The 142,272-nt window shown below is 45.9% G+C and overlaps 7 protein-coding genes across 10 annotated transcripts; 5 read left to right on the top strand and 2 right to left on the bottom strand.

Moving 5' to 3' along the window:
• Window positions 1–22,418: 22,418 nt before the first annotated feature.
• Window positions 22,419–46,897, bottom strand: lima1a (LIM domain and actin binding 1a). Its single transcript, XM_018760506.2, has 12 exons — window positions 46,668–46,897; window positions 38,323–38,508; window positions 36,659–36,810; window positions 35,275–35,320; window positions 32,032–32,388; window positions 27,168–27,240; window positions 26,818–26,936; window positions 25,607–25,684; window positions 25,141–25,192; window positions 24,557–24,633; window positions 24,115–24,248; window positions 22,419–24,012 (listed from the first exon to the last, which is right to left on the bottom strand). The coding sequence occupies exons 3-12, from the start codon at window positions 36,778–36,780 to the stop codon at window positions 23,025–23,027; spliced, it is 2,046 nt and encodes a 681-aa protein (XP_018616022.2). The 5' UTR covers window positions 36,781–36,810; window positions 38,323–38,508; window positions 46,668–46,897; the 3' UTR covers window positions 22,419–23,024.
• Window positions 46,898–49,679: 2,782 nt separating this feature from the next.
• Window positions 49,680–57,922, top strand: LOC108939400 (uncharacterized). The gene is made up of 4 exons (XM_018760713.2): window positions 49,680–49,739; window positions 55,765–56,114; window positions 56,256–56,330; window positions 56,492–57,922. Exons 2-4 carry the CDS (start codon window positions 55,790–55,792, stop codon window positions 56,800–56,802), a joined length of 711 nt encoding a protein of 236 aa, XP_018616229.1. The 5' UTR covers window positions 49,680–49,739; window positions 55,765–55,789; the 3' UTR covers window positions 56,803–57,922.
• A 4,022-nt stretch (window positions 57,923–61,944) lies between these two features.
• On the top strand, window positions 61,945–69,356 carry LOC108939399 (cysteine sulfinic acid decarboxylase-like). Its single transcript, XM_018760712.2, has 14 exons — window positions 61,945–62,024; window positions 63,417–63,556; window positions 63,693–63,819; window positions 63,944–64,034; window positions 64,454–64,676; window positions 64,957–65,036; window positions 65,191–65,245; window positions 65,772–65,888; window positions 66,040–66,104; window positions 66,261–66,342; window positions 67,411–67,610; window positions 67,922–67,973; window positions 68,168–68,257; window positions 68,365–69,356. Exons 1-14 carry the CDS (start codon window positions 61,958–61,960, stop codon window positions 68,548–68,550), a joined length of 1,575 nt encoding a protein of 524 aa, XP_018616228.2. The 5' UTR covers window positions 61,945–61,957; the 3' UTR covers window positions 68,551–69,356.
• A 2,091-nt stretch (window positions 69,357–71,447) lies between these two features.
• On the top strand, window positions 71,448–81,520 carry LOC108939056 (zinc finger protein 740-like). 4 transcript variants are annotated; one of them, XM_029246506.1, is made up of 8 exons: window positions 71,448–71,533; window positions 73,525–73,650; window positions 75,964–76,107; window positions 76,527–76,700; window positions 77,207–77,338; window positions 77,878–78,001; window positions 79,959–80,077; window positions 80,512–81,520. In XM_029246506.1, the coding sequence occupies exons 3-8, from the start codon at window positions 76,063–76,065 to the stop codon at window positions 80,653–80,655; spliced, it is 738 nt and encodes a 245-aa protein (XP_029102339.1). In that variant the 5' UTR covers window positions 71,448–71,533; window positions 73,525–73,650; window positions 75,964–76,062; the 3' UTR covers window positions 80,656–81,520. The 4 variants fall into 4 exon arrangements, with proteins under 4 accessions (XP_029102339.1, XP_029102337.1, XP_029102338.1 ...); XM_029246504.1 differs by lacking the exon at window positions 73,525–73,650; XM_029246505.1 differs by lacking the exon at window positions 73,525–73,650 and having other exon boundaries at window positions 71,448–71,570.
• Window positions 81,521–111,877: 30,357 nt separating this feature from the next.
• nfe2 (nuclear factor, erythroid 2) lies at window positions 111,878–117,446 on the top strand. Its single transcript, XM_029246417.1, has 4 exons — window positions 111,878–112,022; window positions 114,883–114,948; window positions 115,131–115,262; window positions 115,968–117,446. The coding sequence occupies exons 2-4, from the start codon at window positions 114,901–114,903 to the stop codon at window positions 117,273–117,275; spliced, it is 1,488 nt and encodes a 495-aa protein (XP_029102250.1). The 5' UTR covers window positions 111,878–112,022; window positions 114,883–114,900; the 3' UTR covers window positions 117,276–117,446.
• Window positions 117,447–119,502: 2,056 nt separating this feature from the next.
• On the bottom strand, window positions 119,503–123,256 carry LOC108939332 (heterogeneous nuclear ribonucleoprotein A1-like). Its single transcript, XM_018760583.2, has 11 exons — window positions 123,150–123,256; window positions 122,458–122,574; window positions 121,622–121,768; window positions 121,289–121,499; window positions 121,105–121,197; window positions 120,938–121,024; window positions 120,804–120,854; window positions 120,568–120,702; window positions 120,344–120,481; window positions 120,135–120,204; window positions 119,503–119,822 (listed from the first exon to the last, which is right to left on the bottom strand). Exons 1-10 carry the CDS (start codon window positions 123,159–123,161, stop codon window positions 120,143–120,145), a joined length of 1,053 nt encoding a protein of 350 aa, XP_018616099.2. The 5' UTR covers window positions 123,162–123,256; the 3' UTR covers window positions 119,503–119,822; window positions 120,135–120,142.
• A 924-nt stretch (window positions 123,257–124,180) lies between these two features.
• On the top strand, window positions 124,181–129,551 carry cbx5 (chromobox homolog 5 (HP1 alpha homolog, Drosophila)). Its single transcript, XM_018760584.1, has 6 exons — window positions 124,181–124,327; window positions 125,520–125,614; window positions 127,494–127,690; window positions 128,032–128,260; window positions 128,348–128,448; window positions 128,989–129,551. Exons 3-6 carry the CDS (start codon window positions 127,554–127,556, stop codon window positions 129,128–129,130), a joined length of 609 nt encoding a protein of 202 aa, XP_018616100.1. The 5' UTR covers window positions 124,181–124,327; window positions 125,520–125,614; window positions 127,494–127,553; the 3' UTR covers window positions 129,131–129,551.
• The last annotated feature ends 12,721 nt before the right edge of the window (window positions 129,552–142,272 follow it).

The following is a 142,272-nucleotide window of genomic DNA, read 5'->3' as shown; positions in this document are numbered from 1 at the left end:
GAAGAAGCACCTTTGCCAAAGTAGAGAAGAGAAGAGGACCCGATCTTGCAGGAGGGGGATGCTCAGACATGTGGTAGCGGGAATGTGAGGAGAGGAAGAGCTGCCAGGTGGTCCTCTCCCCTCCCTGCCATTCCTTGGTTGCTCCATACTCAGGCAAAAGGCACAAGAGCTGACAGTGAGGTTCAACACACCTGCCCCGCATATTTTTTATACAGCCCCTCCAAAACAGCCTACCTGTAATTCCAATTTTTCAAGCAGCGATGGCTCACAGCACAATATTCTAAGCCCCCCTGCCAAAGAGCCTGTAATGTTGACTGTACACTTCCTCATGTTGATTGTCCCCTGTAGGGGAAACAGTGCAAGAAGTTCTTCCGTATTTACATTTAGCTCCAGCTTTTCTCCAAAGTGACTTACAGTGTTAAGCTACTTGCAGTTATTCACCCCTGCAAGTCATTCAATCCCCCCCATTTATACAAGTGGAAAGTTTTACTGGCACTAAGGTGCTGTACTCAGGGGTGCTATTACTGGTATTGGGATTTGAACTTGCAACCTTTGGGTCTAAAAGCAGCAGCTCTAATCACTACACTACCAGCTTCACTAACATGTAGAGGGTAACTTTCCTATAACCACACAGCAAATTATTTCAACAAATGAGGCCATTGTCATGCGCAGACATTGCTTTGCATGATGACAAGAGCACTACTGGACTACTAGCATTGCGAAGAAAAACAATTACCTGCTTCTTTTCTTAGTCTGCTGCAGTCCCAGGAATCCATGATTCTGCGTTCCAGACAGACACGCTGTTTAGTTCGAGAGTCACTAGCATTAACAGGAGTGTGTGAGGCTTGCACAGACTTTGCTTATACTGGTATCACAGGTGGGACATCTGGGGAATTTAAAGCCAACATTTGTCCAACACTTGCGGCATCAAAAACAAGCGAAACATTTGCCCCGTATTCCAGATGATTGACCCCTCGGTTTTACTGATTACACTGGTATTTGTCCCACCAGCAAGAGGAAAAAATCTGCTTTTACTTGAGCTGTCTCCGTATCATCACGCACCCACACGGACAAGTGCACTTGTGCCGCGTCGGCCGAGCTCCAGAAGCAGATGCCGTGTTTCGCGTGAAAACCCTTGTTTACGTGGTCACATCTGTGCAGTCAGCATGGTGTTGACAGGAGCGTGTGGAGCCTTGGCCCACCTCTGGCTTCCCCACAAGCCACGGCGTCTGACCTGCAGCCACACCGAAAAGTGATAAACAAGAGCGGCGAATGCTGTAAACTGCGTCTTCGCAATGTTTCCACTGCTGCAGCAGCTGGCTTTGCGTTTCACGACACGGAAATCTCAGCGTAATTAAAACAGCGTGTAAGAGATTAGAAGCAGTTGGACTGAAGACGGTGGGAGAGCTTGGGGCGCAGGGGTTGGGGGTGGGATTGGACAAGGCTGGCTGTGCCCCTACTGCCTAAGAGGTCTCAGGCTATGTGTGGCTCAATATTAATCAAAACAAGAGGGTTTCCATCCAGCCTGGCCAACTAACCAGCCATTTTATTTCTCGTGCCGGGTCCACTGGCACACTGAAAGTTGGAGAACTTACACGATGATGAGATTTCAGTCTAGCAAATGCGGCGAGACCCACAGCCGTACCATGCCAAGCAGTCGTACTGAGCTGAAGGGTGATCGAACTGTTCCTCCAAGATCACTGGTGGCTCACAAACAAGACCCGCTGTTCTACCTTGGTAGCCAAGTTGACAGTCAAATGTGGGTATTGTTGAGAGCACTTTGCAATACCAGTCCTTGGTACTATAATGCACCTCGGCATGGTACATAAATCTGTTTTCCTCTCTGCCTGAATGTGTGCGTGTAGTTGCAAAGGGACAGGTGTGTTTGCCCAAACACATGCTCTCATCGGTCCTGTTGCTAGGCTGAAGTCACCTGGCCCTCGGAAACAAATTCTTGCATGCGTCTCACCTGTTTTTTCAGAACATATTTATGAGAAGGCATTTTTATGACCAGAAATAAACAATGCTGCCTAGATATGCAGTAGATGTGAATTCTGGCCAGATAGGTTGTTTGGAGGGGTTAAGAGATGTTACGTTCAATGATTTTTATGAGTTATGAACTATTTGGTTATCTCCTGAATGTCTAGATGTATGTTCATCTGGAGATGTGCAGGTCTAGAATCTTGTGCCTCTGGAGACCTTATGTTGGCGGACATAATTGTCAAAAATGCTGCACTCTGTACTCAGTATCAGAGGCAAGTAAAGACATAGGGTAACAAATATCTAGTCCTGTTTGCAGCCTTGTTATTAATGGCAGAAAGTAGTAGAATGACTTCATGTTTGGCAGAATGATTTGGGTTTGGTTTAATTTTGATCCCTATTTGTTTTTGCTACTCTGCACCAGTAGGGCTGACTTGACTCAGCAAGTCTTTAGGTGCTCAAATGCATAAATGATCAGTGTCTTTGGCTCTGAGAATATGCTTTAAAAATGTCTTTCTCACAATAAATTTTACATGACAATTGCAGTTGAGGCATTGAAGGTAAGTCCATTTTACATCTAAACCAACTTCCCCCAAGACATACTTTCCACGGGAAGCTCTTTGAATACGAAATACCTGTGATTTAATCCACATTCAGTAGACCGTGGGCAGACACTAATGATAACCGAAACTAACTGGTGTGCGGTTTGATTTTTTTCTTTTGTTTTGCTAATCCACTGGACACAGTCCAGTTTGTCAAGATTCTGGCGTGGGCTCGGTTGTGCTGTGGAAGGGCATGTCCATGCTAACTAGGGCAAACATGTGTCTGCTTGCTACAAACCGCCCAGCGGACTACGGTGCGCATAGTCATGGGGAAAAGCATCGTGGACATCAATCTGGCCCAGACTCATCACTCACAAAACACACATGTCTGCTGCATTGTGGTACAGTTGGGAATGCAGGAGAGAAGTGCTTCAATGTACTGGGGTGTGTTGTGTGGGGTGTGTCCATAATCATCAACAACGTGCTGATCTTGAACATCATCCAGGGACAGCTGGTAGTGTAGTGGTTAGAGCTTCTGCCTTCAGATCCCAAGGTTGTGGATTTACTCCCCAACTGTAGCACCCTTGAGGAAGGTACTTACCCTAAATTGCCCTGGTAAAATTACCAAGCTATATAAATGGGTAAATAACTGTAAGTAGATTAACATTGTAAGTTGCTTTGGAGAAAGGCATCAGTAAAATGAATAAATGTACTGTTGTCTCTTTGCTGCTTCAAGATATACATCACCACTATAGTTCTTATTTTACAGCATTTTTTATTTTGCAGGTGCTTAGCTTATGCCTTTATCCATCATAAAGAGCTCACAAAATCACTTCAGCATATTGTGCAAATTTAGAAGCTTGCAGGTTATAATTTTTTTTCCCTTTCCTCTCTCCTCTTCCTCTGTTTGGCTGCGAATAAACTTGGAAGGGACCATAATCACGACTTCTTCATTATGACAATCGCTGTTAACGCAATAGCTGTAAAAAAACAAGAGGTAAGGATTTTAGTAGTTAATCACAGAGATAACATCTGTCCGTTTCAGTGAGAAAGACAAACTGGAAGGAAAATGATCGTTGCATGAAAAGCAGGTCTGAAGAGGTTGCAGACGGGCAATGCTGTACATCTAGGTGGTTTACCCTGCTTTGATGGTGCACATCACAGCACTGTGTCCCTGTCAAACAGCAGTTGCTGTGCTGGTTTCTCTTCACTTTCAAACATCCTAGTCCTGTTTGGAGAGGATGAACAAACAAGTCCAACTATATATGCAGGTCTAATTTGTACCCCTCATTTATTTTTCCAAAGAATGTGCATGCGGTTTCCATTGAATGTCAACACACCATCTCATGTGCCTTTCACAACAGGCTACAGTAGGGAGGGGGTTCGTCGAGGCAGATCTCTGCTCCAGCTGAATCGGAGCATCTCGTACGATGTACTCAGGACAAGAAGGTGCAAAGGTGTAGGAAGAGCATGAGGGAGTCAGGTACATTATGGAGGCTAATGCTACATAGGGCAATGTGGCTCCGTTTGAGAAACACATCAAGATTGGACTTAGATTCATTTAGAAGTCTTTCCTCCAAAGCCACTTACAATGAACATTAGCCAGTATTTACATCTATTGGCTGCTTTTCTCCAAAAAAACTTACAATTATTTACCCATGTATACACCTGAGCAATTTGATCGGCACAATTTTGGACGAGCATCTTGATCAAGGGTCCTAGAGATGGGCTTTGAACGTGCAATCCTTGGGTCCAAAGACAGGAGTGCTAACTGCTGTACTATCAGCTGCCCTATAGTTGATACCAAGATTTGTCAAATGTAACCCTACAATGGTGGCACAACGAGTAGCGCTGCTGTCTTACAGTGCTCTGGGTGGTGTGCGAGGCTATGGGTTTGATCCCTGCTCAGTCTGTGGGGAGTTTACATGTTCTCCCTGTGTCTGTGTGGGTTTCTGCTTGGTGCTCTGGTTTCCTCCCACAGTCCAAAGATATGCTGTTCAGGTTCCCCCATAGTGTGTGAGTGACAGAGAGAGTGTGTTCCATTGATGAATGGATGAGTAACCCAGTGTAAGTAATATATCTAGCAGTGTAAGTCACCTTGGTGAATTCAGGTGTGTGGGCTGATAACACTACATACAGTTCATTGGAAGTTGCTTTAGAGAAAAGTGATAAATATATATGCTAGATTTTCTGCAGTGTGTGCCTTGGACTGTGGGAGGAAGCCAGGGCACCTCAAGAAGAACCATGCAAGTGAATTGCCAACTCAAAGCCCAGATGCTGTGAGGCACCAGAACTATGTGCAGGGATTACCTCTACTGTAGGCTTTTAATTAGCATGTTTTCATTTACATTAAATCACTCAGACAGCAGTCCTTCATTCTGAGGACCTTTTCCTTTAGTCTGAGGGGGGTTGAACAGAGGACACTCATGTATCATCTTCAATGCATTACCAGGGACAGACCCAAATCCCTGATGGGTTTCCCCATCTACTTGCAATAGTGTTACATTTAACTGACACTTTTCTCCAAAGCAACTTACAACATTAAAGCACCTACAATTATTAACTCATTATTACAGCTAGGTAATTTTACTGGAGCAACTCAGAATAAGTACCTTGCTCAAGGGTACTACAGCCAGAGGGGGGATTTGAACCCACAAACTTTGGAGTGAAAGTCAAGAACTCAAACCACTCCACTGCCAAGTGTCTGTAAAAGTAAGTATAACCCGTTGCTGAAACTGAAGTTAAAACTGTCAGCTGTCAGAGCATCACTGACATAGTCCACATAGTGTGTGTTTGCCCCCAGTGTTTTCTCATTCCTTTTCCACTGAGTAAAGCAGCTGAAAAGGTGAAGCACGTGCTCTCTGGGCTCTGAGTCCATTTGCATGACCGCATGTTTATTCCTTGGCCTCGGTACACCCTGGATCAGGGGTACAGTGAGTTACAGTGGATTCCGCAGGGGAAGAATTGTCTTTCTCTGTTTCACATCACAGTGTGGTCCAGGTGAAAAGAAGGACTCACCAATGTCAGGGGTCTGAACAGCAGACAAAGCAAAAGCTGTTTGTTTACCGTAACGACATTAGGGTAAATTCTAAATCACAGAGCAAATAATTGATTCTCTTAAACACTGTTTATAAGCGCTGCAAACCTTGTTCCTTGTTCCAGTGAGAGAAAGCACCCGGGATACATGCAGGAACGAGGCTATTAGTAACAGAAGTGGAATGGAAGGAATTTGTTTCATCCAGGCTGAATATTAGCACAAGCAGCAGTGTGTTCAGCCCATCAGGCTCGATGTGTCCTAAGGTGCTGGCCAGCAGAAACTGCGGGACCTTTGACTGTGTTCTAAATATGTACAGCGTCCCTTTCACTGAAATCAATGCTCAGTCACTTCTCGTTATTAAAACCAAGTAGGCAAGTGTCTGTGGTCTGTGTGTGTGCAATCCAGAGGTCAGGGCAAAAGATTTAAGCAGCTTTGAAAGTGGCATGGTAGCTGGTTCCAGAGCTGTATTAAGAAAGTTCCAGAAACATTAAAACATCCAGCCATCTGTGGTCAGATGCAGTGATCAAACAGGTCGAAGCAGGGTGATGTGACTTAACATACTGACATTCCAGCTGCAGTCAGCGGTACATGTATGGTGCTAAAATACACATAATAGGGTGTACAACTGGCTGTACCTTGTTACATATGGGAGTGGGGGAGGTGGTAGTGTAGTGGTTAGAGTTCCTAACTTTGAACCCCTATGTTGCAGGTTCAAATCTTGTCTCCTGCTATAGTATCCTTGAGCAACATCCTTACCCTCAATTACTCCACTAAAATTACCCAGCTGTAAAAGGGTGGCACAGCAAGTAGTGCTGCTTTCTCACAGCACCTGGGTGGTGTGAAAGGATGTGGGTTTAATCGCTGCTTAGTCTGTGTGGAGTTTGCATGTTCTCCTTGCATAGGCTTCCTCCCACAGTCCAAGAATATGGTGTTCAAGTTCACCTCTAGTGTGTGAGTGACAGAGAGAGTGTGTTCCACTGATGGATTGTCATGCTGGAGACAGATAAGTAGTGGACCCAATTGCAGGCTGGTCTTATTCTTTTCACTCAGTCTGAAGGGCAGGACACGATCCAGGTCAGGGACAGGCAAAGGTCTTTCAGGCACAGACGTTACAAACACAGGCAAGCCAAACTCAGTAGTCGGGGAAAACAGGCGAGAGTCGAGAACCAAACAGGACATGAAGGACACGATGAAGATGCTGAGACTGCAAGACCACAAGGGCGATTGCAAGAATCCGCAACATAACTCGTTCCGGAGCTCCTTTTATCCTAGGTGTCAATTAGCCGCAGGTATTGCTGCTCCGCTTGTTCCCGGGGGCATGACAGTACCCCCCCACGAGCGGCTCCTGCACCCCCCTGAGGCCGAGGCACCAGGTGATCCAGGCTGTCCCTGCGAAAGGAGGCAATAAGGTTCGGATCCAGGATATTGTGTGCTGGCACCCAGCTATGCTCCTCCGCACCCTATCCCTCCCAGTCGACCAAATACTGCAGGCGACTGCGACGTCGTCCAGAGTCGAGGAGTTCTTTGACCAGGTATGCCAAGGCCCCATCCATCTGTACTGGTGGGGGCGGCTCTGCAGCCCGCGGGACCTGGAAGTGTGATACTTGATACGGTTTCAGGAGGGAAACATGGAAGGAGGGATTGACCCGGAGGGACTGGGGTAGATGCAGGCGGTAAGTGACTGGATTTACCTGGCAGACGATCTGGTATGGGCCTATAAAGCGGGGGCTGAGTTTTCGGGATGGGAGTCACATTTTTAGGTCCTTGGTGGACAACCATACCCACTGGCCGGGACAGAAGGTGACGGGCCTCCGGTGGTGGTCTGCTTGGCATTTATACTGTTGAATGCTGCGGTGTAGCCAGGCTGTGACCGTTCTCCAGGTCTCCTTGCTAGTCCGATACCAGGCGTCGACGGCGGGAATCTTGGTGCGCTCCAGGTGCCAGGAGAAGAGATGAGGTTGATAACCTAGAACACTCTGGAACGTGGTGATCCCAGTAGAGGAATGAGGTAGGGAGTTGTAGGCATATTCAGCCCAGGGCAGATAGCGGACCCATTGCTGCTGCTTCTGGCTGCAATAAGACCTCAGGAACCGTCCCAGGTCCTGGTGGAGTCTCTCGACCTGCCCATTAGCCTGCGGATTATACTCTGATGTTAGGCTTATCGCAAGCCCTAGCTTTCGCCAGAAGGCCCTCCAGAGCCAAGAGGTGAACTGTGGGCCTCAGTAGGAGACTATGTCCTCTGGCAGGCCGTACAGGCAGAAGACCTGATGAAACAGGACCTCAGCAGTCTCCAAGGGAGCTGCAGCAAGGGTATCAAACGACAGGACTTTGAGAAAAGGTTGAGGACAGTGAGAATGACGGTGTTACCTTGGGATGGTGGGACATCAACCAGGAAATCTATGGACACGTGCGACCAGGGCCGCTTTGGGACCAGGAGAGGCTCCAGCAGATCTGAGGGCTTCTGGGTAGGGGTCCGGGCTTGGGCACATGTCGCACAGGCCTCTATGTATTCCTGCAAGCCCTCTCTCGTGGACGGCCACCAGTACCAGCCTTGAAGGAGGAACAGGGTCTCCTGGTGGCTCGGGTGTCCTGCCACTGGGGAGTCATGGGCCCACTGCAAGAGGGAAGGTCGGAGTCAGACTGCTATGTATTCCTTTCCTTCTGGTTTTTCCGCAGGGCCGGGGTCCTGTTCTTGGGCCGTCTGCAGCTCTTTCTGGAACTGCCACCTCACCGGAGCCACCACACATTGTTCCAGCAGGATGGGCAAGGGCCACGCGCTTCTTGGATCTCGGTCATGCATGCAGGAGAGGGTGTCTGCCTTGACTTCTTGGACCCCGGCCTGTAAGTTAGTGTAAATCGAAAGCGAGTGAAAAACAAGGCCCAGTGCACTTTCCAGGGGTTCAAGCGCCATGCCTTTTGCAGTTATTTAAGGTTCCTGTGATCTGTCAGTACCAGGAACAGATGAGTAGCGTCCTCTAACCAATGTCGCCATTCTTCTAAGGCCAGTTTAATGGCTAACAGTTCTCGGTCCCCGGTATAATAGTTGTGTTCAGCTGGGGTCAACTTTTTTGAATAAAACGCACAGGGGTGAAGTTTTAGAGGATTACCTTGTCTCTGGGAGAGTACCACACCGACCCCTACCTCTGAGGTGTCCACCTCTACCACAAACAGGAGTGAGGGATCTGGGTACCGCAGGATCGGTGCCATCGTGAACCGCTCTTTGAGAGTCTGATAGGCAGACTGGGCCTCCTTGGTCCATTCCGGCTTCGTCCTCCCTCCTCACAGCAGCGACGTCAGTGGGGCCGCCCCTGAGCTGAACCCTCAAATGAACCTGCGATAGAAATTGGCAAAACCCAAAAAACACTGCAAGGCCTTGGACTTGAGAAAACACACTTCTCCCCTTTGACATACAGCTGATTTTCCAGCAACTTCCTCAGCACCTGTCTCATCAGGTGGACATGCTGGTCCATTGTCTGGGAGTAGATGAGGATGTCATCTAGGTAGACGAGCACTCCCTGGTTTACCAGGTCCCCCAAGACATGGTTGACAAAAGCCTGGAATACAGATGGTGCATTAGCTAGGCCGAACGGCATGACCAGGTACTCACAGTGGCCCAAGGAGGTGCTGAACGCGGTCTTCCACTCATCCCCCTCCCGGATCTGGATGAGATTATACGCACCGTGCAGGTCTAGTTTTGAAAAGACTCAAGCCCAGTGGACCTGCTCCAATACCGCTGTGATAAGCGGCAAGGGGTGTAGGTACTTGACTGTGACTGCATTCAGCCCTCGATAGTCAATGCAAGGACGCAGGCCTCCGTCCTTTTATGAAATAAAAAAGAATCTAGCGGCTGCTGGGGAGGTGGACGGTCTAATGATGCCTGAGGCCTGGGCATCACTCATGTACTCCTGTAGTGCCTTTTGCTCAGGCAGGGACAAGGGGTATATCCTACTCCTAGGGGGAATCGCCCCAGCAACAGATCAATAGCACAGTCCCATGGTCTGTGCGGGGGTAAGGTAGCTGCCTTACTTCTACTGAACACCTCCGCTAGGTCTCAGTGCTCACTGGGCATGACAAACACCTCTGGACTCTCCACTCTGGTGGCTCGGCAGGGTAGGATTAGGCAGGAGGTTGCTCACCGTGGTCCCCACGCCACCAACTTCCCCTGGATCCAGGAGAAGACCAGGTCATGCTTCTACAATCATGTGAATCCTAGAATCACAGGGGTCTCTGGGGACCAGATAAAACTCGAGGTCCTCCGTGTGACATGTCCCTACCCGTACTCGTAACGGCTCGGTCTGTTTTTATACTACTCCTACACCCAGTGGCTGGCTGTCCAGAGCCATGATCCGGCGTGTGGTGGCACAAAATGGACATGTCCATAAAACAGCTGGCAGCTCCTGAATCCACCAACACGCGGATCTGTATCTGAAAGGCCCCCCAGGATACCTCAAGAGGGACCTTAAACTCTATCGCAGTGCAGAAGGCAGAACTCACCATTGCTCTTAGCTGCCACAGTTCTGGAGCCTCAGGGGGTGTTGGCACTTCCTATGTGGGTCGCCAGGGGTGAGACAGCTACTCCCGTGCTAGCGTATCCATCATGACAGTGTTCTCTATAAACTGCTCCAGGGTCCAGTCCTTCCCTTGGGTCGCCAATTTAGCCTGTATCCGAGGGTGCAGCCCGCGGCGGAAGGAGGTCAGGAGAGCAGCTTGGTTCCAGCCGCTTTTCTTTACCAGGATCCGGAATTCCAGGGCATAGGCAGCTACAGTCCGGTTTTCCTGCTGGATCTCCATCAGGCTTTCGCTGGCAGCGGGTGGTTGAACACTGCCTGAAACCGCTCAAGAAAACATTCATAGGTGGTGGGCTTGCACTTGTGCCAGACCACCGTAGCCCGGTCCAGTGCAGGTCCGGTTAGCAGAGCAATCACGTAGGTTATCTTACTGGTGTCTGAGCTATACACGTGTAGCTGGCTAGCAAACACCAGCTCACACTGCAAAAGAAATCCCTGGCATTTGTCAGGCGAGCCGTCGTACCTTTCCGGTGTAGTGAGCCAGGGGTCCGTCGCAGGCAGGAGAGGGATGACTGTTGATGAGTCCGGTGGTGTGGTGGAAATGACTGCAGGCCTTTTCCTGGCGGTCAGTACCAGAGTCATGGCGGATCCAGAGATCGGTGGTCTCCACACCACTTTTCAGAGCTCCTCTAGAATCTGCTGCAGGAACAGCTCGTGTGCATTCGGCAGGACTTCTTGTGCGGACACCGAATCCTGTAGACTCTTCAGCTCTTCTGGATCCAGGGTGAAGGTGGATTCTTCTGTCATGCTGCAGACTGGCAGGCTGGAGACAGATAAGTGGTGGACGCAATTGCGGGCTGGTTTTATTCTTATCACCCAGTCCAAACGGCAGGACACGATCCAGGTCAGAGACAAGCGAACGTCTTTCAGGCACAGACGTTACAAACACAGGCAAGCCAAACTCAGTAGTCAGGGAAAACAGGCGAGAGTCGAGAACCAGAAACGGGAGAACCAAACAGGACACGAAGGACACGAAGGACATGATGGACATGATGGACATGATGGACACGCTGAGACTGCAAGACCACAAGGGCGATTGCAGGAATCTGCAACGTAACTTGTTCCCGGAGCTCCTTTTATCCCGGGTGTCAATTAGCCGCAGGTGTTGCTGCTCTGCTTGTTCCCGGGGGTGTGACATGGATGGATGAGTGACCCATTGTAAGTAGTGTATCTAGCAGTGTAAGTCACCTTAGTGAATAAGGTGTGTGGGCTCATAACACTACATAGACTTCATTGGAAGTTGCTTTGGAGAAAAGTGCCTGCTAAATAAATAAATGTGAGTAAATAACTAGAACTTTCTTTTCAGAAAAGCATCAACTAAATGAATGAATGAAATGTAAGCGAGTTCTGCTCAAGTCAGCAGAAAACAAGAAAGTGCATTTATAGTGAGCCACTGAACCCAGTCATTGGACTGGAGGAAAATCACTAGGTCTCGTCAATTCTAGCTCCAGCTCGCTCATACCGACAGAACTGAATTCGCCAGGAAATCTCATACACCCATCTTGAACTTGACAATACCAATGGACGAATGGCCAGCACAGTCAACAGATCTCAATCCAGTCTAGCATGAGGTCAAACTTATTTGGAGTAGGGATGCACCACCAGCCAGTCTGCAGCCTTCCCAGTTGGTGGGGATCAGTGGAGCCACCAGCACGTTAATATCATTTCATTGTGTTTTCAAACCCACGTTGACTTCAGCTCTCCATGAATTCAGGCTGGTTCAAAGGCAAAGTGGCTGCAGTTAAATGTAGGAAGATGTATATAATGAAGTTATTACCCTGTGTACAACCACATGGTATAGGTAATAATAGAATGCACATTTCACACAAAGTAGGCTTTCTTCTACGTTTTAGAAAACAGACATTTTAGACAACAGAAATTTGGTTCTCCGTCTACTCGGACTGAATTAATTATGACAGCCTTCCCTCTGTCTTACTGGTACTGTGGTAAACCGCCACACCTCAGTTGCTACAGATAGGCGGTTCACTGTGCTACTGGGGGGTTGTGGCCAAAGTGGAACTCGTGGTTCACAGAGCAAGAGGACACCGTGTGAACCAGCGGTTGCAATGGGTGTTTGCTTTCCCTCTGGACCTCTCCCTTTCCTCGATTCATTTCCATCACAGTAGACTCAGTTTCACCACCTCCGAACATGACATTTCCAATGGTTCCATTTCGGTTAGCGAATAATGGAACTGTAACCAAAAAACTGCCAGTTCAAATTCCAGAAGTGGAACAACTGTTGTTTTCCAAAGTCAGAGTGTCAACCCTGAATGACTGCATGTCCGGGGTAAAAATAAAAAAAATAAAATACAGTAAAATTTACATTTTGATAGAATTGTCTGCTGTTCAACAAATAATTCTACCAAAAATACAAATTTTTCCTTTTTTTTTTACTGCTCAGTTAGATGTATTGAAAGTCATGAAAATATAGTTATACTGTCTACTGCCTTTGAGGAAAATCACCCTTTGCCAAGGTTCGACCACGGTATCAGCTGAAACAGGCCTCTCCTTGTAGAGGGCGTATCTGTTCCGCATTAACGGGCTGTCGTTCCCATGGACCAATTCATCATGTATCATTGTTATACATGTGTTACTGTGCTGTTGTGAAACTTTAACGGGGCCTCAACCCGCCTGTTTCACAGGTGAGGGCGAAGGTGCACTTACCTGCGGTAATTCATCGTAGTATTTTTAGCCAGGGAGATGCATATCTACCCCTATGGGCTGGCCGCGTGCCTCTGCAACTTGTTGACTCTGCCGCACAGTGGAAATGCGGGCTACTCCGGGAGCTCAGATAAGAGGCTGTAGGAACGTGATAACAATCCACCACGGACAGGAAAGTCGCTGTTTGTGTGAGGTTTCTTGGAAGCGTTTTTTTATTCGCACCGTTCATAATAATCGCTATTGCAGGCTGTGCTTTATCAGAAATGAACACTTCACGCATTGAAGAGGACTTGAGCTTATATTGCGCTTTCTAATTTGAATTGAGGGGAGATGGCTTCTCTATCATACCAGTGTCTTGTAGTTTAACATTTTATGGGAATCTAAAAAAATTCCATTTGTAAATTAAACACAGTAAAAAATGCCATTTCTGCAATATTATACTGAATAATGCACAGCAGAACACTGTAGATATGGTTTACAGTATAACACAGACTGACAAAGGTCGCTAAAGTTGCCAAGCAAACAAGTGCTAATTTACCATGTATTGTAAAAAAAATAAAAGAACATCAACAGTGTAAATTTTGACATTGATACTTTTTTGCTTTTAACTTGAGTACATTATAAAGAAAAAAATGCACTGTACTTTTATTTAGATACGTTTCTATAGCCCTCTTGTTGTTACTTTAGAATTTTTCAAGTTTAATGTTTGAAGTTTTTCTCCTTGAAAATAATTGTCAGTATATCAAAAACTGTATAATGTAGTTTTTAACACTGCTAGTGGTTCATAACATTGCAAAGCTTTATTTCACTCAATGTTAGGTTTAGTACTTGGGATTTTTCTCCCGGTACAAATTTACCTTTATAAAAGTACATTTTTGGATGAGTACTTTTATTTATATTTGAGTTTATTTAAGTAGCATTACTTATGAGTAGTAAAAAATATTAAATACTTCTCAAAAAAGTGTGCATTGGCGAAAAGTTTGTAAAGTTCATAAGTTGCTGACCAGCTGCAGTGATGTAACCTTTTTAACATGAAAGAACTGCTTTACATTGCAGCACTACAAAAAAAAGCACCAGTTTTAACAGTAAAGTTTATACTGTGAATTATTACACTACTGGTATAGTAAAAGGACTAATTGATGTTAAGTTACTGTAACTATCCAGTAAAATTTACTGTACAGTTTTTATCTATACCCATTGTATCTTTTAAGGGCGATGTAGGACTTAAGAAGTTGGTTTCTAAACTATTAAGAATCCATCAAATGAAAAATAAATCAAATACTGGTCTGTGGTATTTTTTCTAACTGTAAATCCTTCACTCCTAATTCCATAGCTTCCACAACTCTTGCTCTCTAATTAGTCAGACAGATGAGAAGGGTTTTCAACAAGGTGCGGTATTAATGTGAGATGCATTGCTCTTAAAGGGGGGAGGTCTAAACAAGAACGGTGTTATTTCTAGCACAGTGTAAGAAGCAGTTGAGCATGTGGTTCAAACAGGAAGTACAGGCTTGGCTCAACTGGTGGGAGCGATACTTTATCCGCTCCTTCCCTGGTGACCTTGCCCCACTCACCCCGGTCTACCCCTGCACTTGCCAGCGGAACAATGGCTGCCTTTTCCATCTGTGGTGCTTTGCACATCACAACCATCAGCTGGGCCTTTTGTTCCCCTCTGAGCACCGGTGTGTCAGCCAGTGGTCTCGTCCTGGAGTAGTCATTGAACTGGAAAGTTTATTACCATAATGGTTGCTCTGCCACGCCGGTACCCAGGAACAAAGACGTGCATCATCAAAGGACTGCTTGTGATGGCAGTTATTTACCATACTGACCATTCATAGTTACCTCCTTTTGATATCGTATGACTTCTTTTAATAAGCGGTCTCGCTGTCCAGGTTCACAGTGCAGCTCAGCATGTGACGTTACAGGGAGTGTAACTTGAAATGCAATGTGGTAAAATCACAGGCTTGACCTGACTGCTCTGGCTTCTCGCTGGGTGTGTGGGGAATGCAAAGGTCTGGAAGTTGGGCAGAAAGTGGACCGAAGCCTTGTATGGGGGGTAAATGGAGAGGGGAGGCCCTGGTGCTCTTCCTGTGCAAAGGCTGTGGGTTTCTCCACTGATGGACATCGAGCGGTGCCACTGCGGGGATTGTAAAAACACTGCCCTGGTAATTAACTCTGAGTCATCGCCGATCTTATCAGAGTGTTGGCCCCATTGGCTGTTTGTGTTGGCTGTGTTCACCTGTGTCCTCAGCCCAAGTGAAAGCACAAAGAAAAGACACATCCTGAAGAGCCGTGTGGCAACAGCCCCTGCATTCTCCTGCTGAAGCAAAGAGAGAATTAAAAAGCGGAGGAAAAGCTGCCGAGAGTGACATGCGATGGTGGTGCGGCGACACTCTGGGTCAAATGCCATTTGTGGTGCAAATCTAGCGTTCTGTTGAGCAAAGTGCCAACGGGACAAACGTTAGTTGCTTCAGCAAATATTTACGAGTGCAAATGCACAAAAACTTAGCACCACTTAGATTTCCATTTCTACTTTACACGAAATGTGTAACCATTAATGCGAAAAATACGCTTCTCCTAAGTTCAGACGAGTCCTCATTGTGAGTCACAAACACACGCCAAATGTCTGGATATACAATCACACGATCTGCGCCCAAGTTTGAAGTGGTTAGCATTACTGACACAATAATGATGTTATTTAATGCAGGTGTTGGTTATTTTATTGGCTGAAGGACAGCCCATAGAGGGAAGCCTTTGGTGTGGGACAGCAAAGCTTTCGCTGAGATAGCGAAGCATGGTAAATGTGAAAATCGAGGCACGTGATGGCGCCTGCGTGCACTGGCCTACCTAATCCAGGAACCCCACACACAGCAGCGGTTCCTGCATGCAATTTGCAGCATGTACCCGTTGTTCTGGTTGCGCCGGACGTGTATTTGACAGTGCTGCTGTGTGTCAGGGATCCCCTTTGAAATACCTCGGAGGGATTTCCCTTGAGAAGCGCAGCACTGCATTCCATTCCATTGCGGGAGAAGCCGCATTCGAAAGACCTGAGAGCAGCGAATCGGGGTCTTGCTTGACTAACATTTCGTGAAGCCGGTTGTACATAAATCTATTAAAACGCCTCTTACAGGGCACTTTGATTCTAAGTATCCTGCCCCGTTTACTGTGGTAAATATCAGGACAAATCATTGTTCGGAATGGAAGCGTTGGGTTGAGCCGTACGGCAGCAAGGCGCCGCCCGACTGGAGAATTAGCTCAGAGTGCTAGCGTGCAGTCTTGATAAACTCAGCAGAGATTGGAAGTCGATTGGGAGTGGGACCCTGAGGAAGAGACGTGGAAAGGTGTTGTTTCCCATTTAGCAAGTGACTTATCTGACTTAACAAGAACGGAGAACAAAGAACAGAACGGAGCTGGTTTTATCTAGCTACGTTTTCTGTCACGGAGTGGTGTGAACCTGGATAAAAAGATGAATCCGGCTGTTATCGTGTCGTGAATCTGCCATACGTTCTTGGCCGATGCTCCGTTCCACCCACAGCACTTGTCGACACAACTGCGAGCCCAGTGTTTGTGTGTCTCCAAAATCTCTGCGTGAAATGGTGGTAGAGGTTTTATCGGAGCTTGCGATGAACTCATATGTAATTGTTTTGATTATCGTTAGAGGCTGAAACACGCTATGTTGTGTCATGGTCAGAACAAGCGCGCACCTTCTCGGCACTTTTTCGGGAGGAGACTCTGAGAGCTATCATTGCTTGGTTGTGCGGAACATGACCGCTGCATAGCCTGTTGTGGGTGCTGCCAGCCCTAGCGGAGTGTCTCGGTGCTCAGATTTGGCCACCGCTTGCGAAGCACCGCTGAAGTGTAAAACTCATTCAACCAGAAGAATGACTTGTCTGAGGTTATTAATACTGCGTGTGACCGAAAGCCATGAGCTGAAATGTAAACCCACCTTTAGAAAGATACACCGGTCATGCAGAACCGCACGAAGCATGCGCTTGTAAGCAAAACGCTAACCCATGGGGGCTCGTTGGTCTGCGCTGGCGTTCACCTGCTGCCGCTCAGGGTGAAACTGGCCCAGTTGCCACTTGCACGCCGTTATTATTTGTGCATCACTGCCAGGCCTGTGCTATGTGCATGTTTATTTTTTCAGTGACTCTCTTGGGACCATCATCCCTTCGCTGGCTGCGTAACCTCTCGGCGGCATGCTTATCGGCCGTAGAGCCTTGGGAGCGAACGGGCGCTGACAGTGGGGCAGGGCTCATCAACCTGCACCTTTTCTGCACACAACGCGCTATCGCTGCCCCGCATCTATGATTCACTTGGGCGCTGGAATCCTGCACCCCAACCTGGAGCCCAACCAGGAATGACCCAGCCTGCGAGACGCTCTCGCCAATAATTTAGATCGCATATTTAGCTTACTATTCCCAGAATCATGGCAACGAGAAATTATGCTAAATCACCAAAAATTTTGCAAAGCTGGCCAGTGCTTAGAGACTAAATGATGAATGTGGTAAATCTCTCAATTGACATACAACTGGGGGTGCGGTGGCGCAGTGGGTTGGACCACAGTCCTGCTCTCCGGTGGGTCTGGGGTTCGAGTCCCGCTTGGGGTGCCTTGCGACGGACTGGCGTCCCGTCCTGGGTGTGTCCCCTCCCCCTCCAGCCTTACGCCCTGAGTTGCCGGGTTAGGCTCCGGTTCCCCGTGACCCCGTATGGGACAAGCGGTTCTGAAAATGTGTGTGTGTGTGACATACAACTCTAGTTCTCAGTTAAAGTGCCCAAACATTACAGATGTAAAAAGTCTCAGCTGGCAGAGCAGGAAACTAAACGATGACACAGTCAGTGCCGATGCCCAGAGCTCAGTAATCACTGGGTATTCGGAGCCCTTAAGGGGATCTGGAAAAGCTGCAAAAATCTTCATTACAAAACTACATGACTGCAGCATGCGCCTGATTTGCCATCAAGTCAGATCAAGTTTACTGTTGTATGCACGTAGCACAGGTACATATACATGGCGTACACTGCACCATGAAATTCTTGCTCCCGCAGACTGTAAATTTAAAGACAAACCAGTCAATAAATACACAGACAATAACAGATGACTGATATAACACTACAGCATTATATCCAACATCAAGACAATAAATACAGAACAGACATCAGAAAAAAGCTTTTTTGTGCAGCTGCAAGTGTGGGTTGGTGTTAAGTATCATGACCGCTTGGTTAAGTAGCCTTATAGGAACTTGGAAAAAGCCATTTTAGCCCAGAATGTTTATTTGTACTATTCATGTATATGTTAACACAGCTGTTTTTGCGATGGTAATGTCAGTAATATTGGATTATGGAACGCAGTTACCAAACCTGCGAACGGTGGACGATAACCATGGAGAAAGGTGAAAAAGTGGCTCTGATTAAATAGGTTTTTCACGTTAGGTTTCACAGAGAGACAAATAGTGATGGCTCTCCATGAATGGCCAGGAATACCAGTGAGCTCTCTGAAATGGAGCAAATGGCACCGAGTCCAGGCTCTGCGGTGCTCTTTTAGAGAATGATTAATGTTTCATTTGGTTAACTTGGACCTGCACGTAGCCAACCGTGTCCCTGCTTTTTCAGCGGCCTTGGAAATGTGGCTTCGTGCCCCTCGGTGTTGGGGTTTGCAGTTTTCTCATGGACTTTTGATGACGGCAGTAGGTCTTCCCTCCAACATCAGCATCCCCGAGCTCCTCACTGTGGGTGATCTTCCATTCAAAAAGCTCCAGTCGAATGGAAGCTCTCAGAGATGGACTGCTGCCTCCTCCCAATCAGGTGATCGGGGTCACTTTCCGCGCTGCTCCAAGTTGGGTGTCCACGAAGCGGGGGCTTGCTGCCAGAGACCCGCTCCGGAAGGTGGCTGCTGAACCCCTTGGCGGAAGGGGGGCAGGGGGGCTATTTTTATCTACCCTGCTCCCCATGCTGCCCGTGTTGTTTGCAGATCTGCTGGTGTTGTGACAGCGGCCCACATGGGAGCAGTAATGATACAGTGTCTCTGTGCCCCTCCACCCCCCCACCTTGCTGAGATACAGATTGTTTAAACAGTATCCTCAGCCCAGGACGGGTCCCATGACAACTCCACAAATATTTACCAGGCGCACAGGGCTGGGATCTTGTCTGCAAGCTACCTTTTCCACATGCTTTTCTTTTTGTGTTGTTTTCCCCTTTGGCATTTGCGTTTCTTTCTTTTCTCGTACCAGAAATCCCAACTATGTACCGTAGGCCAGATCAGTTGGAAAACAGCACAGGAGCAGCATGGACTCGGGGATGCGTGAGGACGCGCTTCAACACCCTGCCATGTGCAGCTGCGTGACGGCGTCTGTCGCGTGGAAACTCTGAGGGATTGCAAAAGGAACTTGGCATCATAAGAACCGTGGTTTACTCGCGAAAGCACGAATGACCACATTTCGTCTGGGTCAAGGAGGAAGGCCTCGAGAGGTTCTGAGCAGAAACATGCGCAAGGGCCATGAGTCGGCACGTGAAATTCAGTTCCCTTCGCAAATAACTTACTCGGGGTCTGTTTCCAGCATTCTGCTGACTCAGGGTGCCGTAGCCGTCTCATTCATCCATGGGGGGAGGTCGCTGTCCAGGTGCCGGGGCCCCGTACAAGCTCTGCGCCACACCTCGGGAGCGGTCAGCCTCCAGTCATCGGGAGCGGAAGCGCCGGCGCCTTCAATCGTCATCTTTCCCTACTGATGGCTTCTTGCAGTTTTTCATCACACACGGTGCTTAGAGACACCTTGAAGTCCAGTTTACAAAAACTCGTCTGTTGAATTATTGACTAGTGAAAAACAAGCTGAACGCAGACATGTTCGAAGAATGTCGCAGCCTTCATCTGCTTTTCTAAGCCCTTCCTCTCTAAGCCTATCAGTTGCAGCTGTCAGATGGTTTCATCGAATGTGAACCTCATTCTCTAATCTGACACTTTTCTCTAATGTGACTTACAATGTTAATCTACCCACAATTATTTACCCCTTTATACAGCTGGGTAACTTTACTACAACAAATTGGGTTAATACCTTGCTCAAATGTACTATAACAGGAAAGATTTGAACCTATAGCCTTGGGATCCAAAGGCAGTACATCTAACCACTATACTACCAGCTACCCATACCTGGACACACAGATGACAGGGAGATGTTCTGTACTGAATGGGTAGGGAGTCCTTCAGCCTTTGGTGTGTCTAAGGGGTGTCACTTGACTGTGGGGTCTGAACAGTGAAGGTCAGCGATCAAATGATCGGACCACGTTAGTATATACAGTATGTGTGTGTCAGCTCCTCGCTCAGCACCCATCACACTTATTGCTATCCTCATGCAGCGGCAAAGACCGCTGCAGCTCCTGAGAGGAGCGTGCCCAACATGCTCCGCATTCACAGTAAGGACAAGGCGAAGGACGAGGAGCAGGAAGACGGGAAGGTGATGGTGAGCAGCAGCTCCCGACACATTCTGGACATACACTGTTTCGAACTCCCTTTGTGAACAAGAGGTCATTTGCTCATGCGCAACACAAATCTGGAATAAAGATCTAGGCACAAAAGGTGTTTGCGGGTTGTGTGCAAAGGAGCCCCTGCAGAGTCGTTACCATCGTCGTCATCCTCATCCCGGCCTTGTCAATGACAGTAATTCAATATGCCTGTTCTAAAGATGTTACATTGCATGTATTTGTACCAGCGCTGCTTACCGGGAGTCTTTGGAAAGATCCTCAAGCAGGCGGCTGTGCTGAATCTTAACTCGCCGTCGCCCCCCTGTGTCCACAGCTGGACTTCGCTCGCAGCGGGAAGGCGATGGGGGCTGGTGGGCCCAGGCGAGATGCTGAGCACGGGGGGTGGGGTTCAGGCAGACCACACCCACCGAATCCCCACCCCAAGCTGGGCTTCGAGCGCAAAGACCACCACTAAAACATCATGTCTCAGAACAGCTCAAGAAAAGATTCAAGTCTCATTTACTCTCTTATATTTTATGTAAAGCAGTTTCACGTGTGGACGTCTCAGACTCCTGTTCCATCTTGCGTCACTTAATTTCTTCCATGCGATTTTGTAATAATGTCAAGGACAGGACACCCTGCCGACACTTGACTCTGCAGCCACCGAGGGGCGCTCTCTCCCCTTTTGACAATCATATACTGTTTCTGTGAAAAATTTCGTATCATGGGCAAAGGCTTGGTACCATCTTATGCCTATGAAGTAAAAATGCAAAATAACAATTATGCAAACAAACCTAAAGTTACTTAACATGTTAGGAAAATTAAAATACAAAGTAAACTTTTTACAAGAATGAAACACAGGTTTAAACTGAATTTTTGCATCTGTTCACGAGAGCTATTAATATGACACCACCTTCTGGTTGAGCTCCAGTTTACTTTTTTCACAGATCAGGAAATTGTGTTTGAAAACACTTCCAATGGAAAAGACGCGCAGTACAACCTCCTTTTCACTCTTGCACTCCGCTGCACTTCCCAGGGGTCATCTCCTGCGAACGCACTTTACCAGTTCCGATGTCTACTTCTCGTGTAGGCAGGATAATTGATAATACGATATATGGTGTTGCACAAAGTGTTGGGATGTGTCACCTTCCAGGAAAAACACATGTTTACTGGTGTCGGGTTGGAAAGGGAAGTAGGCGGGGTTGATGGGCCAAGCAGCGGCTCCATCCCACACACACACAGATCAATACTGTAATGGTGACGGTGCTCTTATGTTAACTTGTCTGGCGCCACCTTTGTGCTCAGCTCATTGCGACCTTAAACACCCACCCACACTCACTCTTGTCGGACATCTGCAGACACACCTCTGGATTCCAGCTAGTGAGCTTTCAATCGCTGACCTAGGTGACCCACTGCCTGCACATGTGGCGTAGCATTCCTGTGCAAAAATGTTTTGGAACGAAAAAGATCCCTGCAAGTACACAAGAGTTAGGGAAGACCCAGCTCCAAACAGCTAGCGATGCTGGGATATCATGGGGTGCGGATGATGTTTGGTTCACAGAACAGACGTGGTCCTCCCGTTAAGGCACGGATCCAAATCATGGGTTTCTGTACAACCCGGCATCCACTAATTCTAATTCGGGGTGGGAATACACCGCCCTGAAAAACATTTAAACACACACGTTTGTACAAAGAATTTATTAACATTTTTCAACAACAAATGACAATGTTTGGTCCCCGGACAGAAACACCAGCCAAAAATTCGCCATGGCCTACAGGCTCTTGCAACACAATATATGCAATGTAAAAAACAAAAAAGGATTGCAGTGGTTACCATAGCCCCTTTTTGGTGTACAGTACATGTACTGAGGCAATCAATGACAATGCAAAGTTCATGTGAAGAAAAATAAACCACGCAGATCAACTCACTGCTGTTGTGCAATGTGGTCGTTTTCTCCAACATGAAATACACACGCAAATATCCAAAAGAAAAGGGGGGAAACGACTGGAGCAAATGGGAAACTACTCTACTCGAGTCATAACCACACCCCCCAGAGGGTGTGTCTAAATTCAAGTGGGTGGGGCTATTATGGGTTCACCAAGAGTAATGGTGGGTGTGGCTCAGGTTGACCCGCCTGTTGAAAAGAACCCAGCGCTCAGGACCAGGCCAGGTCAGAATCCCACCAGAAAGTACATACAGGACTGAAACCTTGTCCTCAAAACTCTGCATGTCATCAAACTCCTAATAATGGCCTATAGGTCAGGTGAATAAAATAACGGCTTACGTTTAACTAAACGTTTCCAGTTCTGAGCCCTGCATTAGTAGTTCATTTTGTTTTCTTTAATAAAAACCCTAAAATGCAGTGTTATCATCTTAGATCTAAAAAAGACACATAAAAGAGAGCATAAAAGATAAAAAAGAACATACAAAACATTATGAATTAATGCTTCGGCATGGTACAGGATTAAATGTTTTCAAAAGTTGCGCATCTCTCAATTGTTAAAGTGAGTTATTTGGAAATTTTGAATGGCCAAAAGCACGTGGTTTTCAACTGTCACGTGAAACGCCATTGCCCGGCGCGTCAGACGATGGGGTTCACCTTTTGAAAGCAGAAGACAAAAATAAACCGAAGGAAAATCGACAGTTTTAGGTTTGCACAAGATTAAAAAGAGTCTGTACTTCAGTTTTGCCGTGAGGCAGCTATTACTGCTTTCTCGGCAAGAACTCCAGACCAAAGGTTCATCCACAAGCTCACATGAAGGGCGAGAGGAAAGACGATTGCCGCTTTAGTCATCGGGCTCATCTCCCTCCTCATCATCCTCGTAGTAGCGATTCCGTTTGATCATCTCCTCCACCGACACCTCCTCGCCAGCCTCCTCGGCTTCCTCTCCATCCCAGAAACCAACATCCTGGGATGCCCGCTTCTGCGCGCTCTCCTTCGAGGGGGTCGGCGACGCTGGACCGTTGGAACAGAAGGTCTGGCACTCTGAAGGTGACAGCTGCTCGTCCATTTCCTCGTCCTCATCCTCCTGTTCAACTGCTTCCTCCTCCTGGTCACCTCCCTGCCCAGCGCCACGCTCCTCTTTCTCCTGCTGCGCCATCTCCTCCCAGCAGATCTGCCCGTTCGGGACGCTGTCATCCGCCATGTCCCCCTCGCCCCGCCCCAGTGAGCCCTGTCTTGGCTCCGTGCTGCCTGTCAGGAGCTGGAACTCTCTGGGTGCAGGAGACGGGGTAGCCAGGGAGAAGGGCTGGCTGCGCTCCTTGAGGGATGAGCTCCGACGCAGGTTTGTGAGCTCGGAGCGTTCGGGGCTCAAAGGAGCTGTCACCGGCTCTGAGTCGGCCTCAGGAGGCCACTTGGCTCTGAAGGGCCTCACGAGACCACCCTCTGCTGCAGCAGCGAACCCAGGCGAGACCTTCTCTCCCTCAGGGGATGGAGGCCAGGAGATTTTGAGCCTGCGCGTCTCCATCGGTTTCTCCGAGCTCGCCCGGTCACTCTTGGTCATGGTCTGTGCACGTTCCTCCAGGGTTGCGGTCAGGACGTTCACCTTGACCAGCGGCGACTCCTCTACAGAGGGGCTCGACAGCTTGTCCTCAGGTTCTGGTCTCTTTGCCTGGTCTACCGTATCATCTTCGGCGCCTTCTCCACGGGCCGTCCAGAGTTCCTTGTGCGGTCGGTGACCAAAACCCTCGTCATAGTTGCCCTTAGCCTTGAACAGCTGGCTGAAATGTGGTTTACAGTACACGTTGCTGTGCAGAGAGGCGTAGTTCCCAATGCTGGCAGCAGAGGGTGAGAGAGACAGAAAAGCATTAGGACTCACGGGTCGCAAACCTACAACCTGTGTCCAACCTGGCATCTCGGACACTCTGGTCTCCCACCTCAGCTTGGTGTTGCAGTGTGTGCAGCGGAAGCAGGCACTGTGGTAGACCTGCTGATTGGCCACCAGACGCTCCAGGGGGTAGACCGTCTTCAGACAGGACACACAACTCTCCCGCACAGGCAAGTTGAACTTCTGCGTAAAGAGACACACACACACACACACATTTCTACATGTACTGGCGCTTTTCTCCAAAGCAACCTGCAATGTTAAAGAACCTACAATTATTTACCCATTTATAGAGCAGAATAATTTTACTGAAGTGACTTAGCATAAAGTACCTTGCTCAAGGGTACTACAGCTGGAGGTGGGATTCGAACCTGTGATCTTTGGAAAAAATTCCACCATGACCCCACACTTGGCCGTGCTACTCACAGCAGAAGTGTTCAGCGAATTGCTGCTAGACACTTATGATTACAGGAATAGTAGGCAAGAGAACCCACCCTGGGCACTTTGGCATGGGCACTGTCTTGTGACAAACACAATGGAGACGCAGAGTCTGACGGTTCCACTGGAGCCCCTGAAAAACAGGAAACCGCTGCGGTAGCTGATACCCCCCGTGATGGACACATTCATGCCCCCCCCCCCCCAGCTCCAGTGACAGGCCTGCTCATATTTTCACAACCATACGAACACAGCTGTAAACAGAGCAATTTTCCAATCTCACATTTCCAAACACACACCTCAAAAAGTAGACACGATCCTTTTACCATCGCTTTATCTGCTATACGGTATCTTAACTTTCATGATGTCGCCTTCAATGGCCGATAAAACCGAGTAAGGGCGAATTCTCAATGGGAGAACATTTATTAAAAAAAAAAAAAAAAGGACAGACAAGACAATGGGACTTATGCCTAAGAGTGTATAGAGTATTTTGATTGAACTTTCACATTAAATTTAGACCTTTCACCAAAAACACTATGGGTGGTTAATAAGGAGGCAAATAAACTTCCAGAGCAAGGGATATACTGTATGTGTATCAGTGTGCCCTGAACAGAGGCGATCTCAGTCAGGCTAGCTCACTCACCAGGGCCATCTGTGCCTGAGCACTTTCTGCTGGCAGACCCCGAAATCAGGCTCTGTGGAAACAGAATACACTGTCTGATTAGTGTGTGTACATTGAGAGCTTTGATGACAGTCAAAGAGACAAGACTCTCATAGTCTGATCGCTGGAAATACTGGAAACACACAACAGAAAATTGAGACAGTCAGTAAAATGACATTCGACATCTATGGACCTGCACCCACCCCCCACTAACATCTGTACAGTTGGGTTCTAAAAAATATTTTTTTAAAAAAGTCTTTGAGTAAAAGCACCAGCTGAACACACAAACCAAGTCAGAGTCTAAGGCACACAGTCCAGGAGCTGAGGCACCAGTGGTATCCTCCGCACCACCGTAGCAGGAACAATACAGTTACACTAGCAATTGAGCCTGACATCCTAGATGGGTTCAATCACTGCAACAAAATGGTCATGTGACATGGATACCCACCAGGTCTCCAGTCCCCGGAGGCACATTCTCCTTCTGCTTCAAGTTGTGACTGCGAATCTCCATCTCCATCTGATCACTCTGCAGGGTTGGGGACAGACCAGAAACGACCTTGGTTTGGGTGAATTGCTTCTGCTTGTCAAGGCTGTAGACCATGCACCTTAAACCATACAATGTTTACTCCTAACCTATGTAAAAATGAGGAAAATGTGCTTGACTGCATGAGAACATGGAGTTATTGAAATGAGACTTTCAAAGATGAAAGCTTGGACTCCTCAACATTACTATTGATCTGCTTCGACTAACAGATTTTGGAGAATCATACAAATATATAGTGCTGTCACAAAGTACTTGGCCCATTTCAAGTTTTCTCAACTTCTGACAACTGCAATGATCCCAAAGATACAAGCAAGTCAACATCAGAATAACTGAAAATAAAACAAAACTAAACTAAAGTTATGGAATGGCCAAGTCAAAGGCCTGACCTGTAATCATTTGAGGTATTGTGGCAAGATGTGAAGAGCTGATCATGCTTGAAAACCTCCAAATGTTCCTGAGCTAAAGTAATTTTGCTTGGAGAAGTGGGTCAACATTCCTCCACAGCGATGCGAGACCCCAGTAAAAAGCTACGGTAACTTTTGTTGCAGTCGTCGCAGCTAAAGGTGACAATCATTTAATGACTGCAGAAGGGCAATTACTTTTTCATACCTTTTACTGCATATTGTCTTTTACACAAGGAAATGACATACAACAATACCATGTCATTTTCACCCAACACATTCTCCATCTACATATTACTAGAACTGGGCTTGGCCGGATCCTGCTGTCTAGCAGGCCTGAGGTTCGAGTCCTGCTTGCGGTGCCTTGTGATGGACCGGTGTCCCATCCTGGGTGTCCCCCCTCCCCTCCAGCCTTATGCTCTATGTTGCCGGGTTAGGCTCCGGCTCGCCGCGACCCTGCTTGGAACAAGCAGCTTCAGCCAGTGTGTGTAGAACTGAGAAACCAGTCTGATCCAATTTAATGTCAAAAGCCACAAAAAAAAAAAAAAAAAAAAAAAGGGGGGGGGGTTAATACTTTCCCACAGCTTTATATAAATGTACACACCCTCATAAGCTCCTTGCCCATCTCCACTCAAGCCTCTTAATGCCTGATTTTCAAAAGTATCCATCTTTCTCCAAAACACATCTTTCTATAGTAGTGGGACAGTCACTCACGCTTTGCATGGGGGTGTGGGAATCCTGCTTCGATACTGCAGCCTGGTATTTGGCCATTCTGTCCCGCAGCGGTGTGGTCTCCACCAGCCGGTCAGGGGAGGTCACCCCATCTAGAAGCCCTGAGCAGAGCCATAGTTCAGCCAGATATCTTTACCAGCACACCCACTGAGTCCCATTCACCATTACCCTCTTTCTGTGACCCGGCTCACTGCGCCAGCATTCACCGCATCACTGTACTCCCCCTAAAGGGCCCAGTGTAACAGATTCTTTCTTTAGTGTTATATGTGGGACCCTGTTCTCCGGTACAGCGTGCGCTTTCTCTGCTTCTTGCTGAAAGTGTTTGTCTGCACCTTTGTCTCCAAGATGATCCATTTCCTCCGAGTAGATGTTGATCCCGCTGGTTCTCACAGGCCCTTTGGACACCTGGCCAGAGGGAGAAGTACAAAGCGGTCAAAAACTTATATTTGGTCAGGTAGTTCCCCATTCAAGAAAAACTTCTCCATTCAGTATTATTTCCCAAGAAGAGCTACCAAGGCTGGAGTCAGTCACATTATACCACAAATGCAGACATTCTTCCCGTGCCGCTCAGAAGAACTCTACACAGCACGGTAATCGAGAATCCAGCATCAGGCAAGAATTGACCTAATGAGTCTGGAGTCCCTGTGTCAGTGAACACAGACAGACAGAGAATTATCACTAACAGGCTGTCAGCTTTCAAAACACACCAATGACTGATGGGCATTCTGTTGCATTCCTTGGACTCTACGCAAGGCTTAAGACTTTGAGGGCTAATTCTAAGAAAGCGACCCATGCGTAACAGTAGCCCAGGTGGCTATTTCCTTGACATGGAAAGCCCTGCGAGACCCCAGGCCATTACTGGACTGCTCAACCGTAGTTTTAAAAAAAATACACCTTCAATGTAATAAAGGCTGAAAAGGCATTTCTTTTGTTCAGTGGTCTTTGGTCACACTCAGGGCCCTTGGATGCTTGGCATGTACTGCCCCATAGTCATAACATTCACAAAATTAAACTGTACAAACCATACAGTACAAAATATGTGCCAAATAACTACTCCAGCACATTCCATTACGGCAATGTGCTGACCACATGTAGCTTGCTCTCCTTTGTTGGGTGTGAGTTTTTTTCTTTTTCTCTCCCCTTTTTTAAAGACTATGGACTGAATTGTAGTGATTTGAAAACAAATCAACAGTTTGGACTGCAAAGCCCTTCTCTGCAGAGCCCAGATTAATTAACTGCAACACTTAAAAGCAGCAACACAGATGGTGGCACAAATTCCACATGAATAAGGAAAAAAAAAAAACCCACCGGAAAAGAAGATAGGAAGGGAAGAGCACCAGCAGCATTTCAGGGGTAAAGCATCAAATTTGGCTACAGCACCCCTCAGGAACCCAGGAAGACAGCTACCCTCTTCACCTCAGCCTATACCCCTCAAAAGGTAATCCTCTTACGAGCTCAAAGTCCAGGCAGACACCACGTCTGTTTCAGGGCACAACAGGGCTGACAGTACTGCAGTCATCCCACTTCAACCACCATTTACCACATTATTGCCAAGGAAAGCATGTCGATCCATCTTTCAAGTGGGTCTTTTGTTCTACTTATTTTTACACCTTCACTTTGAAAGTTACAAGGGAAAAAAAGACTAATTCACACAAAGTATCCACTACAGCAATGGACTGAACACTCAAGACAACACAAGACACAGACGGCTACTGTAAACATTAGATAAGAAATCAGGCATACCACATGCTAAAAGTGACTGCTTCCCTTGTTTGTCCTGAACAAGAGATTCCTTGTGCTGGATTTCGCTGTCACGCAGAAAAGCAGTCCTTTCTAAAGCTCCAAAAAAGTACCCTAAATCTTAAGTTTGGTCTCTAGGTTCTAGATGCATAAAGCAGCATTACCTGAAAAGAAATACACAATGTCCCAGCCTCCCCACATAGCCCTATATCTGTATATAGCAATCGGGTCCAGCTTTTGAGGAATACAGCATGGAGAAAAGGCAGGCACCGTCTGTAGACCTTAGAGCCAAAAGAGTGGTGTCTTCTAGGATGAGCTGCATGGAGATCAGGAGTGCGCAGATTAAAGGATGGTAGGACGGATGCCACTCCTTTCTGGGCAACGGGGATGGGAGGGTGGGGTAGCAGCTGGTAAAAAGAGAACGTCCAGCTCAGGGAGGATTAGCAGCCAAGGGGCACTGGCCTGCAGGGGAGCCAGACAGGAGTAATAATACAGTGGGAGCCGGAGGTAAAACAAACAACGCAGTCTAATAGGCAGACGAGATAAAGAGCCAAACCCTAATCCTCACATACAGGACCGGCGCACATAAAAGAGGCTGTTATTTTTCAGTCTGAAACACACCAAGGACAAACAATGAAGATCATGTTACATTCCGCCATTATGAACCTTCCAAGGCCGCACACTGGAATGGAACAGACAACGCGAGCTGGCGAGCGATTTAAAAAAAAAGTTGTCGGGGGATCAAAAACCCAAGTGCTTTATGATAAATCAATCCAATAATTTGTCATCACCTCTTGTGATGATTACCATTGCTTTTAATTACTTCACCTTCTCTCTACATTTCCCAAGGCTTCACAAGGCTTTCTGCAAGCCAGTTAATACTGATTTCCAGTACCTGCTTCCTTAAGACTTAACAGTGCACATTTTTGGGCTTGGGGGAGAAGGAGAGAAGAAAAAAAAAAAAAATAAATAAATCACATTCGGACTCCTACAGTGACAATTTTCTTCCACAAAGAGAGGTGTCACAATCCAAATGGGATGAGCACAAAAAACATGGTGCGGCAACCCAACAAAAAGCACTACAGGTACAAAAACAGAAAAGCAAAAGTAACAAGTGATGCTACAGACATGACACAGATGCACCTTCTACCTGCTGTCCCCAGCCAAGAGCGTATGGAAACATCCTAGGGTAAAAATTGTTCTTCTGTAGAGAAGATCCTAAAGAGCAACATGAACACTTGGTAGGTTCTTAAAATGACGACTCTTACAAATCCCTCTACGAGACCTGGACTAGTGCTTTGAGTAATTACTTCTCGAATTAAAGTGGGTGTGGCGTAAAGAGCAGAACCATAAATTCCCTCGTGTGCATTTTAAACGGTGTCGAGGATGCATTACGATACTGTTTAAAGTTGACGTTTTCGAGCTGGAACGAACACGCTAATGATTGAAAAAGTCGAGGGACTTACTAAAAACAAACTCGGAAAGGTCGCAAGAAAGGCTCCTCCTGCTGAGCGCCGTGATGCAGCTCTGCCTGCAGGAGGTAATTCGACTCCAGCGGGGGACACACTGGAGAGTTCAGGGCTCTGGAATGGTGCAGAGCCCACGATGACTGAACGCAGCTCGCCGTTTTTTGCCCGGCCCAACAACCCGACAAGCGAGTTCAGATTCGGACAAGCTGCTCTTGCCTCAGGAGAGGAAAGCCGTTGGACTCCAGCAGGGCGATGCAACGTGAGCAAGATGAACTCATTCAGCCCGGAGATTCCATCTCTCAGCTCCCACCCACCAAGCAGAAGAAGACGACAGACATGGAAGCTGCATAGAGAGGAAGACACGGCCTACGAAAGCCGTGGAGCCCTTCGGCAAGTGTGCCTGCTGGGGGGTGCATGCCTTCGCTGTGACATCACTGTTGTGCCTGGACCACATGCTGGGCTTTTGTGTGTGTGTGTGTGTGTGTGTGTGTGTGTGTTGGTGTGGGGGGTGCCTATAACTAGCCTCATACCATTTTCCCCTCGGGACTGTGTGTGTCGTGACTCTTCGCTTCCTGTCAGCTGGTCCATGTCAGGTGACGCACTGCAGCGAGAGGCTGTTGGGGGGGGGGGCTCGAGGAATTTTCCACCCAGCAATGCCTGGAGGAGCCCAAAGTGGGCTGAACGTTGTTCCCGCGAGCAGGAAAGCATCACGCAAAGCTGGACGCAACTTCAAAACTGCGGCGAAGGGCCGGGCCGCGATCCAAAGGAGTGCGGCACCAGAGGACCCGTGTAGATTGCTGGGGAGGCATAACGACAACGCCAACAGCTTTTGCACTATAGCGCTTCACTATACTTCGCACTCTGAAGCTGCCGCCGTCACCGTGACTCACACGACACGCTCGCTTTGAATTCCGCAAACAAAAACAATAAAACGTTTTCTCTTATCTGTGTTCTGCCCCCTCCCCCTCTCTGCTGGGGGCCCCAGGTCAGCAGACCCAAAGTAATGCATCAATTTGGAGGCGATACAAGGCATCATTATCTCAAAGTTATTCCCCTAAAGTGTATTTTATCCATTTATTTATATTTAATGTAGAAGCAGAGCTACACGCTGGTGGTAGGAGTCAAAAAGTCGGCGTCCGAAAGGAGCGAGATTCACCTCCCGGTCGCTCCTGCTCCATACAAAGTGACTGAATGAAATGGCTCCTAACATACCCCCCCCAATCTGAACTACAGGAAGGGTGCATCCAGCGTTCATCATCACTTGCGCTTGTACCTCACAGGCTACATCCTGTTTGCTGCTCAACCCGTTCCGAAAACATTCCGAATTCAGTTCGGCCCTGGTCTCTATAAACTTAGATCACACCACCCACCCCAAGTACCTCCGCATGTCCTGTCGACTAGGTTAGGCGGCTCCCTGTGTACTGGCAGGGACTGTGGTATCGCACACGCTGGCTGTGCTTTGCCAGTCCCATGTCTTTGCCAATTGTGCTGAAAACACTTGTTTGACTTCAGCTGTATTTCACTTTGGAGCAAAGCGTAGGTCAAATGCATAAACTCACCCATCCAACACACTGTGCCACTGAATACATACATGTAAAATGGAAATAAACAGGGGGTAGGAGGCAATGTAGCATTACTGGGCTCCTGACTTCTCAATAACCTGGAGGCAGCTGTTAGAGCTCAAGTTCGGACCCAAAGGTTGCTGGTTCAAATACCACCTGCAGTACCCTTGAGCAAGGTACTTACCTTGAATTGCTCCAGTAAAACTATCCAGCTGTAAATATGTGTAAGTACAGTAATTGCAGATACATTAACATTGTGTCACTTTCCTCCAAAGTGTGAGATAAATGTAATGCAGTGAGGGCGGCAAAAATGTGGCCCGTTGTCCTTTTGAAAAGACCCCCCCCCCAACTCAGATACTGGGTGACAGAGGTCAGGACACAACGGGCCACTTGAAGACAGGCCAGTTCCTGAGGTGGACACTCACTTTGCTGTGAATGTCCTCTCCCTTCTCGAACATCATCTTGAGACTGTTGAGGGGCACGCTGGGCCTGCTGATGGGGGAGCTGGGCACGGCCGAGGGTCTGCTCTCCTCCTCCTCCTCCTCCTCCTCAGTCCCTGCCCATCTGTGCTGCACCCGCTCCATGATGAGCTCGCCCTCCTGCGTCTGACCGTCTGCTCCTGCCGCAGCTTGCTGCTCTCCTGGAGGGTCTGCGTCGGGCTGGCGGCTGGGCGACGCTGGGGATGATGGCGCGGGCTGGTCCGGGAAGGGCGGCTGCTCCCAGCGTTTCTTCAGCACGCTCAGGTTGCCGCTGCGCAAAGTCGGGGGCACGTCGTCCACAGCCTGCAGGGACAGAGACACAGGATGAGGTGGACCAATGAGAAGAGCCCTTGTATAACATCTCAAATACTTCTTGTACATTGGTGGTTTGTCATCTGCTAGGACTCAAAACATGAAGGCAAGGAGGCCTTGGGGTAACTAAGAGTCCCCTGAAGAAATGTCCTACAGGGGCCTCAGAGCAGAATCCCCCCATGGTGGAAGCTGATCTTTACCAGCATCGTTTCTGGAAAAAGAGCAACAGTGGGACAGAGGAGGTTGGATTTCTCACTTCTGCCAAAGGAAATAAATAAATGGTTCACAAAAGTTTTCCACACAGTTCTGCTTTCGGCCCAGTTTTTCAGTTTCCTCTGATAAATTAGAGAAATGTGACACCAAACCGGGGGGGGGGGGGCACAGTGGCACAGCAGGTTTGGTCAGGTCCTGTTCCATGGCGGGTCTGGGGTTGAGTCCTGCTTGGGGTGCCTTGCGATGGACTGGCATCCCACCCAGGGTGCGTCCCCTCCCCCTCCAGCCTTACGCCCTATGTTGCCAGGTTAGACTCTGGTTGGACAAGCGGTCTCAGCCAGTGTGTGTCACCACCTATGCACCATTACTCATGCAACTCCAGTGTTTTGTATTTCTTCAATTTGTATCATTGATCTCCCTGCCAAACTGTCAACTATTTATTATGTAAAATGTCTGTTGAGGTTTAACAAACATAATTAATTTATTACTGCTCTTTTTAATTAAAAGCTGGTGTGGAAAGTGTGCAGACCAGCAAAGGTGTCCCAGCTGAAGAAACTACTTTTGCAGCATTCTAATGGAGAATCAGAGGAACGGAAAGGTCGCCTAAAAATGAGAATCGGCGCTACTCCGGACGCACTGAAAACATGCTCATTCGTACAAGTTCACATCGCAACCGAAACACCTTTTTCCCCTCCCAGCCGCCAACTCGTCACATGCAACCAGGACCACCGTGAGAGTTTAACCTTTAAGAAAAATTCGTTTTAAGCACACATTTATCGGAGCACCAGCACCCCAACCCCCCGCCCCACTTTCCGAAAGACAAAACCAGAGACAGTAAATATAAGGAGAGACGCGACAGACACAAGAGACAACTTTGATCGCTACCGGTGGGCCGTGGTGGATGAGAACAAAGAGGGTCGTGCTGCTCTTTCCGTTCGCGAGGAGAAGTGTAAAAACGCTGGAGAGCGCGACGAGGCGAGGCTCCCGTTCCTTCGTCCGCTCTCCGTCCCGTGGAAACGATAAAGACTCGGCCAGATGTTGTTAGTTAGAGAAGGTCTGCGGGAAGCCACAGCCCACCCCCCCTAGAGCTGGGAGAGAGAAAGGGAGAGCAGGACAGACGGGGAAAAACAGGCACATAAAAGCAGGAAATGAAACGTTTAGAAGAGGTTTAACCCTTTGCTGACGATACCTGGTTTCACTGGAGAGAGAGAGAGAGAGAGAGAGAGAGAGAGAGAGAGAGAGACTTCCCTGGGGCCTTGGGAGACCTTCACGTTAAAACTCGAGAATTAACCTAGGGCTTCACTGGCGCGTCTCAAGCTCCCTTACTGTTTATTCACAGCGAGCCCGTCATTTGTCCTGGCCAATGTTTTCTGTTCCATTTTGATGAAATGTTGCACTGGAGAGGTGCCGATGACCCGTATCACATTACCCTTCTTCGGTCTCAACACAGTATGTTTGGCTACAGGCAAAATGCAATTCAGAGCAATGTGGGGCAGTTGACTGTACAGCTGAAGGACCCAGATGTCACAGGTTTGAATCCCACTTTCAGCTGTAGTACCCTTGAATGAGGTACTTACTCTAAATTACTCCGGTAAAATCACCCTTGTCCTGAGAAGAAGCCCCTCAACTTCCTGATGGGGCTCTGACCCGTTTGCCTCTACAGCAGCCCCTTCTGGCTTCAAGATGCACCGAAGCACAACTGAGCGCTTGTCCTTCCTTTCTACAGAAGATCACATTGCTCAGAAACATGAGTCATGACCTGCTGTGCGCTTATAATAAAAGCTCCCGGAGCAGATTGGGGCCGCGAGGAACCACAAAAGACATACCTGCTGTGTTAAATTCCTGCCATACTGCTCAGAAAACTTCCTCGGTCCCAAGTCACTCCCCACCACCTACGCCAGCCGAGAGCACGCAGGCCGGTGGCTTAACTGGGCGGAGAAGAAAGGGCAGAGCCGCGCAACTCGGCATGTCGCCTGGTGTCGACATCTTTACCCTGGAGCAGCACACCGGCGCGGGGCATTTGGAGCACTTATGCAAAACTACAGGGGAATTACCTGCAGATTAAGGAGTCTAAATACGGATTAGACCTGACGGCCTTCTAACGGCAATTACAGCATGTTGGCAGGAGACAGACAGAGAAAGAGCGAGGGAGGGGGAACAGTGTGACCGCATGCTCAGTCCACCCTTCCACAGAGCTCAACCACTCCTGGTCACATAAGCAGTTAGTTAAATTGATCACAAGGTCTCCGGAGGTTCATGCTTCCAAGGAATTTCAAGGACTAGCATCACAGAAGACACGCACTCCTCACATCCCACCGGAACAGCACAGCCACATTTAGAGATGTTGTGCAGGCATAGGGAGAGTGGACATAAAAGCCTGAAACCTTTTGTTTTCACTGACAGAGTCAATGCAATTTAAAGGCATCGATACTCAAGAAAAGGGAAATGAAATGTTGGGGGGCGGGGGATGTGTTGGAAAGTCTGAGTAACAAATCAGGCCATTGTGGACTGTGGATTTCCTCTAGACTGGGATGTATGAAAGAAGTTTGTTGCTTTATGTCAGATGGGAAATGGAGACCCAACCTCAGGTACTGCACACAGACCTGTTTACCCTTCCGGTTGCCCGGTTACCAGCAACACCATCCACTCGCTACGGCTACTTACTGCTTTCCATCTGTCCGAGTTCACCTCTTCCGCAGCCTTTTGGTACCTGAAAGAGCCAGAGAAACAAACGCAGACCAAACTGTTTAATATACAGTATGTCCCAAAACATTTACCGAAACAACCCCGCCCCCCCCATTCCACACCCTCCGCTTTATCCTGAAAAACACAGATGGGGGTGAGGCTGCTATTTCCTAAATCCTCCGTCTTTAGAGGAGATATCCTGCTCATCTCCCAGCCAAGCCCCCAGCATGAGCCGAGAGCTGTCAGAAAAGACACAGCAACGCCCCCTTCTGGACGGAGGCACAACCCACACACACACACACACACACACACACACACACACACAATCTTAAACCACTTGTCCCATACAGGGTCAAGGGGAGCCGGAACCTAACCTGGCAACACGGTGAAAGGCCGGAGGGGGAGGGGACACACCCAGGTCTGGATGCCAGTCTGTCACAAGGCACCCCAAGTGGGACTTGAACCCCAGACCCACCGGAGAGCAGAACCCAGTCCAACCCACCGCGGGAGGCGCGCACACACGCACACGCACACACAGAGAGAGAGAGAGAGCCCGAGTTCGGCTTCGCCTGAGCAGAACAAACACACTTCTTCAGCCCTCACTTTGCCTCCAAGAGGAGTAAACACTTGTGTCAGACACGTCCGCGCTGGTCGGACGATGCACGCAAAGCATGCTCAAGATTCCTGATAAAACCATGTTTGCTTAACTGGAATTACGAGCGTGGGAGGAAATAACTGCGTAGTTCGCGCAGCAAAGAAGACAGAGAGCTTCGGTGAAGGTGCAACTGAGGACGGCCAAGGGGAGAAATACTTGAGGGAGAACTAAGGTAAATAACAATATAGGGTCGTAGGGAAGAGTTTTAAAAAATGAGTTTGGATATGTTTGATACGCAGGCCCACAGGTGATTGAATAGCTGGACTGCGACATCTGAACTGCGTATTGCCACCTATTGCTGGATCCATGGCTTATTTAAGTGCTCTTTATCACGTAGAATTTCCCTAACATGCAAATTGCACTGGCAGGTCAGAGGCAAAGCTGGAGGTTGGGCTTCGACTTCTGAGCACGTGTCTGACACACGCGAATGCCCTCCGGAGAGCTGGTCAGCTGGAAAAGCCATCGGAGGCTCTGCTGCACAGCCCCCATCCTGCGACAGACATCGCAGCTCACCGGAGAGGGGACGGCCAGCAGGAGGCAGAGCACCAACCCAGGCCTCCATCCTGCTGAGATTCCCTCCAGATGGGCGCCAGTCAGGCGAGAAGGTGGCATCTGTGCCCGAAAGCCTACGTATACAACCAGCGCGTGGGTACCTGAGAACGAATGAGCCCGTTTTCGCAGAGGGTGCAGGGCAGAGGAGTCACTCACTTGGAGAAACGCTCAGCGATGGCGTTGCTCTTGCCTCGGGCACCAACCAGGGAGATCTCCTTAGCCGTTACACGTAGCGACTGCGACGCCCACTGCCGGCGGCTGAACGGATTTGCTTCCATCGCTGTGGTCGTCAAGCCTGGATGCAGCACCTACGTGAAAAGAACAGAACTGGTACTCGGGACTAAACTGAACCTTCATCAAGTCTCCATCATGGCTCTCCCTGCAGGAAGTCCATCTCTGAATGACACACATCTGTGGCTCAAGCCTCAGCGTCTGCTTTCTTGGCAAGCAGCAGATGTCGCATTTGGCAGGTCATGACACCACAAGACGCTGCGTCCCAGTGACGTCACACACCTGCCTGCATCCTGCCCTGCTCTGGGGGAGATGGTCTGAAAGCTGGAGCAAGACGCAACATGCAGGCCAAATGCCAGTGAGCACGATGACAACATCTTCTGCAGTCTGGGGGTGGAATGCATATAGGACACTTGGTTTTCTTCGAACACTCCTAACGCCAGCACCATTAAACAAGCGTGACGTAAGACGACATCATAGCGTAGTGGTTAGAGCTGCTACCCGTGGACCCAAAGGTCACAGGTTTGACTCCCACCTCCAGCTGCAGTACCCTCGAGCAACGAACTTAAATTACTCAAGTAAAATTATCCAGCTGTATCAATTGGTAAATAATTATAACTTAACATAAGTCGCTTTGGAGGAAAGTGTCAGATGAATGAATAAGTTATGACACACTGTCATACCGCCAAAGGAAACATCCTGACATTGTCCTGATGCCTCACGGCGACACATTTCCTGCTAGCAACATTTAACGTTGCATCCACTTGCAACGAGGTTGGTAAGAAAACCCGTGCAGGGGTCCGTTTGTTCTGAACCTGCAGTTAATTTTCATTAAATAATTTCGTGGTAAAACTAAGGGACATGAGGGCATCACATACTTTCATGCAGCAGTGCCAAGTGTGTGATTGCACAGACAAACTCCAGCTGTGATCACAACAGCCCTTCATCCTATAAATCCACAAAGCTCTCTCTGCGTTGAACTTGGAGGCCCTTAACACCTAGCAACCAGTGACCACCTCTTCATAAATGTCTCTCTCATGAGAAACACACTGCAGGCTTTTACCAGCATTATAAAGGACCAAGAAAGGCGACATGGAAGGGGAGTCTAAGGAAAAAGAGCTGTACACAGCATCTACAAGTAATGACTTGGTCAGATCCACACTTCATCGCCCTACCGTCAGCCAGTTCTCGGTCGACAGCATAAGGACTGTGCTCAAAGGGATCTGGTGTGGAAAATGTCGCAACAGGTACCTGCACGATCACCGGCGCTCAGCGCAGCGAAACCGCCCTTTGCCACGAGCACTTTGTCCTGCTCCTGAAGGACTATCAGCGAATCATCAGGGCGGGCGGTCGAGCGAAAACGCTGCTTCGGGCAAAGCGCTCCGCGAGCCGTCTGCCTCTGGAGTCCTCGGCCGTCGACCAAAGGAACGCTCCAGGGTGATGTGCAAATGAGGAATTTTTCCATGTTGGCTCAAAACACTAACAGCAGGGATTGTGTTCCCCGCCCCCGGCTTCCCTACGTTAATTCAGTTTGAGCTGCCTTTTGTCCTCAAGAGGAAACCTGTGACCCAGCCCCTGCCAGCGCTCACCTTTCGCTGTATTTAAACTTTTCCTCGCTCCTTTATTACTCCCGCACTGCTTCTTAGCCGGGCTTCCTGTTCGCAGCCTCGTCTTGCACCGTGGTTCCGTTGCGGTTTCTCCCCGAGCCTCCGCCTGCGTGTCTCCGTCTCCTCTTCCACAGCGTCGCTCCGCAATACCCGGGGCAGTTTGTGTGCCTGCATATGTGTATGGGGTGGGGGGGGGGAGACAAATAGTCACATGACCTCTTGCACCAATGAAGATCAGCTTCCACTTTCCAGGTGTGACCCACCTCCCTACTTGCTTCCACTCAATCCCTGATGATCGCACCTGGAATACACATTAGGGTGTGTGAGCCCGTGGGGGTGTGTGCGCATGAAGAGCAGTGAACCAATGGGCTGAAATTCTGGGAAAGCTGGCTAATCCTGGCAGCCTTCTAAGGAAGTGACAAATTCCCCACAGAGGATGAGTCACACCCAAAATGGTGATGCAAAACACACCGCTCGCACCGGCTGAACTCTGAGAACGTTGTTCTCTGTCCTAAAGGGGGGAAGGGACACGGACACACACGGACACACACGGACACACACGGACACACACGGACACACACGGACACACACGGACACAAATGTACAAGTCAGAGCAATGGGAGGTGAGAAGCACAGTTGTTCACACTGTGCTGCCACCAAATTTTCCTCCTTGAGAGAAAGCAGAAATTGCGCTTCGGCCCTCACGCTCGCCTAAGGACTTTTACGCAAGATGATCCGTTTCCCTTAATCATTTCCTTCCTCGAGCAGCAGGTGTCACAGCGGTTTGCAACTCAAAGGATGCGGTCTGAACCCCACCTCTTATTGCAGAACCCTTGAAAAAGGTAACCCCTAACCCTAAACTGAGCCAGCGGTACAAAGGAGTAAATCACTAAAGAAGCTGACAACTCAGTCGCTTTGGTGAGAAACATCAGCTAAAGGGGTCAATCACTGAATAACCTTAAAATCTTTCTTCAGAGGTGTCAGTGTCCACTTCAGGCAGGACAAGCTAGTCACTCAATTTCCAGCTGCATAAAAGCACACGGAACGGTGGAGCAGTAAACCTCCTTCCATTTCACTTTTTGGGAAAATCCCAGGCAAAATCCCCCGTTTCAGCCCACGCTCCAGCCGCTCTCGATAAGGAGATGTGGCGGGAAGGGAAGCGAAGGCCCGCAGACGCTCTGGTTCTCCAGCATGAGTCACGAGCAGAAAGCAGACGACAGCTGACTCCGCGCCGGCACGCACAGGTCGGCCGAGCGTTTCCCACGCTTGGCTTCTGCGCGTCGTCACATCGCGAACTGACGGTAGGCGAGACGCAGCAGGCAAGACGCGGCACGCAGCAACTCCGTGCTCGAGATCCTTCGCTGGCAAGTTAGGACACTGATCCCGTCCCAGCCCTCACTGACTGTCATCTGAGCAACAACCCCTCACCGGGACACCGTGTCTCAACCCAAAAGTGAACGGAAATGAGAGTGTGTCCACCAACCTCCACCTCACGTGTACGACTGCATACGGAAGGGTCCTCGACGAGGGTTCCTGAAATGGGGGTTGTCTCTGGGGAAGCTCTGGCACATTGGGTGGGAAAGAGAAAAAGCCGAGCTGAGAAACAAGAGCAAGCCCTGGGAAAGAGCAGTCATGGTAGCACCGCAGCAAGCTCTTGTGCGGGGATGAGCGCAGAGCCCAGACCGGCCTGTCCTGCCTTCCAAACCATCCTAGCTGCTTCTCGACTTCCACATCTAACATTAAAAAAAAAAGGAGCAGAGCGGCAGTACACAGGGGGCCGTTGCGTGTGGGAAACCTGTTCCGCCAGGACTGGCATCCGAGACCAACGCAAACAAGGAATCGAAAGGTAAAGAGAAACGTGACGCTGTCAGTGGCGGCAGAGGACGTATCCTGAACACATTCGGCCGTTAGCTTTTCTCGAGCATCAAAACCCCGGAGGAGCGTTCTTCCGGAGAAATTATCCGTTCGAAATCAAACAGAACATACACTCATCTCTTACATGACTGGTTCCAGCACATAGAAAAACTGTTACAAAGTGTCATATGAAAACATACACCCTTTTTCGTACAACAACTTTATTATTCGGGTCAACAGCATTTTTGCCCGTTACTTGCATTTTTTACTTTTAACAAGTATTTTATTCTGTATGATGTTATTGGCACTTGCATCACATAATCTGGGACAGGGACACACGTTTGGCGTCTAAATCTCAAAGGGTTGCGTCCCTTGCTCTGGATAAGTTGAATGCGTTAACCTGTAACTTACCCTTGAAATAATGACCACTAGTGTAAGCAAAATCATCACGTGATCAAATGATGAAAGATCCTCCAACGTCATACATCTGTCAGTAATTATTAGTAGAAAGTTCTACTGTACATAATTAAAGCACAGCTTGTTTGTTTGGCACGGCTGTAGTCCGAGCCCATATATTCCAGGAGCTACCAACCAAGGAGGACAGGAAGAGTAGCAGGTGGTGAGGGACTAACTTGGGTTTTAGAAGCTCAGGAGAGGAATGGGTCCAAAAAAAAGAGGAGTTTACACAAGTGTGCAGTACCATGGTAGGATGCTCAATAGCAAGTGAAACATTCCCAAAAACCCAACACAAAAATTCTACACACCAGAAAAGTATGAGCGACTTTCATAAAAAGGTATTTTACATTTTTCATTTAGCTGATGCTTTTCTCCAAAGTGACTTACAGGGTTAAGGTTACAATTATTTACCCATTTATACAGCTGGGTAATTTTACTGGAGCAATTTAAGGTAAGTACCTTGCTGAAGAGTGCTACAGCTACGGATCAAACCTGTGACCTTTGGATCCAAGGGCAGAAACTCAACCACTACGCTACCAGCTGCCCCTATTTTAATATGTAGTCAATCAACGATGGGAATCAAGTGCGGATCAGCCCAAAACGCCACTCCGCAAACCCTACCTAGCAGCACCTGGTTTACACATTCAGCACCACTCACCTGAATTAGCTCATCCGTGTATGAGGTCATTGCGGGTGACATCATCCATGTTCTCTCTCACACACTCCATGCTGTGCCTGAAGCAGTGCCCATTTTTGGGCACCGATGGTCCAAACCTAATATTCTTCCACACCGCCCTTGGGATCCTGTCACACATCGGACACCTTTACATCAGAAAAGTGGCACCTGACAAGGCCACAATGGGGTGCAGAGCCAAGCTTCAGTGGTTTGTTCGCTTTCACACGCACTACGCCTTGAGGAAAATAAATTAAGGACAATCAATCCCACTGGAAAGTCAACCTAATGGACGAAGGCACCGTCCTCGCGCCATGACGGCATTCATCCAGGCTGAACGTGCTAAACCTGACACCATCCCTGGAGGTGGTCGGTTCAATACACCAGAACAGCAGAGCTAAAACAAGCCAAACTGTGCTCGTGTTCACATGATCCACACCAAAGCGGACCAATCGTGCTCTTCAGCGGTCACGTAGCTTTGGAGCAAGTATGAACACCAGGCCCCAACCCCCTCCACGGCTTCACTCCGGGAACTCAATCTGTGGATGGCGCGGAGAGACAGACAAATGAAGGCGTAACGAAGCCCAATGCAGCAAACAGAGGGGAGGGGGAATGTTTTGCTTGGCGCATTCAAGGGACCCAAAGCCCTTCTCTAGGACTTCCTGCATGGTTTGCGAGCGGACGCCGCGGGGCACAGATCCCGGCACCAAGCAGAGAGCACAACGATCTCAAAGCCCTTGAACTCCGAGTGGCGCATCTCCTCAGCACTGGACTGAGACACGCATCTCCAACAACTCCCGCATCCCCCTTCCCAAGTCTCCATTGTGTCTCGATCTCATCAAAGTCACCAGTAAATATGAGCACGAAGCAAATACAAAAGTCCACTCTACGTAGTGCATTTCTGAAGATTTTTTTTTAATTTTTTTTTGCCAGCTGGATGGTGTTACAGTGAGGTACTCTCCATCAAGAGGGGCTCAGGGGCAACCCAAAGTGGCGCTTCTTCTGCACTGGAAATACAGCTGGACATGTGTTACACAAAACATTTTTAGGACGAAACAATAAGTGGCAACAATGACATAACAGTGTCCTAAAATGTCCATAATGCACATACTGTTTTACCCTGGGGGAGACACGAGGGAGACACAATCCCACCAGAGTACGCAACTTCAGTACAGAGGATGATCTGAAGGACACCTGAGCTCCCGATACCAGTTACCCGAGCATCACACAGATGTTTTTCAAACAATATTCATAAAGAAATACGGACACTTTAAAGTAAAAGGTGGAAAACTCTTCAAAATCTGTTTTCTTCTTGATTCACATTCCGAGCCATTTATTACTGAGTGGTCTTTAATTAATACAGGGAATAAACAAACATGTGGCTCAGCACAAGCCACAGCAGGAAAGTGCTCTTTTCATCTTGTACCTCATATCTCATGATTTCACAAATAAATTAAAGTGAATTTTGGTCACCACTGGAGGCGCATTGCACTCTGTCACAATAAACGTCTCATTTGAACAAGTTACAGTGCATTTACACACACCTGTGCATGGTGACACTTTGTGTCAGCTTTTACCTACTGACATCACACCAATCCCCGAATTTCAAAACCAAAACCCACACTGTCTGAAACTGCTTATCTCAAGTGGGGTCGCGGCAAGCCGGAGCCTAACCTGGCAACACAGGGCATAGGGCTGGAGAGGGAGGGGACACACCCAGGACGGGACACCAGTCCATCACAAGGCACCCCAAGCGGGACTCGAACCCCAGACCCACCAGAGAGTGGGATCTGGCCAAACCCGCTGCGCCATCGCACCCCCCCAAAAACCAAAAACAGCAGAAAGTATCAATTCATATTCAGCTACTAGAGTATTTGATGAGAAAGCGGTGCTGAACTTTTCCGTTACAAGGAGCGTTTGCGTCACAGGAAGCAGCAAGGTGTGTTTCTAAGGTACATCAAGCAACCTGGAAACAATCTGTTTCTTTGGGAAGCAGGAGCGCAGTTGATGCTTATGAAAACATATCCTTTGCATGAACAAGGACTGCATGAATAGTATGAGCTATGGACACGTGTCCATGTTAGTGAGAAAGATCCCGGGTGCAAACAAGACCCCCTTGGCACGAGGGGCACGGCAGCTAAGAAGAAACTCTGCGTCACATACTTTATTACATTCTTAGGGTTCGGTAACCCGAATCGAGAGGGAGGACTCCCGTCTTTGTTTTTAAGTCCCCACCATATAGAGTTCCCCCAAATTACTGGAACAGTGTTCCAGCAGATGTGCCGGAAGACAGCTGTGTGCAGCCCAACATGGAGAGTCTGCAGAGGATCTGTTATCAGGAGGGCATCGGAGCGCAGCCCCATTCCACTCGTACTTCCGCCTCTGAGGTATGTATCAACAACACTGGTGGGGAGCTGCACGGGCAGCACTGCCATTCCTGCCCATCATTCCTTCGCATCTCACCCAGGGGGACTTGCCGGGCCCTGCTCCGCTACAGCAGCCACCTGTGCGGCGTCGACAGTCGGTCAAAGGGCCTGGCGTAAGAAGCAAAGAGGTGATGATGACGACCCAGTAAACACATTCCTCGCATAACAGGGTTCATTTGATTAGCGAAACCCCCCTTTAGGACAATTTCCAATCACACAGGTTTAAGAATTGGGATGAGTTTTTTCGAATATAGCTGGGAATGCAAGAACTACCGCGGCATCAGCCTCCTTTCAATCATCGGCAAGGTATTCACGAAGATCATACAATCAAGGCTGCAGAAACATCGTGAACAGACCAGTCGAGAATAGCAAGCAGGATTCAGACCACAACGGAGCTGCACCGATCAAGTATTTGCTATTCGTCAAATGGTGGAGGAGAGGATCAGGTGTGGAAAGCGAACTGTCATCATCTTCATCGACCTTAAATCTGCATTTGACTGTTCACTGGCCCGCCCTGTGGAGGGCGCTGGAGAACAAGCACGTACCACTGAAGATCATCCAACTGCTCCAAGCATTGTACAATGGCTCAACCAGCAGCGTGCGGGTCCGAAATGAACTATCCGAGGAATTTCCTATTCAGACTGGAGTCCGCCAGGGAGATGTTGCTTCTCCCCTGCTTTTCAATATCGTGATCGATGCCATTATGAGGAAGGCATTCGAGGGCAGATGGGGCGTTCAATACAACGTAAACAACTTCCTGACCGACTTGATGTTCGCGGATGACAGTGCCATATTCGCCGACACAGATGCAGAGGCCACCGACATTCTGTGCCAAATTGCCCACAATCACCCAATCCTACAGTCTAAGAATCAATGCAGACAAGACCAAAGTTATGACCACCGATGGATCACAAACCAACATCCACCTCGAACGAATCCAAATCAAGCAGGTCCAAGAATTCAAATACCTGGGATCGCTGGTGCAGGAGAAGAAAGTGGCATCCACTACTAAATTCCACAGCAGGATTGGCCAGGCAACAGCAGCGTTCGCCTCGCTCAAATGGTGCTTATGGAAGAAGGCTAACATCTCCACCAAGACCAAAATTCGTCTCTTCCAAACACTGATCCTGCCAATCCTCCTATACGGATCGGAAACATGGACTCTGCTCAAATCAGACATCAACAAGCTTGAAGTCTTCCAAATACGATGCCTGAGACAGATCCTGGGTGTCTCTCTTCGTGATCACCATTGTAACGAGATAATTTGGAAAAAGTGCGACAATCAACCCTCAATCGACGAGCAAATCCAAACACATAGACTGTGATGATTTGGCTACGTATGCAGAACAAACACCAATCGGCTGCCATACAAGCTCCTCTGGCAAGAACGACCTGTCCACTGGAGGGTTCAACGAGTAGCACCAAAGAAAACATGGCTTAAACATGCTGAAGGAGACCTAAAGAATCAGCGACTGACCATCAACAAAGCTAGAATTATCGCCACCGATCGCCAGAAGTGGAAGCGTATCGTGAATGACATACGGAATCCAGCGGCACCTACAGCAGCATATTGGTTGAGAGGGCGACCTGCCCTCCAAATTGCCAGCTAAGGACCAAAGAAGAAGAAGAATTTGGATATTTGTCACTGGGGAGAAAAAAAAAAAAAAAAAAAAAAAAAATTAAAATACCAAATTGAAAGGTTATCATAGAAAATGCAAAAAACTTACTCCCAAGTGTGGAGATAAAATGATTGCGCAACAGGCAAAAATGCCGTTATACAAGGCAATAATAATCCTGAAAACGAGGTATATTTTCACATAAACCCACAGCAGCAGTTTCCACGGGACCCCGTCATACGAGGACAGAGAGAATTTAGAAGATATTGTTGGGAAGCGACAGAAAACCAAACACCAGTGGTCAACACAAAGTGCACAAAAACCGTGTGAAGAGAGACTTCTTGGAAGTTGTAAATCATGCCAGTGCAGTTCATCATTCGTTTGTTTTATTTCGCACGATGCTTCCAGAAGCTTCCAGACTACGCGAATGGTTCTTTACAGCAGGACTCGAAAGTGTCCTTCAGGTGAAAGAGCAGCACCGCGCCGATGTGTTTGTTGTTCGCGAGTCATTCTGAATCCGTCCATCTTCCATCGACCAACAGAAGAGTAGAGGTAAATGTGCATACCTGAAACGTCAAAAAATTTCAACAAGAAAGGGGCACAAAAGCTGTCGGCTGCGTCAGCGATGGGGGAATTTAGGGCGGGAAAAAGGACCCACGCGCGCGGGGCTCGTGTCCATCTGCTCGCACCGTCCTGGACAGACTAGAGCAGCTTTGACAGCTGTGCTCGTGGGCGCACGTGCACAACACACCGGGCGGGGGGCCCGGTCCACTTTGCATACTTAGGCCTGGATGTCCAGATAGCGCAAGAAAGACCCGAGGCGAGAACGACTCGGCTCGGTACTACTCACTGTGACTAACTGTCCTTCTGCATTTTCAGAAGCAAAAAGCATTCTGTGTGTCTTCGTTCATAAATTAATTTGTTAAACTTTGGAAACGCCCTCATCTTCATCGCGTTATCCTCCTCCTTTACACAAGTGATGGTGGAGGACTCGGCCGAGTTGGACAGGACAGGACACACACCCAGTTTGAGCGGTCTGAGCCGTCGTCACCCTACAGCGAGACGCGAGCGCGAGAGCAGAGCGCGGCTCCGCGGACCGGCTGTCCACGTGTCCGGCGCGAGCGCGTCTGGTCTGCGGACATACCGGCACCCCCGTTTACACCCCCCCCCCTACAGAAAATTACCGCTCGCGTCTCCAACGCCCGCAAACACACACCACACTTTGACTTTCTATGCAGAGTCCCGAGGACGAAGCTGGTAGTAACTAAGCAGTGAGAGAGCGCGCGAGCCCCACGCACTTACGTTCACTGGCCGATGGCGATTGCTGTCCAAAAGCGTCGCTTAGTTTCCAGCCAAATTTAAGCGTGTCATCTGAGGAGAAGCGCGCACAAGTCGAAGGGCCCGCCCGCCCCGCTGCGTCTCTTTAGGCACCACCGCGCGCCCTCGTTGAGGCTCTTAAAGCGGCAGTCACTCGGACAGGAGCGCGCGCGGACCACACCGGGACCACACCTCGACCATACCATAGACCAGGCGGAACCCGAGCCGAGTCCTCACCCACGAGGGACTGAAAGCGTCCTTCGCCCGGTCGCCACGGCGCACGCACACGCACGCACGCGCGCGCAAAAATACGAAAGCGCCCTTAGAAAGTACGTACAGTGAGCGTGTCGGACCAAACAGACTATTGAAACCCGCTTCTCTCCCTGACATTCTCTCATTTTCTTTCATTGTTTCTCCAAGTCGGAGTTACGGAAAGCGGGGTGTTTCCTTCCAGAGCACAAGTGACCGAATTTTGTGGTTAAAAACAGTGTAAAATCCTTAGTAGAGTAGGTCACCTTTCAAGCTGTGCCTTGCCAGGTGCTTTTACATTTATTTATAATTTAGCAGATGCTTTTCTCCAAAGCAACTTCCAATGAACTCTATGTAGTGTTATTAGCCCACACACCTTATTCACCATGGTGACTTACACTGATAGATACACTACTTACACTGGGTTACTCATCCATACATCAGTGGAACACACTCTCTCTCTCTCTGTCACTCACACACTATGCAGGAACCTGAACAGCATGTCTTTGGACTGTGGGAGGAAACCAGAGCACCAGGAGGAAACCCACACAGGCTGAGCAGGGATCAAACCCACGTCCTCTCACACCACCCACACGCTGTGGGACAGCAGCACTACGCCACCCATTTTCTACTCCAATGTCACTCACGTCCATGGCAAAGGATAATTTTAATGTAAGACTGCCTGAGATTTACTCTTTGACAGTCTTTTTAAACATTTACACAGAAACGAAGGCCAAAGTGGCAGCAAGAACTTTACGCTGAAACCAGCGGACATGTCCTGGAGAAGATCCCACGAAGGCACGCCATCAGTTCTGTGAATTCACTTGAACGTTTGTTCCTGGATGCTGAGGCACTAAATTTCATCCTTGTATCGACGGCAGCCGACATCCTGACATGCTTAAAAGCACCTGGGATTCTGCTGATCGCTCTCCTACTGGTCTTCTCTCTACCTTCTCTTCCACACCAAACCCTGAGATACCACCTTAGTTACTTAATCATGAACCTTCTACTTGTGCCCTGGACCCCATACCTACGTATCTTCTTCAGTCAGACTCCACGCGTGTTGTGCCATATACCTCCACCACCCCATTCAGCTTCTCATTGAGGACATGCGTCTTCCCTGAAGACTTAAGAAGGCTCAGTGCTCATCCCAACACCCCCGTACCTCCAAAAACCCTCACTTAACCACCGTGCTGGTGAAATCTACTCCATCGAGTAGTTCGCGCTCAGATTTCTCCTGTTTTCCCCAAAAATAGCCACTCTGGCCTTATTGTCTCCACATAAGAATCTCAAGCATCAATGGTGCCACACTGGGCAGCGGGAGCTTCTGTCAGGCCGATCCTTTCATTTAAAATTATATTTACATTTATTCATTTAGCAGGTGCTTTTCTCCAAAGTGATGTACATCTTGAGGAAAAATACAATGAGTGCATCACATCGACGGAAAGAGAGACTTGGATGCAGACGCGTGATTCTAAAGCACAGTTAATTTGTCACATTCCACCATATACATCACAGAAGTAGCTGCATAAAGGTTTATCTGTTATTGTACAGTTATAATCACAAAATTATTGAACATAAACATTCACACATTTGTCGTGTATGCACTTGAGACATGAGAGAGGAGGTGAGTTCTGAGACTCATATTAAAAGTAGGCAGGGATTCAGCAGTTCTGAGTGAGGAGGGGAGGTCGTTCACACATTCACCACATTGTAGCCAGAACTGAGAACCTCCTTGCTTTTGCTTTTGGACCTTTCGCATGTGGGACCACTAAGTGGGCAGAGGTGGATGAGCGTAGCGGTCTGGTTGGGGTGTAGTGGATGATCAGGTCTTGTAAGATATCTGGGAGCAGATCCATTGATGATTTTGTAGACAATAACCAGGGTCTGGAATTTTGTCCGGGCAGCTATAAGAAGCCAGTGCAGAGAAACAAGTAGAGGAGATACATGGGAACACTTCTGCAAGTCAAACACAACTCGGGCAGCAGCTTTCTGTATCAGCTGCAGAGGTTTGATGGCAGTAGCAGGAGGAAGGCCACACAGGAGAGAATTGCAGTAGTCCAGACGGGAAGTCACCATGGCCTGGACAAGTAGTTGGGCAGAGTCAGTTGTGAGGTAGGGACGGATCCTACGAATATTATGCAGGATGTATCTGCAGGACCAGGTTGTGGCTTCGATGTGCCAAGCGAAAGACAGACTTGAGTCAATCGTCACTCCCAGAATCTTAGCCGAGGAGGTAAAATGCGTGAGTTGTCCAGTTTGATTGATAGATCGTGACAGGAGGACAGGCCAGCTGGGAGGTGTAGGATCTCTATTTTGGATAGGTTGAGTTGGGGGTGGTGATCAGACATCCATGCAGAGATGTCCGACAGGCAGGCAGCAATGCCCAAGGAAATGTCTGTAGCTCCAGCTGGAAAGGAGAGGAAGAGCTGGGTATCATCGGCATAGCAGTGGTAGGTGAAGGACAAGGGAGGTAACTACTGCAGTAATTGTGTTAATTTTATTTTTTCATATTTTACTATAAATGGGTGTCACTTTTAGGGGCTCAGCGATGCATGAAGAAACTTTTCCCATTGAAACTAATGGTAATGACGTCTGAGAGCTCGAGTTACGAACAGTCTGTCAGGAACGTACTGGCTTCGTATTGTGGGGGAAGCCTGTGCTGCAGCCTGTTGTCCGGTCCACATGGGTATGGGTACAGTATACAGCTCCGTCCTCCACTCCGCTAGGTGGCGGTAGACAGTCGCTCAAGGACACAAGGCGACGGCCACCGGAAGTTTGAGACGTTCAACAACGGCAGTTGAAAAGGTATTGATTGCTGTATTTTCCTCTTGTTGGCGTTTGTGAATGATGTCGAAACGATTTACATTTTAACCCCGAATTCACACTATGTATTTCGTGTGAAAAAGTAACTGATTATTAAATTATTCGCCTTTCCGCGTTTATAAAGATGCAGAAGAGCTGTGGTTTCCCTGCCCTATGCAATGCAGCTGTCAAAACTTAAACTATATTAATTACTTGATGATAAGTCTAAGTAACGTTATTTGTCCGTTTACTTTGAAAATATATTAATTTAAACGGAACAGCGTTGTAGATAAAATAAATGTGCTTTGCTTATCTGAAAGCAACAAGAAAGAACATCATCATGATACAGAGTTTGATATTTTTCCCTGTTGAACTGTTGCTTGAAGACACCCTGCAGGTTAACCGTTAAAAACTAACAAGCCAACACAACCAAGAAATGCATCTTTTATTTAATAGAAGATTTAATTAACAGTTAATGAATTCCTGGTAAAATAATTGAGGGCAAGTACAGAGTATCCAGCAGAAGTGGGATTTGAATTGGATCAATTGATAATCAGTTTGATAATTGGGGACAGGTGGTACCGTAGGGGTTAGAGCTGCTGCCTTTGGACACAAAGGTCACAGGTTCGAATCCCACCTCCAATTGTAGTAGCCTTGAGCAAGATACTTACTCTAGTAAAATTACCCAGCTGTATCAATGGGTAAATAATTGGAAGTAACTTAACATTATAAGTCGCTTTGGAGGAAAGCATTGGCTAAATGAATGGGTGGCACGGTGGCACAGCGGCACAGCAAGTACTGCTGCTGTCTCACAGCGCCTGGGTGGTGCAAGAGAATGTAATGTGAATTCAGTTCCTGTTCAGTCTGTGTGGAGTTTGCATGTTCTCCCTGTGTCTGTGTGGGTTTCCTCTGGGTGCTCAGGTTTCCTCCCACACTCCTAAGACATGCTGTTCAGGTTCCTGAATAGTGTGTGAGTGACAGAGAGAGTGTGTTTCACTGATGTATCGATGAGTGACCCAGTGTAAGTAGTGTATCTAGCAGTGTAAGTCACCTTTGTGAATAAGGTGTGTGGGCTGATAACACTACATAGTATCCACTGTAAGTCACTTAGGAGAAAAGTGTCTGCTAAGTGAGTGAATAAGTTATGAGACACTGTCATACCCCCTGATCAAACATTCAGATATTGTCTTCACTCCTCACAGTGACATATTTCCTGCTAGCAAATATTTGAAAAATAAATCAGAAATGCACCTTCTTCAAGAGGGGTGTATGAGGTTTCTTGGGGAGTTCAGTTCTGTCGGTATGAGCGAGCTGGAGCTGAAATTGACGAGACCTAGTGATTTTCCTCCAGTCCAACGATTGGGTTGCATAGCTCACTATAAATGCACTGTTTTGTTTTCTGCTGACTTGAGTAGAACTTGCTGATATTTCATTTATTCATTTAGTTAATGCTTTTCTAAAAAAGCAACTTATTTACCCAGTTATACAGCTGGGTAATTTTAGTGGAGTAATTGAGGGTAAGGATGTTGCTCAAGGGTACTATAGCAGGAGACAAGATTTGAACCTGCAACATAGGGGTTCAAAGTTAGGAACTCTAACCACTACACTACCACCTCCCCCACTCCCATATGTAACAAGGTACAGCCAGTTGTACACCCTATTATGTGTATTTTAGCACCATACATGTACCGCTGACTGCAGCTGGAATGTCAGTATGCTTAAGTCACATCACCCTGCTTTGACCTGTTTGATCACTGCATCTGACCACAGATGGCTGGATGTTTTAATGGTTCTGGAACTTTCTTAATACAGCTCTGGAACCAGCTACCATGCCTCTTTCAAAGCTGCTTAAATCTTTTGCCCTGACCTCTGGATTGCACACACACAGACCACAGACACTTGCCTACTTGGTTTTAATAACGAGAAGTGACTGAGCATTGATTTCAGTGAAAGGGACGCTGTACATATTTAGAACACAGTCAAAGGTCCCGCAGTTTCTGCTGGCCAGCACCTTAGGACACATCGAGCCTGATGGGCTGAACACACTGCTGCTTGTACTAATATTAAAGCTGGCTAAAACAAATTCCTTCCATTCCACTTCTGTTATTGATGACCTTGTTACTGAGAAGCTACTATATTCCTGAGAAACTGTTCCTAACTGCAACTCTCAGAGCTCCCTCTTATGGAACACGGTTTGCAGCACTTATAAACAGCGTTTAAAAGAGTCTGTTTTTTGCTTTGTGATTTGGAATTTACCATCATGTCAATACAGTAAACAGCTTTTCCTTTGTCTGCTGTTCAGACCCCTGACGTTGGTGAGTCCTTCTTTTCACCTGGACCACATGTGAAACAGAGAAAGACAATTCTTCCCCTGCGGAATCCACTGTAACTCACTGTACCCCTGATCCAGGGTGTACCGAGGCCAAGGAATAAACATGCGGTCATGCAAATGGACCCAGAGCCCAGAGAGCACGTGCTTCACCTTTTCAGCTGCTTTACTCAGTGGAAGAGGAATGAAAAACCACTGGGGACAAACACACACTATGTGGACTATGTCAATGATACTCTAACAGCTGACTGTAGTACTCTTGAGCAAGGTACTTACCCTGAATTGCTCCAGTAAAATTGCCCAGCTGTATGAATGGGTAGATAGTTGTAAGTAGTTTACCACTGTAAGCTGCTTTGATGAAAAGCATCAGCTAAATGAATAAATGTAACGTAGGTCCTATAAATGCAAGGAAACAGCCCTAAATGTTACACCATACCCATTAGGTATAAGCAATTTATTTTATATTCTCCTTAGGCTCTGATGTATCAAAAGAAGCACAAAAAAATAAGTGGAAAAAAGGATAAGCACACAGGAACACAATTACATTTATTCAGTACCATGCAGGTTTTCATGAAAACATAACCTACTACCTGACTGACTTGATTTGTTCATCCACTGGGACTAGGTACCGATCGAAGTTGAGGCTCAGTTGATTCAGGCGTTTGGAGATGTTTCACCCCCAGATTTACATTTACATTTCTTCATTTAGAGGACGCTTTTCTCCAAAGCGCCGTACATCTCATAGAAAATACAGTGTGTGCATTACATTACCAGAAAGACAGACATTTACATGTATTTATTTAGCAGATACTTCTCTCCAAAGCTACTTACACCGGACAGGTAGTTAGTGGTTTTTTGGTTGTTGCTCTCACTTTCTACACAGAAAGGCCCAGGGTCAGCATCCTTGAGAAAGGTACTTAGCCTCAAGTGACAGAGTAAACATTAAGCAGCTGTGTAAATTAGGACATTTACATTTGTTTATTTAGCAGACACTTTTGTCCAAAGCAACTTCCAATGAACTCTATGTAGTGTTACCAGCCCACACACCTTATTCACCGCAGTGACTTACACTGGTAGATACACTACTTACACTGGGTCACTCATCCATACATCAGTGGAACACACACTCTCTCTCTCACTCTCACTCTCTCTCTCTCTCTCTCTCTCTCTGTCACTCACACACTATGGGAGAACCTGAACAGCATATCTTTGGACCGTGGGAGGAAACCCGTGAGACGGGGAGAACACGCAAACTCCACACAGACGGAGCAGGGATCGAGCCCATGTCCTCTCACACCACCCACACGCTGTGGGACAGCAGCACTACTCACTAAGCTACCCCTTTTCTACTCCAATGTCACTCACCTCCATGGCAAAGGATAAGTTTAATGTAAGACTGCCTGAGATTTACTCATTGACAGCCTTTTTAAAGATTTACACAGAAACAAAGGCCAAAGTGGCAGCAAGAGCTTTATGCTGAAACCAGTAGACATGTCCTTTGCCACCGTGCTCCCCACATAGTTGCAGACATGTGATTCTTAAGTGCAATTAGTTTGTTTCTTTCCACCATATGCATCAATGTTGATCACATGAGTAGCTGCATAAAACTCAGAATATCAACGATTCCTTATCACCTTTCTAGAATTTTTTTTTTTTTTGAGATACATATTAGCATTTACATTACATTACAGGAGTAGCTGCGTAAAGTATTCTCTGGGCATAACTTGATCTTAAAGTTATAGTGCAAGAACATTTACACCTTCCATGAACTTAAGAGATGGGCGAAGTGAGTCGTGTTCAGGTGAGTCTTGAAAAGGTGTGTTTTAAGACCCTTTTTAAATATGGACAGAGAATCAGCAGTTCTGAGTGAGAGGGGGAGGTCATTCCACCACAGTGGGGCCAGAACAGAGAACCTTTGTGCTTTACCTTTTGTGCGTGGGACCACCAAGAGGGCAGAAATAGATGAGCGAAGCAGTCTGGTTGGGGTGTAGTGAATGATCAAGTCTTGTAGATAGCTGGGAGCAATTCTATTGATGCATTTGTAAAGTAATAACCAGGGTCTTAAATTTGATCCGGGCAGCTATAGGAAGCCAATGCACGAAAACGAGTAGAGGAGATACATGCAAACACTTTGGCAAGTCAAATACAACTCGGGCACCAGCATTCTGTATCAGCTGCAGAGGTTTGATGGCAGTAGCAGGAGGAAGGCCACACAGGAGAGAATTGCAGTAGTCCAGACGGGAAGTCACCATGGCCTGGACAAGTAGTTGTGCAGAGTTGGTTGTGAGGTAAGGACGGCTCCTGCGGATGTTATGCAGGATGTATCTGCAGGTCTGGGTTGTGGCTTCGATGTGCTGAGAGAAAGACAGACTTGAATCAATCGTCACTCCCAGACTCTTAGCTGAGGAGGAAGACAAAATGAGTGAGTTGTCCAGTTTGACTGAAATATCGTGACGGGAAGACAGGCCAGCTGGGAGGTGTAGAACCTCTGTTTTGGAGAGGTTGAGTGATCAGGCATCTGTGCAGAGATGTCCGACAGGCATGCAGTGATGCCCAAGGAAATGTCTGTAGCTCCAGGTGGAAAGGAAAGGAAGAGCTGGCTATCATCAGCGTAGCAGTGGTATTTGAGTATATGGGAGGCAATGACCGGACCGAGGGAGGAGGTGTAGATCGAGAAGAGGACCCAGTACTGAGCCCTGCGGGACACCGGATGTGAGAGGTAGAGGAGAAGAACGGGAGCTCCCCCAGACCACTTGATAGGATCTGTCAGATAGGTAGGACTCAAACCATCTTAGTGCCGCTCCTTTGATCCCAAGCTGACTAGGAGGAGAGTAGAATCCGGTAGTTGATAGTTTTGAATGCTGCAGACAGGTCAAGGAGGATGAGGACCGAGGAGAGGGAGGCGAGAACCGTTAGAACAACAGATTGGACAGCATCAGACACCGCCAGGAGCGCCGTCTCTGTGGAATGACCAACTTTGAATCCAGTCTGATATCCATCGAGGAGATGGTTCCGGGTGAAGAAATCAGATAGCTGATCACAAAATTTTAGACAGAAAAGAAAGGAGGGAGACTGGCCTGTTTTTAACTTATAAAAAGTCCAGGCAGCCAGAGAGAAAATCCCTTCACCAGGATGTGGTGCAAGTTCCTGAAGCCTGAATAAGTGAATGTCTGTACAATAAATTTCCAGGGAATGGGTGTACTTGGTTTCATTTTCCCTGAATATATTAAGATGTATAATTAAATAAATGTGCAGAACTGAGTAAAACTAAAGCGAACTAAGGGTCAGTGCCATCAAAGTGTACTCTTGGTAAGCACTTGCATGGTTTTTAGGTTAGGAGAGGGTTCATGTATGGTTTTACATTGCCTTCTTCCACATATATTGTTTGGACTGTGGTAAGATTTACTCGATTTATTAATATGAATGTAGTGTTAATGTAATCATAATTGTTTTCACTCCAAATATTCATATCTAAATGTTGCATTTGCTGTGGGGAAAACATTGGGAGTAGCAATATATTAGAGCACACTTTAAGGCTTTGGTTTTAAACATTCTCTAAGCGCAATACATTGAGTCAGTATCACTCTGTCATAAATCTGTGCCCTCGACCAGTTTCGCGAGCCGTTATTTTCAATACAGCGATAAGTACATCCAGATGAAGAGGTTCATAATGGTGCCATTTTCTCATGACATCCTTAGGAGAGCACCCTAGAAACACTCTGCCATGGAAAAGGAGCCCGAAGCAGCAGGGTGCAGTGCGTTGTTGCGCACACTGAAAGCCACGCTGATCGACGCACTGAGCGCTGACCCCGACTTTGTGCTGCAGCATGCTGACTCGCGCTCCTTGCTGACAGTGGCGCAGTACCAGCACATCAAAGTCATAGCTGACCCCTCGCAGAAGGTCTGTGACCTCCTGGACTGTGTGATCCAGAGGGGCAGCGGCTGCTCCAAGAAGCTGCTGAAGCTACTGAAGGAAGAAAAAATTCAGGAGACATACCCTAAACTGGGTTTCCTAAAGAAGCCGTCACAGCTGCGTCAGATGGCAGGAGGTAAAGTAGAGGAACACCCACGATGACTCCCGGTCACCTCGGCCCTCAGTTCCTGTGCAGGGCCCCAAGTGCTAGACTATATAAAATACTATGTGTCAGGCCATGAAAATCTACTTAATGTGCTTGTTTTTCATCTTCTAGGACATGGAAGGTTCAAAAGAAAGAGAGAGCGGAATCTTGAACCAGAGAGTCCCATCAAGCAGAATTGTGTGAATAGTAAGTCCTTCCTGGGTGTGGTTCAGTAGCACAGCAGTAGCAAAGCATCATGTGTTAACATGAAAAACTTGTGCTTTCAAGGTGTGCTGTGTCCTGAAGATGCCTGTGGAGAAAGAGGGATAGAGGAGGCATGCCTGTAACTGGTTCGTTTTGGTCTCTAGGGGCTGAGCTGGTGACTGAGAGACAGCTGATGATTCTAGCTGACAGGGTGGGCCATTCCTGGAAGCAGATGGGCTTGGTGGCACTGCGCATCACAGCTGTGCAGCTGGAGCAGCTGGAGGAGGATTACCCCAGGCATGTGGAGCGAGTGTTTGGCATGCTGCAAGCCTGGCGCATGCGTGAGGGCCGCCAAGCCACCGCAGTCCGCCTGTATGACCTGCTCTCCCGAGGTAACTTTGTCCCTCCGGAGAGCCTGGACATCCTCCTGGAGTCCAGCGGAATCACTGGGGCACCGAGCCATGTGGTGCGCTGAGGCTCGTAAGTCCCCTGTTTCACACTGCATCTGAAGAGATATACATGAGATATATTTTTATGGAAGTGAAAGGTTACTCTGCACAAGCCGTAGGCAGTGGAAAAATACAAGTTACGGGTCAGGTGAGGTCCTCTTACACAAGATGCCGATGCAGATCAAACAGCCTGTTTAGTTAGAAATCAATAATTTTGAGTAACTTCTGAAACCACCTTGGAGAAAGACAACACCGAATAAAGTATAAAAAAGTAAAATTATCAAAAGCGCTACGTTCAGCCGTTGCTGTTTCGTTTCTTGAAGCGCACACGCCCCGGTGTGCCAGGGCTATTTTCATATGTAACGTTTAAACTGTTCCCTTTAGGAACTTGGTTAAAAAATAGACGTTTGAAAATAGATGGCATGCAATGGCTCTTATCTCCTGGTGCTTAACCTTTCTCCTCTCGGCAAGTATCACGTTGTTTCACCCTGGTGTGATTTCACCCTTATTCACCCTTGTACCTTCAGCTGAGTCATCAGAAACTCAGGGGGTGGGCTTTGTACAATCATTTGAAGTGTCACAGTGTCATCACTGTGAAATGTTTTCTTGGCTGCCTACAGTTGAGAGCTGATAGGTAACACACACATCACCTGAAGGAGCCTCACGCCTCGCTTTCCTTCGGTGTTTGAGGCTGAATGTGCAAGATGCGTTTCAGCCGGAGATACTGCATCGCAGTGGTGGAGGCACCCTGCTGGTTTTAACCCCCAGAACAGCTACGTTCATCGTAGTGTCACACTGGCAGGGACTTAGGCCACGCCCCCATGTCCGAGACTGATGGCCACTCAGCCGGAGATCTAGTTATGAGTTATAAGTTTGCATGAGCTCTGGCCTCTTAAAGTCAAGTAAAATGTTAATTTCAGTTAAAGACCAAAAATGGAAATGGACCTTATTAAAATGTTGATTCTGGATTTTAGTAGTTGGAGCACATTGTTTTGGGAGAATAATTATTGTTCAGTTTGTGCTGAAATGTTCTTATTTGTTCTTGTGTTTTACCTTTTTGTTTTTGTCCCGATTTTTTTTTTTTAAATCTTTTTTTGTTATTCAATGTTCCAGGTTATTATTGCTGAAAAGTTGTTTTTTTTTTTTTTTTTTTTTTTGTGCTTACGGAAAAAAACCCTGTAAATGCTCCCATTGACGCCTTGCGCCCGATCACTCCCTGGAGCAATCATGCTGCAGCATGTCATAGGTCAAAGAGTTTGTCTTAGCCATGTTGTTGTATACATACAAAGATGAGGTCTGATACCCCCACGATATTGTACACTTGTCACTTTGATCTGAGAGAAAGCAGCAGCATTCTTGCTTTTGTTTACAGAGCCTAACTGACAGAAACAAGGAGCTGCTGCGTGGCGTGCTGTGCTTTCACACACATGGGGAACTTAGCACATGATGCAACATGTGTTTTGGTAATATGATCCAGCTTTCTCGCAACAGTGGTGAAAGTGAACAGAAACTGTTTTTCTTTTTTTCCCCCTTTTTCTTGTCCATCAGTGTTTTAGCTGCACATGACTAGAATTGGCAATTGAAGAATGGATGTTAAGTTAATTTTCATAGTCAATTATTAACAAAACTATTGATAAGCCTGTCAGTTAACCAGTGACAGCCTTATCCAACTTCATGGCTCTATTTAGATATTATGATATCGCAGAACTCAATAACTTACTGTTTTATCCATGTTCTTAGAGGAGGTAGGTGCACTACATTAGTTTCCTTGACTTTGCTTTGTACTGTTCAGCTCATTTCAGCTGTACAAGGAGTCATCTGAAGCTCTTTGCTGTCCCAGATATGACTGTAGTTGTGGTATATGATGGACAAACCTGAAAAGCCAATGAATGGATGTTATATTTATTTGTTTAGCAGATGCTTTTCTCCAAAGTGACTTCCACTGACCTCTATGTAGTGTTATGAGCCCACACACCTTATTCACCAAGGTGACTTACACAGCTAGATACACTGCTTACACTGGGTCACTCATCCATACATCAGTGGAACACACTCTCTCTGTCACTCACACAGTATGGGGGAACCTGAACAGTATATCTTTGGACTGTGGGAGGAAACCCATGCAGATACGGGGAGAACATGCAAACTCCACACAGACTGAGCGGGGTTCGAATCCATGTCCTCTCACACCACCCAGGCGCTGTACTTCGTGCTGCCCTGTGAGTCAGCTGTTGTACTGTGATTCACACACATTGGCTGAAACTGCTTGTCCCGAGCAGGGTTGCAGTGACCTGGAGCTTAACCAGGCAACACAGAGCGCAAGGCTGGAGGGGGAGGGACACACCCAGGACGGGACGCCAGTCTGCCACAAGGCACCCCAAGCAGAACTCGAACTCCAGACCCGCCACACAGCAGGACCCGGCCAAACCCTCTGCGCCTACACACCCTCCCACTACTGTAATTCAGCTGTTATTTAATCAACTCCTCCCAACTGGAACTAATGTATGCAATCATGTCAAATAAACATTTTAATTAAAAATAAAATATGTGCACTTCCTGTTTAACTTAAAGCTTTACCTACTGGTATTATATTTTTAACAGCAAAAATGTATGATATTAGATTATTTTTATTTGAAATGATCCTCACCTTTTTGGCATCTTATTCTGCAACTTTTTATTTAGTAATTTTACTTAATTTGTTCACTAGATTAACTAAATTCAGACACATTTCAAATTACTCTCCCGATCAGCAGCTTGTAGCTGTTTTAGGAAACCAGAGTACAATCTGGGGCTTTCTTTCTGCAAAGCCCTTGTTTCCTGCAAAACTGACGCAGAACAACAAAACCATATGAATCTTTTAATGAATCCATTCAATAGGTAATGATCTTATGAACATATTAAAAGCCTTATGCCTAAATTTAAAAGTCTTATGGTTATGTCTGAATTTATCCTGGCCTTAAAGATGTAGTGTGCATCAGCTCTAATGAAATATAGGCTAAATGTGGGAAAAAACTAAGAATTATAGTTTATGTTGAATTTCCCAGTGTTGTTTACTACCTACTACAGAATGAAATCTGATGAATTATCACTGGTTTCCTAACCAGAAGTAATTAGTGCAACATATAGGATCACTGTACGAGTGCGATGGAAATTGCTGGCATCTCAGCAGTAAAAAAAAGTGAAGAAGTACTTCTGCAGAATGGGGGTTTAGAATTACTCCAAATGCACAGCAAAAGTTGGACGAAATCACCTTTTAGTATTCTACCGTAGTCTGTACTACAGTGCTCCAGTAGCATAACCAGTAGGAGACCAGGAATATTAGAACTTGATTGAATTGTACACAAATCAGGGAGTTCACTAAACCTGGCTGAACGCTGGGGGGCAGCCAGGGGCGTGTCTAAAGGGGTGACACCGCCTCCCCTACGCCATTGGGCTAGAGCACTGTCAATCTGGCAATGCTCAACGTCATTGGATCAGAGCGCTGTCAATCGTTGCCTGATTAGCAATGTGGAATCACAGTACCACGTTTTTCAAAGAGGAATTCAAAGAGTCGCTATTCATGCTATGAACACACTCAATTATATATTCTGAATTATGTGGAGGGGTGCGCGGTGGCGCAGCGGGTTCGGCCGGGTCTCGCTCTCTGGCGGGTCTGGGGGTCGAATCCTGCTTCGGGTGCCTTGTGACGGACCGGCGTCCCATCCTGGGTGTGTCCCCTCCCCTTCAAGCCCTACGCCCTGTGTTGCCGGGTTAGGCTCCGGTTCGCCGTGACGCCGCTTGGGACAGCGGTTTCAGACTCTGTGTGTGTGTGGATGAAGTATGTGGACTGGAGTGTTGTCGTTCTCTGCTGAAATAATAAATATGCAGAGGAGAACTCCAGATAACAGCAGTAAATTATGTACCCTACCGACGGCGAAAGCCAGCCTCGATTACCCTAAATACGACCCTCGCGGGTATAACGCCTTCAAAAGCTCCCAAGAGTCCCATTATATAATATTACGTAGGTAGTTAGTTATCTTAGCTAACGTAACTTCGGCAGTCTTCCCGACCCGTGCCCTCATTTAAAAAATCCTTGCATCGCCTGGGGGCAGAGCCCTGCTGGTTTCGCCTGTTGGTGTTTGCATCGCACAAGATGCCAAGTTTTAGTTTCTTAGTTAAACAGCGAAAATGTTGAGCTTTACAGGGTGTAGCATCAGGAAAGCAAGTGAAACTATACCGTACGTGTACTGTACTCTGATTGCGCAGGCGATGGGAGGCGCAGTGACTGTGTACGGAGTGAGTGAGTGAGTGAGAGTGGTGTGTAGCGGACATCTTATCCCCAGCGGAGCCGCAGCGCCACACACACCGCAGTGAAGCCCCTGCACTTATTCACACATACACCCTGCGGACAGTTTAGAGACCCCAGTTCTGCCGAAACACTCGTCTTTCGGCTGTGCGAGAAAAGCTGCAGCAGCGAGGGAAGGGAGAGAATGCCGTGGGACAGAGCGCTACCCGCTGCGCCACCGTGCTTCTGCTTGTCAGGTTGCGAGCGCCGGAGTGCGTCGCCATGAGGAAAATACAACTTTTAAATGCCTACAACTGGCTTTCTGTGAGAGTCCTGTGCGTGGCTACTTTACATTTATTCCTTTAGCTGACGCCTTTCAGTGTTAATTTATTTACACAGCTGGGTAATTTTACTGGCGCAATTTAGGGTTATTTAGTACCTCAAGGCTACTACAGGCGGAGAAGAGATTCGAACCTGCGACCTTCAGGTCAAAGGCAGCAGCCCTACGCTACCAGCTGTTACTTAGTGTCTGAAATGAGAACGTGTGTTGAATTTCTGCGCTCCGTATTAACAGCTCATTACCGATAAGTGAGCGATAACGGATGTTTGATCTCGTATTATCTTCGGCTGCTCGTCGTGGCGAGATTCGCGACTAGAAGAGCGTTCGCGGCTTTGCTTGCGGTCCGACGGCTCCTTCGGCGATGACACCCCCCCCGCCTCGCGCTCACGCGCTCACCCACTCACCCGCCCAACCACCGACAGCTCGCACTCTTCTCTTTCTCCAGTTGCCGGCGCGCGCTCCAATCCCGTGTTTCGCGCGCGCTCTCTCCGCGCGCCCATTGGTTCGCGTCGCGATTTACACGACGCTTTGATCCCTGCGATCCGATTTAACAAGCGAGTCGAAGGCGACAGCGAACATGAACGTCCGCAGCACCATGAGCGGCATCGCTGGGATTTTCGGTCCGCAGAGCGGGGAATGTGGAGGTAACGTGTTCTCCGGCAGTGGACCAGTGATGAATTACTGCAGCACCGACGGAATTAAGTCGCGTCTGCAATAGTTTACCACATTAACTAAGTTTTTTGGAAAAAAAAGGAAATTATATTCCTATCACCCACATTCAATTAATTTGTGTCAACTTTTTGTCTTGCATGCTATATATACAGCTATTTAATTTATTACGTTATTTGGAAATCCACACTTTTCAGTAAAATTTAGACAGTTTTTTAAATATTTACGCTGTATGCTCAGTGTGGAGGGACACTTCTCAGTTTTTTTTCCGCGAACTTGCGTGCGAAATTTCCAGACAACATCACGAACATGACATTATAGACACGGACGGAAGTTTGCCAGCAAACGAAGAACGCTTGAAAACACCAAGGAAAACCATGTTTCTCCACGCGCCTGCTCTATTTGCAGTCTTTGTAAATATCTGTGATGATGGTGATAAAATCTCTTTATTATTAAAGGCTCATAATTATCTGCTAAAATTATTAGTAAATGTACTTTCGTGTTTTAGTATTTGCTTTTTAATTGCGTTATTTCGGTGTATAATAAATCACAGCCACTAACACTTGAAAGTTAGTCTCCTCGGACATCATGTCATAGTTTTGTCATTTGTCAGCTATGATCCTCCGAAAGTCTTGTTTTTTTTTTTTTCTCTCTTTCTTTCCCCCCTTCCTTCGCGCTCCGCAGCGCTGCTCGGACACACAGCCTGCAGTTCCCCCGCTGACCTCTAGGTGGCGACCATATCAGATACAGCACGCGACTGCCTAAGTCACTCTTAATACCAGTGTAAAATTAAGTGAAATCCCCGACTGAACTCTTCACCTTCTTAAAATTCAGTGAGGATCAGTTAACAGATAATAGATAATTTTTCTGGGGTAGGGTTATTATTTTATTTTGTTCTCATTTACTTTATTCTCAATCTCTAAACATAAACAAAGCTGTTATGTAATATTTTATTATCTTCAACCATTCCATCTTTGACATTCTTAATCTTCACACATGGTAAAATGTTACTTACATAATAGTTTTGGTTGTACAGATTAAGAATAAAGTAAGAAATGATAACAAAATAAAATAATTATTTTTGTTTGGGTTAAAATATTATATCCATAACATTCTTAGTAGCATTTGAGTATGTTTATAGATTTACATAATATTTTTGTTTGTTTAGAAATTAAGAATAAAGTGACAAATGATAAGAAATTAATTTTGTTTGGGTTAAAAAGTTCCATATTTCACAGACTCCAACAGGAAAAGTACTGTTGCACACAGTGGTTCCAACAGAATTAAAAATAACTGTGTGTTTCTCATATGCTGTTGCAGTCCCAGAAATTCCTCATCATGACAAAGAAACCTTTCTTTTCCAATAGTGGAATCAATGAATGGTGTGAATGGTCCCCAGAATGGACAGCCCCACCTTGACCATGCTGATGGGCAGTATTTCCTGACTGAAGCCTATAAAGTAATCCTGGAGGAAGTGCTGTGCAAGGGCACCGACGTGAAGGAGAAGGTGCGCGACTGGCTCTGTTTCTCTGCTTGCTTTCCTTTGTCCGCGCTAAGCTTTCTGTGCATCGCTTTTTCGAGTTACCGTACCACACTCCGCTGCACCCTTTAAACCCGGTATCTACGTGCCGTGGACCTTGCAGGTATGTGACTGGCATGACCCCGAGGAGCTGTCGGCCCTATTGGACCTGGAACTGCGTGAGGGTGGGGAGTCCCACCACCAGCTGCTGCAGCGAGTCCGAGATGTTGCTAAATACAGCGTCAAGACCAGTAAGATACCGCGGGAAATCCTAGCCGCTGCTTCTCGCAGAGCAGCTGGCGCCCTCAGTGAGGTCTAGGGAGAGTGCACAGCTTGTGTTTCAATGACGCCCACGACGGTTTTCCTTGTCCTCAGATCATCCACGTTTCTTCAACCAGCTGTTTGCAGGTGTAGACTACCATTCCCTGGCCGGCCGCTTTCTCACAGAGGCTCTCAACACAAGCCAGTAAGTTGGCGGCAGCTTGCGAACGTTCGGTCGAAACAGGTTCAGATTCGAGGTGGGCGTCTGTTATTTTGCTCTTCGTTAAAATGAAATACCCCTGAAGTCGGCTTTAAGCGTCTGAGGTTTTAAAATCGCCGACTGTGCATGTTTCAATATATCACGTTCTCGTGAACACAGCAACCCTGTTTTTTTTTTTTTTTTTTTTTTTTTTTTTTTAAATTATTATTTTAAAAACTTGACAGAGTTTTGAAATATGATCTCGTGTGCAAATATAGGAGTGGTTAAAATTAGGGACACAAATTCCACTCACCCAATTCTGTAAACCAGGAGCTTGGCCTCTTGCCCATTTTCGGTTTGCTTCGACATGCACAGTAGGTGCAGTCCTCGCAGGTGTGAGCAGCTTCTCCCGGCTTGGTGTGCAGGTACACGTATGAGGTGGCCCCCGTGTTTGTGCTCATGGAGAACGTGATGCTGACCAAACTGCGCTCCATGGTTGGCTGGCCACAGGGGGATGGCATCTTCTGCCCCGGCGGCTCCGTCTCCAACATGTACGCCATGAATGTTGCACGGTATCGCGCCTACCCCCAGGTCAAAGTGCAGGGGCTGTGGGCTGTTCCTCGACTGGCTGCCTTTACATCCCAGGAGGTAAAATACTATTTGTGCTTCGGTGGGGAGATTCCACACGGCGTTCCTGCTTATAGTCTGCTTTTCCACTCCACTCCTATCTCCTTGGCCGGAGATGGATAAATGAACTTGGGAGCATGTGTAGATCAGCGCAGTAAAGCAATGTCTGCACTGCACATCAGAAAGATGCTTTTTATGCCCGTGCCTCAGTATTTGTGTGGTGCACCGGTGGTAAATGAGAGTGAAGTCTTTCGATGGGGGGGAAAGTAACCATCCCGTTCTGCCCTTCTCTCCTTTCCAGAGCCACTACTCTCTGTGTAAGGCTGCTTCCTTTCTGGGGATCGGACTGGACAACGTCTTCATGGTGAAAGTGAATGAAAGGTGCAACACCTGACCAGTCCTCGCACTCGCCACACCGCGCTTGCCGAGCATCCTGTTGAAAGGCCCCATGTGATTTGCATTGTATCTGCTCTTGGTGTCATTCTCCCTCCCGTCTTTCTCTCTCTACCCCTCTGTCTGTTCTGTTGATTCACAGGGGTTGCATGATTCCGGAAGACCTAGATGAGAAAATTGAGCTTGCTAGATCACAGGCACGTTTGTTGAAAAGTACCCTGTCCGTCCAGTCTCCTGGAAATTTGTCTTTCCTCTTAACAGCTGGTTATATTTACATACTGATTTATTTTTTGTCAGATGTTATTTGGAAGGGCTTAGCAAACTCATGTTTGAAACGGCTAAATTGTGTATGTGGATGGATGTCTGTGTCTCCATTAGTGTGCGGCAAAGTCATTTGTTGCTCTATTTTGCGATACGCTATAAAAATATAAGACAAATAGGCTCAGTATAATATTTACAAGGGTGAATAGGAAGTGATTAATTTTAAGTAAGTAAGTGGTGGCACAGTGCGAAGGCCATTTATTCACCACATTCTTTGAAATAACACTCACTGGCACACACTCATCTGATGAGACTGGCGTAAGAGTGAAACCCCTGATCACTGTGTGGTAGCAGCTTAGATTGGTGTAAATCACAGTCACTCACTCAGGAGTTCATAGTGTGGAAGAGACCCAAGATTTCATGCAGACTGACCTTCTTGAACTTCTCCCCTTCCTTACCCAGGGTGCCGTGCCTTTTTTAGTCAGCGCCACGTCTGGAACCACCATACAGGGTGCCTTTGACCCCCTTGACCGCATTGCTGATATCTGTGACAAGAATAAACTGTGGATGCATGTGGATGTGAGTGCCAGTCCCACTTCTCCTGTTCTGGACCTTTAGGTTTGCTGTGCCAGCCATACTGGAATGTGAACAGGTGCTCCGACCAAGGCTCTGAGTAACAGCAGGAAAGCCATTATGAACCCACAGAGTGTGCTGCTGTTGTGTTCCACAGGCCGCTTGGGGAGGCAGTGTGCTGTTCTCCAAGAAACACAAACACCTGATGAAGGGGATTGAAAGGTTTGTGCTGAACAAATAGCCCCTGTCATTCGTTCTTGCCAGAACAGCTTGATTTCGCAATATTATCAACTTCATGAGTGTCTTAGCTGATCATTCTGATCCCTGAGTCTGTGGGGCCGAAACTTTGATTTTTATTCCCATGCTGCTGGTGCGCAGGGCGGATTCGTTGGCATGGAACCCTCACAAGATGCTGCTCGCTGGCCTGCAGTGCTGTGTCTTCCTGCTCAAGGACAATACGGTAGGATGGGTAGCTGAAGCACCTGGACAAACTGGGAGTTCAGCTTTCTCAAGGTCACAGGGGGCCCAGCTGGTAGTGTAGCGGTTAGAGCCACTGTCCTTAGATCTGAAGGGTGTAGGTTCAGATCCTAGCTGCAGCACCCTTGAGCAAGGTCCCTAACCACAATTGCACCAGTAAAATTACCCTGCTGTATGAATGGGTAATGTAGTAGAACTTTCAGAAAGCTATGAGAAGACCCTGTACAGTAAAAACCAAAGCTTTACTTCTTACCACCGATCATGGGAAGAACAGTGCACACTCGAGTAGTGTCACCCTGTCTCCCCAGACATTCACTACACAGCCTTTATATACAATTTAGTCTAGGGCATTGCTTTTTTTATCATTGGATAGTGTGAGCAGAGCTCCTAAGAATTATTTCTCCACTAGTTTCCAAAGAGTCACATGAATACAAAGGTTATATCCTGGTGCACGTGACAATCAGTGGCACAAGAGAAGACAAAAGCAACCATCCACTCTCACATTTGTCTTTTCTTCCTCACTTCCACCTTTCTTTTGCCCCACATGCACACACACGACATGTTGTGATTTCGCATATTACTGTTAATACAGCCGTCCAAACCACTTCCCCAACTTGCAAACCACTTGCACAAGGCCGGAGGGGGACACAGACACACCCAGGATGGTACACCAGTCCATCTCAAGGCACCCCAAGGGGGACTTGAACCCCAAACCCACTGAAGAGCAGGACCAGGACCAACCCACTGCACCACCGCACCACCGCACCCCCTGCACTGTTAATACATACATTTTTAAGGTTTTAGATACATGTAAGGAATCTCTCACAGTAAATAACTGTAGTAAAGAAACAGTTTAATTGTAAGTGGAAAAGTGTCAGATAAGTTAATAAGTGTGTGTGTGTATATAGTCAACAGGTTCATGTATCGAGAGATTCAAAGAACAAAACTGATCGATAGATGAAATGATTTTCAGGTGGCATCTGAACTGCATTACCCTGGGTTTTGCCCCTGTCCTTGACCATCATTCCCATCCTTTCTCACTTCTCCGCAGGACCTGCTGAAACAATGCCATTGCGCCAATGCCACCTACCTGTTCCAGCAGGACAAGTTTTACGACATGCGAATGGACACAGGGGACAAGTCGGTGCAGTGCGGCCGTAAGGTGGACTGTCTGAAACTGTGGCTCATGTGGAAAGCTGTGGGCACGGAAGGCCTAGCGGAACGTGTGGACAAAGTCTTCAAGCTCGCCAGGTAGAGTCCTGTGGTCCGTCGATCTAGGTACGATATTATTTATCGTGGCAAGCCGAAGAGGTCTCGTGATGGTGATCGATAATGGAATGTGTGCGGCAAAGCCGTTCATCTTTGGTCTTGGGGAGAGTTGAGCTGAGGATTTTCCAGGGGTTTTCCTCCTTGTTTCACTGTGAAAGGAAGCAGAAGTTGAGGTGAAGCAAAACCCTCCTGCACGTGGCACTAAACAGCCCTGGTCTTTATTGGCTCTGCAGTGAACCAGTTCTAATGGTTCCTCACCCTGCTTGACTTTGACCATGTCCATGATCTGGCAGGTATCTTGTGCGAGAGATGAGCAAGAGAGAAGGATTCCAACTTGTCAATGAGGTACGTGGGTCACATGTACTGTATCTGTTTAGCCATTCGGGCTTGACGATGTGGTACAGATACCTTGCTGATATGGTGTTTTGTTGAGACGGTAATGTAGCCAGCCAGTGGAATTGAGCCTTGCCTTCAGTTGTGGAGAATTTAAATTTGGTTCCTGTTTTGTTCTTTCCTTCTCAATGGTTGCTGGAAAAAAGCCACAGTTTGTGAACGTGTGTTTCTGGTACATCCCTCCCAGTTTGAGGGGGAAGGAGGGGAACAATGACTATCAGGAGAAACTGTCGAAGGTGGGTTTGTCAAGGGAATGGTTCACAAAATCCTGTTTTACTTTGTGCATTCTTAGGTCATCAGGTCATTAGCAGGCATGGTACTAATAACACTTTCACCCAACTAGGTGGCACCTGTCATAAAGGAGCGTATGATGCGCAAAGGCAGCATGATGGTGGGCTATCAGCCTCTGAGGGAGAAAGTCAACTTCTTCCGCATGGTCATCATCTCCCCTCATATCTCACAGGAGGACATGGACTTTTTCCTCGATGAGATTGAAAGGCTGGGGAAAGACCTGTACAACGCGCTTTAGTGCATTGCCATTTCTGATGGAATCCAGGAGCTGCATTTGTACATGCATATTTAATTTGAAACTGTACGGATTTTATCTTTCGTACTAATCTAAACCACGGTTGAAATCTGTTCCCCTTGAGACTGATGTGAAAATGTTGCTGCCCATATTCCTGTAGGTCAATAGCTGTATGGACTATTCCTGCCCACATAACATGCTTAGTATGTTTTGAGATATTTAAGTCCAGACATGTTTTGCCTGTACCTGTATTTTAGGACGTGATCCTACATTTGAGTTTAGTGTAAATTTCAAGCCAGTTTAATAAAAGAAGAGAATATAATAAAATTTCTCAGTTAAGTATATTAACATCTACGGCATTTACATCAAAAGCTTTGTATAAAAATAAAAAACCTTGATGATTTTCAGGAGGCCTTTTTTTGTAAACTGGTCCTCTTACTTTTTAAGCTTGTGTAATTCTTTGCTTTGTATGTTTCAGTCTGACTATAATACTGTGTAAGGACCAACCCATAGTGGGGTCCACCCTCATACATCATTATATAAATCATTTTAAAAAGTTTTATTGAAGGAAAATAGTTATGTTTAAGATAAATAAAATGTATTGTGTTTTTTAAATTGGGAAAAAAAGGTATGTTTTGTTTTGTTCAGGTTCATTGTATAAGGACATTTTACCGCTGTTCTATAGACGTGGGGGACTGGTGTGACGTAACGGTCATCATCACTGTATAACTTTTTTGCTTAGTAATCATTGTATGAAACATGGATTTTCATTCACCAAGTTGTTTACCATCAATAAAATATAATCGGAACCTCTGATTCTTTCCTCAGCAACAGTGCAAATGGTATGTGGAAAAACAGATGCAAATCTAATCAAAAATGAAAAATATAAGGATGACTTTTAATTATTCCAAATGAAACAACAGAAAGTGCTAATTTTTAAATAAAAACAGTAATAAAAGCAAAATGGTGCAAGTGAGTCTCCTGGACTGTACCCACATAAGAGTGCCACCTAGTGATATGTCCCTGCACTGACTAAATTCTGAAAGAAGAACATTTTTCTGGTAGGAAGAGTTTGCACTTACTGCAAAATAATAAGTCCAATTTTAAAAGTACATTTCAGAATGTTATAGCAATTTAGCACGAAATACCACCCATAAATGAATTTCCTATTTGCACCACAACTTGATAGAACAGCTGTCAAAGAAGTGGCTTATGTATAGCTTATGCCAAAACTTTAAGATTTCACCTAATGTTTCCTACAGTACTTCATTTTATTCCACAACCAATTCATCAGTTGTGATCAACATTGTGTACAGGACAACAATTAATTGCATAGTTGCTGGTTCTATTTCTACTTTTACGATTAAGGTCCTTACCCTGAATTGATATAGGAGGGGTATCTCATATTAGGTTTCCTAACATTGTAGGTGGAGAAGATGCCAGATTAATAAAGAACAATTATTTATCTTTATAGCATAAATTCTCCGAAGATCCCCATGATGTCATTATTTTCTGAACAGCAGTTGAAGATGCATAGACTGATGTTATTAAGCTGTTTCTGGAGATGTTTTAAATCCTGGAACTTCTTATGTGCACATTTTTTTTTACAGTAAAACTATTAAACCTGATAAATGCAGTGACAGAAATCACAACACCCTATAGGCCTACCAGAAACCAGTGTAATTTTTCCAAGTTCCCCTTATGTTTTGTAGATGTTTTTTTTTTGCTTGCTTTTCCCAGTACACTTGTACCTCAAGTCATAAAGATCCCACTTAGAAATTTTTGAAGATACATTTCCAAATGTATTAATTTCTTTTTAAATTTATTTTGTTCACTGGTGTATTTTCTAAAATTTCTGTTGCAGAGTGAAAACGGTATGCAGTTCCTCCATTAGGGGCAGTAAAATGCACTCCTACACAGTACAAACTAAAGCTGTGGAGGTAAAGAAAGACCGTGCAGTTCCTGTAACGAATTTTTCAGCGTATTTTTAAAATGTATTATGGCAATATCCTTAAACTTAACCAGCAAATAAGCAGAGGTGCATTTCTATCATTATTTGTTTTGACTGCGAACTTAAAAACCAAATGCTGATAAACATGTTTGTATGATGCATCCATTGTTTCCTGGCCATATTGGCTTGTTTACTGTGAGACACTTGATCAGTATTTAAGGTGAAACACTTTTTAATGCACTCTCCCCATTTGAAACATCATTACACTGCATCTTAGCTCTCCTTCCTCTACTTCCTATGGGCCTTGATGGAGTAAAATGGCACCTTCATGCGTGTAATCCAGAAGACAGTACTGAAATGACTGGTTCTTATTTTGGTGATTTTAATGTTAATAAAAAGTAGTAGTATGAACTAGTACCTGTAGTGATTTGTTCCTGTAATGTAGGACACTGACTGAGACTGCATTGCATGAGCTGCTGATGAAAACAGAATAAGTCTTACAACGAACGGTCAGTTAATTTTAACCTTATATGATATTTGTGACAGAACATAACCTTTGCAGAAATAAGGGGATTCGGCTGTATTTTCTTAAGACTTCATAAATTATGACGTAATGGGCGGATTTACGAACAATTCCGAGTTACCAACTGACTTCCGGTCGTATATCGGGGTACGAGTGGAGTGTACTTTCCAACTGGAGAATACGAATGAAAAACCAGCAGCCAGTCAGATAGGGAACATGCACTAATTCTGAAGACTAAATACAAGGCTCTTGCAAGATTTGTAGACGAACGTCGGCTGCAAACCCGTTTCGTTTTAATTCCCCATCACAGGGTGAACACACACACGACCGATTGTCTCCCACCCCCCCCAAACATGGCCGCCAGCTCGGCTCGCGCTCGGACGTGCCGTGGTCACGTGGTGCGCGTTTCCCCGGGGAGCACTTCCGGTAGCGTTTCCTGTGTTTGTAAACTGAGAAAAACTGGAACTCGGACAAGAAACTTAACAGCCAGCGAAACACGAGCGGCTCAGAAGGTAAATCTGCGTGTCCGGATTCTAAAGACTTCCGACAGTGAGTTGCGCGCGCTCGATGCGGTGTGTGTTTATAATTAGATTTGCGGTGGGAGCGAGCGAGCGGATCCGTGGGGGCTGATCCAAGTGGAGCCACACACGCCCTGTTGTTGTGCTCGTGAAGGGAGGGGGGACGCGACGGCGGTGGAGACACCACTAGTGTGTCGAAAACGAGCGAACGACTCCTGGTCCGGGCGACTGGCTGGGCCCGCGGCCCGCGGCTCTCTGGTTCTCCCTGTTCTACGCGCGACGCCGGTGGAGGAAAATATGGCTTTTTTTCCCCAACCGTACTCTTCTTCTTGTCTTCTAGCTGGAAAATCATGAAATTGAAAACGAGTGTAGATCAGCCTCCGCTGGTAGCGGGGATCCGTGTTGGTGGGACCACCGTGACCCCACACTGAACGACACTGTAGTTCACTACACCGCAGTACAGAGCGGGTAATCTGAAAACATAACTCATACTGCCTTATACTACATAAGTACACTACACTAATATATATAGTCACTCTTCTGCACCACACCGTACAGCACTGCATACACTGTAGTATGCTGTACTGCACTGTGCAGCACTGTAGACTGTGTAGTATACTCTATAATATACTGCACTGCACAACACCATATTACACCATAGTTCACTAAATTATATTGCACTGTAGTACACTATACTGTACTGTACAACACTGCATTACACCATAGTACACTATACTACACTGCACTGTACTATACTGTAGTACACTATACTTCATTGCACTGCACAATACCGTATTACACTATAGTTCACTGTGCTGTGCAACACTGAATTACACTATAGTCCACTATATTACATTGCACTGTACATCGCATTACACTGTAGTACACTATGCTGCACTGTACAACACTGTATTACACTATAGCGCACTTTACTACACTGCATAACACCACATTATAATATAGTCCACTATACTATACAGCGCTGTACAACACTGCATTACACTATAGTCCACTATATTGCACTGCACAACACCGCATGTAGTACACTATACTACATTGCACGGTACAATACTGCATTACACTGTAGTACACTATAGTACACTATACTACACTGCACCATACAACTCTGTGCTAGACTGTAGTGCATTCTACTGTACATTGTATAACTCCATTAAACTATAGTTTACTATACTCACTGCCATACACAGCATTAGACTATAGTACATTATACTACACTGCACAGCACTGTGCTAGACTGTAGTACATTATTTTATACTGAAAACTGCATTAAGCTGTAGTGTGCTATACTACACTGCATCAAAGTACATTACTCTATACTACACTGTACAGTATGGTGCACCTCACTAGGATGTGGTTTGCTATATTGCACTGAACTGCACAGCACTACACTAGAATATGGTAAACTGTACTGCACTGTGCAACACTGCTTTAGACTATAGGACATGACACTGCAGTACATTTTTTTTGGGAAGATGTTTTTCTGAAAAGTGATTCAATGCATGGTACATGAAAGTATGCTTAAACTTGACATGAACAGTGTTCCATTGAAATACCATCAAATACTATGAAAGCACAGCTGATATAACCAGTGGTGGTAGTACATTTTACTCAAGTATCTGCCTATAGAAGTGACATTAAGTATTACAAATGCATACATAATAGTAGAAAGTGGTGGTAGTATTGACAAATTGAAAAGCGATCAGAAGTTCAGGAGAGAAATGGATCAGAAGGAGATTTCTTCTGATACCTTTTGAATGCTTGGTGGGATTCAGCAGTCCTGTGGTAGATAAGTAGTTAATTCCACCATGTTGGGAACAAGAATCAAGAACTGGTGGGCTTTCAATTTTGGGTGCCTCATGAGTTGAACAAGGAAGTCACCAGAAGTGGAAGTAGCACTCTTGCAGAGGTGTAGGACTGATAGGTCTTATAGGTTTCAGAGCACTGAATCTTTGTCCATCTTGTAGGCCACAACAAGTGTTGAACTTCATAGAAGCAGCCACAGGAATCCAATCAAGAGAGACAAGGAGAGACACATGGAGCCCAGCTGAGATATAACCATAGCCTGGACTAGGAGCTGGATGGATTGCACTGTGAGAAATAGACAGGCACTAAAAATGCTGTAAAGAATTTATATGCAAGACCAGGTTATGGCTTCAGTGTGGCAGCTGAAACAGACCTGTATCACTGTTTACTCCCAGGCTTTTGACTTAAATAGTGGATTAGATTGTGAGTTTTTCATGTTGACTGAGCTCTCAATAGGGGAAAGACCAGCAGGGACATGAAGAATTCCAATAATAGAAAGGTTGAGTTGTAGGTGGTGATGGGGTGGCGATGTCAGAGGGACATGATGCAGTACAGGAGGACTTATCTGACAGTTTTGGGGGGGTGGGAGTAGCAGAAAAAGAAGCATGCTGGATATCAGTGATGGGAGAAGCTGTGATGGGTAATGACAAAGTCAAGGGAAGCATTGGCCATGGAGAAGAGTAAGGTGCCCAGCACAGGGCCCTGTGGAACACCTGTTGAGACAGATTGTTTGGAAGAGAGGGAACCAATACGAACCTCCGTAATGTGTACCTGATGGATACGACTCAGACCGTTTCAGAGGTGATACTTTAATGGCACCTTGTCCTAGAGTGCTGCGGAGGAACAGGTGGCTGATGGTGTCAAAGAAGTTGAAGGAGAATTAATCTCCAGACTGAAGAGCCTCTTGCGCTGTGAGGAGAGTAGTCAGAGGGGAATGGCTCCTCTGGAAGCCAGACCGATATCTGCCAGTGCAGTCATTCTGGGAAACGAATGCAGACAACTGACTAAAGTGAAAATTCTGGAAAGGAAATTAGAAAGAGACATTGGTCTGTAATTCTGGAGTGTGTCTGAGGAAAGAGAACGTTTCTGTAACAGTGGTGAGACATGGACCAATTTGGGCAGATGGGAAGGAACCAGAAGGAATTAGGAATCAAAGATGGATGAAAGGAAAGGATTGGTCTGTAAAACTGCAGTACAGTACAGTACCAGTGGTATGAGGAATGTTAGTGACATTCAGGAACAAAGGCAAATTCAGCTATTAATAGTCTCTGTTTTTTAGTTTTCACTGGTGTCATTTTTAGCACACCTGTAAAAATGACTGAAATATCTTGGTGTGCTTCTTGCATGTTAATACATAATAGTGTGGGAAACTTTTTGAATTGAATTTTCTGTGTATATTTATTGGCTAGATAGATACTCTGGAATATTTTTGTCGAGTTGTCTGTAGTACTTAAGTGGGAATGCATAAACCTCAGGTACATGCTTGAGTCTTTTAGAAACAAGGCAAACCCCTCCACCCCCCAAAAAAAACCAGCCAGAAGAAATACATCATCTGTGAATTAGAGAAATTAGTAAATTGTTGTACTGTCTTGAAGCTCGTACATCACTTGGTTTTTTTTTTTTTTTTTTTTAATTATAAACATCCTGTATTTATGTTGGGTATTAAGTCTGTAAATGCTCTCCCTCTCATTCCTCCATATTTTTGTTTACTTTGATACAATAGTCATTTTCATCTGGATATAGTGTTCTTATTGGGTCTTGAAGGGAAAGATTCCTTAATGCAACATAGAAGACATGTTGGAAGGTCATGATTTCTGCCTTTTACTCTGTGGACACTTGTGCACAATTCCATTGTTATTCACTGCTCATTTGAATCAGTAATCAAATCACTTCAATTAAGTCATTGGTTAAATCGAGCAAGCAGGTTTCAACTTTAATTCTTCATTTTAAAATTTTCCACTTTTTAGGTATTGGTATTGAAGCTGCAACAGTATATACATGGGCTACAATCCAAACAATGAAATTTTAATTAATATCAAAAGCAGGAGACACATGAATACCAGTCCAGTATTACCACGATGACCTTGTAATTAGCTCTGGATAAGAGCGTCAGCTAAATGGATAAAATTTAAAACATACATGTATGTGTCTGCGTGCAGGTAAAGGAAAGTTATGGATGTTGAAAAATTGGTGCATATTGCATTTGTTGTGAAACAGCAGACTTACGGATGAAGGCAAAAGGTGGTTTCAAGCAGAAAAGAAAATCTCCAACAGCCAGTTAACTGTGTTACTGTTCTTGCTGAAGATTGTGTGTGTGTCTGTGGGACTGCGACAGCAGGTAACACAGATTTCTTGGAAAACTTTAACCTTTTTCATGCGACTTGACAGTGTAAATTAGTTACCTTGCCGTTTACCTTTTGTTGATGTTTATTAATGGACGGTACCCCTTATGACATGAAGAGTCTTGATCACAAGCAGTTTACAAGTTAATACAAATCAGTGGTGGAAGGTAGGTGAGACCTACCTGATTTTTACATGATTTTTTTCACCTTTTGTGCCATATGAGAGGCACCTTGTCTCACCTCCTGTCTTTCCTCCAGGTCTGGGTGCCAGATGATTTGGGGGGGGACTGATCATTTTCCAGACAGACCATCCTGAGTGACGATTCCACACGCGACACACATACAGTTACCACAGCAATGACGCACCTACCTAGCAATACCGTTCGTGACCACATGAAATGGGTCAGTATCACTCTCCTTTTAAATATTATTTAGCGGCTTAGCTGACGCTTTTATTCAAAGCGACTTTCAATTTTAACCCTTTGCAAAGATGGATATTTTACTGGAACCGTTCATGTACTGCAGCAGAGTCTTGGGCTCGCATTGGCAACCTTTTGGGTTTTTAAAAAAAAAAAAAAAAAAAAAAAAACTCTCCTTAACCGCTATGCTACCTGCTGCAGCTTCTTCCTCTTTTGATAAAGCAGCTGATGGTTATTATAGTGAAGGTAATCGCATTTGGTTTCTCTATGATGAAGTGGTAGCTTGAATTGTCATTATCCCGCTTACATGGCTGTGGCCTTCCGACATGCTTCACCCCCCTGCCCTCCACCCTGTACCAGGGATGGAAATCTCCAGAGCTGAACTCCAGTTTGTGTTGACAGGCAGGGTTGCTGGGCTGTGAGGCTGTTCTGTCCAGCATGGCCTTGATGCAGGCCAGTTCCATGGCTGGGCAGAAGAAGATGACAACGCCATTGGGCCAAGGGCAGAGAGAAGGCCCAGAACACGTCCAACACAACCACATGGTCCTGCCATCTGGAATGAGCTGTCCACCCCTGGTGAGAGGGGCTCTCCGAGTGCCGCACGTGGGCCACCGTGTTTGCCACTCCCTTTTCAACGCAAAATATATATTATTGTTAAAGCAGCGCTCCCCAGTTTAATACGCTCGTATTAAACTTTTATTGTCCAAGTGATTTTCAGCTCCCCTGAATCCTGAATGGGCTGTGAAAATGTGATGGTGAATTAGTCATTTTGTGGAGCTTAATTAGCTTTAATTATTCAGTCATGTCAAACGACATGACAGAAATGTCACATTAAAAAGTGGCTCATTTCCTTCAAGCTGTGGCTGAAATTCTGCAATTTTTCAAAGTTATTAAAAAGAGCCTTTTAGGAAGTTCCTGGGGTTGTTGTTAAACTAAGGCTGGTATTTTTATGGTGTGAAACTGAATGGAACATGTGGCCTTAAAACACCAAATTTGACTTTCTTCCGGTTTCTGAGATGGTTACCTCTCCGCAGGTGGTTCTTGCCAATTATATTAATAGTTGTTTTTTTCTTGACCTACAGTTGATCCGGAAAGAGGGGGAGTTCCATTCATCCCGTCTGCTGGATGAGAAGGGCATGCGGGAGAGCGGAGCAATGCAACAGCAGCAACAGCAGCAGAAGAAGAAGAACAGGAAGTCAGGAACACCCTGCAAAGTGAGAGAGAGACCCAAAACAGGGGAGGGGAGTATGAGCAAGACATGTCAGAGGGCATTGAATGAAGTGGTAAGAGGTGCGAAGGGACCGAAATCAGGAGCTGTCAACATGATGGCGAAGGACTTCTGCCATTGAATCGAACTGTTAAAGGAAACCTCCTATTTTTCTTTACCGGACACTCATGATTACTGAGCAAACACGGTCATATGCACATAGATACCTAGAATATACAGGACAGTAGATTGTTAAACCCACTAATCATCATTGTGTATATATTACACTTGAGCAGCCAAACATGCCAGTTTTACATGAGCCTCAGTACTGTCCTGCACTTACATTGCCACTCACATAACATATGTATAAACTTTGATGGTTACAAGTTAATTATATATAATTTGCATAACCTGTGAGACTTTCACCTGGCAGAAGTAGTAATTCTTTGAGTTTTCAGATGGACAGGAGGGGATGGCAGCACTTGTGGGTGTTAATGGAGCATAGGGTACTTTGCGTTGAGTGTCCCTCTCGCTGTGCGTGCTCAGGTGGGGGTGGCAGACGAAAATGGGGACTGCTCTCTCAAAGTGCAGAAGAACTTCATCTGCGAGCATTGCTACGGTGGCTTCCGAAGCAGCTACCACCTGAAGAGGCACATCCTCACACATACAGGTGTGTGTGTGTGTGTGTGTGTGTGTGTGTGTGTGTGTGTGTGTCTCGTACGGCTCTCGCACAGCAGAACCACGCACCCCCGGGGCTTTGTCCACCTGTCTGTGCCCTCATTCACAGTTAACCATTCAAGAACTGACCAGCGAGTCATCTCGAGTATTGAGTGCCGCTTTGCTCACTACTGAAATGACTTTTTTCAGTACCTTATACAGCTATATTTAGATTACACTTATTCATTTAGCTTTTCTCCAAAGCAACTTACGATGTTCAGCTACTTACAATTATTTGCTCATTTAAACAGCTAGGTAATTTTACTGGAGTAATTTATGGTAAGTACCTTGCTCAAGGCTACTACATCTAGAGGTGGGAATCGAACCTGAGACCTGTGGCTTCTAAAGGCAGCGACTCTAACCAGTACCCTACCAGCTGCTCCACATGTTTATAATCTTCCTCCACCTTCCAAAGATAACACCTTCTGGAATAACCCTTCTTAATGTGAATTCTCTTTAATTGAAGATGGAATTACCATTAGGCTCAGTGGTAAAAAATTTTTATGCATTTTTGAGCACCAAAATTGACATTCATTTGTGCTAAAATATCACCAATTCCCATTAAAAAGGGCTTAATTACTTCATTCGCTGACAGTAGCTATCATACTATGATAAAACATGGCAATTTCCCTTCTTTATTTTAATACTGTTTAACTGTCTAGTTGTGCTTGTTCAGCTCTTTTGCTGTTATTAGCAAATGCTCACAAAAAAAAAAAAACATACATATTGTTACAATGCTGATGGAGGAAAAACTAAATTTGATCCCTTGTGGCACCTTGCACTGACTCTTTGTACACAGATATAACTAACGAGTCATTAATGGCATAAATTTTAGGCAGCAGGAAGCCTACTAGTTAAAGCTGTCATCTTGCAGTGGCAATCTCACCTCTTGCTGCATTACCAGCCTATAATGTGTTTTAATTGTTCAATATGGATGTAACATGACAAATAAATAGACACCACAATTTGTATAACGCAAATTGTATGAGTGCTGTTTGGGAATAATGCAGTGCTATTTCAAAAGTTTAAGATGGTAGCATAGTGATTACAGCTGCTGTCTTTGGATGCAAAGGTCACAGGTTCGAATCCCCCTCCAGCTGTAGTAGCCTTGAGCAAGGTACTTATCCTAAATTACTCCAGTAAAATTACCCAGCTGTATAAATGGGTAAATAATTGTAATTAACACTGTAAGTTGCTTTGGAGAAAAGCATCAGCTAAATGAATAAATGTAAATGTGAGCTCCTGCGGTTTATTTTCTGAATTTAGTGTTCATTTTGATTCTTTATTATAGTTAAATATTGTAACCAGTGTAAAAGAAATTCTCTAAAGCTGCAACAGAAGTTCAAGAAATGTAGAAGAAAGTGCCTCAGACTCCACGTTGTTTCATTATTTTCACAGGCTTTATCATTTACTTGCAGTGGATTATTCTTTGTAAGTTTTGCACTTCACATTGAGTTTTGGCTATTCTATAAGTTTGTTGTGGGTAATAGTTACTGTATTTTGTGTGCTCTGCACCTAACCCAGTTTTCCTATTGAAATGTTTTTTTTATTATGCAAATGGGCATAACACAGTCCTTCAAAGGAACACAATTATAGCATTGTGGTACATCAGACTGCGTTAAATGTGAACTGTTTGAATAAAATTTACTAAAATGTTTAAAAGGTAATTGTATGTAGCCAATTTATTAAACAAATGTAATGTTGAAGGTTGCCTTGGGGGAATCTTTAGCCCAATGAAACATGAATAACTAAATAGAAATTATTTCTTTTCAGTAGAACTGGATTATGCTACATATACACTTTAATAGTTTGCAGTTTATAGCATGGTATGTTACCCCAGGAGTGCGCTGAGTGAGACCATTTGAAACGTGTGATGTAGAATGACCGGTTGAATTGGGTCCTGTGTTTAGGTGAGAAGCCCTTTCCATGTGACGTGTGTGATATGCGGTTCATTCAGCGTTACCACCTAGAGCGACACAAGCGAGTCCACAGTGGTGAGAAGCCGTACCGGTGTGAACGTTGCCAGCAGGTAAGCAATGGGCCAAACAGGAAAAACAGGCACACACACACACACACACACACACACACACACACACACACACACACACACACACACACACACACACACACACACGAAAAACTGCTACGGGGTGTCTAGCTGTCGCCCAACAAGGGCTTCAGGAACAGCAGTATTTCTTTATTGTATTTTTATTGTGTCCCATCACTTGATTGATACACTAATATTTTTTTGTTATTACATAACCTGGCTTTTACACGTGAATAATTTGCAGATTGGTCCACTTTTCACCAACAGTAAGTGGAAGGCAAACTGTGTCCGCTAATGTGTAGAGACAACCAAACCCCTCAGATCCTAGGGTTTTCCCTGTTCGATGGGACACACACATCTATACACAGATCACATGGCCCGCAGCCTCCAATAAGTTTCCCTCTGTATGTTTCCAGAACTTTTCTCGGACAGACCGACTACTGCGTCACCGGCGCTCGTGTCAGGCAACCAGCGAAGCTCGCCCACACTCCCAGGAGACGCCTGCTTCCACTGCTGCCTGGGCCCCCCTACAGGGAGCCCCAAGTCGCCTGACTGTCTGATGGATCCCTGCCACCTGCACCCTCCTGGAGAAACACAACAAGCAGCAGGTTCAGCTCCCCAAAGTCCAGGGTTCAGTGGCGCCATGCGCTGGAGTACGCTGTTACTGCAGCTTCAACCGTGACTGCTTGTGGGAGACAACGTTCTTTGGTTTTTTTTTTTTTTTTTTTTTTTTTTTTTACCCACTTACATTGAGTTAAGGTGGATTATTTTGTACTTATTTTATTTGACTACAAAGAAAGTTTTCTTTTATCATTTTTAATTATTATTAGATTATTTTTCTGTACTGTTGGAGGTACCGAAAGAAGTAGCAAGAGGTGGGTCATGGGCAACTGTTTCTTAAAACACTATGGCAATAATATTTGTAAAAGGATGAAATGGCAGAAGAAAAATCAAAATCCTGTCAAAGGCACTGGTGGTACAACAGTCTGCCATGCAAAGCAGTTACTGGAAAGGAGGATGTGTAGCTGTTTGTTTCTTTGTGAATGGAAGCTACGTGGAGTTTTTGGTGAAGTGGGAGCCTGGACTGGTGTGATTCACACATCCTGTAGGCAGCAATAAAACCAGCGAGTGTTTGCTAGGCTCCCAGGTAAAGCAGTGATGAGGAACCAGTTAAGATTACATTCTTCATGTGCTGGTGGGTTCTGTCGCTGATACCATGCGTACTCACCGTAGAAATATTCATTGTAAAAACACAAAACCCTGTTGCCTTCAGATATTTAGAAAAAGACAATTATGATAGTAATTTGTTTCCACATACCTGTATGTGTGTTTTTTTTTCCCCATAGAGTAGGGCTCAGATTGCAAATTGTTTAATTTCCAAGCGTAAAATCAGGAAAGGACGAAACCTCACAGACTAGTCTTGGGCAGAGCCACTGAAGGCCACAAGTGAGTTTGGAAAAAGTTTGCTGAAGGGCCCTTTGACAGTAAAACATTACTAAGCACCGAAGACAGATGTCTCTATTCAATGCTGATCTTCCAGTGTACCCCTGTAACTGGTCTATTTTATGGATTTCTCAAAATGTTGGCATCTCGGTGTATTTTTCCTCATACAGGTATGGTCATTATTCACAGTTTACTAAGTTAAAGAAGGATCTGATTCCAGGTCTTGCCTGATGGCACCTGGTTTCTTTCATTGATGCAGGCAACAAATTTAGGTGAGAATTTAAACCTGCTAGTCTATGCTGTATATGTACTGTATATGAGATCCCTTATTGCAGCTTAATATTGTATGTTCACGAATGTGTGCATATAATTTATTGTTAAATCTTTTGAAAATGGACCTTTTTTTAAAAAAGAAAAAAGCTTGGTCTGTCTACTATGACAGCCTGTTTGAAAATTACAGTTGCCACCCAAGGAACTGAATGGGTGGTGTAATATTTATCTTATGCCATTCTGTTTCTGTATCTTTAACACTTATTTAATTCTCTTAACACTGGAATGATAAACTGAGATGTGCTGGTTTTAAACACTTCTTTTACTTTAGTCATGGTGAAAGAACAAAAAATGTTTTAAATGGTAAACATGACCATTAGCTACTTGGATCAGTATTGATTTGAGAACCCAGGTTATTTAGTAATTGGTATTTTAGGGGCCTTTAGTACCTGAAAAAAATGGCAGCGTTTGTACTGTTGATTTTAATTTAATTTTTATATTCCAAGTGAATGATTTTATTGAAAAACAAAACAAGCTACTGCAAATGCCTGTCTAGTGTAGTAATTACACAGTGGTGTTTTCATTTCTCTGTTTTGCTATCAGTCTTGCATGTAGTCGTGGCCCTCCACATTTATCTGTATAGGGATCTTATATTAATACTGTTAGGGTAAAAACTGTAAAATAATTTTTTAGACTATTTTAACTGGCAGACTAATGTAACCTCACAGTACAGTTAGTTAGCATTGTGATATGTAAAAAGCAGGGCTTCCTTTATGATTCAATTAAAAAAAAAAAATTCTTTTTTTAAAGGCTGTTTTTGCTGTGTTTTTTTTCCCCACTGAAAACGGTAACAATTGTTAGTGTGAAATGTAGTGTACAGAATTGGTGTGTTGGTTTACCACAATCACCAGCAGAGGGCACAAGACTTAAAAAAAAAAAAAAAACAAAGAACAGTATTCGTTTGCTTGTTTCCTTATGTGACTCTCATGTTATAAAAATGATCCCAATGGATATTACATTACAATAGGACACTTGCCAGGATAGAAAAATAGAGGGGACAGCTGGTAGTGTAGTGGTTAGCGCTGTTGTCTTTGGACCCAAAGGTTGCAGGTTCGATCGCTGCCTGTTGTACCCTGACCAAGGTACTTGCTCTGAAAAGTGCTCTAGTAACATTACTCAGCTGTATAAATGGGTAAATAATTGTATGTAGACTAACACTGTAAGTTGCTTTGGAGAAAAGCATCTACTAAATGGGGGAAAAAAAAAAAAAATTACACAGTTTAAACTCTGAAAACAGAAAAAGCACTATGCTAACAGTCATACTCAGTACTACCCAGCAATGATAAAACTTTTGCCTGTTATATTGCAATTTTTTTCCTGTATGGATAAAAATACACATATATAATAGCTGTATTATTTTGTCATGCTAATACAGCACACACACATTTAAATGCCACTATTATAATTGCAGGTTCATTTAAACAACAGCAGGATCATGTGCTTCAGTGCTTAAACTTCACTGTAAAGTTTATTTACAGTGCAAAATATACAGTATACTCAATGGTTTTGGGTACATATTTCTACTTTTATAATTAAATGTAAAAATAATGTTTCGATAAGCTAAAGTGCATGCGTTTGCGATGTTTGGGGTGTTCCATAATGTACTGTCGACAGTTTGACGTGGCCTGTTTAACATACGATTTGTATTGCTTGTTTCCTCACCACCAGGCATTAAGCACTGTACAATTACTCTAAATTATTTTGACAATAAGATAGCATGCTGGTGTGATCACTTCATGCCTTGCAATGCCTTTATTTTTGGGTTTTTTCTTGTTTTTTTTTTTTTAAAGTAATTTTCCGGTGTAAAGTTATCGATCTGTGAACCCATTATTTTGTCGAATTCAATTTATTTTGATAGAGCGCTCTTCTCACACAGTGACACAGAGTGCTGAACAAAGGGATAAGACAAATAAGATAGTTGACTGTATACTAAAGTAATACATTATCCATACAGTTATTAAAGCTGTAAGTATGCCTGCTGAACACGGAGGAAAGAACAAAAAAACTCCCAACTGAAAGTCAAAGGAGAAAAAAAACCTCTGGGGGTCCAAGTGCCTATGGCTCCCCATCCCTCCTAGGCATTCCAGATCAAAAAAGACTTCTAAATCAGTTTATAACTAATAATAACATTGTTGCTCAGTATTAACTTGATGTCCCATTTCACATAGGTTTCTTGTCCATCTTGGCAGGCAGTCATAAGCTGCAGTCAGCATGGGGTGCTGGTGTGATAGCCAACTGGCCTCCTCAGGTCTTATCATAGGGAAACAATGCTCAACAAGAAAGAAATTGTTGGTAAACGATGACTTAAAGAGATCAGAGATGTTAATACAGAAGGAAAAAAAGCACAGCCACCTGGAATTATACTGGTTATTGACATGCCAGAGTGAACATGTAAATCTTAAACCAGGATTTAAAGGTGGAGACAGACAGGGCATTCCTGACAGTAACAAGAAGACTATTCCAGATTTTAGGTGTTCTATAACTAAAGACATGCCCTTCTACTGAGATTTTATTGATCACAGCTCCTTTAAGGTAACCCGTATTCAATGAACAAAGACATCATTTTGGAATCAATCTCACAAAGGTAAGCCGGAGCAATGTCATTTACTGCTTTATAGGTCAGAAGTAAGATTTTATAATCAACTCTGAATGTAACTGGTAGCCAATGTAGCGATTTAAGTATTGGTGTTACTGGTGAACTTCCTACTTCTTGTAACAAATCTCACAGCAGCATTTTGTACAAGAAATGTTGCATGAGAAATATTTGCAATTTGACAAATAATGACAGCCCCCACCTGAATCAGTGACTTCACAGGGTGGATCAGGCCTGTTAAGCAACCAGCAGTCACACTGACATTCTGTTGCTCTTGCCTTTTTTATTTTTAATTTATTGTTATACACATGAGGCATAAATCCAAAACTCCACTGAAACACACTCTGTTTTAATTTACCTCATACTTTTCTCCATTGCAGTTATTTACCTATTGATACAGGTGGGTAATTTATGGTATGTTGCTCAAGGATACTGTAGCTAGAGGTGAGATTTGCACTTGTAATATTTGGGTTCAAATGCAGCAGCTCTAACTATTACGCTACCAGAGAGTCATGGTGTTGCATACAAAGAGGGACGCCAGGTCATAGCAGCGAGCATGTTTTCGGAGAGCAAAGCATGCTGGAATCACTGCGTGGATCTTTGTCAGGACCTGATGGCAGTTGTTTAAAAACTCTTATAAAAGGTTTGCAAGAGAACGTGCGATTTCATTTTGGGAACTGCCAAATCGTCCCCTCAGACGAGTGTGCCCCCCCAGTCCCAACACAAGGTCTAAGGGCACGTCCTCGTTTAATGTTTCATGAATAAATGACTGAGCCGCCCTCCGAAAGCTGCGATACGCTCCATGCCATCTATCACGAGGCTCAAAGTGTGCCTCTGTGTTAATTAGCGGTGATATTTAAGTGTTCTCTGGCTGTCAGCGTGTCAGCATTTCTCATTAACATTTATATTCCCCTGTCCTCCCCCAGTCGTCCCAGGGTAGAGCCATGGGGCACGCGCACACACACACACACACACACACACACACACAAAAACAATGCTTTCACCGGCTCTGCCTGAACCAAATAAGCTGTATCCTGCTGTTACTTTTGCGTATATTGGAAAATGTGATTAATTCACCGGTCTGCGCTCCCGAAGTGAAGACTGCCTTCTCTGTGAAGGAAGTCCCAAATATCCGGCTCAGAAAAGTTCTAGAAGGAAACCACAGGGAGCAGTTTATGTGCAAGTCTTGCTTCTGCAGAAAATCACAGAAGGAGATAGCTGGTATTTATCAATTCTGCTTTCTAAAATTGATCACGGTCCATTAGCGTGTGGTTAACTACCCGTATGTTACATTTTGCTTCTTAATGCCAAAATACAGGCCATCTTTATCTTTACTCAGTAGGAAGAAAAATGGCTGCTATAAAATAACCTCATCCATAATTTAATTAAAAACAGATGTAGTATGATTTTAGAGTCCACAAATGTAAATACGGACAGGAGGAGAATCAAATATTTCAGTCCCCTCCAAAGCTCAAAAACACCACTCGTAGCACTACAGACTGTAAAAGTAAAATGAACATCTTCAGACATAATATTTATAAATTGGTTTATTACATTTTTAAATTTATTTTGATTAGTTAATCACTAGAAATAAATTAAACCTGGTGTTAATTTATAATAAGAAGCATTTCGTCTTTTTACCTTTTCTAATTCCCTTTAAGCAAAATTAGTGACTAATTTGCAACATTACTCAGTGACTTGTCATTTCTCTGAAAGGCATTGTGAACACATAGGGATCATGCCTTAGTTTAATTAAAACATATAAATTATGGGAATATTAAAAAATAAAAGATAATTAATAATAACTGTGACACCATGGATGACAAATTAGAGAATAGAATGAAGTTCTCCCTTGGGATACTATCACAGAAAGAAGGCACCGGTTAAATGGAAGCCATTTTGTGTGATCTCATCCCTCACTGCTGCCGCCTAGGGGACAAAATGGCTCCCTAAGAGGCAAGTACAATGGCTCAGCCCATGAAGAACAGCTTTGCAGATGATTAGCCTGGGAAAAGTAAGGCACTGGCACAAAAAAACCCTCACTGTACCTAAATCATATTTTCCAATAAGAAAACAATTTAAATATCCAGTAAAACAGTCCAACTTCCTTGAATGGCCTGTCTGGTCCTTCAGGCTAGTCAGTAATCTGATGTAAAGCTATTATTCTCTGCGATGACTCCACGGAGAGGTAGGATCTACTTCCATGACATAGCCACACATCTACAGGATTAATGTTTCTCTTCATGCAAAATTTGAATTAACAAATGGACCATAATGCTGCAAGGAATTGTAAAGCTGCTTAGCAACAGTGTCTCTTTCATAAACAAAACATTACGAGATGGATCACTGTTCTGGTAGAGCTTTCCGCACGAAGAGATTTCAGCTTTGAACATTTCTGCAAGCTTCTGGGTCAAACTAGTAAACTTGTGATTCTCTTCTATTTTCCTTTGGTTTATTTTACCGCTCGTTCAGGAAATTCCAGCTGATCTCCAGATGTTGAACTTGGGCTCAGAACGCATTCCATCTCTGCAAAATGTACTGTCCGTGTATTCACAGTTTCCACTGCTGATGGTATAACAGTCTGAATTGCAACCGGTTATGTGCGGTAAGGTTAAAATTGTTAATCAGTTCTGGAACTGGTGGGAGTTGATTCCAGAAAAGCACTACTGATTCTGAAATTTTGAATGGTGAGAACTGATTTCCAGCATGAAATGTCAATACCTGCCTTTACTTGCCTATTGTTTCTCAGGCTAGTGAGGCAGATTTACAGACTGCGTCTTCTGAGTTTTCCTGCATTGCAGTGGTGAAACATGGCAGTGTTGCAGGGAACAAAAGTACAGCACACAACACCACCACCAGCTGGTTATGATTTACTGGGTAGGTAAAAAAACTAACACCATATACAGCAGTTCATTTGTAAATGTTTGCATCCTCAAACAAAACATGCAGTTTTTAACAAAACTAAATAGATATGCTGGTTAAAAAAACAGTCAAGTTTTATTGTTTTTAATTACTTAATATTGAAGTAATATGAAGTATGACAATTTAAAATTTATATTAACTTCCTTCAGATTATACTGTTACTAGCATGCGAAACACTGGCTGTACAGCAGAACTTAAAGTGTAGGATGTTGGGACTACGAAAGACTGTGAGTCTGCTTGATTTATGGACATTCCATGGACTTGAAGAACGCACACTCCCATTGTCCCAGTGCCAGTTAAAAATGTATCTTCTCAAAACCATCTATCAGGAAAGAGATGGAGATATTGCTTTACCATAACAGGTGTTAATTTGAATGATTTTGACCTTTGTAATAGTTGAACTTTTCATTGAAATTTTTTACACTGTGTAAATATGTAATTTTTTTAAACTCAATTCTTTTTGTTCCAACACACATGTAGTTGGACACATTGTTATGCATTCATTTACTTCTTAAATACTTCTTAAATATTGAAATAAAGGCAGCATTTGTGAATATATTCATAGCTTTTCATGTCACTTTGATGATGATGATGATGATGATGAGGATCAGTAGTACTTAATGGAGCTGTCCACAAATATTGTGGAGCACATTAAGCTTGGTCAACATGTATGCTCCCCTTTTTGCCTTTTGTTACACCGGCATAGAATGTTTTTTAAACATATTTGCAAAAGTATGCTATAATTTAATGTCCTCCCACTCCTGCAGCATTTTATATCACTCCTGTCCACATCCTTAAGCGATTTCAACAGAATTCTCGGAATCAGAAGTTCAAGCACATCAATAACAGTGAGGATGTGAGAATGTGCGTATGTCTTTGGAGACACACCCACAAATTCTTGGATTGTTTTTCAGATGTTTGTTTTATTTTATTGTTTTTTTTTTTATTTTCACCTTAACTGAGTGTCTTTGTATACACAAAATGGTAGTAGTTTTAACATAAAGAAACTCCTTGCCAAAGTGTCAAGAACTGCTATCAATAAGATGTGTCTTTACAGCGTACCGATTGTCTGCAGCAGAAATCCTAGTTATACATGCACTGTGTAATAGTTTAAGCACTATAACCATAATATTTCTGAAATATATCAGATGGGAAAGAACAAGTGTATTGATTGTTTTGAAAACTGAATTGTCAAGTGTCTGGCTTTCATAACACACTCCCTGCCCTTGCCAGTCCAAGGTTAAGTTGTCAGACCCCCACCCACAATTATAGGGGTGATTCCCGTGTTGCTCCAGGGTTCTGCTATACCTTATAGCCACAGGCCTTGCACGTAAGGTCAGGCCTGGATTTACCCACAAGTCATCCGAGTCTTGGCAAGTTAATCAGCCGTGATGTGTATGAATGCCAATGTAAAAGAATGGAAATGAGAATAATGAGGCCATCGAAGAACATGAACCTTGCTGTGATTCACAGTTCTGTGAAGTTGTAAGACCCCTCCTGTTTTTTGCTGATCCTTCTATTTTTGCTTAGAAACATGCTTCCGTTCACCCTTTTTAAAAAAAGAAACATGCATTTGCCAACAAGAAGTCATGTTGAGGCACATTTTTTGCCCAATTAGGACTGATCAAGATGAATTAGCCCAAGGCTGAAATCCCTCCTCGCTGCACCTCATCTCCTTGTATTCAATTTAGTAAAATGGAGATGCCACCAACGGTCCTGTTGACAATAGCCTGGGGAACTGGGAACACACACGATGACCCAAAAATCCATTTATCCAGACACATTTTGCATATTCATGAGTTAACCCACAAACACGAATCCCGCCTCAGTAATATTTCCTTTTACACGTGGGCAGACAGGTACACGGACGCATAATGCAAATGGACTAGGCCTTTGACATCTTGTACAGGGTAGCATCTGGTGGACACCTATTCCGTGTTGTGTTGCTGCATGTCATACGTTTCCAGTTACAGATTCCAGTTTTAATGTAAAACCAGAGTTAGCACTCTGACATATTAGATACTAGAAATGAGAACTTAAACCGAAAAACGGACAGTTCTTTTCTTTCAGTTGAAGTTTCGATGTATGTCTAAATGTACATGGAGCTAGGCAGGCTATCTGTTCCTGCGGAATGAAGATGGAGGGAATCCAGTAGAGCAACCAGGCTCAAGTGTCCATCACCTCTTTGTTAAGATTTATCAGCTGGAGAGACATGCACATTTCCCTGACAGCTTGGACACCCGGGTGCCCTCCCGACGCCGTGGAAATCACTTTGCGACCGATGCGCATTTAGCCTTGACAGATACATTAACGTGCACTGGCCCTACATTGCCCCATCAATCTGTGGCTCGTTGGGCCCCATCAGAGCTCAGTGGCCATTCCAGCCTCGAGTGCCACTTCAGCCATGGCCTTTTGCAGCTCTTCTGACTTTCATTCAGGCTGAGAGCTTCACTTTTTGCTTCAGACAGCTTAGTCTTAGCATCTTAGCATCAGGCTGTCCTCCTCATCGACTTAAATAAATCTTTACTTGGTCTGCGGTTAGTTGACCATATAATGTTATCTTTTATTCCAAAGCATTAGATCAGCTGTGGAACTCTTTGCTATAAACATGTGAACTCTAAATGGAGTGATGATTTCATTTCATCAGCTATATTTAACTTCATTGCTTTACTGAAAAGTTTTCCGATGGCAAAGTAATGAAAAAATGTCCCTAAAACAACAAACCAGTGGAAAGCATGGTTCCACTCTGGATCTTAGAGACAAGGTGTCAGCAGCACAACCTGGTATGCTTCTCAAGCAGCTACGTACTTCAGCTTTTCCAGCTGTTGCTAGTCACCCAAAAGAAGAAAAAAACAAGAAGGGAAATGAGCCAGGATTTGATTTTGGAGTGAGAAAAAGCAAGGTAGTTAAGGGTTTGCAGACAGGGATGGCCTTGCTGTTAAACATGGGTATTTGTGGGTCAGCGCCTTTATAAGCACACATTCCCTTGCCTTTGATCTCCCTGGTGCAGATTGTCAGGTCAATGATCAGGTAGACAGGGAAATATATAACCCAGCGGTGCATGAAGGAACAGACGAGTGGGCACGGATAGACAAAAAACGAAAGTGACTTTGGCAGTTTTTCTCTGTTGATCAGCTATGCGATGTCATGATTGATCCCTTGCAGTTAAAAGACTTCTGACACACTATATGTCATGTGGTGCCTGAATGGTTTCAGGAGGGATGGAGATCGGAGGTGGGGGTGTTATATAATGGTGTTCCTACACAGGGAAGGACATACATACTCATGAGATGGCCAATGGGAAACACACACAGAGCTCCCTCCTGTTGGGGAGAATTTAATCCGGCACAAAGTCATAAAACCCAACATTGACCACTCCAATTACAAAGCATGTAATGTGGTTTCACATAATTTGACATATTAATAAGCTATTGCACGGTGAGGGGAGAGCAACAGGGCTCACTTGAGGCTGTAGACACACACAATGGGAAGAGAGAGCAGATGGATGAGTCCATGAAAATAAAATAATACGACAAGGAGATACACGAAAAGACACTGTCGATACACATCCTTGGTCGAATTGTCTTTATGGCATGTCAGTATGGTTTGGGTGAAAGAGGCTGGTTTGGTCAACTCTGGGAAACATTGCTTCATAAATAGAACATATGGTTTGTGTGTAACTGCACAGCAGCGCTTGTCTGTGGTGGGAATGGTGTAGCAGGTAGCATCTTATGACCTTTTCAAAAATCTAAACCTAAAATCCAAGTAAAATGTGCTAAGCCACTGTTTGTAGTTGTAAATAAAACACAGCAGGGAAATGCCTCATGACATTTGAGGGGTTACGCTTGTTCCATTCTTAATTGCCTAGTGTACCTGTGATTTGTAACTGTCAATTTTTCGTTATGCATTTTTTAGTTTTTTAAAATTGTTATTTATTATTCGCTATTTGTAATTTATAGATTTCATTTGGGTATAACTGTGCATGCTGTTATTATGTGTTACATGTTATGCTGCCATGTGTGAATTTTCCTGCAGTGATGAATAAAGCTCCTATCCTATCCTATCCTATCCTATCCTATCCTATCCTATCCTTTCAGAAAATAGTCCAACCAATTTGTGATTACAATTTTTGTTACTGCCCAGGTATGTTTTCTTTAGTATTTTCTTTTTTTTGGGGTCATCTTTTCACACCAGTTACCCATAATACCTTGCTTTAAGGTAACTGCTTCAGTCATTCTCTTTTGCAATAAGAATTATCAGAACACAGATGGCTTTTCTTTTTTAACTTTAAACCTGTGACATTCTGGAAATGTGTACACTGAAAAAATGTTTAAAATGTGTGTAGATTTTATATATATGGTATGCTTTTCGCGACAGCGTTTGTAATGGAAAATAAGACAAACCTGCTATAGAAAATGCAGGATTATCTCTCTCGCCCTCTCTCTCACTCCCTCTCCGTATCTCCCTCTTTTTTCATGACGTCAAGGCTGCAGCATACCTCTTTCCCTCAGGGATAGGATTTTACGACTGCAAGCCTACACCGTTTCTGTGTCCTATAAGCCACAGGGCCGTAATTCACATCAAAGTCAGCGAGCGTCGAATCACAGTTCACGCATAAATTCCGCTGTCATGAGTGGACCAATGAGGAGCCAGCATTAAATCACGACTGTCAAACTGGCGGCCAATGGTGGGGTGCTAGTGGTAAATCTGTCAGGTGGAGGTCTGTTAACGGGCGTTGTGCTGCTGCTGGGGAATCCGTCGGGAAGGAAGCGGGGGCTTCGGGGTGGGGGCCGCTGAGAGTGAGAGAAGGGGGAAGGGGTTCGAGGCTGAAAGATGAGAACATCCTGCCAAATAAAATGATTTTCCCTCTTTGTTCAGCTGCAGAAGTCAAATGCATACACACAGCAGAGTGCAAAGGTTTGGAATCATCACGCCGAGGAATTTATGAGTGAAACAAGTCTAAACATGACCACAAGAAGCTTGCGCCTTGCTGATGTCTGCATTAAAAGTGAATTACACCACGAAGATACTCATAAATATCTAATAATGCTACACGGCCAATGCAGCATTTCACTGCTTAAAATTACAGGGCTAAATTTGAATTTCCAGTCAGCACATGCGCTTTTTCTTGCAACACGGTAAAGCGGTTAATTGCTCCTCATCTCGTTTAATAAGGGGCGGCAGGAAGCACACCTGTTAGCACCACTGACCTTGGGCTCGAAGGACCCAGGTCTGAATCTCACCTTCTGCTGTAGTACTCTCCGGCAACGTAAGCACACTAAGTTACTACAGTAAAAAAGATCCTGCTGTATCAATTGCTTTGGAGAAGAGCATCAGCTAAAGAAATGGATGTGTCAGTGAGTCACTGATGCTCAGGTTATAGACACAAGAGTGATGATCACTTAGTCTGCAGTAACACTGTGGCTCACAATGGAGTGCTGAGTGCTTTGGGTCCAGCTGGACCGAGCCATGGTTCTGCACACACTTCATTCTGCTTGTAAATCACTGAGAGGAGACCGTGGGCTTTACTCTTTCTAAACCTCGCCAAAGTCTTACACGCTGGCGCTCGTCATAAGGCAAAAAAACTGCGGAGGTCATTGTGTTCTGAAATTTCATCTTACGTACAAATCACTGTGCAAATGACTAGGGCAATCTGTAGTACAAACAAATAAATAATGGCCCAAAAACAGAATCATGACAGAATCAATAAATAGCAAGAGCCCCCTCCAAGTCCAAGTAATCCAAAGCAGCAAAATATGGTAAAATCATAATAGTTACAAGTCTTTGAACAACATTTTCTTGTCTTTTCGTTTTAATTAAATAAAATACTAAATACGTTGTACAAAAAAAGAAATGATATTGAGATTTTTCCCATAAATCATTTTGTAGAAAACAGGGCCCTAGCTCACCAAAAGGAATTACGTAAAATAAATGATGTTTAACTGCTTTCTAAATACAGAGACGTGACTGCCTTCACAAGCACCAGCCGAACGCTGAAAATGTGCTTTTGCCAATTTGATCTATAAATTAATTTCCAAATAAGAATCCCTCCACTCTCAACACTTTATCTGGTGAAAATAAGATTTAATGTAACTGACCTGAAGAAACGCATTGAATGAACAGTTAATGCTCCCCTATAGCTTGTATAAACACACTTAAGAGATTTATGTTTTCCTGCATCACTCCAGATGGCAGTAAATCACATTTTTTACTCATTTATATTTTGCAAGCTATATACTAGCGCAATTCTACCTTGCTGGTGTAAATATGCCTATATATTTACATATATCTCAACGGTATTTTTGGCTGTCTTTGTGGCAGGGCTGAAATTACTTTCTGTTCTATGAGAATCCATAAACAGCTGTGTGGCACCGACCACATCACTTAAACACACCGCTAAGGGCCCCGCTGTGTTTGCAGCGCTTCTTCTCAGGCACAACACTGCATATGGGCATGTGTCCACCCCTGGTCCCTGCAAATTAACTTCACTATTAACCTTATTACTATTACCATTAACATCTGCTGCTTTTTACTCGGCTTTTATCCGCTGACTCGCTATAGAAAAAGGAAACACTTCCACACAATCCGTGCAGACTGAAACAGGAGATGATACTGAGATGTTTGCTGAAATGAGCAATCAAATATACGTATTGGAACGTCCTTTAGGGTTAAATCCTCAAACAGCTGAAGTTGAGAACCGTGCATCAATACTCAGGAGACTTGCAGTAAATGGAAATTTAAGGGCAAAGGCACACACACACACACACACACACACACACACACACACACACACACACACACACTTGTATTGAAAACACATCAATAACCGGTTTTGGACCCACATGCCTCTGACAATTTTATGGTGTGTTACATACAGCTTGTCAAAAGGTGGCACTTTGGTCTATTAAGCTTGTTGCTGTGTAATTAATATAAATTACCTTTTTTATGGCAATGGCACAGTAATTAGTGGATGGAAGGAAATCCTCATCAGCCCAAAGGTGCCGCTGTTTTTCTTGGTGAAAGGGAAAAGATGCCACGTGCAGGGTTGGGATTTTGCTTTTAACCATTTTAGCACCTGATTTCGCTGATATTTGACCTGATGACCTGCTCATTACATTGAGGAACATTTATTTCGCCTTCATGTTTCTGTCAGTTCTAAAACATCAGACAGATGAACGGATTTATTCTCAGAAAAAGGGCATCTTGCATCGTGTATGTATCACAGTTGAAGACGATACGCCATGGGTTGTTCACCAAAGCAACTTTGGAGAAACTCTTGCGTGGAATAGTTGTGCCAATTCATTTGTATTTTGAAATTATTATCCCCTTGGTCAAAAAAAATAAAAAAACGATGAGTTTCCTGGCATAGCTGATGACTGTGGACTCGTCTCTTGATTTCACAACATCACAGACATCTAAAATACATTTTCTCAAGCTTCTCATCTTTTTCTCATACGCGAACAAGTATGAGACTGCCCTCCGAGAACTTCCCCGCACCAGCTAAATCGATACCCCAATCTACTTTACCTGTTTTACAGTGCTTGTTCTTTTTTTATCTCTGAAAGTGTGGAACCCATTTAGAGGTCAGTGATATTCCCCTGTGTCTCAAAGGAACAGTGGGGGACCCAAGATCTGCAGCCGCCACTAATGACCTCATGTGGTCCCGCACCCTTAATGAATCATTTCCTCCGGACAGCACTACTTTTCTCAATTGGTCAGATTAATTAAGGGCTTAACCGCTGGTGATTTTCAGACATTCCTTACTGCCCATGAATCAAAATGCATATTCACATGACATTTATTTTATGGCATGTAGCAGGATGATCAATGAAGCACATATAAAGATATGACTAAATAACACCGGCCGTAACTACTCATTCGTTGGAGCCGCAAGAAGTGGGAAATGGAAGAAAAAAGTCAAAACGTGTGTGTTTTTACAAAGCGTTTGTGCTTATACATGTTCGCCGGCCGTGGCGTAATCCCAGAATATTCCCTTGTTAATTTCTCCCAGAAATTGTGGAAAGGTAGTGAATAGTTGGGTATTGAGTTTTCACACTTGAGAGCTCCACTCGCCTACAGCCCGGGACATGTTAGATGCACAAGTGAAATGGAAAAGGACAGTGGGGCCCCGCAGACCAGAACTGGGCTGATCATCGACTCGTTCCGCTCCATTCAGTGATGGATTGAAAGTGATGCGCGGTTATGGCAGGATTTCATAATTTCCACACAAAGAAATAGTGAAGCTAGTTTAATTGATTCTGGTAAAGCCAGATCACATTTTTCCTGTCCAATTCAGTCTGGCCTTGTTTACCCAGGGAGCACCGATGAGCTGAATGGATTTGGTCTTTCTCAGAGTTATTTTTCACAGTAAAACCAAAGGAAAAAATGTTGCGGAACAAAACCATTATTCAGGGCTCAAAAAAGAGAAAACAACAAATGTCTGTTAACTGAGCCCCTGTATCTATGCCCCATGTGATACACACACACACACACATACACACACTGTCTGAAACCACTTGTCCAGAGTGGGGTCATGGTGAACGAGAGCCTAACCTGTCAACACAGGGCACAGGGCCAGAGGGGGAGGGGACACACCCAGGACAGGACGCCAGTCCATCACAAGGCACCCCAAACAAGACTTGAACCCCAGGCCCGCCAGTGAGCGGGACCTGGCTGAGCCCACCGCCCCACCCATATGAAACCTGAAACTTATATTTGTGGTCTAACTGCTTTTGTGTGAACACACATTGGCTGACTGGGCTGAAGATGTGACACATGAGCAATAATGTTGTAGCTTCCTAACACACTTCTCTCATTTACATACAGTGGGTACCTACTCCAATACTAATACTGCTGTTCCTACTAATATTACGGGTAATGCCACTACAACCATTTTTCTTCTTCTTCTTCTTCTTCTTCTTATTATTATTATTATTATTGTTGTTGTTATTATTACTATTATTGTTGTTGTTGTTCTTGTTGTTATTGTTTTTGTTGTTTTAATAATAACACACACACACACATTTTCTGAACCGCTTGTCCCATACGGGGTTGCGGGGAACCGGAGCCTAACCCGGCAACACAGGGCGTAGGGCTGGAGGGGGAGGGGACACACCCAGGACGGGACGCCAGTCCGTCACAAGGCACCCCAAGCGGGACTCGAACCCCAGACCCACCGGAGAGCAGGACCCGGTCCAACCCACTGCGCACCCCCCCCCCATAATAATAATAATAATAATAATAATAATAATAATAATAATAATAATTAATTAATTTGTCAGTAATGTTTTGATTTTACTTTATCAAGTTTTATTATGAAGACTTTTTTAATACGGGAGTGACGGCGGTGTGTTCATGAGCTACCAGCAGGTGGCGCCATTGACTGCGACATGAAGCTTGAACTGTGCTGTTCAATGCAGAAAATACTGACAAACATTGAACTGGGTGTGTGTGTGTGTGTGTGAATTTATTTAAGTCTAATTTTTAAACAAATACATTGAGGGACGAAGTTCAGTGAGTTATTCTCACTAAACAAACTATGAAATGATGTAAAACACTCTTGGTATTATTTTCTGTGGAGTAAATATAAGTGTAAATAAATTTACATTCATTACATTACACACACACACACATTTTCAGAATCGCTTGTCCCATACGGGGTCACGGGGAACCGGAGCCAACCCGGTAACACAGGGCGTAAGGCCGGAGGGGGGAAGGGGACACACCCAGGACGGGACGCCAGTCCGTCGCAAGGCACCCCAAGCGGGACCCGAACCCCAGACCCACCGGAGAGCAGGACCCGGCCCAACCCACTGCGCCACCGCACCCCCTTCATTACATTACATTTCCATTAATTTATTTAGCAGACACTTTTCTCCAAAGCATCTTCCAATGAACTCTATGTAGTGTTGTCAGCCCACACACCTTATTAATCACCTTAACTAGTGATTTACACTGCTAGATACACTACTTACACTGGGTCACTCATCCATACAACAGTGGAACACACACACACGCACACACACTCTCTCTGTCACTCACACACGAAGGTGAACCTGAACCAGGTAACTGAGGAAAACCTTTCTTGTTACAAACCCCCATTTTGTCAAAACCAGCAGTGTTAACAAGTTCCCATGCGAAACAGGGTAAAGGACACATTTACCTTTATCTGACACTTTCCTCCGAAGCAACTTACAATATTAAGATACTTAATCTGGAGTACTGAGTGCCACTTTGCTCAGTACTGACATTACTTTTTTCAGTACCTTATATAGCTATACTGATTTACATTACGTCACTTGCTTTTCTCCATAGTAACTTATAATGTTAAGCTATGCACAGTTATTTACCCATTTAGGTAGGGAATTTTACTGGAGCAATTCAGGTTAAGTACCTTGCTCAAGGGTACTACAGCTGGAGGTGGGATTCAAACCCATGACCTTTGGTTCAAAGGCAGTCACTCTAAACTACACTACACTACACTACACTACCGGCTGCCCTGCACCCAACCGTGGGAAGCAAGGTACACACACAGTGACGCAGGGTCACGGCTTCAGCACAGGCCAACTGGCTCTCTTCTGCCTGACCCCATGTCAGTACCGGACGCTTTGCGAAGCACGAACGCCATACCAAACGCGCAACTGAAAAACGATCAGTCCACAATTCGTAAATGCATAACTGACATTTTTCGCTCGTGAAAGTGATGTACGGGTGTGAAGGGCCACGAGGTGCGTTTCACCTGCGTTTAGACACCGCAAAGCTCTCAGACAGACTTCCGCGTCATGTCTTTTCGCCTAAACGTGCGGATGGAAGATTCGAACACGTGCCGAAAGGCAGCAGCGGAAAGGACGAAACAAGCGAAAGCGAAACATCCTATTAAAAAAGCGAATTGGATGAAAATTTTAAAGAGGCCGGAGGATGAGTAATAATGGCCGAGGAAAATATCTACAAATTAATTAATCATCTTAATTCCAGGAATGAAAGGCAACCATAACCATAAAGCATGGAGAAGAGAATAGCAATTAATCACCTGCGTGGAAGGGATACCTGCCGCTCGTCGCAGGGCCCCTAAATGAGGCCATTAATCAGGGGGAGAAGCGCTGCTGGCAAACAGCAGCCCATAATTAGCAATCATGCCTTTCGCACAGAGGCAGAAAGGCGAGGAATGAAGCATTCCAGTGCTCCTCAGCATCATCGCGGGATGCAGTGAGACATCGTCGTGAAAGCGAAGCGTTTCACGGCGCCATTGGGAGGCCAGAACATGAGCCCTAGCTCTTGCGTCCACGTGTGTGTGTGTGTGTGTTCGTGTGTGTGTGTCTGCAATGGGATGCTCTGACGAGCGCGCTCTGCTCCGGGAGCGTCGTTCGTCCCCTCTCTAGGAGAGAGGGAAGCCCAGCGCCTGCTGCAGGAGTAACAGGAGGAAGGGGAGCGAACATGTTGGCGTTACTGAGAATCAAGAGTGACAATGCTCCCGTTGAACGCGGGTCGTCGGCGCCGCTACGATGTCTCGGGAAGGGCGGCCGAGAGCCACGGAGGAGGGTTCGCTGAAGCTTCCGGAACAGCGCTGTTGTGAAAGGCTAACCTGGAGCGCCATTTAGGCAGAGCGGCGTAGTGTGACCCTCCGCCCCTCTCAGGCCTCACGCTCCCTGGAAGTGCGTTTTTCCGGCAGGCGCCACATCACACCCTCCAGCAGAGGGAGACAGAGAGCTGTGTGCGGCCAAGGAGCCCCATCTCTCGGCCGCGCTGCTGACCTGGGGTCAAACCGGCAGCCCACACATGACATCAGGAAAATCAGCTTCAGCACAACAGAGCCATGTGCAGTGTGTGTTCTGGGGGGGGTATGTGCGCGCCGTGAGCTGCCGGCCTCTTTTCACTAGGTGTACCGCGGTGAACACCCACTGCAGTGACGCGCTTGGAGGAGGACGCCATTGGTCCCGGCGTCCAGAAACCTGGCTGACGGCCGGCGCTGCTCTCACAGACAAGGGACACGGAACTGGATCCAAGCCCTGTCCCCCAAGGGCGCTTTCCGAAAGTCGTGTCCCGCGGAACTCCTTTCCACTAACGGCCAACGCGGTGTGGTGGGCGACTGCGGGGGGGACTTCGCCGATGTGCCGCTGGGCACGCTGTGCGCTTGAAGACGGTCGATAGCCCTCCAGGAGGGCAATCTCGCCGAGCGGGAAAGCAAAGAGAGAGAGACAGGATGGCTGCACAGGGAAACGTGGAATGAGAATTCAGAAGAAATGTACATTCCCTAGGATCATTTCCTCCGCCATAATTATCCTACATATAATTATATACGTATCATAATAATTTCGAGATATGTCCACATTCAGTTCCCAAAGACCACATATATTTCAGATTTGTCTCCAGTTTAATTTAAAGTTCTGCGAGGAGAAGAAAAATACAATCATCACTATTTCCCAGGCCTCGCAGGGCCTCCGTTATAAATAAGTTACAACAAAATGGCTTTTAATATCAGAAAGGCGTGTTTTAATGAAGACATTCTGTCACGAGGACAAAGTACGTCGTGCCGCAACAGCGAGTGCCGCTTCAAAGCGAAGCAGGACGTGAGCGGAGATTTTTCAACATCTGAACTGTATTTTTCATTTTTAATTTGTAAATCGCAGTTTGCAATCTCGCATTCTGTTGTAAGTGAATGCTTGAGAATCTTTTAAATTTGTTATGTTTTTTCATGTTTAATTCTTTTTGGGTTTTATTCCTTCAGCGAAATGGTCTGAGATTCCCCCCGAGGGCAAGTAGCGAAACTAAGGAAAAGGTGTGTAGAACATAAAAATGATTCACCAGGAAAATATGTCGCTCTCTGGGGGTAGTTATACAAAAATATAGTGGTACAAATTATGTATGAAATATACAATTTCATTGAAAAAGGAAGGGATGCAAATGAGTTATTCTGGGATGATGCAAGTGTTTAAAAACTAGAGCTGGGAATGGAGAGAGAACAGGGCAAAGACATTATTCGGGAAATGAATGTGGGCTTCACTATGGTTATAGTTACATTTAGCTTAGTAAAGTGTGAAAAAACACAGTAAAATATTTGCATTAGAAATTGATACAAAATAATAATTATATCAACCATCTCCCAATAGAATCTCCAACACATTTTTACAAATATCATTATAAATGATCGGTCTGAAATCCCTTAATTATCTAATTAAGGTAATTATCTCACTCTTTTATCCCACATACCGTTTACAAAATCCTTACTGTACTTTTGTCAGCAGTCTAAAATCCACAACATTTAACACAGATGCTCCACAGCACCCCTGCTTGATCACGATCCTTACCCTGAATTACTCCAGTAAAAATGACCCAGTCAGGGCAGTGCAGAGCCTGGCCTGGAGTGACTGGGTGCTCAGCTAGGAGAGCTGCACCCTGGATGGGATGCCAGTCCATTGCAGGTCACCCAGAAGCGCTGCTCCAGCTCGTTGTCTCTATTTTTATTTTTTATGGGACCCTGTTATATGAGGGCTGAGTTTTAATTAACAAGCATTCAAGTGTCCTGTGTAATGAATTGTTAGAATCAGAATCAGAACGAGCTTTATTGCCAAGTATGTTCACACATACAAGGAATTTGTCTTGGTGACAGAAACTTCCACAGCACAGACAGAATGACAGTGACAAGACACAGATGAGAAGATAGAATATGTGAATAAAGGATAAAAAATATTAAGTACACAATATACAAAAAATTGTCACGAGACATTATATGTATGTTCTATACAAATGCAAGGGAATGTGAGTAAGACATATGATGTGATAAATAGATATAAATATAAACAGCGTTATGTATTGCACTGGTTTACTCTCTAGGGGGGATTTAGCTGTTCATGAGGTAGATGGCCTGAGGAAAGAAACTTTTCTTGTGCCTGGCTGTCCTGGTGCTCAGTGCTCTGTAGCGCCGGCCAGATGGCAAAGGTTCGAAGAGGAAGTGGCCTGGATGCGAGGGGTCCACAATGATTTTGCTAGCCCTTTTACTGACTGTGGACGAGTACAGTTTTTGGAGAGCTGGGGGGGATGTGCCGATGATTCTTCCAGCAGTCCGAACTATCTGCTGTAACCTTCTGATGTCTGATTTCGTAGCTGAGCCGAACCAGACAGTTATAGAAGTGCAAAGGACAGACTCGATGACTGCGGAGTAGAATTGCATCAGTAGCTCCTGTGGCAGCTTGAACTTCCTCAGCTGGCGAAGGAAGTACAACCTCTGCTGGGCCTTCTTCACAATGGAGTCTATGTGGGGCTCCCACTTCAGGTCCTGTGAGCTCCCTTTAGGAGGCAGATAATTCTCAAAAAAATGTCAGGAAGATTACATGATACAGAACAGAAAAGTTTATTACATTTCATTTTACCACTGTCAAGCTAAAGCAAACACTATTCACTACAATACAAGGTAATGGAATTAATTTAGCGTTAGTTAAAAACAGAACTATTTCTTTTCATGGTAGTACAGTGGGGGGGTGTGGTGGTGCAGCGGGTTGGACCGGGTCCTGCTCTCCTGTGGGTCTGGGGTTCGAGTCCCACCTGGGGTGCTTTGTGATGGACTGGTGTCCCGTCCTGGGTGCGTCCCCTCCCCCTCCAGCCTTACGACCCTGTGTTGCCATGTTAGGCTCCGGCACCCTGCGACCCTGTATGGGACAAGCGGTTCAGATGATGTGTGGGTAGTACAGTGAGTAGTGCTGCTGTTTCACAGCTCCTGGGTGGTGTGAGAGGACATGGGTTTGATCCCCACTCAGTCTGTGTAGAGTTTACATGTTCTCCCTGTGTCTGTGTGGGTTTCCTCTGGGTGCACTGGTTTCCTCCCACAGTCTGAAGACACGCTGTTCATGTTCCCCCATAGTGTGTGTGTGGCAGTGTGTTCCACTGATGTATGGGTGAGTGACCCAGTGTAAGTAGTGTATCTAGCAGTGTAAGTCACCATGGTGAATAAAGCGTGTGAGCTGTTAACACTACGTAGAGTTCACTGGAAGTTGCTTTGGAGAAAAGCATCTGCTAAATGAAGTAACGTGAACATTTCTTTACTCTAGCACCGAGAAAAGGTTTTAAGAATGAGCATTTGTTGTAATGTAGTAAGAACAAAGATTTTCTTGGTGTTAATCAAGCGAAGATGGGAGACCACAATAAACCGGACGTGTTTATTTTAGGAGGCCTTCGTCGGCACGCTTGCATGTTGTGAAAACGGTGACATATCTGCAATTCCAAGATCGTAAAACAGGAAATGGCATCACGAACAATGGGGCAACAGAGTAAAAAAGCAGTAACAAAGTGGTGGAAGCAGTGCAATGCTGGCTGCGTCACGTCACTCTGAGCAGAACATGCCGACAACAAAAGGAAAACATGTTAACAGGAGCTCGGCACAATACAGTATTTAACACTGAATAAAGTACACAAGTGCTAATAGGCGATGGAAATAATGAGAATAGTAATTACAACAGTAAAAATAAGAATACAGCCGCAACTCAAGCCATTTACTTCGTTGTACTAAGTTGAGCACATCCTCTGTTTTCTCCGACTCGGTGTTAATCACCCTGGGGACGAGTGGAGAGCTCATGGGCCTTCACACTCACCGGAAATATCCACAAGCCACTGGTGACAGTGGGTCTGTGAGTCGAGCATTTAGTGGGAAAATCCCTGCATCGTTTCGCTGTCCCAGAGCAGAGGGAAAGCAGGGTGGGGGTGGCTGCTGCACTACCTGCTCTGTCCACTTGGCGGCGCTACAGAGGCTGCTTGGGTATTTGGCACCCTGGCGATAGCCAGTCTTAGAACTTGTTGACTGTATGAGTCGACAGTACGCCTGCTGGATTTGTATGTTTGTACGACTACAGCTGAAGACAAATGCATCGAGGATGAAATCAGTTTGTGCTGATTTAAACATTCATTTTGAAAAACGGTTTATATACTTATAAAATATAACACGCCTGCCTTAGGTGGCATGGTGGCACAACATGTAGCACTAGTGTTGCAAAGTTTCCTGGCTAGTGTGTGAGAACAGAGGTTTGATCCCTGCCTAGTCTGTGTGGATGTCAAATGTTCTCCCTGTGGGTTTCCTTCAGGTGCTCTGGTTTCCTCTCACAGTCCAAAGACTGTTCAGGTTCACCCATAGTGTGTGAATGACAGAGTGAGTGTGTTTTTCCTGGTGGATACGTGAGCCGTTCACTGTATTCAGTGTACTGTAGTGTCACCGTAAGTCACCTTGGAGAAATGAAATACGACAGTATTTCAAGTTGCTTTAGACAGAAGTGTCTGATAAATTAATAAATGTAAATTATAACAGAACTGCATGGTCCACATGCAGGTTGAGGGTTTTTTCCATGTATTTTTTGCTATAACAAAAAAACAGGGTAAAAAGTGAATAAAAGAAGTTAATTTCAATTGGTTGGACTCAAAGATTGCAGGTTCGAATCCCACCTCCAGCTGTATTAGCCTTGAGCATGTACTTACCCTAAATTGCTTCAGTAAAGTTACCCAGCTGTGTAAATGGGTAAATAACCGTAACAAGACTAACACTGTAAATTTCCTTTGAGGAAAGTGTCAGCTAAATGAATGTATGTACTTGATATGCAAGAATAAAGTTATGAATACACACACACACATTGTCTGAAGCCGCTTGTCCCAAGCAGGGTTGCAGCGAAGCAGAGCCCAACCGGGCAACACAGGGTGGAAGGGACACACACAGGATGGGATGCCAGTCCATCACAAGGCACGCTAAGAAGGACTTGAACCCCAGACCCACCAGAGAGCAGGACCCATCCAAACCTGCTGCACCACCATAGCCCCCAAAGTATGAACAGATAAAGTTACATACTAATCAGTGCTGCAGTAAATAGCTGAATACCTTTATGGAACCAGAGTTACATTTCACTTGGAAAGATGTCCTCACACACACATCATCATTATCATCATCTAAAACCGCTTGTCCCAAGCAGGAGCCTAACCTGGCAGCACAGGGTGTAAGGGTGAAGGGGGAGGGGACACACCCAGGACAGGACGCCAGTCCATCACAAGGTACCCCAAGCGGGACTAGAACCCCAGACCCACCAGAGAACAGGACCCGGTCAAACCCACTGCACCACCATACCCCCCTGGAAAGGCATCCTCTTTTTGGAAAAAAGGCATTTTAATGGATCGCAGTACAAAGGAAAGGGGCACGGTGGCGCAGCGGGCCTGGGGTTCAAGTCTCGCTTGGGGTGCCTTGTGACGGACTGGCGTCCTGTCCTGTGTGTGTCTCCTCCAGCCTTGTGCCCTGTGTTGCCGCGTTAGGCTCCGGTTTGCCGTAACCCTGCTTGGGACAAGTGGTTTCAGACAGCGTGTGTGTGTGTGTGTGTGTGTGTGTGTGTGTGTGTGTGTAATGTAGCAGTAAACTGACACCTTACACTTTGCAAAGCATCATGTCAGCAGCTAAATTGTTTTTTAATCAGGAGAGTAACAATGATGAAAAACAAATGGATTTCTGAAATACAGCCAGTGTCTAGAAACACAGGTCCGAAGCCGCCGGAAGCACAGTAACATTGAGGTGATGTCATTTCACTGACTGTGGACGGCCGTTTGTGGGTCAGAGCGCGGGGGCTGGGGGTGGCAGTGTCCATCACCATCGGAAAGCACTGAGGTCAGGTGGTTGGGGGGGCACAGCTGCCCGGTGCCATGCCTCTGCTTTCCCAGCAGTCGTATCAGCGGCGGTGTGCCACCAACGTGCACGGTAAGCCCCTTTGTGACACACACACACACACACACAAACACACACAGAATCCATGTGTTTCCAGTCTTGTGATGACAGCACAGGAAAGCAATAATGATGCATCAACCATCCAACCCCAAACCCTAATCTCTTGCACCCTGCCCTAAAAAAAGGAAACGGTTCACGTTCGGATGAAGGAACTACTTCTCGGAGGGAGGCTCGTTACAGTTAAGCGTGCGGTTCACGCTCATGAATTTCTCTGCTGCTCCTGGTGTGATGCGTACCGACGTCCGCAGCTCCACGCCGCCACAGAGATGTCAACAGAAACTGCCCACTTGCGCTCCGCAGGCCGCCGGGCTGCTCACCGTGGTCACCTCTTCTGGGAAGCAGCGGCCGGGTTTTCCCCGTCGGCGTCGAGCTCGCCGAGGTCCTGCTCCGTCTCGCGTGACATCACCGCTCCCGCTCCAAATTGCTCCGGAAGCAATTACGTGGGCGCTAATTGACCCTCGTCACCGCTTGCCATTTTGCCTTTGGTCAGAAACGTGTCCCTTCTAAGAGAGCCGATAAGAAACGTGGCCCTCGCTTTCTTCGGCGACTTGAAAATGTGACGAATGAGGAGGAAAAAGCAATGAGCGCGTTTATAAAAAGGCAAAGGTTACGTAATAAAACCCTTGCTGTAAGAAATCATAGGGACACGCATGCATTGTTCTATTTATAATCTTCCGTACTGTTTTTCTTTTTTTTTTTTTTCCTGCTCCCCAGGTTTTTCTTATGCTTATAAATAAGAGCAGAAGTGTTTCTGAATGAAAGGGTTTCATTGTTTCATTGCAGCTCTTACACTCTTTCTAGTAGAAGTGAAACTGCGAGCCGTTGCTGCTGTGGACGGCCTTCGCGATACCTGCTCGTGTTTGTAACTGGTATTACCGCGGTAAAATGTCATAATCACGTGCGGGCACTCCAGCTATGGACCCCTTGCACGTAGTGGGGATGACCCTCCCTGGATCGACTGCTCTGCTCCCCAGTTACACCGTTTTCTGAGATTTAACCGTGCTGCCGCAGCCCACGTTCAACCTCAGGCCTCAAAGAAAGAAATTCTGTATCGTCGCCTTATTTCTAATTTTCGTCACTCTCTGAAATTGCATCGATGCGAATCTCCTCCATAATAAATTCAAAAACAATGCATTGCAATTTGTAATTTTTTTTTTTTTTATTATACAGCAGTCGATTGAAAAGCTATTTATAAACGATGAGCCAAGTAAACCAAAATAATACAGTGAGCCCCATATTTTAATTCGCTGAATGACTGAAGTTTACCCAACAGAGCAGACCCTCATTTAAAAACGAAAAAAGAAGACGTTAATCAAATATATTGTATCAAAATACACTTGCAAAAGCACTGTGGCTAACCAGCAAGTTTTGCAATGTAGCGAAGGACTTTCACAATTTTACCACTGGAGGATGTCGAAATGTTTGTGAAGTTGAAAGGAAATAAATATACAGTATGCAGACAAGTTGTAGCATTGTGTTATTTAACATTTTTCTGAAGAAGGGTCAAAATATCTGTATATTCTCACAAGTTCTGCAGTAAGTGTGTGCCAATATTTCCGGCGTAACGGGCGGTTTAGCGTCGGGCACAAAGACGGCCGACTTTGGAGCAATCCCTTGTTTTTCCTACAAATATTACTGGACCTTTAACATGCTCACGTGTGCATGCTTTATTGTGTTATTATATTATATTATAACAACCAGCCAATTTCAACAACCGCTTGACCCGAATGGGGTCGCGGCGAACCGGAGCCTAACCCGGCAACACGGGGTGAAAGGCCGAGGGGGGGGGGGGGGGGCACACCCAAGACGGCACGCCAGCTTGTCGCAAGGCACGCCAAGCGGGACTCGAACCGCAGACCAGCCGCACAGCGGGCACCGGCCAAAGCTACCGCGATTATATTATATTAGAACATTGAAACATTACTTTTCATGCATTTTAAAGGTCCTCTTTAAATGTTATTCGCTGTATCAGAAGTTTAGCCTAAAAAAAATTGTTTGATTAATAAAGAATATGCAAACCTGGAGCTTATGCTGTTAAAAATCCAAATCCATTTAAAGGGACACTGTACAAATTTAGTCTCTTGCTTCTATGTGTGTAGAATTGAGTGTGATAATATAATAACATATTTATACAATGTATAGGATCTGAGTGATACATAAATGGGCAGCATGCTGCCGGTGCGAATGGTTGAAGGTTCAACCCCTGCTCAATCTGTAGGAAGTTTATACGCTCCCTCTGCATTCACAGGGTTTCCTCTGGGTGCTCTGGTTTCCTCCCACAGCCCAAATACATGTTTCAGGTTAACTGGTAAATTGCTCATAGTGTGTATCAACAGTACTGCTTGAAGGTTTGTGAACCCTACAGGGATGGTCTTTATTCTTGTATAAAATGTTAAAATAAATATGTAAAATCTAAATGTAAAAATAATCATTTATTAATTTTTAGAAGTTTTTGATTTACACACCTGATTCTACTTACCTACTTGGTTTAACCAATGACACTTGGGCTTCACTTATTTTTAAACCTTCACTACTTCTGTGTTTCTACAACACACACGATTTCCTCTAAGCAACATACGGAATCGGTCATTACACACATATTATGTCATATGAGAAACACTGATTCTCATTAAATAGCCATTTCGTTGGAAAACTAAGTGACACTAAGGGCTTCCCACACCCTCAAGCAGCACTGTTTGTGTGTGTGTGTGCGCGTGTGTGTGTGTGTGTTACGCTGCTCTGCTGGATAAATGGATGAATGATTGCAGTTTGCAGCAGTGTGTCAAGCACTGTAATTCACCTTGCATAAAGGTGCAACTAAGTACTACAGTAATCATTGCCATTGGACAAAAGCATCTGCTACATGAGTAAAAGTAAGTACACATCAGCTTCAAAGATCTTGCCAAATGAAATAAAGAGTCAGACAAAACTCCACCACTGGTCTATTACCTCTAAAACACTGGTACCTGTTATTGCCACCGACACACACCTGTTTACTGCCTGTGATTATACCCTGAATATGGATATAATATTCTGAAATAATGAGAAAAGACACCTGCTGTAAAAAAAAAAAAAATTACGCACATCAAGTATCGGGTAAGATCACACGTTCTAGTAAACTAATTCACCAGACAAAACTATGGCCGAGTACGTTCTAAACTTTTGCCCGATTATAATACTGTGCGCAGTGGCTGCAGTGGAACCGATGGATTCCGTAAGCGGTTTGGTAACGTTCTGTCCATCAGCAGCGGCTTTCTTTTGTTAGAATTAAGAAAAATGTCATAACTCGAACCTTCCACCTGGTAAACAGTAAATGAGGAACTCGACCCCACAATATTATTGCGTACAATACATCAGAAATGTCTCAATACTTCTTACGATTAGATTCACAGATTGTCTACATGTTTCGCAATGTGACGCATGTAACGCTTTCACTAGGGAGTCCATTGATGACGAACGGGTGGTCTCCGCTCCTCCGGCCCCCTCTCAGTCGCACCCGCCGCCGGGCCGACGGAGCCCAAAACGTGTTGAGGAGCGCCTCTCCCTGTGCAGGGTGTGCCCGCCGTCTGGACGTGGCGGAGGGACGTGGCTCGGCCAGCTGGGAAGCAGACGGTGGGAAGGGCCCGGGGACGGCTGGGTGGCGGAAGCTCTGGGCTGCGCTGATAAAAGCTGCACTGGGTGCTCATGGTGGGAGCTTCTAACTGCTGTGGTTTCTGGCATGAAGTGAACATGGCTGATCTACCCATGCTATCGCTGGCCCCCTCCATCCTCCCTTCCCTGCAGCGTTGCACAACGCCACACACATTCGCACGCACGCGCACACACCTCAATATTCACAATGTACGTTCACGCCTGTAAGATGCACGCAATTCTGGCTTCTGGCTCTAATGTAGTGGAATGGGCTCCCTCTCTCACTCAGAACTGCTGAATCCCTCTCAACATTCAAGAAAAGTCTCAAAACACGTACTCTTTCGGATCCACTTCTCACCTGGTCTACCTGCTCCATAAACCTTTATTATATCTGTTATAAAAAAAAAAACTCTCCCTATCAATTCTGTATTCAGCTATTTATGTAACGTCTGTCTGCGATAAATGACGGTGTTGCGCTAAGTCACGGTATTTTGAGAATTGGGTGTCCCCGCCTCTACTGTCTGCCGGTTGGCGAAATGCGCTTCCGTTTACTCAGGTGTACGTCGCTTTGAGGGAAAGCATCTTGCGAGCGAATAAATGTAAATTTTAGAACGAGACCTACTTTGAGAGGTGTAAAAACAGTCAGCCACCCATCATCCATTTGAGCGCATTAACACTCACAAATTAACAATTATAGCGATACATACAAGAACACGCACGCGTGTGTGTCCGAGCAGCTCTGACAGGTCTGCTGTTCCCAAACTCACATCCCATAAGCCTGAAGTCTCATTCAGCTTGTGGCCACAGACCACAGAAACAAATCATCTTAGCGGCAAAGACTTTCCCCCCATTTAGGGATGCTTGTTTGCATCCGAGAAATTCTCAGGCCACCTAACTTTGCTGAGTAGGTGGCGATACTCTCTGTGTAGGAAACAAAGAGGAAGACATCTTAAGTAATGCAAAAATCGATAGGGGTGCCGGACTGTGTCGTAACACCGGAGCGAGAACAGAGAAAGATGGTGTCTAAACAGAGTAAAGACCCTGTGTTTGGCGGTCAGGAGGAGAAGACCGACTCTGGTCACTGCAGAGGGATCGCTGGCCGAGGGCCCGTCTGAGGCTCCTTCCCATGCAGGGGAGCCAGGTGGGGGGGGTGGAGGAAAGAGGAGAGAAATAGGGAGCTGAAACACAAACGGAGGGACGAAACCACAGACGAAAAAGAGAAAAAAGACGGGGTCAAATGAGGAAGTCGACCGAAAGCCACGATGGAACTAAAGTTATTGTGGGCTGCGATGTTCAGTGAAAGACAAAGGGCACGTGGGCGTTTGGCTTTACGTGTCGGTCACGTCCAGAAAGTCTGTGGTCTCACAAATAACAGAGCAGTCTCGCTGGCTTTCTGGTGGGTGGCTCAGGGTCGGCGGGGGGGGGGGTGCTAGGAACTGGGAATTTGGGAAGTTCCCTTTCTGTTTCCTGGTAGACACCCACCTCTCCTCACGCCATCAGCCACCCACCCCTTCCATAACGGGCAGGACGACAACAGAAGCGTCGGGAAGAAGAGCAGGGGGAACCGGATTCCGTAGCTGCGATGGGCCGAGATGTCGCTTGCTAACCTTGTCCTGTGATTGCGGCGCGTTGTTACTCATCCAAATCTGTTTTCCACTATTGATTTCCGTCTCCCGGAGCAGCTGTCTGCGGCGCTCCTTGTTTTGAGAGCGCGAACGCAGAAGAAACCCAAATTGTATCACGATGACAGAATCGGCCCCGTCTCTGGCCAAATACAAAATAGCAGCATGATGTCGCCCGATTGCGGTCGGTTCAGCCATTAGCAAATTACTGAGCTGTAATTAAGGATTGCTCCAAAACGGGATCGCCCTCCCCGCTTCACCTTACGCTTCCCAAATCTGTGCTTGTGTGGCGCACTAAAAATACCCGCGTAGTTCGTGCAGCGGGAGAAAGCGCGGAGATGTGCGCCGTTCCCTGCGAAGTGATTTTTTTTTCCCCCCCCCCCACGATTCGCAACAGCCGTCCAGGGAAGACCGTGAAGACCACGCTCAGATCCTTGGAACCGTTTTCTCGAATTGACAAAATAGGACGCTCCTGGGCCGAGCGACCGGAGGTGCGGCGTAAAACGCCCTGTACCTGCGCGCTTCGCCTTCCGAACAGCAACGAGAGAGACAGCCGCACCTTTCCTGTTCGACATCCGTTAAAGAGTGCGCTTGGACCCTTGTGTGTGAAGGTTCTGATGCCCCCCACCCCCACCCCCACCCCCACATCCCTCCAGCCCGCAGTCCCCTCCGCCTCTGCCCTGCCAGATAAAGGAACAATGTGGCCTTTCTTACCTGCAGGAGGTGTGCATTCCACCAGTGATGGACATTGCCACGACCCACCCCCAGCATGCTCCTGGGCCCTTACCACTTTTCCAGGTTTAACTCCAGGGGCCCTGGATCAGAGCGGCAGCAGGGGATCGGGGGGGTATTCTGTCGCTATCAAAAGTGTGGCTGAGACCCAGACCTGTTTGTGTTTAGCTCCGGAGAGGAGGTGGACACATGAAGGTCAACCCAGCGGCAGCACTTCGCTGCTCTGTCTTTCCATCCCATACAGCTGCATTCTTATTATTATTGATTTAATATCAAGTATCTTGTTAATAATGCCAGTTAGTATTACTAAAGCTCCTTGTTGATTGTGTTCTTGTACCTTCTGCACTTTAAATGCTCTGGGGCAAAGCTTTTGAGGAGGACACTTTAGGAAGAGAACCAAATTAAAGTCAATTGAACGCTTCCTTACTACGAAGAGCAAGAACGTGTTTGTGGGTGGGTGCTAAGGGACACACACACACACACACACACACACACCTCCGGCGGTTTCAGTGAGTTACAAGGAGTTTGCTGGATAAGAAAAGGGTTTACACCCAAGACACAGAGCACACAATGAGAGGGGCAAATAGAAAGAAGTTACACGGCAGACCCATCCCGTTTAAGCAAGATTAACCAACAAGAGGTAGCCAGCGTGGTAAAGTAGATCGGGGGAGAGAGAGGGAGAGAGAGAGGGAGAGAGAGAGCGAGCAAGAGAGAGAGAGAGGAGCACATGTACTCCTGGGACATATAACCACCGTTTAAAAGGCGCTGGGCTCTCCAGTCCACCGGTGTCCAGTTTAACAGAGTAAATGACGCTGCCTTTTGTCAGTTTCATCTAATGCCTCGAGCAGGATTACCTATCGGATATGAGGACATGGTTTTCCGCCCCACCTGTTGAAGACTCACACAGATGCCACTAAGGTACGTCGCCGCACCGTCCCTCCTGCACGTCTTCGGAAGATGCTCCGGCCCGACTTTGCTCGCCACCGTACCTTTAGTCCGGACGCGAGCGCCTGCCTTTTCCAGGAGCCCTCCTCACGTGCAGCATTAAAGCGTCGCTTTTGCCTCGCCATCGATTGTCCTGCCCGCGCGTTTCGTGGTGCTCCAGCACGCTCACCTTTACCGCGTTATAAAGGGCCTTTGTGTGAAAAGTGTGCCGCAAGCGTGCAGGTGCAGAACTCCAGCGTGGCGCGCACGCAGCCTCGGAGCTCGGTCCAAATGCGCTTTTGTAATCGTTCCGGCGAAGCAAACTTATTTGACATTAATTCTAAAGTGCTGAATGTGAATATTATTTCATCTCATTTTTAGAAGTACTTTGCAGGCTCCGGCGTAACGCCACTAACGTGAGTCACACTTTCTGGCCTCAAATACCGAAAGGTTTACAAAAATTCGGAGACCCAACGGAAGGACGCCTGGCATCGGCAGGGAAAAGTTAGTCATGATTTCGGCTCCTTCATTAGGACAGGTTTCAAACACATTCGGTCACCATGGTCCCGTGGACCTTTGCCAAACTCATTCATTTACCACACATTGGAGACGCTCGCAAATATTAACGGCATTATTATAAGGTGTAGACGGCAACAGGGACCACACTGCTCACTTTCGCGTCTTAATTTGCGTGCCCTAGCGAAGGAAGTACCGCACCAACTTTTCAGTGCAGAACTTTCTATGGCTGATTGTAAAGAAACCTTTAACAGATCCATTAGGGGGAGAAAAAAAAAAAAAAAAAAAAACTTCCCTTATTAACCTAATAACTTTAATGTCAGTGGTGGGGGATTTTCCTTGTATTTTTATTTTCTAATGATTGTATTTTCCAAGGTACACATTGTAAAATGGACATAATGGACAGGTGTCCTCCGAGGCTGCAGGTGTGCCTCCCCACATTTTGCACGACCCCTTCTTGAGCCGTACTAACGGAAAATACTACGGAATACCACATTCTGCAAAACTTTAAAAGCAAGCAAAAACAATTTTATAGTTTACTGCATCTCATAATGCAGTAAACTACAGTTTTACTGCGTTACTTCTTCCAGAGCGGGCAGAAATGACAGCGAAACGGGTGGGTCTTCACTTTTATTTTGCTTTGCTTAATGACACCCGTTAATGTTCACGTACGTGAATCGAGTTGCGTAACGGTAAAGTTCTGAGGAAAAGCGCACAATTTTTCATTGTGCGTCGTACAAAAGCGAAAGAACCATTTGCAAAAGGAGAAACTTGCTGTTGGGAAATACCGGTGGAAGAAGAGTCCGAGCACGGCCGAAAGTCGTAAATGCCGCACGCGTTTAGGTGGAGAACTCATTCAGATGGGGAGCGTTAGATTGGCGCCGGGTCGACCCTGACCGCGAGATACGGCGAGCTCGTCTCTCCCCACCTTTTTCTGGCTGGCTCCGTTGCGACACGCGATGTCGAAAGGGGACCGGTGCGCTCGACGGCCCTCATCTACACCCTAGAGCAAACTGCCAGAGGAAGCCGCCTGAGGAGGCCTGACAGGACCTGCGGCAACCAGCGAGGGTTTCGTATCGCACACAGGAAGGGCTGAAGTCATCGAGGAGCAGCGCTCACATATGCACGCGGCCCGGCTTTAAGCGAAGCGATCCAAATTATACCGAGTGCGCAAAACACGCCGGTGCCCAACTCGGTATCGTCACTCATATGTATAAAAGGGGATTCGGGGTCATTCAGAAAGTCAACACACGTCAATATTTCGAGTGTTCGTTCGAGGTGAAGCAGGTCGTCGCCGAAGGCCACTTTGAGTTTACGATTTCCGGCGGTGCATTTAACTGAAACCAAGGTGCTGGTTGCATTTAACAACAATAATGTATATCATACCTTAGGTGTCTTAGCACATAATGTATATATAGCAGATACCACCGCTCTCTGTTAAGTAAAAGCTCTTGGCACAGGTAAAGAACGAAACACATACTGTAGTTGGGTGGCCGAGAAACCTTTCGCCGAGTTAAAACTGCTTTGCTCATGTTTGAACGCAAGAAAAGGTTTTACATCGCCGCTGTAGTGCAACGCTGTTCACGCCGCGCAGGGAAACCAGTGTAGAAACAGAACAGGAGTGGCGAATAAGAAAACAGGGTGGTGGGTGCCTTGGCATCCTTGACCGAGCGCTCAAGAGGTATGTTCATATGTAGTAAAAAAAGGAAGTGAATTACTGCAACCACTAAGCAAACTATTACGGTGTAGCGTCCATGAGACCCAGCTCCTGAGCGGGTGTGTATACCGTAGCAACCGTACCGCACGCTGTGGCCCCAGTGACTGACAGCTCCGCGCCGGAACATTCCGGCGAGGCTCGGCCGAGCTGGTCGTCGGGCCCCTGTGCTGCAAAAACAGCTGCCTGGTGGCAGATTGTCTTATCGAGAGGGAGCAGAGCAGCGCTAGAACGCGTCCGATAGGAGAATCCCATGAACGGCGACTTGGAGCATGTTGAGAAATTCGAGAACGTGGCCGGCGGGGCAACGCAAACACAGAATGCAGGAAAACCTCGCAGCGGCAGCCGCTGGGATGCAGCCTGTGCTTTGGAAGAGCTCCCAAGCAGGGAAGGTCAAAAACGTCGAGAGCTGAACCCGTAACGCGTCTCGATAAAGCAAAGATTACCAGTGACTTTGTGAAGCGTCCCGAACCTTTCCTCGCCTACAGCGCCACGTGCGCCCGTGGTACGAAGACCGCGGGTGGGGGGGTTGTTGATCGTTGGGCTCATGGGGAGGAGTGAGCGGGACACATGGTACAGTAGGATAACTGCCAATGATGCTGCCCTCTATCTGCCCACCCCCAGGAGAGCTCGCAGGCCTGAATGTGTGCAGCAGTCAACTGCGTCCTCCACCAGCGGGGAAACTGTGAGGTAGGAGTCCCAATGCTCAGGGAGGGTTACTGAACCATAGGGGCAAGGAGGTGCGGGAGGGAACACGTCACCAGTTCATAAAGTTAAACGCATTTCAACTAAAAAGCAAACAAAGCACCTGCCCACCCTACACTATGAATATTTATACTAACAAGGTGCGTTGTGTCTTTCCTCCCTCTTAGGCACTGGCAAATCCTGAAAAGATTCATGGGGGGGTATCAATGTCGTCAAGTTCCCCCGGATCCCGACCGCATCACGTCCCCCAACAGACGGAAATGGACTTAACCTGGCAAGAGCTGATGGCAATCACAGAGGTGCGAGTCACGACATTTTAAAGCTAACTATTGCAATGCACGTCATTTAACTGCACAATAAAAATCAAAATCTTAATTACATTGAATCTAATACTGTATGACAGTGAAACTGAGTGCTGCATTTTAATATGAACGATACATATGAGGACTTCACCCCATAATAAGGGCTTAGCTTAATTAAATATTACATTTCTTACCAATATTTAAGTACCGTCTCCTCCTAAACAAACTCGGGTAAACTGGCTAACAAAGGGCCGATTGACTGACGGAAGGATGAAAAGGGAAAGAGCGAGATAGGGTGTGTGTTGTGTGCGGCGAGCAGCCCCCCCACACGCCACAATGGCCATCTGTTTCCATGCGAAACCCGATCGCCACGGAGACGGACCTGCATAAGTCGGGGGTGGCAGGCACGGGTCGAGCGCGGTGTTACGCGTCCGACAGATGACTGGTGAAGGGAAACTGTCTCACTAATCCACTTTACCTTCCACCATAATGTGTTTCCCGATTAACTATTCATCCCTCGGGCCCTGTGCACTGTAACCACAGCTACATATTTAAACACACGTGTAGGCATCTGTTACCGTTTTTAAGATTGTGGATCACTTACCGTAACCGGAAGTAACACTAATATCAGTTGGCAGTGCACCGCTTTGACTTCAAGGAATTCCTAACGACTCCTTCTACCTTGTTTTTGCATCCTTGCAGGAGTTTGAGGCTCCCGGTGAAAACCCATTCGAACCCGTTGCGTACCATCCCGCTGAGGCGGCGGCCGCTCTAGGAGGATTTGGAATGAGCCAGGCGCCAGCAGAGCCCCTTCTTCCTGGGTGCGGGACAAACCCCGCTATGCCCTACGAAGGGTCCTACCCGGAGGCGATGGCAGCCTGCCAGCGCATGGGAAACTGTGCGGAGCCCCTGTACGAACGTCCCGGGGTCCAGGTGGGCTCTCGGTTGCTTCCTACCACAAACTCCATACAGCCGCCGCTGATGAACGTGCTGGACCACATGGACTTAACAGGGCCCAGCGACAGGAACCCAGCGATGGAGAGCGTGTGTCGAGCTCAGGTGTGCCCAATGCCAGGGCAGGAAGAGATTCTAAAGCAAACCCCTCCCGATGACCTAGAGTCCGACTCGGGCCTCTCTCTTGGTTCCAGTCCCCCGGTAGCTTCACCAGGGAATGTAATAACAGGCGGTACAGCCTACATGGGAACAGAGCTGACCCGGGGTTACAGTGACCGAGAGCCTATGGAGGGTACGGTGGAACACGGTAGGATGAGGCCAAACCTCTTCTACTCTATGGACTACCAGCATCCCATGAACACGTACTCTTACCCAGCAGCCCCTTCTTCTTACTACCCTCCACCATCCAGCCTTCCCCACTTTCAGCAACACCAGCGACTACAGCAGCCTTCATCGCTAAAACATCCACATGTTCTGGCACCAGCCTTACATGACTTGCATCTCAATGGGTCTGGTTTGCCTGGCAACAGGGTCGACTCCTTTCGGGGCACCTGTGGGAAGCTAAAGGGTGCCGCAGGGATGCCAGCAAGGGGAGAAGGTCCTCTAAGCAGAGACGAGAGACGCGCGCTAGCGCTTAAAATCCCTTTTCCGTTGGACAAGATCATAAACCTTCCTGTGGACGACTTCAATGAGCTGCTGACCCAGTACACCCTAAACGATGCCCAACTCACCTTGGTCCGTGACATCCGGCGTCGTGGCAAGAACAAAGTGGCAGCCCAGAACTGTCGCAAACGCAAGCTGGAGAACATTGTAAACCTGGAGGGGGAGCTGAACCAGCTTAGGGCACAGAGGGACCACTTGATGAGGGAAGGGGCTGAATACCAACGAAATCTAGCCTTAGTCAGGCACCACCTCTCCGACCTGTACGTTGAGGTGTTTTCCCAGTTGCGGGATGAGCAGGGCCTTCCCTATTCCCTGGACCATTACTCCTTACAGCAGGCCAATGATGGCAGCATCTTTCTGGTGTCACACAACACCGCAGAGCTGGGAGAATGACCGATTTCCAACATTTCAGCTTGCTAGAAGGGACACCATCATTTGGTCTCAGCCTTTTCATCATAAAGCGATAGATTTGAGACCAACTGCGGGAGCTTTGTCACAATTGCAGAAAACGTGGTCGAGTACATCTCCACTTATTTGCGGAGCTGAAATTCACCAGAAACAGCCCCCCCCCCCCCCCAAAAAAAAGAGCTTATGCAGTTAGTTCATTTCAGCATGCCCAAATCATCAATTACATCTCCCCTCCTAAGGTGCACTGATACAACTGAGTTCAACGGTATTCTGGAACTTAGAAATCTGTATTTTATCTTTACAGTACATCTTGATTTGTTTTATATTATATATAAATAAAACACAAACATGCTTAGTGCCTGCTGCAAATGTGGATGCAAGGTCTAATCTCCAGACCTGATTAAAATTCACAGGAAAGATCACATTAACATACCAGTCTTGCCAACAAACTACACTCAATGCATATTAGTTTGTTCACTTTATTTGAACACCATTTTAAAAAAATAAAATAATTTTTAAAAAGGCTGTACCAGCAACCTGTTTTTTTTTTTTTTTTAAAAATCTTCCACTTTCATACACCTGCAAGAGAAGAATTGCACTTATTCTTTCACATCTCCACAACACAGTGTAATACATAGTAACACCAAACAAGCTTTAAAGGCTGTAAAACATAGTACATCATATTTACATACATGTTTTCTGAAAGCCAATGACTCAGTGGTTGGAAGTACAGGTAGTGGAAAACTAATTCAAATTATGCAATTGGTACTGTAGTTCTGCTCTCCAGGAGAAATATTTGATAATTCATACCTCTTGCATGCCACAGTGTATCCACAGTACATCTTGCTGGAGAAGCACCACTGTTTTTTGCCAGGTTCCTACAGCTGTTTGAGGGAAGAGTTAATAAGCAAACATGAACAAACATTTAATTTTACATGTGACACACTAAACTTACATTCTCAGCAGCCAAGGCATGCATTAACATTACACCTGAGGGATTAAGATTTAAAGGCTGCCAAGTTAAGAGCAAAGAGCACTGTGCTCATCAGAAAGTAGCAAATGACCTGGCTTCTACTGAAATGTAGCCATGTAGAAACAAGTGGCAGAGTACATTACACAAATGACTATCACAGTGGCGTAAACGAGAGCAGAATTAGACTATTAGAGCTTATTCTCATTTGTGAACAAAAACTATAAACTTAGATATTTGAAGTTCTGCACTCCCTGAACAGGTGGACGACTGATGTCAGAGCCAAATTTAACAGCTCTGCCTAGAGAAAGATGCTCAGGGGGAGGCAAACAAGAATGGCAGTAAAGGAGGATAATTACATATTGTATCACACTGCACTTTGTACAGGTTTTGATAAAGTTGCAAAAAGGGCCTTACATTTAAGCACAGCCAGTCAACATCAATTTAAAAGGGCAGAGCCACAAAATGTATGGACCTTGTTGAAACTGAGGCATTTTCTACACAAGCTGCACATCTACCCTAAAGTCACTGTACTCTGAACTCCCAGAAGCCTGGGGCAGCAACACACCTTGTAGACTGGGAACAACACATATGCTGGCTGAAACATAGACTGCAGATGCATGATTTCAGGTCAACAAAGATGTTTAAAAATCTTACCTAGCAGAACGGTACAGAAACACCCTTTTTTCGTAGCGGCTGCATCCTAGTCTTACATGAGCACCCTTCTGTACTCGCTGTCCCTTGTGTCTCTGGCGCCACGCGATGCTCTTGCTACTCCTGTCCCTCAGCTGGCTCCCATGGCTAGCCTCAAGTGCTGCAAGCTCCTCTCCAAACAGCTGAGGTTGGCAACAGGACTACATCTTCAAGCAACTGTCCTGAAAGCTGGTTTTAGGAAGGTACTCTGCTTGACAGCAACCTACCAGAGTAAGCTTGGGACTTTCCTCTCTGGACATTGGTCAGTGCAATCTCAATAAATGCATTTAGACACTACCTTTAAACTGTACTAGTTACATACAAAGGCTAGAAACAGACTCCAGTGTGTCTGGGAAGTTGGGTTCAACATCAACGCTCCCAGTGACACACTTCAGGGTTTTAGTAATTAAAAATTGAGACCATGTCAATTTACAACTAACATCTGCACATGCTGCAAATTACTTAATGGCATTAAGTGGCCAATGTCTTCATTGATTACACTGAAATACCCCTCCCTCCCCAACCAGTAATACAAAAATGCACAACTGATTAAAAAAACCAAGATTGTTTATTTCAAACTTGATTTCTTGTAGTTACATTAAAAACCACAAGGGATGGAGGTGGAAAGAAAAAAAAAAAAAGATCTACATAAAAACCCATCGGAATGCTCATTTTTCACAGAAACAAATGTCAACTATAAAATAAACCCGCTTCAGAGCAGACAATTTCCAAATCATGATTTCTCTCTACTGTACATCTCTTCATGAGGCAGCTGTAACCTGTTAGGACACTCAGGCTGAGCAGATCTATGGGGTAAGCCTGCAGCTTTCCTGTCACTTCTCTCGCTCCCCTCTCCTAAGTACTGAATCCTGTTGAATAATATGGAACAACATTGTTAACTTTGAGCACCAACTCCCATCGTAGCATCAAGGATTATAAGAGTAAGCCTTCAAGTCAATTACATCTAAGCCTACATTCAGTTCAACATTACCATCAACTGCTTTACTGGCTCATTAGATAAACCTAAGAATCTAGTTGAAAGGTTCACCGTTACATCCCGAAGTCCACAACATTACTACAGTAACATTTTGTAACATGTTACAATTCTTACTTCAGCTCAATATCAATAATCAACAAGACATCGTAAGTGAGGGCATAGTATGGAAAGGAACACCACTTACTTCAGCACTTAGAACCTTCGCCCTCCTGAGCTGCTGCCATAGCCTCCGCTACTGGAGCCGCCATAGCCACCTGGGGGGGGGGGGGGGGGTGTTAAATTAATCAAAATCATGTTTGCCTTACGGCAAAGGCTCAGGGTAAAATACTGCTAGAACTCCAGAAATGGAGCTTGGTGACAGAGTTAGCCTGCAGAACTCAGATAGCAACTCACCACCACCCCCACCACCACCACCATATGGGCCACTGTTTCTGCCACCACCAAAGTTGCCTCCTTTCATTGGGCCATAGTTTGAAGAACCCTGGTTGTTGTAATTGCCAAAGTCATTGTAGTTGCTGCCTCCAAAGTTTCCTGTAGAAAGAAGTACTGTGTTGGTATAGAAACATGAAGGAAATGGATTAACATGGCAAGGTAACAATGTTGACAGCAACACTCACCACTGCTGAAACTCCCGCCGCCATTGTTGTAGTTATCATAGCCACCATTTCCTCCGTATCCACCTTGGTTGCCATATCCCTGTCCGCCACCATAACTACGGTTCCCACCATAGCCTGGACCACCACCATAGCCACCTGAAAGACAGATGGAATGAGGAACAGACACAAAACATTAAAAACTGACAATTTACAAAAACATAGTAGCACTTGCAAAAAGAAAACCTTAAATGACTCACTATCTCCTCCAAAACCATTGTATCCATCGCCTCCATAGCCACCTCGTCCTCCTAAAAACGCAGTTTATCAGTGCAGTTCAAGCTGGCACAAAGCATCAATTTGAGACACTGCAGAAGAGGACAACAGGACGTACCACGGCCACCAAAGTATCCATCACGTCCAAAGTCATTCCCTCCATATCCACCTCCACGGCTAAAGTTACTAGGTCCTCCACCACGGCCTAAGGAAAAGGGAGCATGTTTTTCTTTTAACTTCTGTCTCTCACACACGTATATCATATCTATTTTGCCATTCACACACCCCTCATGTTGACTCCTGCACTGGCCATCTCCTGCTTTGAGAGTGCCTTCCTGACTTCACAGTTATGGCCATTCAAAGTGTGGTACTTCTGAACTGTTGAAAACAAAAGGAACAAACATTAAGAAAAACCAAAACCTAATCTGCTTTATGTCCAGCATTTAAAAACTGGAGAAACTGCACTTACTGACAATCCTGTCCACTGAATCATGGTCATCAAAGGTAACAAATGCAAAGCCCCTCTTTTTCCCACTGGCCCGGTCTGTCATGATTTCAATAACTTCAATTTTGCCAAACTGTTCAAAATAGTCTCGCAGGTGGTGCTCTTCCGTATCTTCCTTAATACCGCCCACAAAGATCTTTTTTACAGTCATGTGGGCACCTGGCCTGTTTGAGTCCTAAGGGAAGAGAGAGAAGGAGGGGGGAAAAAAAAAAAAAAATCATTCAATTAATACCACAGATTGCTTTCAGTAAGGAGATGACAAAGACAGGGAAGAACACGTAGACTCTGGCAACTCACCTCTCTGGACACAGCCCTCTTCGGCTCGACTACCCTGCCATCCACTTTGTGGGGGCGAGCAGACATGGCGGCATCAACCTCTTTCACTGATGAGTACGTGACAAAACCAAAGCCCCTTGACCTCTTTGTGTTCGGGTCCCTCATCACCTGAAGAGAGGTTCAAGGTATTACACCAGAACAACTCAGATGATCAAAACAATTGTTCAGCTGCATGGGGCTGGTCAAGGATCTAGAGAGACTGTTTCCACACATTTATTTGCTTCAAAGCTATTCACAAATGTTAAGCTACACAGAATTACCTATTTACACAGCTAGGTAACTTTACTGTAACAATTCAGGGTAGAGTACCTCACTCAAGGGTACTACTGCAGGAACATTAAGATCCCAAGGAAGCAGCTCAAAACCATTACACATTCAGCTGGTACTGTTTGTACACATAGTTGACACTTCTCCAAAAATAAAACTACAATCATTATACAGGTGAAGAACTTAAAAAAAAAAAAAAACACAATCAACTGCAAATATTTTACTCACAGCAGGAATCAAACCCAAAGAAGTTGAACCACAGTGTTTTGAGTGCAACAGGCAGCTTCTACTCACTGCCTAGAGGGTTGCACTGTGCAACCAACTGAGGTACATTTACCCGATTACACTAGGTATTTTTACTGCACTCGATCGTCGGCGGGGGGTCACTTTCGTGTTCTGTGTTCGGAGACGTACGTTGGCTTTGGGTTGGAGAACAGCATCAGCTAAAAAGAAACTAGACCATGCAAGTCAAGTAGAAGGGGATTTGACCCAGCGCCCGGCCGACACGAGAGCAAGGCGACGGTACTCACCACACAGTCTGTGAGGGTCCCCCATTGCTCGAAGTGGGCCCGCAAGCTGTCGTCCGTCGTCTCGAAGCTGAGGCCACCGATGAAGAGCTTGCGCAACTGCTCGGGCTCGCGGGGGGCCTGCAGAGAGCGGCTGTGTCAGCGCATGCGCATCGCGGAGGGAGCCGCACAAAGCCATTCCACCCAACCAAGTCCGCCCCACAGCGAGTGCGCCGCTTTGCTCCGTTCAAATGCGAACGGATACAGAACACGCACAAGAACTGAATACTAAGCGCCACCGGAGGCAGGTTACAGGCGCTTATGCGACTGCGAGCACTGACTCCGCTGCAGCGCAGAGGTAACAAAGAACGCCCGCCAGGGGGAGGCGGAAGACGACATTCGCAACTCACACACAGGGACAAAGAAAACACATAACAAAAGGTACGAGCGCGTACTTTTAAATCACACATTCAGGGACTGGACAACCCCCCACCTGCGCGACTACAGCCAAGAAAAAAAAAATAAATAAAGAAAAAAAATACTTCAGACCTAGTCCCAAACCACGCGGCCTACAAAATGGCGGCCAGGCATGCCATCTGCCGACCAGCCGGCAAAACCTGCTTCCTTTAAGTCTCTCTACCACACTTCACATTTCGATGCAAAAATACAAGAATGAAACGTAATCATAATGTTTCATTGAAAACACAAACACTTACCTCTTTAGACATGTTGAATACCGGTTAAAAGCAAACTCTAGTCGGAACGAAAAAAAAAACTGCGCAGAGAGTTTGTCGCCACCCACCCAGTAGAATATGTAGAACACAGAACCCGCCTACGAATGCTTCTAATTGGCTGTTCATCCCCGTTCGGGATGAATATTCACAGTCTCTCTACACCGATTGAAGCAAAGGTCGTCAATTGTAAAGTGCGATGCTTGTCTGCCAATAGCATTAAAGACTAAAAAATATTTCCGCCCACTGAGGACCGCGATAGGCCCGTTGGCAATTCCCACAAAAAATATGTCGGTGGGCGTGGCGGTTTAATATAGGGAAACTATTCATGTGTCAGTTCGGATTATATTTGCAGCGTTTTATTTATGTTTAAATGCTTGTTTTTCACAGCCATGCAGGCAAATACATGGCATGATTGTGTATTCTCATGGTTAATGAGGTTGTCATTTCGTTGTCTTTTGTATCCGAGACGCGTGCGACGATAATTTTACACTACACTACAGTTTACATACTCTGCCGTTTTACATAAATTTTGTCCCTTCGACCATAAGATATGAGTTTCAGCCATCATACGACTAAGCTTATACAGTCTTCTCTTTTGAGTAAAGTTCCATTGCCAGAGGTTTATATAACTTAGTCCCGTAGTAGTAGTAGAAAATCTAATTGGCTTGTATTATGATTATTTAAAGCACGCTTTTATTATTATATTATGCACAATTCTTCGATGTGCAGTAACAGTTCAGTGGATAAGTTACATTACAACAGAGTAATCAACATAGCCAAAAAGTTGCCCGATCTGATCTCTTGCATTTTTGCGGGTAGGAAAACATTTTTTCCCAGTTTCGTAAATCTTGGATTGTACAGAGTATGTGATCACGACTGTACAGCGCAACGAAATTATTTTAATGCCCCAACATGTGAATATTTCATTCTGTTTACCTTCCCGGCGCGCTGCTCAAGCACGTAATTCGAAAAGGTTTGGAAATGGTTTGTTTAAAAGGGCGCCGTCAGAGAGCCGCGCGTGCGCGTGCGCGACCCGCCATTGTGCGATTTTGGCGCGCGCGTCCACGCAGCCAGCAGCTGAGCGAGGAGCCCGGCGACTGCAGAGCTGGAGGGAAGCGGAGAAGGAGCTGCGTGCAGCACAGCAATTCGAAACGGCACGGGTGAGTCAGAATGCTCGAACGCCTTTTTAAAAGCGGCAAGGGCAGAGCATCATGCACCGTTAGCTGCACCGAGGTATGCGGCTGTTTGGATTACGAAAGGACCACATTTGGCGGCTAATTTTTATTTTATTGTGAACTAAAATGATAACAAGCGATGGGCACTCAGCTAGCCTAGATGCAATGGAGCGGCTCTGGTGAAGGGAGACAAAAAGATGGAGGATGACTGACAGGCAGAGTGGCCAATTGGAGGGCTGAAAGAGGCAAGTTGGCACCAAAGAGGCAGCGCCACCACCAATCGGCGAAGAAGCGAGAGGCGTGATTTCCTGAGAGCTATTTGATAGCTGCCATGTGTGTTTGTGTCGACGAAGAGCTATTTTTTTTTTCCCCCAAAACTGATGCAAATTTATGCATTGCAAAGGATGAGAGATTTCACTTTTAAATAAACTGCAAATGGAGTGTGAGAAATCTGAAAACGGATTTCTAGTTGAAACCGTGTGTATTTCAACATAACAAGTATATAAAACACACAGGCCCCGGCCGAACGAAGGTTAAGTGAATCAGTCCCTCTCGCGCGTTAACTGGGTGCATTTTTCAAAACGCCAAACAAGTCTTTAGTGTAGGGAATTACTGCACAAAATCTGATTTCGCTTAACCTTACTACTCGGGATTTCCGTTCACTGCGAGCTTGACTGTCTTTCTGAAGGAAGCATGGTGAAAAACGTGTTAGTGGGTGCGCAGCGTGGTGTAAATCATGTGCGTTTGCGCGGTTTCAAGCTGTGCGCACGATGGCGAACGGGGCGCTTCAGTTACATTCACCACGTTAACTTTGAGAAAACGCCTCGGGGCGGGGGGGCACACGATGCTAGACCGTGTCCGCGTATTTGCACGTGAAGTGCGTGAGGAATGCGCTAAACTTAAGCAAATCGAGCGCGCGCGCAAAATAAACCACGAGTGCGTGTGGGGGTGTGTTTGTGTTTTTTTTTTTTTTTTTTTGGTTTTTTATTTTTTCTAATGCAGACATTTTTCCCGTGATGCACCGGTGATTGTTGGACTGCACCGCGGTTTGCGGGGTCGCGCTGTCACATGGCGGGCTTCCATACACACTTAACGCACCCTGTGTTGTAGCGTCACGTGGTGCAGCTGCCCGCGCGGCCCTACCGTGTGAACACGTGTTGCTGTGGGACTCTTTCAGGGGGGAAGCTGGAGGCTCCTCGCTGCAGAAGCCATCAGCCCCGTGTGACCCAGCAGTCCCACCTGTGAGCCCACACTTGGCTTGGACCCTTAGCTGTAAGTACACAGCCTGGGTTTGTGGAACCGGCATCGCTGCTCATCTCTTTGCTGCCACATCGCTTTAAACATTTCTCCTCCTTTACACAGTTTTTGTTGGCCCTCAGATCATAAGCAGTGATAATAAGGACGGCGGGTGGCATGGTCATGGTTGAAGCTGCCACCTTGGACTCAGACAGTTAACAGTAAACAGCTTCAAATCCCTCACCCCCCTGGTTCTGCTGTAGTGCTCTTGAGCAAGGTACTAACCCAGTTAGTTACCCTGCTGTTCAAATCACTATAAATCACTAAACGTCGGCACAGCTGGTAGCGTGGTAGTTAGAGCTGCTGCCTTTGCACCCAAAAGTCACAGGATCCAATCCCACTTCCAGCTGCAGTACCTTCAAGCAATGTACTTACCCTGTATTGCTCAGGTGAAAAAATTACCCAGCTGTATGAATGGGTAAGTAATTGTAAGTAACTTAACACTGTAAATTGCTTTGGAGAAAAGCATCAGCTAAATGAATAAATGTAAATGTAAACTGGATTTGAACAGAGAGCTCACTAAGTGCTCAGGTTTTTCCTGGGAAGTGGTAGTTAGTTGAGCCTTGCTGAGTTGTTAATCTGACACCCAATATTACAGTATAGCTGTACCCGTATCTCCGCTCTCCACTGCCAGCCCTTTCACCTGTTGGAATAAACAATATACACCAGAAGTTTCATATAACATAGCTGTCCTTATTCTGAACATTTAGCTTTATGGGGGCAGCAGAGATGCGGTAACTCACTTCTGGTGAGTTACTTTTACTTCGGGTTCACCGCAGCCCCACAAATGCAGGTGTTTCAAAGATATTTTCGAATCACAAAGCAAGTTACAATCTTTCTTCAAACCACATTATAGCCTGTTCTGATGCAAAAAGGCTTTGTTTGGTTTGTTTTGCACGCTTACATTGTGCTAAATGCTTGTGAAATGGTGTAAATAGTTATGCTGAATAAGGTAAGTACTATGGCTGAAGTCAGAACTGGCTTAAGGGCCTTTGAACTTTCGAGTGTTTTTGGGAAGTTTCTGAATTTTAAAATGTAATAATTTGTTTTTGAGGGGCAGCTGCCACCTCGTATCCCCACCTTATAAAACTTTTTTCCGAAAGTCGTGTACTGCACACAAGTGTGTTTATAAACTTTAACGTGCAGAATAGTCTTTACATTGGAAGCACATGAATTTGGTCTCAGGTTCATGGACAGTCGGTCCTGATCTTGAAACAGTGCTCAGTTTATATCAGGAGTTCAGATGAGCACTAACGATTTTGTACAGTTCCAAAACTAAAATAGAATTTAGTGTTATGTGATACAACTGAAATAAATCCAGTTTCATTAGTGATGGAGCACACTTTTAGGAGTAGAAGTGCCTGGTGAAAATGCTGTGATTATCAGTGTTCACACTGACCGTTTCAACTGTAATTAAATCCACAGTTGCAATATACAGTTCAAGAAGTGGTTGAATATTGAACTTCTTTGCTGGCTGGTGAACAGCGTTGCCCATTTGTGTTTAAATTTACATTTTTTTTTTTTTTTTTTTTTTTTTCCTCTCCAAGCTGACTTGGTGTGAAGCTTTTTACAAAATTTTACCAATTTATATAGGTATACTATCACTGGAGCACTTTACAGGTAAATATATTAGGGTTCTACAGCAAGAGATGGGATTCAAACCCCACTACTTTGAGTAGAAGGCAGCAGCTCAAAAATAATATGCTACCTGCTGCTCCTATGAACAACTATACATTTACTATATAAATCAGTACGATGATGAAAAGATGAAAATAAATGTCATGAAATATTCAATCGTTATTGAAGATTTATTCATGTTTCTCAAAAGGTTTTTTCCCCTTCACCCTCCACGCAGGTTTCCCTCCCTTCAGTAGAGGGCGCCACATTCTCTGTGTCGATCACACCCATCTAAACCATGGGAAAGAAGAGTCAGCGGCGTCTAGAAGAAAAATCGTCATCTGATGAGGAAGAGTATGTTGTAGAGAAAGTGCTGGACCGGAGAACGGTTAAGGGCCGAGTAGAATACTTCCTCAAGTGGAAAGGCTTCTCAGAGTAAGTTAGCGATACCCTTTCCTGGCGTTAAATCATTGCTCATTTTAGAGACTCTCATTACATTTTTAGTAACTTATATACACACACACACACACACACACACACACATTTTCAGAACCGCTCGTCCCGTACGTGCATGACATAATCAGTTGATTCAGATGAATAATTTTTGTTTGAAAGAGACTTGAGATAGTAGCGTTCCACAATACTGAAAAATGTGCCGCTTTTAAGACCTGGAAATGCACGTTTTGAACAATTTCTGTAGCAATCCTTTCTATATTATTTGAACACTCGACATGTTTCTTCTGTTTCCATAAGTTGCTTTGATCTTCTGTTTGCAGAAAGCACAACACATGGGAACCAGAGAAGAACCTGGACTGTCCTGAGCTCATCGCCGAGTTCATGAAGACCTATAAGAAGGGTGGCAGCAATGCCAGCAGCGGAGGGGGCAGGTCTGCCAGCACGGGCTCATCCGGGGCAGCGCGTTCCAAGGACAACGCTGGAACCAAGAGGAGAAATTCTGCAGAGGAGGAGGAAGAAGGGGGCAGCAAGACCAAGAAGAAGAAGGAGGTGAGATGCAGCTAAATTTGAAACCAGGGCTTGCCTTGCACCGAAGATAAGACTAAGCTCGTGTGTGGTGGTGTGTGTGCTGTGCAGGAGGATATCCTGATCGCACGGGGCTTTGAAAGAGGCCTAGAGCCGGAGAAGATCATTGGAGCCACAGACTCTTGCGGGGACCTCATGTTCCTCATGAAATGGCAAGTACCGTCCAGGGAAACCACATTCCCCGTGAAGGAGGTCATTCTCAGTTCTGTGCAATTTGTAAGATTAAGCTTTTTTTTCCTGGAACAGCGTAGATCAGTCCATTTGTTTTGAAAAATCCTGACACAGTTGCAGCTGCACCAACCTTCTCCATGTGTATAGTGCACCTATTTTCACAGACCTGGGCCTAAAAGTGCAGCTGCCTTCCTCTGTTTTTGTTTGGCGATCATCCGTATACGCACCTTTGCGTAACTTCGTGCTGTACGTGAACATATGGCTTATTTTTCAATATTTACCTCTGAATGGTTCCTCTGTATGGAGAACCGGAAGGACTTTTCTTTCGGCTTAAATAAATGAGATGCTGAGGATTACTGAGGATTAACATGTGTGATATGATACTCTCTGCCCCTGGTGTATACCTGTTAGTGTCGTTACCGCTCCTGACCCACCAGTGGGGAAACGGTGTGTATTTGGGAGGTTGCTGCTTATTTAGCCTAGGATGTGGCTGTAAGGGGTTTTGTGTTTGTGACCTGCAGGAAGGACTCCGACGAGGCGGACCTGGTGCTGGCCAAGGAGGCCAACCAGAAGTGCCCGCAGATCGTCATCGCCTTCTACGAAGAGCGCCTCACGTGGCACGAGGATGGCGACAAGAAGGAGAAGGGAGCCGTGAGCGTGTGAGCAGCAGCGCTTGCCGCAGGGCCGCCCTCGCCACGGCTGCCGGCTGTCGCTGCCTGCCCTCTGCTAAAGACTCAACTGTTTTTAAAATACACAAACAGAAAGCAAACAGCAACGGCGGACACTGCCCACATCATGACAGTTCCCCTCCCTCTCCTCCTCCCGAGCTCCTCATGTGTACAGCCATATCTTAACAAGAACCATGTCCATGTCTAAGAAGAACGTGGCAACAGGTGGAGAAGCAGCACTGGACAGAACACATGGAAAGTCAGTACTGGACAGTACAGATAGAGCAGCAGTACTGAGAAGAAGGGTAGAGGTGGACAATCTCTTTCTTTGACATGATCGGTGGTGGGAGTGGTGGGAAGGGGGCTGGTGTACACTTTTCTTTCTTGTTCTTCTGTCCTTTGCTTCTCAAAAAAAATGAGTTGTGAGAGGAGACTACCTGGTTAGCTTAGCTGTTTAGTCCATCTGTGTTTGGATACTGTGCGTGAGCGGGTGTAGAGAGTGTGCTTTTGGTCAGATGCGGCACGTAGTCTTCTGCAGAGAGCCACAGCGCAGGGGCAGGAGGTCAGGATCCCCAACCCACCGGCCAGCGCTGGCGTTTCCACTCCGACAGCCCAGAGCACCCCACTGCGGGCCTGACCCAAAGCACCGTGGCCTGGAGTAGCACTTAAGCGCTTCTCACTGTGCGGGTAGCTACATTTGCATGCTTACGCATCTACAAATTCTGTTGTTATTGAAGGGGAAATTTTTTTTTTTTTTTTTTCCCCCCTCTCCTCCTTTCTTTCTTCACTCTTTTCAACACAGCCCTATAGGATTACTGGTAGTTCTTCTCAAAAACTTCAGACCACTTGTAAATTACCTTTTATTTTTTATTTTTTTAAACTAAGGTCTTTAGGTTTTTCGTCCTTTATGTTAAAGGAGAACTGCACACGTTCATGTGAGAAGGGATCGCAAAAAAATCAAAAGTTTAAGTGTTTGCATGTAGCAAAATCAGAGTGTAGCCTCACAGTGCTTTTTAATGTAGATGCACAGAGTGTAGAGGTTCTTGGCTCATGTACAATCGAAGCCCTTCTTTGGACATGGTGTGAACTTGGAAGTGTGAGTTGCATGATGGGTGTTGTAGGCCAGGCAACGATGATGCATCCCACATGATTCCTTCTCGTAGTATGAAGTAGAACATGTGTGCTTTACAGCAGTAGGTTAGAACGAGGGAGCACCACGCTGAGATGGTCCACCTTTGACCAGCACTACCTTACCCTACAGTGATGCACTCTTGGAATTGCACTGCTTCAGAATACGCTCCTGTGACCTTAGTGCTTTTTCACCCCTGAAATGTCATGACCATAGCATGTTAAACCGCTGAATTTGAATGTAGCGTACACACCTATTAGATTTGTCATATCAGCAGTACGGAGTACAGACATTCTCCTTGTTTGCCAGGTTGAATAACTAAACTTTTAAAAAGTCCGGCTGTAGTTGTTAGTGCGTCGTCCACTTACTGAGCGGTAGTAAAAATGACATCGCAGACAATCAACGCGTAAAAGTCATACCACAAGCCATCTGGCTGCAGCCGCACTTTGTGCTGGGCGATGGGTTGGGTGCTAAGCTGAAATAACGTGGCTGATCAGGGGCTGCGTGGTTTAGGTCCCCTGTCAACAGCAGTCATTCCTCAGAGGTAAAAGTCTGTTACAGGTTGTCACGGACAGGCAGGAGGAAGAGCTACACGGTAATCCTCTGTCTCATGGTGAATCGCAGTTATGGGTAAGGTAGGTGAAGACGGGCGCGTACCAAAGATTGGCACTGGCAGGCCTCATCGGCGGATTTTACGGTAAAAAGTGTCTGAACAGGACCATCAGCTTGCAGTGTCAAACCTCTGGATCTCTAGAAAAAGGACCACAGTCTTGTTTTAGTTACTGCGCCGACTTTGCCTCCAGATGTTCTTTTTTCTTTTAAAAAGTTAGTGTCGTCTACGTTCCACACACCTCCCCAGCCCGACGTGTGTTGAGGTTGACATTATGAATATTTACCATGGGAACTGGTTTTCAATGGAGGCGTTTTTCCTCGGCTCCACTACAGCGGCGAGGGGAACGTGCCCGGTCTCATACGGTTCGAGGGTCGACCCGGTTCAGTGAAGCGGCGGAGTTGTTGAGCGCACAAACGACAGCCGTCTTTCTCCCTTCAGCCACGCCAAGAGTTTTACAGCTTGTTGTTTAGCCTGCCCCCCACCCCTCATTCAAAACTGCAAGCAACAGGGTTGTAGGAACTTTTGAATTATGAATCTAGTAATCTTCTGATGTGTGATGTATTAATATCCCTTCCCCCCCATTTTTCTGTGTTGTACACGCTCAGATCCTCCTTATACACCTAATACACATTTATTCTTTTTTAACTCCTTTTTAAGTCCGAGTGGATTCAAAATGTGCAGCATTGGTGTGTGTAACCATGTTTATTGGAAGTGCTCTGCACTTTTTGATTTTGTATGTCTTGTATCAAATTGTAGTAAATATAGTTTTCAACATTCTAAAAATGTGCCTTTAGCTGCCATCTTTGTCCAAAGTAACTTGAGTTAATCAACCTTGCACTCATATTCTGAGGAATTCTAACTGTACCAGTTACCTTTACTACCTTGATCAACGGTACTGCGGCGCAAGTGGGATTTGAACCGACAACCTTCAGATTGCAAGACAGTGGCTCTAAATGGTATGTTACTTGCTGCTCTGAGTTTTACCTTATTCTCCTAATGCTGTTTTTTTTTTTTTTTTTTTTTTTTTTTTAATTATTTAAAAAAACATGCAGATCTGAATGAAAAGGTTTTCCTGTGTAAACATGTTGCCTGTCGGGCTGTTTCGGAGCTCTGTCCTTGCCTGTAACCAACAGTTGAGGGCGCTCTTGATCTGCTGAGATGAGACTCGGTGGCCAGTTAAGTGAGGCTACAGTCGAGCATCTTGAGTACAGCGGTGTTACATTTGGTGTGGATGGGCAGCTGCAAAAAGCATCACAGATGAGCACGCAGGCCGTGCAAGTTAGAATTTCAGTTGAGAAATCAGTCACTGCTGTAGAGCTTGTGTTTCACCGCCACTGTGGCCTCTTCCCCCGACTGACATATCCCAACTCTGCCCACAAGTGACATCAGATCTAAACAAAAACCCCAGTAACTCAGAAAGCATCAAATTGCATCATTCTTCTGAACAGTGTAAATAAACGTGTCCCGAGTTGCGTAAATGGAAGTACGGTGTAAATATTTCCAGCGTTCTTTACCATTTTCAGTGTATGTCCTACATGTTGTCTGTCCAGGAACCTCTGGGCAAAAGGCTACAAATTCTGGATGGGACTTCAGTCCTTTGCAGGGTTGCCCCACACACACGTGCACGAGCTGATTCAGAGACGCCATATCACCGGAACCACGTGGACTGCGGGAGGAAGCGCGGGCACGAGGAGAACGTGTAAGCTCCATCCAGGCTGAGTGGGATTCGAACCTATACCTGTACAGCCCAGGAACTGCGAGCTGGCTGCACCACCCATGCCACCCTCCAGTCAGAGTGTCTTTTTAATTTGAAAATTAAAGTTTTAATTCGAATTCGCCAGGTTTTTGGGAAGTACGTACACCTGATGCGGCACAGAATGGGCAGACGTGTACGAAGCGGATGTAACGTGGGCCCTCCAGAGGTTCCCTTGCGCCGCTGCGACGAGGTGCGTGTCCAAAGCTGCGCTCCAGGCCGGCTGATGGCAAGAACAGCAGCGCCTGCACAGAACTTGACAAAATTCTGCCTGGACAGATGCGGCTCCTCTGTATCCTTTCACATCAGTTAAACAAGTAAGTTCCTCGGCGGGAGGTGTGATCCAGACCTGGTTCCTTAGAGTGCGAGGTGACACTTCTAATTACTATGCCACCTTCTGTCCCTTAGCTAACAGCCAGTTGGTCCCCAAAAGGCTCGGCCTGTACGTAGGCGCTGGTGTTCCAGCTGGAAGCCCCTTGTCGGACCTGTGTGTGTGGGAGGGGGCAGTGGGGAAGCCCTACGGAGCTGTGCTGTGTGCCAACACACACTATGTCACCTGTGCCCTAGGGCTGCACCAGCGGGCAGAGCTGTAGGGGTGCTACTCCTGTGGGCCCTTGCCTGTGGCCCTATTCTCCTCCCGAGCCAGGTGTGCACCCTCCGCCCCAGCGGCCCGCGACCCGAGGACCGTAAATCAGGGTTCACGTGTCCCTTCGCCGTGCTGCCTGGCAGAGCTCCCTTCAATAAACACTGCGATTCTCCAGCATTCCTCAGCGCCAAAAGCATCACCGTAACTCACAGCGCATATGGGCGCCCTGACGGCTGCGTTTTTCAAACCCGGGGCTGACATGTCACAGAGCCCCCGAGGAATCCTGCGCTCCATTCTCTACCTTTTACAGTTACTCCACTCCCATGGGGGGGGGTATGCTTTTTTTTTTTTCCTGGGAGGGATTAAATAGACCTCAGAGCGCGAATTAAAGTGAAGCGGCGCGCCGCCCCTCGTGTTTTTTACACTTCGGTGCCATGTCAGTCATTGCTGCAACAGCTTAAAGGGTGTGTGTGTGTGTGTGTGTGTGTGTGTGAGAGAGAGGTGTCGGAGCCGGCGCTGCCGAGTACCCTGACTGGCGCCTCCGCTTTTGTCCGCGTCTATATTTTCAAAGAGGGTTATTTAACAGGAAAATATGCAGCTTGTCCTAACAAAACGGGCTGTGCCTCTGGAGACGCAGACACACAAGGCTCCCTGCGCATTAGTGCGTGGCTCCCTCACACAGCCTGTGGAGACTTCTGGGGAAAAAGGGTGCCACACTCCAAATGGAATGCAAAGGTCAGCAGTAAATTTGCCGCCTTGAGGAACACTGTGCTGCGAACAGGGGGACGAGCTGTAGGCTCGGTTTTTTACGATGCTCAGAGGTGTGTGTGTGTGTGTGTGTGTGTGTGTGTGTGTGCGTGTGTGCGCGCGCGCGCGTGCGTGCGTGCGTGCGTGCGCGCGCGTGCGCGCACCTTGGACTGTAAACTCACTTCTGGGTGTTGGTATTATGTGTATGTGACCAATGCTCTTAAAGCCCCCAAAACCAAGAGTCACTAGGTACACCTGGAATGCCAAACTGGATACAATTTCAGGCTGATCCCTTTACTGCTCGAACCGTGCACATCCCCGGTGGCACAGCCGGAAACGCTGGTGCCTCACGGTGCTTGGGCTGTGCATTTGGATGTGGGCTTGAATCCGGCTCAGTCCGTATGAAGGTTGTGTGTTTTCTTCACGTTTGTTTGAGCGTTCTCTGGGCGCTCTGGTTTCCTCCCACCCATCCGAAGACCCGTGTTTTGACCAAATTGGAAACTCAAACTTCCCCTAGCGTGTGCATGTGTGTCAGCCTGTGAACGCTTTGCAGGGAGTTTGGTGTCTTGGATAACGGTATCCGCTGAGTCGACAATCCTTGTGTGTCAGTTTGGAAAACCGCATCTGCCAAATGAATAAATGTGAAAAGGTGACTGCGGTTCTGTTTGAGCGTGAACCTGCCGGGTTGGGCGCAGGGAGACCTGGGCCCATCCAGTCCGCACACACAACCCTTCTCTCCACCTTCCAGCTCTAATTAGGTCCAGGGGGCATCGCCAGCAGCTCAGGCTGCTTCTCTTTGAGCGCATAAACACAAACAGATGATGGGTGAGGGGAGCAACAGTGCAGCAGCGCAGCTGCGCCGGAGCCAGAGGAGGGCTTTGTAACGAAGGGCTCGATCCGTGTCATACCTCTTTCTAAATGTTCCCGCAGCGCTCGCCAACAACCCACATCAACGTATGTACACACACACACACACACACACACACACACACACACACAAATAAATGCAGTTCATAACCTTTTTTTCTTCTTGCTGCAGCTTGCGCCCTTGTCTCCATAGCAACCCCTGTAATGGACGATGGAGAAGGCATTACCGAGTCATTACCTGGAACCCTGCAGGCCTTCGCACTCAGCACAGTGGTAAATGCACATATGTTGGAGTCACAGAGGTGAAGCGAAGCTCTTGGAACTAATAACCCATTTTCTGTCACGGCCGATTTCCCCCCGATTCTTTGTTTTGACTCGGGCTGTTTGTGTGATTCAGGGGTAAGAAGAGATACCGGCGTCCCTTTGGTCCCGTTCAGATCAGAAAAAATCGAATGTAAATGCTCCTTCGCGAAGCGCTCGGAAATGTTTCATAAAGGTAATACCCTATGAATAAAAGAGCGGGCATTAAAAATGTATGTGTTAATTACGAGTAGAAAGCCTGCGCAGGTTTATATTTTAGGGCTTTCAATTACCCCACATGTACGAGGTTTATGGCTGAAAAGAGTTATTTCAAAGGTCAAAGCCATTAGAAATGACCTCTCTGGTGCACGGGGCCTGTTTGTGCAGCTGGCCCACAGCTGTACGTGGCTTATCGCTGCCGCATTGCATGTCGAGGTGCGGCGTCGCTTCTCTCGAGGCACGAGGACCGCCGCTCGCGGAGCGGAGCCCCGGCGCCATGTGCGGCAACGGCAATGCCAACGCATCCACGCTCCGCCACCGCTGACGTGTGACGCGGAGCCACGGTCCCCGCTGCCTCTCGCTCCCATTGGCCCTCTCTCCCCTTCCTCCGGAGCCGCCCGTCCCTCCGCACGCAGGGCTGCGCACCTCCCCTCCCCGTCCCGCAGAAGGGAAAGAGTTATGGCCACCATAAAGGGTGGATAATGCATTGTTAACTAATTCTGTCTGCTCAGTGCTGATATATCCTTTGCTCTAAATCTCCATGCCTGCAATAAAATGCTAATGCTAATGCTTGCCCTCCATGAGCTGATATAATTTTTTTTTCTTACGTGGAGGAGGAAAAAACTGGAGAAGAGGTTTCTGGGTGGACACGATGGTGCTCAGGGTGCTTCAGCATCCAGACAAACACAGACAGCTTTAATACTCCAGATACTTCGGTGTAGGTGGCATCAAGCTGCGAATACCACGAAAATCCAGGTGATCCCGCGTGATTGGCCCACTGCTTCTTCTCCGTTTTTTCCAAGACAAGCTCTGGCTGGAAAGGATTTTCCAGCTCCAAAACATTTCAAATGGCCCCTGATTTAGGAAGAAACACACACACACACACACACACTATCTGAAACCGCTTGTCCCATGCGGGGTCACAGGAGCCTAACCCGGCAACACAGGGTATAAGGCTGGAGGAAGAGGGGACACACCCAGGATGGGACGCCAGTCCATCGCAAGGCATCCTAAGCAGGACTCGAACCCCAGACAAACCCACTGTGCCACCATACCCCCCCACAGAGAAAATACACACTTCAGTATTTGATCAAGTCCATTTTGACAGGTCAGCTCCAATAGAGGTTACGACTTCTCCAGAAAGGAGATGCCACCCTTCTGCTCAACTGACGGTGGAATTTGTATTGAACTAGGCTAAATATCTGTTCAATATGCTGTCCGGTGGAAAATCTCTTATGGCGCATGCAGCCATATACAGATGCTGACATTGTTTCACTTTTTCATTATGGCTGTAACCTGCTGGGGCTTCTAAATATTGATTCAGTGCTACTTTTCAATTATCCAATGACATTTTCCCCCATTTACAAGAGAAGAATAATTTACACCCTGTCATAGCTCTGAGCTTGTCCGTGTCCTCTAATTAATCCATAAATTCATTTACAGAAAAGAAGAAAAAAAATGAGCGCTAGAAGACATCAAATTAGAGCCACGTAATCGTTGATAATGGAATATCACTTTCAGAATGACTTTTGGCTTTTTGTGTCCTGTAGAGCCAGTGCTGAGGTGAGTGTTGCCCTCTGAGCTATTAGTAGAAAAAGATTAATTGGTGTTTGCATTCTTCCATTTTTTCAAGATTTTATTTTTCACTGCTTTTTTTAATGACTTATATTTAAGAATGGTCTGAAAACTCACCTTTTCCGCACTCACTTCGCCCAAGATCTCTCCAGCTTATGTAAGGTGTAAATGCTGATGCACCGTAACTTTTTGGTCATTCCCAGATAAGCCTTTACACAGCCGCTACTCCTGTGTTGTATGTGAATGGTTGTTTGTGTACCTTATAAAAAAATAATAATTTGTAGGAAGGGTATCGGGATTCATCTATCCTGCGTTTTATGCACCTACTTGAACGATGAACATCGGTGCATCAAGTGGAAAGAAATAAACTAGGTTTACTTAAGAATCACATGTCTGCAACTATGTCTCTCTCTCCTAATGTAATGCACAAATTGTATTTTTGCTGAGATGTACGTCGCTTTGGAGAAAAGCGTCTGCTAAATGAATAAATGTAAATGTAATGACTTAAATGAGTGCAGTTTTCAACTTTTTGTGCTTTTAATGTAATCGCTGGCCTTTGTTCTTCACATTTAAATGTAAAAGATTTAAATGTAGCTCTACATCATATAGGGGGGGGTGTGGTGGCACAGTGGGTTTGGCTTGGGTTTGGCCTGCGCTTGCTCTCTGCTGGGTCTGGGGTTTGAGTCCTGCTTGGGGTGCCTTGTGATGGACTGGCATCCCATCCTGGGTGTGTCCCTTCCAGCCTTGTGCCCTGTGTTGCCGTGTTAGGCTCGGGCTTGTATCAACCCCACTTGGGACAAGCAGTTTCAGACTGTGTGTGTGTATATCTACATCATATTATAATCTTTAGTGCAGACTGTTTTTTGGTTTTGTATTTTGCCATTTTTCTGAAAAAGAAAACATTCCAAAGCACCACCAAACACTGGGTTTGCAGCTGTGAATCAGATATACACACAGAAACAGTGGCATGAATGACATGTCTTCAAAGGTTTATGAGTTTTGCCATATCAAGACAAAGGGGCTGTTTCTTCCCTCCCGTTCTACAAACCCTTTTCCGTAGCATGGCACCTTTCCAAAGGAAGGAAAAACAACAGCAAAAACGAGTAGTTGAATGTGCTCTATATAATGGAGACCTGCATTACACAAAGATCTAATTTAAATGCTTGGAGTACTACTGAATGAAAATAAATTATTATTTTGACTTATAATGCAATAAAGGGAAATATTCCCAGGAGGCAGGGGAAATTCATAGCTGTTTTTATATGTATTGGATGGGTTTGGTTCTTTTTTTGTTCTTCCTTGCTTCACAGTTCATGAGATGTGAGAATTTCTCGTCTTCCTGCAGGCAAGGTTTAGACACGGATCAGAAAATCAAATAGTAAAAACCCCAGTAAGTGCACTAAATCACTTGAGGTGCAACAGAAGTACTTCAGCACTGCGCAGCAGATTTCAGTTTCTTTTCTTCTGCCGGCAGAAAATGGCGATTAAAACCCGGACGGCCGTTTTACATCTTTGTTTCCTGCTATGTCTATTTGGAGTTTCTTTTCTGAAGCCCTCTTATGGTGACTGATGCACACCAGAGGCAGCTTTAGGGTCAGGGTTAACTAAACCCTACTGTATGAGCCTTCTTGTGATCGGTTACCGGATTTGTTGTGAAATCGACAGGATCATTCCCGGGGCAGAAACATCGCACATAATGCTAACAGACATGTACTAAAAAAGTGTGACGGCCTGCAGTGGACAAAATGTCAAAGATATCTTTGAAGATAATGCAAAAAAATTTCCCAGTGCTCTGTTTCGATAACCACTCACCTTTAATGTTAACCAAATGTTGCTGGATCCTGCATGAAAAAAGGCTAAGAGAGGCGACTGACCAGTTGTCAGTAGCACAGTCTGATGTTATGAAAGTTTAACAATTTTTTCAAGGAGGCTGAAAACTATGTTTTAATGCTAAAAGGGCACGACCCTTATTAACGATTGAACGTGATGCGTAAAAGTTAAGCGTATTATATAAAGCTGTTGAGGTCTCTTGTCTGGGAGAACAGTTAGAGGTGTGTAAAAAAAAAAAAAAAAAAAATCATCCATAAATTACTTCCAGTACATGTCTGTTATGGCTCCTTATGAGATATGTAGAAAATCGCCTTTGGAGTGTAAAAGGTGAAAGCATCAAAGGCGTTTTTGTAGTTCTCCGTCATATGCATTGTAAACCTCAGGAAATATACACGGCAGTAAATTTGACTTTTTGTAGCTGAACTGATGAAGTTTTCCCTCCTGTTATTATTATACCGCTATAGGAATTTAGATTAGGATTCACTCACTCGCTTTCATTGATAGCTTGTCCTCTTGAGGGTCGCGATAGTCCGGAGCCCATACAGTAATTGCTGGGTGCTTGACTGGGAGGGGTTCACCCTGAAGAAGATGCCAGGCCATTGCAAGGTATCCACATGCACTCACTCACACACTATGGGCTGTTTAGCATCACCAGTTCACCTGAAACACACATCTTTGGGCTGTGGGAGGAAACCAGAGCATCCGGATGGAACCCAAGCAAACCTGAGGAGAACATGCAAACCTCACAGCTGGACTGAAAACTAAACTTGAACAGCCAGGACACTGTGAGTTGGCACCACTATCCACTGTACCATCATCCTGCCCAAAAAAGTGACAATTTATTACATGACAAGTGACAATTTATTACAGCTTTTATCGTTCAGATCCGATCTGGCCAACAAAATCTGTTAAAAGTTTCTTTGAGCTGAAATATATCCTGATAAAGGGTAGAATACCACTTAACTCTCGGACATCTCTGATTTTAATACACACCATTACAACTGAAGTTCTCGAGCCCCAAGGTCAAGGCGCACAAGTGAGACACCTGTGTGTGCGCAAATCGAGATTCGACCCCATGCTTGCACACCGAGGGCCACAAGACCATTCGTATCTTTTACAGGGATACAGTGAAAGTAATGCTGATAAATTGGTGTCCAGGATCTGGGGCCTAACAGTAACTCAAGGAATGTAGCCTGCGGTGGAACTAAGCACATCTATTAAACAATTAGTCTTCAGCTGAATTCCACTTTGGGAGAGAATACAATTCATTTACTTTGTTCCTTATTTACAGCAGTACGCCAAGGCAAAGTGAGCTTTGAAAAACAGGCGTCGGGATTACTCTCGACTTGTTTTAGCTTTAACTACAGTCCTATGTACAATTAGCCCTAGTAGCAGTCCCTGCTGTTAAATCGCATGTGCACAGCTTGGCTGCCACTGCGCTTTGCCGGAATTTTCTATCAGCGTTTCTCGGCTGAACAATTAAAGCTCCGCAGCCTGACTCCTGAACTGTGGAAACGAACATTAGCGAAGCTTAAGGTGGCCCGATTAAACGGGAGCGTTCAGAGGTAAATCAAACGGATAGAACGGGAGGCGCAGGCTCGGGGGGGCTTCTCTCACAGCTCAAAGGCACAGGCGCAGGCGGGGTCCTCGGGGAGGAGCGGCGATTACTGCGGAGGCCCACCGTTTGGTGCTGGCGGAGCGCGACGTACTGAGGTTGCGGTTGTACGTGTGGGACTCGGCAGTCCGCAGCAGTTCCGCCACATGGCCTCCGGGCCCGAGACGGCTCGGGCTCGGGTGGGACGACGCGAACGTAAACCCTTTGTGGGCCCGAGGGTGATCCCCAAGTGTCGGCTTTGGTTTCGTGTGCAGCTGCGTGCGTGTGACAAGTGCTAATCCAGTCCCGCTCGGGCCTTGACACGCACAAAACCTGGTCGGCCAACGGGCCGCGCCACGATGGCGCAGATCAGGAATGTACCGGGGCAATGACCCTCGTCGGGTCTTCTAACACGATCTCCTCGCTCCGCGGGGCCTTCGGCTGCTAAGGGTTACCCCATGGATCCTGCGAGCTGCCAGTTTGCCTGCTCTTCAAAAACCAAAGGCCAGGGTTCAAGGTGCAGTGACAGAAAAATACGTGAATAGACTGACATTTGAGATGTAGCACGCTAGCTAGCGCCGCTGCTCAGTCATTCGAGTCGAGTCGAGCTTTATTGTCATTCCACTACATGTGTGGATGGACATACAGTGGGACGAAATGTCATGTCTCGCAGGACCAGAGTGCTGCGTAAATAAGCATAAATATAAACATACAACACTAGACATAAGGACAGTTTTTAGACCTACATAGCTAACTTACTAAGTCGGTAATCTAAATATACATATACTATAAACAGTTAACTATATATACACATAACCTAAGACAGACTATACAAGTACTTACATAATAACTGTACATGATATTGTGCAATTGAGGTATTTAAGAAGGAAGTAGTGCAATATGATTTGTAGTGCATTCACAAGTAAACATTTGTGTTATCTTATTAAGTCCTTGTAACATGGGGGGTTTTATAAGAAAGTGTCTGGTGCATATAGAGAGAAAAAAGTGTGTTTCTACAGGTGATTTACATATAGAGAGGAAAAGAGTGTGTTTCTACAGGAGGTTTCCAACAGTTTTCATGTGGTGCGTGTGGTGTGGTGGGATGGGGGGGAGAGAGGATCCTGGTTTCAGGAGCTAAGGTTGTGGATGAGATTTCAGAGGGGGGTAAGGTGATTGGAATTGAGGGCTCTCACAGCCTGGGGGAAAAAGCTGTTGTGCAGTCTGGCAGAGCGGGCTCTGATGCTCCGATATCGTCTTCCTGATGGGAAGAGCTGGAAGAGACTGTGAGAGGGATGAGTGGGGTCTTTCACGGTACTGGTGGCTTTACTGGAGCATCGTGCAAGGAAAATGTCCGGAATGGAGGGGAGAGGGGCACCGATGATCTTTGCAGCTGTGTTCGCTGTCCGCTTCATATGTTCTAATCCTGTTTCCGGCGCCTGTAATCTGTGGGTGAGTTGGATCTGCGTTTGTTTCTACTGACACTTCTACCACGGTGATATGGCTAAATGGGAACGGTCCGATGAGACACTCTTAAGCGCCGCCGGCACATGGGTCCATGAGAGGCAGAACTCGCCAGAAGGTTCTGTGCTTGGGAAGCTGAGCAGTGGTACTTAATTGCAACGAAGAGATGTTATTGTTGATACAATTAATGTGTCAGGAGCAGCACAACGTGAGACACACCTGTGGAACCATCCTAGGGAATACATGTGTCACGACCACGCCAGCACCACAACCAGCAGCACCTGAACGCAACTGGAGCAGTCAGTTGTAAAAACCATCTCCAGCTCCTCCCCAGTCGTTGATTCCCTTTGAAACAACTGTCCCTCCCGCAGTCATGATGCAGCTCGGCGCTTTACCTGGCCTCCTCTGAGTTTCCGTTTCTTGTTACCTCACCTGTCTCCTTGACCGCGTTTTCCACGGCATC

This window comes from Scleropages formosus, chromosome 19, assembly GCF_900964775.1.
Source record: "Scleropages formosus chromosome 19, fSclFor1.1, whole genome shotgun sequence".
Lineage (NCBI taxonomy): Eukaryota > Metazoa > Chordata > Actinopteri > Osteoglossiformes > Osteoglossidae > Scleropages > Scleropages formosus.
This window is presented reverse-complemented; position numbering and strand designations above follow the sequence as displayed.

What these genes read in the sequence shown, in the direction of transcription:
- LOC108939400 (XM_018760713.2), top strand. Translation starts at nt 55,790, where the DNA reads ATGGAAAAGGAGCCCGAAGCAGCAGGGTGCAGTGCGTTGTTGCGCACA. An exon ending in GCTGCGTCAGATGGCAGGAG is followed by an intron (nt 56,115 to 56,255) that starts GTAAAGTAGAGG and finishes TTCATCTTCTAG; the next exon opens with GACATGGAAGGTTCAAAAGA. An exon ending in CAAGCAGAATTGTGTGAATA is followed by an intron (nt 56,331 to 56,491) that starts GTAAGTCCTTCC and finishes TTTGGTCTCTAG; the next exon opens with GGGCTGAGCTGGTGACTGAG.
- cbx5 (XM_018760584.1), top strand. Translation starts at nt 127,554, where the DNA reads ATGGGAAAGAAGAGTCAGCGGCGTCTAGAAGAAAAATCGTCATCTGAT. An exon ending in AAGTGGAAAGGCTTCTCAGA is followed by an intron (nt 127,691 to 128,031) that starts GTAAGTTAGCGA and finishes TTCTGTTTGCAG; the next exon opens with AAAGCACAACACATGGGAAC. An exon ending in AGACCAAGAAGAAGAAGGAG is followed by an intron (nt 128,261 to 128,347) that starts GTGAGATGCAGC and finishes TGTGCTGTGCAG; the next exon opens with GAGGATATCCTGATCGCACG.
- lima1a (XM_018760506.2), bottom strand. Translation starts at nt 36,780, where the DNA reads ATGGAAGCAAATCCGTTCAGCCGCCGGCAGTGGGCGTCGCAGTCGCTA. An exon ending in ATCGCTGAGCGTTTCTCCAA is followed by an intron (nt 35,321 to 36,658) that starts GTGAGTGACTCC and finishes TGGCTCTTTCAG; the next exon opens with GTACCAAAAGGCTGCGGAAG. An exon ending in GAGAGGACATTCACAGCAAA is followed by an intron (nt 27,241 to 32,031) that starts GTGAGTGTCCAC and finishes CCCTCTGGCCAG; the next exon opens with GTGTCCAAAGGGCCTGTGAG.
- LOC108939056 (XM_029246504.1), top strand. Translation starts at nt 76,063, where the DNA reads ATGACGCACCTACCTAGCAATACCGTTCGTGACCACATGAAATGG. An exon ending in GCACATCCTCACACATACAG is followed by an intron (nt 78,002 to 79,958) that starts GTGTGTGTGTGT and finishes TCCTGTGTTTAG; the next exon opens with GTGAGAAGCCCTTTCCATGT. An exon ending in GGTGTGAACGTTGCCAGCAG is followed by an intron (nt 80,078 to 80,511) that starts GTAAGCAATGGG and finishes GTATGTTTCCAG; the next exon opens with AACTTTTCTCGGACAGACCG.
- LOC108939399 (XM_018760712.2), top strand. Translation starts at nt 61,958, where the DNA reads ATGAACGTCCGCAGCACCATGAGCGGCATCGCTGGGATTTTCGGTCCG. An exon ending in GAGGCTCTCAACACAAGCCA is followed by an intron (nt 64,035 to 64,453) that starts GTAAGTTGGCGG and finishes CTTGGTGTGCAG; the next exon opens with GTACACGTATGAGGTGGCCC. An exon ending in CTGATGAAGGGGATTGAAAG is followed by an intron (nt 66,105 to 66,260) that starts GTTTGTGCTGAA and finishes GCTGGTGCGCAG; the next exon opens with GGCGGATTCGTTGGCATGGA.
- nfe2 (XM_029246417.1), top strand. Translation starts at nt 114,901, where the DNA reads ATGTGTGCAGCAGTCAACTGCGTCCTCCACCAGCGGGGAAACTGTGAG. An exon ending in ACCAGCGGGGAAACTGTGAG is followed by an intron (nt 114,949 to 115,130) that starts GTAGGAGTCCCA and finishes CCTCCCTCTTAG; the next exon opens with GCACTGGCAAATCCTGAAAA. An exon ending in AGCTGATGGCAATCACAGAG is followed by an intron (nt 115,263 to 115,967) that starts GTGCGAGTCACG and finishes GCATCCTTGCAG; the next exon opens with GAGTTTGAGGCTCCCGGTGA.
- LOC108939332 (XM_018760583.2), bottom strand. An exon ending in TTCAGTGGACAGGATTGTCA is followed by an intron (nt 121,198 to 121,288) that starts GTAAGTGCAGTT and finishes TGTTTTCAACAG; the next exon opens with TTCAGAAGTACCACACTTTG. An exon ending in CAATGGTTTTGGAGGAGATA is followed by an intron (nt 120,703 to 120,803) that starts GTGAGTCATTTA and finishes TCTGTCTTTCAG; the next exon opens with GTGGCTATGGTGGTGGTCCA.